General features: G+C 38.8%; 1 protein-coding gene across 5 annotated transcripts; it reads right to left on the minus strand.

Moving 5' to 3' along the window:
* Nucleotides 1–3475: 3475 nt before the first annotated feature.
* PUM2 (pumilio RNA binding family member 2) lies at nt 3476–94903 on the minus strand. 5 transcript variants are annotated; one of them, XM_068563965.1, is made up of 21 exons: nt 94781–94903; nt 73871–73939; nt 66008–66116; nt 62782–62969; nt 62049–62218; nt 58893–59163; nt 58556–58649; nt 51742–51867; nt 48889–49031; nt 47280–47409; nt 36789–36932; nt 36379–36672; nt 31992–32228; nt 16663–16930; nt 15298–15427; nt 13571–13699; nt 9993–10130; nt 8921–9046; nt 8572–8693; nt 7814–8006; nt 3476–6473 (listed from the first exon to the last, which is right to left on the minus strand). In XM_068563965.1, exons 2-21 carry the CDS (start codon nt 73919–73921, stop codon nt 6342–6344), a joined length of 3195 nt encoding a protein of 1064 aa, XP_068420066.1. In that variant the 5' UTR covers nt 73922–73939; nt 94781–94903; the 3' UTR covers nt 3476–6341. The 5 variants fall into 5 exon arrangements, with proteins under 5 accessions (XP_068420066.1, XP_068420065.1, XP_068420068.1 ...); XM_068563964.1 differs by having other exon boundaries at nt 13565–13699; XM_068563967.1 differs by lacking the exon at nt 31992–32228.
* Nucleotides 94904–144179: the final 49276 nt, after the last annotated feature.

Raw genomic sequence — 144179 nt, forward strand, 5'->3', positions numbered from 1 at the left:
TATGACGATTTCCTATTGTTAACCACAGCATTGCTTCAAGGACCTCATTCTTTGAGGTGCTCATCAAATACAACTGTAAGAAAACATAGTAGCTGATGCCACAGCCTCAACCCCAACCTCCCAGGTCCTCCTACTCATCCTAGTGTAAGTCTATTCACCTCTCCTTCCCTTTCCCAGCCCAAGGCACTGCATCCAGTGCTGTGCTTTTCACCAGTATTTATCTTTGAAATCTTGATTTCTGTCTAGATTTAAAGCTATTGAGGTAGAAACTAATTTTTCCTCAGGCTTACTCTCTTTCCAAACAATAAATGGGACATAATGTTTTCTCAGCATGATCTTACTTGATCATGGAATAGATAAGTGGTGTATTCTTCTCCACTGTTTACCATTCTTTCCATAAGCCCTGTCTGGCCATGACCTAGGTTCTGGATACACAGTAAAGACCTGGTCCTGAACTTGAAGGGAATCTCCTACTCAACTGCACGGGCACCAGCACTGCTCCTAAAATGTCTGCTGAGGTGGGAAAATCATAATCTTCTCAAGCAGCCCTTGACTTGCCTAGGAAGTCAGACGGCCATGTCCATGAGGAGTTATCGGGCAGACTCTGGAGGCTGAATTCTGTGATTGGTATCAGGAGTTGGGTGAGACCCTCTGGGTTTCTGATTTCTAAATACCTACTTTGAGGAGACTTCAGCTTGTCTTAACATTGTTGTGCAGGCAGATGCCAGAGGGATTGATTTAGAAGGCCAACAGGCATTATTTGTCTCAATTAAATGCTTTTCTTGTTATAATAAGACAAATTGGCAGAAATTACTGAGGAGTGTTACTGTGGCTTCAAGTCACATCAGTCCGATGGACCCATACAGATCGCTTTTCCTCACTTGGCTATCACTAGAGGTCACCTCTCAAAGCAAGCAGATACCCATAAATGATCCAAAGCGACTCTTCAATCTTACACTCAGCAAAACATCAATACAGGGCTTCCCTGGTGGTGCAGTGGTTGAGAATCTGCCTGCCAATGCAGGGGACATGGGTTCGAGCCCTGGTCCAGGAAGATCCCACATGCCGCGGAGCAACTAAGCCCGTGCACAACTACTGAGCCTGCACTCTAGAGCCCATGAGCCACAACTACCGAGCCTGCGCTCTAGAGCCTTCGAGCCACAGCTACTGAAGCCCGCGCACCTAGAGCCCGTGCTCCGCAACAAGAGAAGCCACCGCAGTGAGAGGCCTGTGCACGGCAATGAAGAGTAGCGTCCGCTCGCCGCAACTAGAGAAAGCCCGCATGCAGCAACAAAGACACAACACAGCCAACAATAAATAAGTAAAATAAATAAATTAAAAAAAAAATCAATATATTGGCAGACCACTCTTTTTACTGAAGCATAATCCCAGAACCAAGGGCTCCCAAACTACTCAGTGAAAATGATGTAAGGGATGGGTGTGAGGAATGGCAGAGGCCAAAAACCTCAGTGGCTTCTGAGCCTCTAATATGCTTTCCTAGGTGTGTGTGTGTGTGTCTGAGAGAGAGAGAGAGAGAGAGAGAGATCTTTCCCACCACATTGCCTTTGATTTCCTCGCGTTGCCTCCATCCTGGCAGCCATACACATCAGGGCAAAGCTACTGTTACCTGTATTAGTACCAAGAAAAAAAAGACTAACTGTACCAAGAAAAAGAATTAAAATGCTGTAAAGTTCCTTACTCATATCTTCAGTAGTTTTCCTACTTATCTGCAGCTTGAATCGAGAGCTCATTTGCAGAAACATGAGCTCCAAGCCACATGTTTTGAGGCTGTATGTAGGCAAATTAAAAACAAAAAAACCCTTTTCAGTTAACTGTAACAGGAGGCACTGAGTACTCACTGCCCCTGCATGCCACACATATTTTCATTTAATCCTCACAATTTTAGGAGGTGGGTATTTCTTCCCTTGCCTACACATGAGGAAATTAAGGCTTAAAAGATGAAAGTGCTTGCCTAACAATGTAAAACTAAAGGAACCTGGGCAGTCTAGTTCCAGAACCCAAACTGAACCATTACATGCTAATGCCCAGGAAAATTTGAATCTTAAGGTAGCCTATTTCTTTCTTAAACTATCAAATAGAATACAGAGCTATTTCATTTAAGGTCCTGGTAAATACTTAGAAAAAAAAGTTGTATGACTGGAACATAAACAAGAAATTACCTACAGGATGGGGAGGTAATAAAGTTCAACAAATATTCAACCTAATTTTGAGCTTCCCACAGGATCCATCCTGTAGTTGTGAGGTTTTTAGCATCAAAAGTACTCTCAGATCTGAGGTTCTCTGGGAAGTCAGGATATTATTCCTACTTCACAGATAGGTAACTTAAAGGCCTAAAGGGTTACCATACAGACCACACGCCTCAGGGCCCAACCTAGGCCTGACCCACTCCTTTTCCCTCCGCAGTGCCTTCCAGAGGCCCACTGCAGCCTCTTCCAAGTGGGCACTATTCCTTCTCACCTCTGTCTAGAGATGAATTTACTAAATGTCTGTAGCATCCAAATCCCATCAGATATGTTAATCCAGTCCTTTCAAGTTAGATGGGTAAGGCAGACAGTGAATGCTGCTCCCTAGGGCTTTCTCCGCCTTCCCCTACTCGCCCACCCCCTTCTGAGAAACCACTGTCATTAGGGCAAGTATTATACAACACTACCCAGGTCACTTTAGGAAGCTACTCTTCTGAAGTTGATAAGCTAGGGTGGGAGGACATGACATTTATTTCCTTTTTAGGATCTTTAATTTCATCACTACAAGTGGCGCAAGTAAACAACTCCAGAGGGGCTTTCAGTTTGGAATAGAACCAAACCAGGATAAAATTAAAATGGAGGATAAACAATGTGTGTGATGAAAACTCCTTTTCCCATTTAGTTTTATAAGATCACCATTTTGGATTCTACTGAATTATCTGTATAGATTAAAAAAAAATTAGCTATAGAAGGGAAAGGAAAATGGAAACAGTATTAGCAGCGGTTGAGAATTAGGTTCTAGGTATCTTTTTATATATATTCTCAATTCTTAAAACCATGGATTTAAAAATAGTTCCATCTCATAGTAAAGATGAAGGCACTGAGGCTGAGATAACAGACCTAAGTTCACAAGGTTTGTAAATAGTGAGGTTAAATCCATGCCTGAACCCAAACTGTACTTAATCTCCTGAAGTGCATGTGGAAAGGAAACAAACACGTGTGGGTGAAGATATGTGATTTAATTTGATCCTCAAAAACCATCATTTTATCAGTATCATTTTATCAGTAAGGAAACAGGCTTAAAGTTTCATCATATGAGGTGTGTAATCACGCTATGTAATTAGATTATGAATATTAAAAGACAGAATTAATACCATCAGTGTAATCAGTGGCCCTAGACTAGCATCCATGTGATAAAGATATTTTTGTTTTCCTTAAATCTGAGTAAACCTGAATGGTCAATGGAACTGTAATTGAGGTACAGAGGGGTATTTTATCTAGAGAAAAACACAAGACCAGGTTTATTTCATACAATGTTATTCACACATTTTTCATTTTCTAATTTATACATAATATACAAAGAAGTGAAGATAACATTATTTCATATGAACCAATAAGAGCCAGGACTGAAGACAAACTGGTCCAGAAACAATCCATATCAAGACACCCAAGAGTAAAGCCTAAGTGGCTCTGCCCAATTAAGTTTATTCTGAAATGTCATTTTCAGATTATACCAAAAATCCATGCCAATTTATTAAAAGGTGGAATTAGAGAGGTGGGCACCAAAAATAGCAGATCACAAAATTTCTAGAAAACAAAATAAACCCTAAAATACTGGGAAGATTGGTTGTCAACACTGGGATACATGGGAACATCAGGAACCCAAGACAATTGTTCAGTTTCCCAGTGTGCCATTCTCTAGGACTTTCTAAATTTGCAGAAATAATTTGCCTGTGTGAACAGAAGATAAGGGTAAAGGAAAACCAGGAATTCAACTGTGCAAATCCAGGAAAGTCACCACCAATCTGCAACAAGGACAACTTTGATCCTGAAACCATGAGCTGATACTGGGAACAAAAGTTCAACACAGGTCCAAGACATTCTGAGGCTGGCAAAACAAAGTGGGGAAGAGTGGCAGAGCGCAGTTCTGTATGGAGGGAAAAAAGCTCTGTTACTGTGACTGGGACATGCTGATGAACTAGTGTGACTATGAGAAGGGACCGTGACAGTGACAAGTGGTTAAATTTTATGGCCTCAACACGGAATGTTGGGTTAGAAAACTAAAATAACTCAACATCAAACATGAAAAAGTATGCCTGGCACCCCAAACTTCATGCCGTTATTCTTAGGTTCATGATATGAACAGCTATGTGAAAAAACCTTTATATTCAATATTGTGCTCAGAAGATAGCTTTTCTTCTGCAGACTTCTAATAAAAAAATCCCTCACATGTTCAATTGAAAGAGATAGCATGGTTCATTAGTTTTTAGCACTAAACATAAGTGGGTCAACATAAAAGTTTTATACAAAATACTGACTTCAACAAAATACAAAGCACTTTCTTTATCTTTCAGAAACTGAATATACAAAGCAAGTTTTTTTTCCAAAATATTTTCATAGGCAAAGGATTAAAAATGATTTTAATTATACACATATGGTCACAATTTTGCCTTAAAAAGATTGTTGGGAAATGTACATAAGGCCGCTTGTAAATGTACATCATGTTACTGTTACGTCTTATGTCCAGAGAAAAAATGTTATCATACAGATTTGCTATTACTTGGGAGTAGGCTATTCAAAAATACAGTACTCTTCTGTACAAAGAAAAAAAGTCACATCACATTTAATAAGATGGAAAAAGCATTGGCCTCCATGGTAACCAAATATCTCAGTCCAATACTTTCTATTATGCACAATACCCTGACTTCTTGAAAGTGATCCAAATCCTAGCATGTCCATATTAACAGAGTCAACAACTATGTTATAAAACAAAATGTTTTTCACAATAATAAAAAGAAAGCTGGTTCATACTTCTGAAACCATATAAAGATAAAAAATTTTTAAAAAATCACTCTTGATTTGGAGAAATAAATTTACATTATACAACACTATATGCCAGGTCAGAGGGCAGGGACATAAATGTACACTAAAATGCAAATGTTTCCCAAAGAGATAAAACAAATTCCATTTACAGCATTAAGGTTTACAAATGTACACCTGTACAACCAAAGAAAACATCATTACTAAATTAGCAAGGCTTTTTATAATAAACATTGAAACATGATTTGCTTTCAAAGTGTAAACTTACATCTATTACTACACACACACAATGCATATATTTATAGGAAGCAAAAAAAGCTATCTGAATATGTAATCATGCTTAAATGTTGAGCTATCAAATTCACTTTTCAGTGGCCCCTTTTCACCTCTATCTGGTTCCTACTTTCTGAATCTACTATGAAAAAGCAAAATAAATCTCAACACTTTTTCAACATGTCCTTGTAATTCTATAAGCAAAACAATATACAAATCTCCACTCTTTCTCATCGCAAACCAAACTGAAAAGTTAAAATGGAACTTAACTTTCCGTTTAGCGTACTTAACTGGAAGTGTCACCATGATTTTGTTTTTTCTACCTCTTACAACAATTACATATGTAAGTATATACAATACTTCTGTACATTGCCAGAGACATTTTGGGGGGCAGTATTTGTATTAAAACCACATCTACTGTAAATAATGTAAGTTCTTTTCATTTCAAATCACTTAATTCTTGTCTTACTTGCCAAGTTTTTATTTGCATGATAGTTTGTGAATTACCAAAATACAACTTAACTTTCTTTTAAAAATATTAATAATATTTATGCAGTTGATTGTTAATCTGTTATAAAAGGCTTCACACAAAGGACAAAAAAACCCCATAAGGACTATATTTCTATATACATTTCTATAAACCTGTTGTGCTATGGGGTCCGTAGACCTACCAGACTGCAAGCCAGTTTATTAAAAGAATACTGTACTTTTTCCTTTAAAAACTATTTTTGTGACTTTACAAGGTAAAAATTTACAAAATATGTGACAGCATTTTTTGATACAGTTACATCATATACAGGCATTCTGTGCTTTGCCAGCAATCCAATCTGATAGGTCTCCACTCAGGGCTGAATATAATTTATAATTCACCACCCCCCACCCCCAAATATACACAAGAACCTTAAAAAATTTACAAATGGATGAATAAAGTCAATAAATAGTTTCACTTTAAAAAAAATTTGAAGATTCATAGTTGAGTTGTGTTTTGATAATTCACAAAAGAAACGTTCCTCTCACACGGTTACATCATCTTCTCTTTTTCCTTTACAGCATTCCATTTGGTGGTCCTCCAATAGGCCCTAGATCTGGGCTATTTTTCAAATAATATTTTTCCAACTTGGCCAGTATATGCTTCCCATATGTGTATTTGCGCAAAGTAGTAATGTGAGGTCGAATCTGAAAAATAAATGATCTGCTTAGGAAATCTAAGTTATTTTAGTTTCTGATTCCTTAAAAAAGCGCCCCCAAATTTGGGTGATTTGGAAGAATAATTGAAATTTTAAAATTCAAATCCAAAGAAAGTTGTTTGCAAAAGCAGTTCTGTTCCACTCAATCTCTCCCAACTTCTACTCTCAAAATTGTTCAATGAATAAACAAACCACTATTCCTATAAACTATTACACATGCAAACAAAACAGTTGAGGGGCTCCAAACATAGCAGAGAAGTATCACTAATGAGCTATTATATTCTTGTAAGGTTTACGAGGGCAAAGTTCTATAACTCTAAGCAACTGGACAAAAATTCAATACAAAATGGAGCAAAAGACATGAACAAGCAATCAGACGTGTGATAGCTAATACATTTAACACGTTCAATATCTCCTTAACTGTTTTAAAACTGGAAATGAGAAGAATCATATCATTATCTTTCCATCCAGACTGGCAAAGATTTTATAAATAATAACTGGTATTGATGAGACAACAGTAAAACAGGCACTTTTCTCAAATACTAGATAGAGGTGCAAACTTCTACAAGATTCCTGGAGAGCTACTTGGCAGAAATCTATTAAAATGTAACATGTTCACATACTCTGTGCCAGCAATTCCACATCTAGGGATTTACCTTACAAAAACACTTAATTATGCAAAGATGTTTATATAAACACTGCTAAGAACAGTTATTAAATAATCAAAATGCCCTAAATATGATATTGATTAAATAATGCAGTTGTTAAAAATAAGACTGAAAAAAATGTTATAGTTATATATTCTTAAGCAGAAATACTAAATTTTTAAAAACACAGAAAATCAAGAGGGCAGTGTTCTTTTTAACAGTAAGTTTTCCTGTGGAAATTAATGATTTCTTAAAGAATCATTTGATTCTAGCAGGACAGAGAGAGAAAACAGCTTAATTGATTAAAAAAAAATTAAACCGATATAAATTTTCTCTTTAAGAAAATTTACTAGGTTAGTAAGAAAATTTAATCAGATTTTAAAATCAATGTTCAGCCAATGTATTATGGAAAATCAAATATACCTAAATAAGATGGTGAAGGGAAAAACAATGCTAACGGTAGGTAAATAGATGAGAAATGAATGTGATTTTACTGAGTTGATTACCTTAAGAACTTAATAAAGGGGTATATCATACCTACATCTGCCAATGGTTTTCCACTGATTTTAAATTTTCTGCAGTTGTAACAACTCTGAGGAAATTAAAGCCTAGGGAAGTTAAATGAGTAGCCTGAAGTCACACAAAGTGAATCATCTATTTTAAGTGCTATAAACTGTATTACCTTGTGCATGATTATCTTTCTCTGAGCAGGTTCAGCCATATCAATCATCTTCTGAACTACATAGTTGGCATACTGGTCCTTCATCATGGTGTATAAGGCACTGTGAGGACCATCATTCTGGCAGCAAACTTCATCAATCAGTAATGCTCTCTCAGCACGGGACGCATGAGTAACACACTTTTCTACTACATTGCTAAAAAATTAAAGTACATACAAAAAAAATTATTTTGTTATTTTTTAATAGAAAAATTTCCTTGGTTTTTGAAAGAACTTGCTCAATGCACTGGAAGACAGAAGAGTCTAAATAGGATTCTCTTGTAATTCTCTTACAGTTACTTTCAAAACAGAAATTAATATCATAGAAGAACCCATATTGGATATCTGCAAGTTTAATTACAGGCCTCAAAATTATAATTAAATAAAAATTAAAACTGTAATTCAAGTGTGGGGGAAGTAGGTCATTAATAAGGTCTGAGGCTTTCATGAACATGCACTAAATAAATTAGATTTGCATTTATTTACACATCTTGGGGAGAAATAATTTTCCAAATACACATTTCAAAAATGGAATACATGAGGGCAAACCAATTTGTTGTGTAGATTCTATAAGAACAAAAACAACATTCTATTATGTACCTTTTGCCTCTACTAAAAAAGACTATATTCCAATGCTATATTTTACATGCATTTCTGTGCTTACTAATAAAAGCCAGAGAGTTGAAAGACTTGACCCCTGGAATTAAAACATAACGCAATACCTGGCAAACTTGTGTTGACTCAGGGCTAAGACCTTTCCTCTGATTTCAGAAACAATTTTGCTCTTGTCTTCAGGTCGACCATGTTCCAGTACATGCTGAATAACATAATTGCCATACTGATCCTAAGTGCAGATATTAAAAAATTACTTTCCTTAAGAATAATGGTAATTCTTTAAAAAGATGTTCATCAATTTTCTAAAAATCCAATAGTACAATCAGGAGAATACAACAGGCTTTTGTCTCACTGAGTGTTTCTATAATGTGTTAACAATAAATTGTATTTCCTTTTAAAAAAATCAGAATATTTTCAAAAATATATAAACATTTCAAAATATTAGGGAGTTTATACCTGTACCAACTGCTCTGTATGTTGGTGAAGTTCTTCTAAGATAGGTAAGGTCTGTTCTGCAGTGCAGTGCTCTAGGATGCGCTGGATTACTCTGCAGCCATAAGGATGAGTTGAAAGTACAAACACCTTAAAACAATTAGAAGAAATAAATTTCCATTTTGTGACATTTTTGGAAGGACAGGTTTTTGATCACATGCTGAATTAATTTAAAATAGAACGGGGAATTCACATTTACTGATAATATGCCAACTGTCATGTGACAAAGGCTGGGAAGCAGGGTACTGAATTTAGGAGCTAACGGATATCCTTTTTGTTTGTTTTTATACTGATTTTTTAAAAACTTTTTATTTTATATTGGAGTATAGCCGATTAACAATGTTGTAATAGTTTCAGGTACACAGCAAAGCGATTCAGCCATACATATACATGTATCCATTCTCCCCCAAACTCCCCTCCTATCCACGCTGCCACATAACATTAAGCAGAGTTCCCTGTGTTATACAGTAGGTCCTCATTGGTTATCCATTTGATATACAGCAGTGTGTCAATCCCACGCTTCCTAACTATCCCTTCCCCCACCGCCAGTAACCGTAAGTTCACTAACGAATATTTTGATCAAAAGGAACCTAATCAGAAGATGGAAGGCATGTAATAATGACAAGGAATGGATTGTGCAGTAGGGGTAGTGCATGTTGTAATTAGAAGCTATTAATTATTATGTTATTAATTACTAACTGATATTTATTTTGCCTTTTATTATACAGTCCTAAGTCTTCTTCCCTCCTCTCCCTCTCCCAGAAAATTTGGAAAACACTGTTGGGCTTACAATTCTAACAGTAGTTGTCTTTACTTCTTAGAGTAATATAAATTAAACTCATATTTCTACATTTTTCAGCTGCAAAAAATGAAGCTATCTATTGACTCACTCTATCAAAGAGGCAGAAATTAAGGCACATTCAGTATTTATCTCCTACTTTTGTATGAAAGTACTGGGTATTATCTTTTGATTTATAAAAAATATGTTAGTTAACACTCAAATTCTAACTAATTAGAAGCCAAAAATCAATCTTACTTGTCCTTTGAAAGCATCAATGATGAACTGTAGTGACTGTGGCTGAACACATTCAATACATTTTTGTACAACATGGTTTCCATTTTGATCTTTCACACATTTGAGTACATGACCATCTAGCTCCTTTACCATTTCACTCTGCAAAAGAGAAAACATTTAAATTACCTCACCAAACAGCATAGAAGGATTTTACATAAAAGTACTGAGGTAGGAACAAAAGTATACTCAAAAATTTATTTGCAATTTTTTATATGTCAAAGTTTAAAAGTCCCACCCCATCCCCCAAAGTGTAATAAGCAGAAGCCACTGAAGGTGAGAATTACTAAAACATTTTACAGGATTATAATGTAAATGATACCTGCTGAAATATAACTTAGTGATACTCAATTTGCTATACACTACTATCTTCACTGTGTACATCTTCCACTTATCTTTCTCAGCTGACAACTAATATAATGATTTTAGAATTCTACGTTTTCTCTCTACTGAGCATACCCCTTCCCCCATTTAATAATAATAATTATTATCATCTTTTGGCTGTGCCACACAGCATGCGGGATCTTAGTTCCCCAACCAGGGATTGAACCTGTGCCCCCTGCAGTGGAAGTGAGGAGTCCTAACCACTGGACCGCCAAGGAATTTCCCCAAATAATTATTTTTGATGGCTCCTTGAGTTTATCAAGCACCCAGAAAAGGGTAAGGAGTTGAGTGAGCACTGATGGGCTATGTAATTTTCACGTAATATCTCAATTATGAGAAGAAATTATTGTTGAGCATTTTACTCTTCTTTTTAATAATCTTATAACAAAGAACTTGATTCAGGGAATTCCCTGGCAGTCGAGTCGTTAGGACTCCGAGCTTCCATTGCTGGGGCCTGTGTTCGATCCTTGGTCGGGGAACTAAGATCCCACAAGCCACTTGGTGCGGCCAAAAAAAAAATAAGAACCTGACTCAATATAACTTTCCTTTATCATTTGATACCTTCTTCAGGGACAGATTCTCAGGAGATTTTAGATTTTTGCTCATTTAATGGGCAAAAATGACACCTTTCAATTTATATTTGATTACTAATAAGGTTAAACTTATTTACAGTAAGGTTTATTTACTAAGTGCATTTTCTTTTAACTAACAATCTTAGTATTTTTCTCATAAGTTTGTAAGACTTCATTAAATAAACATCTTAATCCTTAGGGAAAAATACAGGTAGCCACACAATAACCTGCGTGCCTTATTAGTGCAATAGGAAATAGTACTGTGAAGAAATGGAGTACACCTAGTGTAAACATATTCACATTTTTTTTTTTTGGCTGCGCCGTGCAGCATGCAGGGTTTTAGTTCCCCGACCAGGGATCGAACCCATGTCCCCTGCAGTGGAAGTGCAGAGCCCTAACCCCTGGATCACCAGGGAATTCCCGGTATTCACATTTAAAATTTCTCTCACCCAGGGACTTCCCTGGTGGCACACAGGTTAAGAATCCACCTGCCAATGCAGGGGACACGGGTTTGATCTCTGGTCCGGGAAGATCCCACATGCCATGGAGCAACTAAGCCTGTGCGCCACAACTACGGAGTCTGCGCTCTAGAGCCCATGAGACACAAAAACGGAGCCCGCACGCCACAACTACTGAAGTCCACGCGCTCTAGGGCCCGCATGCTGCAACTACCGAAGCCCCGCGCCTAGAGCCCGTGCTCTGCAACAAAGGAAGCCACTGCAATGAGAAGCCGCGCACCACAACAAAGAGTAGCACCTGCTTGCTGCAACTAGAGAAAGCCCGCGCGCAGGAACGAAGACCCAACGCAGCCAAAAAAATCCCCAAAACTCTCTCACCCAAAAAACTCTCAACTGTATTCTGACATAACTAGAGGAATCCTTGAAGTCAAGATACCACACAAATGTTAGTTATAAACTAAATATGAACTAAATTACAAAATCAAATGTACTTAAGAATCCAAACAGGAGGGAATTCCCTGGTGGTCCAGAGGTTAGGACCCTGCACTCTCACTGCCGAGGGCCTGGGTTCGATCCCTTGTCAAGGAACTAAAATCCCATAAGCCATGCAGAGCGGGGTGGGGCGGGGGTGGGGGAAGAATCCAAATAGGAAATGTAATACCACTAATCATCTGAAGCTTACTCCCAATGCTTTATATTTTCAAATATTAAAGACACGTAAAATATCGTTTTTTTTTTAAAAAGAAAGAATTGGAAAATTTTACTCAAGCCAAACTTGAGGATTATAACCTGGGAAGGGCATCTCAGAAAGCTCTGAGAACTGTTCCCAAAATATCTTTAAAGTATCTATACCAGTCTGAGAGTTAAGAGCAGAGAAGTTCTAAGTACCAATACAGTCAAACTGTTACTCTCTCTCCATTATGACACATCTTCAATGACTCTAAAACTCAGGATTTCCTCAAGAGGAACAATGCTATTTTCTCACAGATGTTCACTGCTGTGATTAATGTATATACATAACACATACATATCCATCCATCCATCTATATATTATTGCCTTTAATTCTGGAATTTATCATATGAATGTAGGTTGAGAGTCAAAGCCAATCTCTTTCCAAACTTACTAATTACCAATACCTTTTAAGAAATATTTTCTTTACTCTTATTATATTTCATTGTAATACATAAACCAGTTATATACAGTATCTATGGGAGGTTATGAATTTCATTTTAAAAGTCTGTTTACCTCATGCGCAAACCATGCTAGTGATGCTACACAGTTTCTTTAAAAAATCTAGTGGATAAGCAATTTTCCTCATCCCTTACTCTCCTTAATATCCTTGTCTATTTAAAATAATTTAAAAATTTATTTTGATCATTTACAAGACAATTCCTATGAGCACATAATTGGAATTGTACTAATCCCTTTTTTACTTAGAATACTTAGACCTTTCCATCCAAGAACATGGTATACTTCCCAATTAATTTATATGTGCTCTCTTTTCTCTTAAAGAACTGTAAATCTTGTTAAGAGGATGCTTTAGGCTACTTTTCCTGTTGAATGAAATTTTTAAAACTTTGTATATACTTTTTTTTTGTTTTTGGCCACGTCGTGCGGCTTGTGGGATCTTAGTTCCCCGACCAGGAACTGAACCACTCCCTCAGCAGTGAAAGTGCGGAGTCCTAACCACTGGACCACCAGGGAATTCCCTGTATATACATTTTTAACTGGCATATAGGAATGCAATTGGTTTTAAAATATTTATTCTTATGACAGAAGTATAAGTGCAATCCAAATAAACACTGGGAATAGTAAAATATATTCCTGATACTACAGAAAATCAAATGAGTAGTGGTAGCAGAAACACCCACCATCTAGCACTCTGCTTGACATATAGTAGGTACTCAAATACTTTCACTTAGAAATGAAAAGATGAAGAAAATGAACAGAGGACAGATCAAAGATCTGTTGTGTAACTTTCAATTAATTACATACTCTTTTGAGACAGATTTAAAAAAATATTTTAGTCTGTGGAAATATTTAACATTTCACTCCAAGATTACTGTAAGATAAAAATTTAAAAATTGGATAAAATAATACAAAAATTTTGTCTTAACTTACAATTACCTGCTGGTCAGATGAAATAGACTCTAATGCTTTCTGAATAACACGGCAGCCATACATCTGCAATGCTAAGGGTAGAACATGACCACGAATACGAGTAGCCAGGGCTAATTTTTGATCCAAACTCCCAAACTGACAGAAAAAAAAAAATTAATAAAAATGACTATAATATTACTTGGTTAAACTTGAATAACCCACTGTTTGCAGTCTATTTAATCTATTTATAAAATATCACATTTGGCAAGTATGTAGGGAGAAGGCATTTAGGTAAAAGCGAATTAAGATAGACCCAGAGGTGCTTGAAATAATATCACTTTTTAGAGGGTAAGTCATTCTATAGCTACTATTCCCTTTTTACTAACATATTAACCACCTGTTATTCTTTTAAAGTAAACATCTTCACTCTTCATTTCAAACAAACACCCCCACTGTCTTTTAATAAAATGAATTTCTGAGGCATACATTCAGACCAGATAATTCTCAACTATATTCTGACCGTGGAGGAAATCTGTTAAGTCAAGCTACAACATAGATGTTTAGTTATAAACTAAAAAAATTGCTGAATTACAAAATAAATGACACCTAACAAATCCACATAAAGACTGTACTACAATTCATTAATTGCTTCACATAAGACTTACTCCTAATGCTTTATATTTTCAAATATATTTCAAATATTAATCAGGATTGGTATTAAACTTCTCATTTAATGTAAGACCATACACTTAAAAAACATATACCATAAAATATGACATTTTAACCATTTTTAATTCAGTGGCATTGACTATATTCTCACCATGTGCAATCACCACCACAATCTGATTCCAAATCCTTCCATTGCCCCAAACAGAAACACTGTACTCATTAAGCAATAACCCCCTATTCCCCCTCTTACCCCAACCGGTCTACTAGTAAGACTAGGAAACCCTAGCCGACTTTATGTCTCTATGAATTTGCTTATTCTAGGTATTTCACATAAATGGAGCCCTGTAATGTTTGTTCTTTTGTACCTGGCTTATTTCACTTAGTTCCATCCATGTGTAAGCATGTATCAAAGCTTCATTCCTTCTTATGGCTGAACAATATTCTATTGCATGTATATACCACATTCTGTTTACACATTCATCTGCTGGATTGTTTCCACCTTTTGGCTATTATAAACAATGCTGAAATGAACACTGGTGTTTAAGTCCTTGTTTTCAATCCTTTTGGGTATATACCTAGGATGGAATTGCTGGGTTATATGGTAATTTTATGTTTAGTTTTTTGAGGAACTGCCAAACTTTTCCACAGTGGCTGCACCACTTTACATTCCCACCAACAATGTACAAGGGTTCTCATTTCTCCACATCTTCACAAACATTTGTTATTTTCTGTTTTTTAAATTACAGCCATCCCACTAGATGTAAAGTAGACTCTCCTTGTGGTTCTGATTTGCATTTCCCTAATGACTAAGGGTGCTGAGCTTCTTTTCATGTGCTTACTGCACATCTGAATATCTCCTATGGAGAAATGTCTATTCAAGCCCTTTGTCCATTTCTTAACTGAGCTGTCTTTTCGTTGTTGAGTTTCAGGAATTCTTCATATATTCTGGATATAAAATCTTTATCAGACATATGATCTGTAAATATTTTCTCCCAAGCTCACATATTTTTATATGAAAATAAACTCACCCAACTTTCAGAGCTTTTCTAAGCATTAAGCATATACAAACATGTATGTGTGCTTACCTCAAAAAATTTCTGTATAACATAGTTGCCAAAAACATCTGTCATTAACTGATAGGCTGCTTGTAGAATTTCATTAAATACCATCTGTCGCTCAGCTGGAGTAGCTCTTTCTAGCTTTTGCTGTATGAATCTATGTGGGAAAAATTTTAATGCCATGACAGTATACTGATAATAAGCTCCAGCAATATCCGAATCTGACTCCAGTATTATACATCCCGATATATATTGGATATATATATATATATATATATATATATATATATATATATATGTGGATATATACATATCCACAGAAATAAAATCATTTCCAGAAATAGTACTTATATATTTTATTCAATTTAAAATAAAAAGAACAAGAGTTATGGAGCATTTCTTTGTTAACACCTTAATTTAAAATAACTTCTAGTTAGACTGGCAAAAAATCTGGACATGAAGATGTTTACTGCCTCTTAAGTTAGTTCTGGTTGTATTATAATCAATGAAAAACTACAAAGATATTACTGGTATTCATTTATTTTTAATAATCATATTATTACTAAGTATTTTTAGAACATAATAAAAGAAACCTTTAGCAATAAAATTCATGAGACACAACTTAATTCCTAACTAAGCTAGCCACTGTGGACTTCCTTGGTGGTCCAGTGGTTAAGACTCCGTGCTCCCAAAGTAGGGGGCATGGGTTCGATCCCTGGTTGGGGAAGATGCCGCATGCCACGGCCAAAAAAAAAAAAGCTAGCCATTGTGAGTGACACAAGGTCGATTTGCTACTCTTAAGGAACTTTAAGAACTTTCAACCATAGGGAGATAAAATTTGTATGCAACTATATAATCAAAAATTATTTTAAAAAATTTTAGATTTACTCTAAAACTATAAAAAGATACCTCAAATTTAATAAATGTATTAGAATTCTACTACTCTTTTCCTTTCTGTGTATTATCTTGAGAACACTAATTTGCATGTACCTCAAGCATTACAGTACATGTGGTCTGTTTAATGTAAACTTTGTTTTAAACATTTTTTTAGACAAAGTATATATCAGGGACACAAGTCCATAAATGTAATTTGGAGTATTATTTTCAAAAGGAAATTTAAAGAAATTAAATGTATTCTGTCAATGTAATAAAGATAATCCAATAAAAGGACATTGCTATATTTTTATTATAGAAAACTGAAGAACCATAAAAAATAAATTAAAAACCTGTATTTTTATAGTTTATCCTAACAGGAAAGAAAAATCCATATTGGATATTTATTTTTTAAACAATTCCAACTTTTATAAAGGTTAAATCATTCTAGTCAAGAAAAACTTTGGCTCTTTCAAAGCAAAAATGCAATAGAAAGTATCATAAATAATAATCACCTACCTAGAACCATGCTGGTCTTGAGAAAACTCAACTATGTGTCCAATCAAGTCTCTAAGTTGAAGGTTTGGGAAGCGGTTGTTTCTGAAATCTTCCAATAATCTACTTCGGCCAGAAGGCATAATATCAGACCTATTATACCGAAGCCGAGAAGGAGGAAAGAGCTGGCTGCTGGAGCTAAACAGACTGGAAGTGCCTGAAGCACTTCGATATTTTGCTTCTGCTCCAGGTGCTGCAGAGATATATCGACCACTACCATTTGTCAGTCCTCCTACAACAAAGCAGCTGTGGTCAGCAAATATTTTTGACAAAGTCATTCCTCAAATAAAAGTCATTTAAACCAAAGAGTCAGTCAATATAGAAATATTCACCCCACTAATTCCTATACGGTATAACAGAAAATTAAAGTTGAAGGAGAAATCTCACACATTTACTTAATGTGTGTGGCTATAATATGGGGGAAAAAGAGACTAGAAAACATGAGAAAAATAAACCTGTATTTGTTCTTGGCAGTTTAGTTTAAAAACATCTAATGTCATACACAAAACCTGTATTTGTTCTTGGAAGCTTAGTTTGAAACATAATTATAACAACTAATGTCATACATACTAGTATCAATACCAGAATACTGAAACCACCAACAAAATTTTCAGTTACATTAACAAGCAAGTTACAAACAGCTAGCAAACTCAGATTTTAAGCCACTAAAAGTTTAATTGAAATTTACTCACAGTGTTAATAGAACACCAACTAAATCTGTACTTTTTTGGAATATATAAAAATTCATTAAGTCATATATACTTGTATGTAAAGAAAAATGATTTCTTAGTTAACCCGATTAAATTTCAAACGTAAAAAACCCACAATATCAGATAATAAAGCCAAATAACACACTATTTAAATTTTTTATTTAAAAAATACTCTCCATAAAATACTACTGTTTTACAGACAAGAAATAGTAGCAGTAAACATATTTATCATTCCTAGAGCTTTAATGTTGACCATTTAAAACAAATGAATAAAAAGCTTCTTAAACTTATATCCCATTCCAAAGAATACTACTAAAGGGCAGTTGATAAAAACAATAGAAGCAGGTAATTGTTTTTATTACAAATAACCATTTAAAAGTACTTGACAGTGTCCTTTTAAAAAAGAAAAATGTATAGAAAATTGTAAAATGCAGATTTAGTAGTTCAGATAAACAAAACCCACCGTCAGCTTTACACTATTGTGTATCACTTCTATTTAGAGTAGTGCTGTATGTACAATCCAGGCCACAAAAGTATAGATGGTGCCAAGGACACACTGTCAGTGCAAAGTTATAGAGAGGCATTGAAGGCCAAAAAGAGTTACAGGGACAAGGAGCAGTAAAAGAGTTATAATCCTGGAGAGTGAAGTGGGTTAGAATATCCCTCTTCTACTTTCAGTCCCCACTGCCCTAGCTTTATTTTTCTTCATTAAATTTCCCATCATCCAGTATATTATACATATTTATTATTTACTTGAATCCTCAGCCCCATTTCCAATGTAAGTGCCATAGAATTACATTCACCTACATGCTAGATATGTGGTACCTAAAACGATGTCTCATAGACAGTGAGTACACAAATATTTATACATATTTAATGTAATATCAACTGTCTAAGGTCTAGTTCTGTAATATCTTTCTTAAAAGTGTGTAACTTTAACAAGCCGTTTTATACACCAAAGTCATTGACATCAAATTCTCATGTTCATTCCAGTTCTACATAAACTCGTGCTCATGTATGAAAAGTCTAAAAAGTAAAAGAATTCAGCTTTTTAATACTGTCTCGATCTCTTCGTTATTAATCCTTCTAGTCCCCTATTTTTATTTCTGTTTATAGTACCATCAACCGTTCACAACAATAACTGATCATTAGCCCATTCGAGTCTCGATAACAATTCTTGAACCTTTTTGTAGGGTAGGGGCGCTCTGCTTATCATTCTAATCTGTTTTCATAAACAACAATTATATCTTCCCATTCAAAGGCCACTTTGACAATGTCATTTTATACTAAAAACCTACAGCATCCTGCTAGAGTACCTTCTCTATGTTCTTCAGCTTACTTTTCAAGTCATTATTCCAAACCTACTTTTCACATGAATTTCCTAATAGTACCCTAATTGTTCACTTCTCTCCTTCTTATTCATTACTATCTCTGTACCACTGCTTATCACTACCTGAAACAAGGCCTAATCCTACCTCTTTATTCTTAATGCACTAAAGATTTCAACACCAAATTCAAAATACATACTTACCCCAGAAAACGACAATTTTATTTGGTACCTTCCAAGTAGTCCTATCAGTATCCAACAGGAATTCCTCCTGTGTCTAGATATTTCTTGATTATATTCTATCAGCTCCTAATATACCAAACTCCTGATGCACTTTGACAACTTAAAATGTCTAATGATGCCAAATGCCTTGAGTTTTAAAAAATCTTGGAATTTCAGTTCTAGAAGACTAATTATAATTAGCACTTTCATTTACAAAGTTGAAAGATTAATTTCACAAAGGGCCAGGATACCTTCGTTTCCTTACAAATTAATTAAATAAGCATTTCAACTCAATTTAAAATATACATTAAACATTTAAAATTTGGTTTTTTAGGGAATTCCCTGGCAGTCCAGTGGTTAGGAATCCTCACTTTCACTGCTGAGGGCCTGGGTTCAATCCCGGGTCAGGAAACTAAGATCCCACAAGCCATGTGGGAAAAAAAAAAACAAAACAAAACTGGTTGTTTTTAAACACTGAAAGCATGTCATTCAAAACTATTTTGGGATTGAGGAATATTTTACAAAATTGGCCTATACCTTTCAAAAATGTTGAGGTCATAAAAGACTGAGAAATAGTTCAAGATTAGTAAGAGTCATGACAAATAATTGTCATGTATGAGCCCCCAAATCAATCGCCCTCTCCGCCCCAATGCTCCCCCCCACCGCCTTTCTTGTAAAGGATATCAATGAGACAACTGGCAAAGTCTGAATAAAGTCAGCTGATTTGACAGTAACATTGTTAAGTTCCTGACTCTGACAAAAGAATGTCCTTACTTTCAGAACACACACACACAATGATATGTTCATGAGTAAGGGACACTGTGCCTGCAACTTCCTTTCAAAAGTATCAGGGAAAAAAATGGGTGTGAAGGGACAGGCAAATGCAGAGAGGGGAAGCGAGGAGAGGGAAACAATAATAAAGAAAATTCAGTTAAATAACATTTGGAGAATCTGGGGATAAGCTAGATTTTTTTTTTAATTGTTAATGATTTCCTCTTAAGTCTGAAATTATTTCAAAATTAGTTAAAAACAAACATACAAATTGGTCATCTATACTCATACCATTCCTACTGGTCATCTAAAAGATGTGTTCTGCACCAAATGTGTTAAAAGGTAACAGTCCCTTCAATTTATCACTGACCTCACCCCTATCATTTATCACTTCTTAATCACTAGCTTAATAAGAGTGTATGGGACATGGAGATCTGTACTATAATTTCACAGATGAAATCACTATAGTCCAAAAGTGATGTGACATGCAGCTAGGCAGCCAGGACTCTTAGGCCAGAGCTCATCACACAGTAGTGTGCTGCCCCTCATACGCTATTTACATAGGTATCTATCAAGTTCATTCATGACAACTGAATGAAGGCAAACACCTCATAACTATCCTAGTAGAAATAATATGATTTTGTAAGTTTTCATTAATTTCCTTAAGAAGTCCATTGTTTTAGAATCCTTCCCTATTTAATACCAGAAATCAAAAAGATCTTAATACTGTGAAAAACACAGGGGAGAAAAATATAAAACAACTGAAACCACCACAAAATAAATCTCACAAGTTTTTTCTTTTCATTATTTTCCACCTTCCTGGGATCTGGAATAACAACTCCTGAGCCTATTCTTTTATTTATTTACTTTTTCTATTTTTTAAAAAATAAAGATTCTCAAGTCTTTCCCAGTGGATAGTTTTTATTAAAAAAAAAAAAAAAAAAGTCTACCTGAAGATTATTCTGATAGAGGTTTGGAGGCTAATAAATTAGAATCAAGATAAATGAAGGTTTCATTTTAGAGCAGGTTGTCAACTACTAATTTCAAATAAAAATGGTAATCCAAGTACATTCAGGGTCCCGAAAAGGGTACAACTACATATAGGCTACTAGGCAGAGTCCCTTTCAGAAGGCGAGGCTCTGGAAAGCTCAAGAATGATAAGATGATAATGAAAGATGACTAGTTAGTTGGAGTGGGCAAAGAATAAATGATAAAGAATGCATACGTGGAAAAAACCTAAAATGAGGATGACCTATTTCACTTTAAGGTATTACCTTCAGTTACTTCTAATCCAGAGCCCATACACTTAGTACTTTCAGTTCGTTATTTTTTTTCTCTGATTACTTTTCAAAAGAAATATATGGAATATTCAGAGTAGACTGTAACAGCCATGTTAACTCCTTTCTTCCTTCCAATTTCTGCCTTTTGCAAATGGGACTGTCTAACCTATGCCTGTCCCATGACTGTATTTTGGAGGCAGATAACTTGTTTCCTAGGTTTCACAGACCCAAAGATGGAGAGGAATTTTGCCGCAGGATGGACCACATTCAGAATCTCAGATGATTTAGAAAATAAGATTTGGGATTTTTGGAATGGTTCAAGACTCTTGGGGATGCTGGAATGGGGTGAATGTATTTTGCATGTGGGCTGAATGTGAATTTTGGGGGACCGGAGTTCAGACTGTACTGGGCTGAACTGGGCTTCCCCAAAACATATGTTCAAGTCTTAACTCCTGGTACTTGTGGATTTGATTTTATTTGGAAATAGGATCTTTGCAAATGTAATCAAGTTAAAATGAGGTGTCATGCTGGAGTAGGTTGGGCTCTTATCCAATGACTGGTGTCCTTATAAGAGAAGGAAAATTAGGACAGACACATAGGGAGAATGCCAGGTAATGATGGAGGCGGAGACTGGCGTGCTGTGTCTACAGGCCAAAGAATGTTAAGTGTTATCAGCAACCATCAGAAGCCAGAAAGAGGCAAGGAAGGCTTGTGCTCACAGCCTTCAAGGGGAGTATGGCCCTGTGACACCTTAATTTGACTTCTAACCTTCAGAACGGTAAGACAATAAATCTGTTTTAAGCCACTTAGTTGTAATTTGTAACAGCAGCCTTAGAACACTAACATATAATGCTATCTTAACAACACTCTGAGACAAGGATATTATCTCCATTTTACTTGTGACACAATAGGCTTAGAGAAGCTAAATCCTTAATAAATCCTTATTCAAGGATGCACAGCTAATAACTAGACTGACTTTTTTTTTTAACTATTATATCTGAATAATTCCCTTAAAGCTTTCGGTTATATTCTGCTATACCTCATGAAGAACATTTAATGCCATATACCATACTTAAATCTGGGATATGCTTGAGGTTACATGGGAGAATAAACCACGTAAATTTTTTAACTATAAAATTTTAACTATATATTTGCCATACAAAGACACAACGTTTTTACTCAGGAAAAACCAAGGCTTCAATGAATTAAAAAACCTACATAATTCTAGTTAAAAGTATAATCTTCCACATCATCTTAACAGACTAATATAAAAAGCAAAAAGCATAAGTATGTCACGTGTGCTACCTTAAATATGTACATTTTATGACCATATGTAAGCAAACAATATCAGGTGCAAACTACAAACCAAAATAAAAATCTGTTGTTTCCATTTCTATTGCTTGTAATTCTTTTCTAAAAGCAACTAAGTAATTAATCTACCTTTTAGCATCTAGTGCTTCAACTTTTTAAAAATATAAAGGTAAGAGGGAGGCCATCTTCACAGAAGATACTTAATAATCTTCCCTCATTCATCAAAGAGCATTTAAACAGACTGAGTTTTTAACACATGAACTATGTAGCTCAGACTAGTATTATATCTCACTTCTACCTCTACTCACCTTGCCAATTTCCATGATTCCATCAAAAAAGCCTTATGTGATTTCAAGAACTGTCTGACTCTTACATCTTTATTGAAAACTAAACTACTTCTGTGACTACTGAACATGAGGACACTCTAAAAACCTACCCCTACCCCAAACCAAAGAACAATACACACAGGCAAAAATAAAAACTCACAACTGTCACAAAACTTCTCAAAGTGCAGTACTCTACAGAGTATGATCTTAACACACTGATCAGAGAACACACTGACTACCAGTCAAACAATGCTTTAATGTAGAAATCTATGTAGGATGTAAAATACTTTTTTTAAACAAGTAGCCAGTGTCCAAAAATAAATTCATCGATAAAACAGAAAGAAACAAAGCCACTCAAATTACTCCAACCATTTTGTTGAGATCTGAATACAGCTGACCCTTGAACAACACGGGGGTTAGGAGCATCGACTCCCACCCCACCAAAGTGTATGTATAAATTGTGACTCCCCCCAAACTTAACTACTAGTAGCCAGCCTACTGTTGACCAGAAGCCTTACCAGTAACATACAGTCTATTAACATGTTATATGCTATAGATATAATTTTATGCATTCATGAAATACCTAACTTTTAAATTTTTTTGATATTTCTATGCAGTCTGTGAATTTTTTCAAGTTGTTGCAAATCTCCAAAAAAATTTCCCAATTTTCCCCATTTTTTTGGGGGAAAACAATCCATGTATAAGTGGACCTGGGGCCGTTCAAACCTGTGTTGTTCAAGGGTCAACTGTACTGTTAAAGCTGTGGAGAATGGTTTCAGCTTTCTTGCTTCTAATCTAGTAGGGAGAAAAAACCCAGAAACAACTCTAATATAGTCTGTGGTTAATTTGGTACAAAAAAACCAGAAAGGAAAGATAATAATTCTAATGGAGAGAATCACTGTGTTAAATAAAGTGCAATAAGGCAATAGCATTACAATCATTATACTGTAATTGCTGGTTTACTCATCTGTATTCACCACAAAAAAATCAAACTTGATGATGGTGGGTAGAATGATGTTTTCTTCAACAGTGTCTCTCAAGTCAAGCACAGTCTGATATAGAGATTTGACACTGGTTGAATAAATTAAGTGAATTAATTAAGCAAAATAAATTAATTAAATAAAAACTTTCATGAGACCCCAGAATTCTTAAATGGGGGCCAATAAAACTACACATAAAAGATAAACATAAAATAGGGATTAGTTTCAGTATAAATTAAGCTTATTACTATTCTATTTAGAATATCATGTAAAGACCCTTATCTGATCAGTTTTAATTTAAAAATTAGCAATAAAATATTATGAGATCCTTCAAGTAAAAAGTATTTAATTTAGATTAAAAGTCAATTGCAGGGGGACTTCCCTGGTGGCACAGTGATTAAGAATTGCCTGTCAATGCAGGGGACATGGGTTCAAGCCCTGGTCCAGGAAGATCCCACATGCCGCGGAGCAGCTAAGCCCGTGCGCCACAACTACTGGGCCTGCGCTCTAGAGCCTGCGAGCCACAACTGCTGAGCCCGTGTGCTACAACTACTGGAGCCCGCGCTCCACAACAAGTGAAGCCACCGCAGTGAGAAGCCCGCGCACCACAAGGAAGAGGAGCCCCCACTCGCCGCAACTAGAGAAAGCCCACACGCAACAATGAAGACCCAAAGGAACCAAAAAAAAAAAAAAAAAAGTCAATTGCAGGCAAGTGAAAAATGCCAATATACTGACATTCAAACTCACTTTCCCCACCAACTCACAATAGGCTAAATATATTTTACCACAATTTTATAAAAAGTTCACAAAAATTCTAAACTTAGGGAATAGGAAAAGATCCTTTATTTATTTAGAGCGATAGTAGACAGAAATAAAAGCATTCTTTGAGAAGCAGTGTGACACCTTGGAATGAACCAGGTAGACCTGGACTCAAAATTTTTGTTCCTTACTAACTTCATGACTACAAGCAAGTTCCTTGATTGCTTTGAGAATGAAGTTGTGTGTGTGTGTGTGTGTGTGTGTGTGTGTGTGTAGTGTGAAAGAGGAGGCAAAGTTAATTTCTCCCCATTTGGATATTCAATTGCTCCAGTCCAACTTACTGAAAAGACCATCCTTCCTAAATACACCAGAGTGGCACCGTGGCCACAAATCAGTTAACTAAATGAGCAGGTCTATTTCTGGATCCTCTATTCCACCAATCTATTTCTCTACCCTTGTGCCAATACCACAATTTTAGTAAAACTACCACTGCAGTTTTAATAAGTTTGATATCTGGCCAAGTTATTAAATTCTAAATTTGTTCTTCAAGACTGTCTTGACTACTCTTGGCTCTGTTTTTCCATTCATATTAAATAAATCAGCTTGTCAATTTCTTTAAAAAAGCCTGAAAAATTCTTATTGAGACTGTGCTAAATCTATACATCAATTAGAAGACAGCTGGTATCTTTATAATACTGAGTCTTTCAAGCCACAAACATGACATGTCCTTTCATTTATTTGCCTTCTTTAACTTCAGTCAGTGCTTTTATGGTTTACAGTGTAAAGATTTTGCCCTTCCTCCAATGGACTTATTCCTGGTTAAGGAAACAGTCTCATGTAAAAATATTCTAAACATAAGTCAATTTTCAGTATTACCCCATGAGACCCATGCTGCATTCATTTTTAAAGGTTATTTGGCTAAAACTTGCAGATCTCTCATGAAGCACATCTGCCTATATTTTAAGAGTTAGTTTTTTGATCCTATGTTTACTTAATGTACATTATTTAGTATATAAACAGTGCAATAATGCAAGTTCTTGGTGAATTCTTGATAGATTGTTTTTAAGGCACATGAAGACTTATTTGATATCAGTAAGAAGGGAAGGTAGAGAAACAATTGAGGGAGGAGCTGAAATGCAAATATGAAGGAAAGGTAGAGCCAGTGAATAAAAAGTAAAACAACCAAATGATAGTAAACAATGATATACAGAATTATAGTCAACAACATTAAAGAAATGTCTCCAATTTGCAAAATACATATCAAGGAAAAAAATATTTAAAAACATATTCAGTAAGAGACCAGACTTTTCTATTTTCTCTCATCCCATAAGCTTTTTTTCAAAAATTTAAAATATGCAATGGCAAGCAGACTTCAGGTCAACAGAAGGAAACAAGGCAGGAAGAAAGAAATCCATTAGGGAGAAGATGGGGGACAAGATCAAAGGCTGATATAACACACTAGAGATCCAGGAATTATGAGTTACAAAGAAGTGTGAACTGGAGTAACGCCTTATATAAACTATGAATTGTTCCAAGGTGTCTCTCTTCACGTGAGTGCTACTGGAAATTTCAGTGGGATAATCCTTTTTAAATGAAAAGTTTAGCATCTGGCTGCTGGGTATTTAATGTCCACAGAATCCCCACAATCATGATGACAAGCAAAAACTGCTGCCACACATTTCCAAATCGTTCACCTCCTCACTCTAGGTATTTTAAACAAGCACTCCGAGTGATTCTGGTATGGTAAACCACTGAATCGAATCATCAAGTATTTTTTAATCTCAAATCTGAGATTACCTTAACTGAATTAGCTGGTGAAAACATTCTCAGTCATTAGAAGCACAAAGTCATAGATAACATTATTAGAGGATAATGGATAAAACATAAGGGTAAAAATTAATCATTGTGACCCCAAACCAGAACTAAGACTAATGAATTTGTACACAGAAATGAAACATAAAATAATAAATTCTTCCACACAAGTAATAATTTTAGAACTTTTTCACAACATATTTCATACTTTTCAACAAATAAATGACTTTTAGATGCACCAATGGGTTGAAGCAGTGATTTCATTTACACCACCATGAGAACCTGTAAATAATATTCTGTTGAGAGCTGAGTATGTTGTCCTATCTGTTCAGTCCTGTTGTCCAACATATATTCAGTCCCTGAGTGGCCTGCCTTATGAGTAACACATATTCTTATTTCATAGAGTACATAAGAGCTTTTCTATAAATCTCAAGAATAACTGAGAAAGGGATCTAGAAGTCTAGTAATCTTATATACACATTTTAAAAACACATAACCTACACCATCGTGAGGTTAAATTTGAGAGGCTGAGTAGAATATTGTTTTTGATATACTTTGTAAAATTGTTCAATTCATTATAGAATAGCAGAACAGAAAAAGAAAAGATAGTATCAGGAGTAAGAACAGTGTTCTAGCTTCAGTTCTGCCATTTACTGGTTTGGGCAAGTCTCTTGGGTTCATATGACCTATAACTGTTTCATCTTTAATGGGTAGATCACTCAGCCAGTCTATGTTAACAATTAGGATGAAATGAAATAATGAATATGAAAGTGCTGTAGAAAACTATCAAATGCTATTCAGTTACAGGGAACTTGCTACTTAAAGGATAATAATACTTTCAATGAAAACTTCAAAATAATGTATATTGTTTTCTGCTTTAAGGACCATATATGAAACTCAGAAAAATTGCACATAGCCTTACAACCAATTTGGCCATACTTGTTTTAATTCTCAAACATCTCATTCTAAGAGAAGCGGATGACCAAATCTGCCAAAGGTCAGCAATTTCAACAGATTAACTACTACTGAACAGGGAAAATGACTCTAACAGTGAATATTACCATGTCTACGTTTCAAATAAAATTTTCTGTGATTAGGAGAGAAGATAGGTTATAAAGTTTTTTAATCTACTGCAAGTTAAAGCACTATGTGACTACTGAATACATGACATTAAGGAATCTTCAAAACTGACAGCCACCTTTGAATTAACTAATTTCACTGAGTTCAAAGCTGGAATTAGACTTTTTATCACCCTTTTCTTAAGAAAAACAAAGCCAGTTCAAAAATGAAGAGGTACAGGGGCTTCCCTGGTAGTGCAGTGGTTAAGAATCTGCCTGCCAATGCAGGGGACATGGGTTTGAGCCCTGGTCCGGGAAGATTCCACATGCCACGGAGCAACTAAGCCCGTGAGCCACAACTACTGAAGCCTGCATGCCTAGAGCCCGTGTTCCGCGACAAGAGAAGCCACTGCAATGAGAAGCCCATGCATTGTAACGAAGAGTAGCTCCCACTCGCCCCAACTAGAGAAAGCCTGCGTGCAGCAACGAAGACCCAACACAGCCAAAAATAAATAAATAAAATAATTTAAAAAAAAAAAAAAATGAAGAGGTACAAGGGAAGAAGCCATTAGTTTGTCAAACCCTAAGTTAAATAAAAACACAAAATGTTACTTGATACCCAAGAAGTTCCATATCAATCTTACTATGAGCATAAAGATTAGAGTAAATAAGAAATCACTAACAAATTTTAAACGTTTACTCAAAGAAGAAAAAGAAAGGAAACAAGGAAGGAAAAGAACTAGTTAGCTAGCTCCAGGTAGATGAATAAAATAATACTTGAAATATTTAATCTTCTTTTACCGGGAGTAACGTATCTCAAAATAAGAGACTGACTTCTAACATAAAGAATTATAAAAAACAACTACGGGTAGAAGATTTTTTCCCCCCAACTCTATAAATCAGTAAAACATGAGAAAATAATTCACTTAATATTCAAGGCTGAACTTGAAGCCCAGAATTTGACATAGCTCTTTGCATTTCAAGATAAAAACCACTAATCTTAAAGTTGTTCTCCTTCCTTGTTCTTTTCCACTTGTTTCTCTAATCAGTATTTTAAGTGCTGCTTTTAACAAGTTGTAGTCAACGTGGGAACCAATGTGAAGGGACTCTAAATGGCCAAAGATAGTAATATTTTAGCATCAAGAAAAGGTATAAAAAGTGTTATCTCCCAGTCTGCAATGGACAGAAACATAACAACTATCCTAAAATCCATCAATTTACACTATAGGGAACAATGATGATTTAAACACAAAAACAAAAAAGTCACCTTTAGAAGTTGCGAGGGCATCAACTCATTCTCATTCTCAATTCTCATTTCCCAAGGTCAGAAAATGAAGAAAAATCAAGCATTATCCTGACTCCTACATGAACTATATATTTTAGGGTAACCTCACAACTGATGAAAGTTCTTTTCCATAGAAAAATTCCAGCTAACAAATGTAAAAGGAATGACAGAGCATCACCATTCCGCAACCTCTGAAGAAATACTTAGGTGATGATCAAAGGCTGCTAAGCCATTAGGTGGATTTGACAGACAACCTCACAAAGGAAATAACCAGACATGTGTCTCCTGATATGGTGCAGCAGAAATACAGACCCAAATAACAAAGCAAACAACCAGATCAAACCCCTAAATTTAATTCCATTTTACAGGAAATTCAGAGAATAGAGGAACACGTTAAATACCACCATGGAGAAGAAACCATCGAGGTCCAGAATGTGGGATATTCAACAGGACAAAGTTTCTTCAGCAAATAAATGTGAAGGAAAAAAAAAAGAGGATGGGGAAATGGTTCCATATTAAAAGACATCAAACAAATGACGGACCTTATTTGGACCCTGATGGAAACACAACTGTAAAAAGACATTTAAGTCAATTAGGGAAATTAGAGTAATGAGAATTTATAAATTTTAAAAGGTATGATAATGATTTTGTGGCTATAATTGTTTTTAAAAAAGGAATCTATCTCTTAGAAATTTCATACTAGAATATGGAAGATAAAATTACTTTTTCATGTTTCTGACTTCAATATATTTAAAAAGTAACAAGGTTGCAAATCTTAACAAAAATATTTTAGGTTACAAAAAAATGAACAACCAAAATTTATCAGTTGAAATACTTGTTCTTCAATCACAAAGCGACTACTGGTCATCCTGCTAAAAATACTTATGTTGATCAAATGACAACTATTTTTAAAAAATGAAACATCTTTGTTGGAAAGCCAGAAGCACACAATGTTGCTATTCACTCTTCCTGTGAATCAAGTAACTAGCATGAGCAAAGGCATAGGTGGTTTAAAAAAAAAAGAAAGTTACCTGTTTCATCCAATATTTTAAGAATATAGATATCCAGACCTACCAATAACTATAATGGTTACGTGTCTTAAAAAAAAAAATCTCATAAGAAAATCAGCTGGAACTAATTAATTCCAACCAATTCTAATGAAACTGAGAATTTACCCCTATTTTATGATATTATATTCTTAATATGTGAACAGAGTAAGATTATTTTTTAAATGGCTATGCAAATTCATTTTCATAGGTATTTTATCAATCAGCAGCCTTGATAACTTGATTCATGAAGAAATCCACTTCAGGGATATATAATTTAAAATATATATTTTTTAGACCGGAGAGCATGTAAGTCTTGCATCGTGATTCAATGACATGAAAACGAAAGATAGATTATTTCCATGAACACTATACAAAGAGCAAATTTATGAAATCTACTTAATTATTTTCAACTTGGCAGGGTCTATTCCTTGTTAACAAACAAGGTTGCTAGTCATAATATGACTAAAGCTAGAAGAAACTGGGGAATCACAAAAGAAAATAATCTACAGACAATTTCAATCAGAGGTGTGTTTAAATACTAGATTTCAAGGTGAAGCTAAACTGAGGAGTTTAGCTTAAACTATGGGCACAAAAGTATCAGGCTACAATGTAGAACTGCTGGCCCACACGATGATAACTTCTCATAATTGACTAGAATTCCTTCTAGAAGCATCTATATGCCTGGGTTCTTTATAGTCAAAAAAAATATCTAGATTGCTATGCAATTAGAGACATCTAAAAAGTCACTTATAATCCAATCTCTAAGCAAGCTATGTAGAATAATTAATGGCATTTACACAGGCACTAAAGCACAACGTAAGCATAACAGTTGACAGAAATCTGATCTGAAACTTATCTATGAAAAAAATGACAGGACGTGACAAATATAATCTTAACGAATAAAACACAAAACTACTACGAAAGGTCTATTTTTAGGTTTGCTTTGTTCCAAATTTTGGTGACAATTTCAAAGTCTCAAAGGCATGTTTTATATGGGAGTGGTTAGAGTGGGTCTGAATAGAAATAATAAAAATCAGGAATTGAGTAGCTCCTATGACTAAGAAAAGATAAATGAAGGAAAGTGGTAGGCTAAAAACTGGTAAGTTTACACAAACAGTGCTGCAAAGCAGATTTTAGGACCCCACTCAAATAAATTAATTGGTTGTATACAGTCAATATCCCCAAAAAGAGCAAAGGCCCAGAATTTGGGGTGGAGGACCAGTCTTTAAAAAAGAAATCTAGCCCACTTCGTAATAACATAAATCTAAATGATGATCACTGTAAAATATTCCTTTGTTACATGGACACTTACTATATTACTGAGTTTTAGGAAAAAATAACTATAGCCTTATGATGGGGGTGGCAGGGTCAAACATAATCACTAATTCACAATATATCTGCTTACAAAAGCAACATTACTTTTTAAATCACAAGCTGATTTAAATCTTCCTAAGCACATAAGAATCAGCAATAGAATCTCTCTGTTTTAGCTGAAATGACTAGAATTACAAAAATCCAAAATCTAATTTTAATAAAATACTTTATTTGAAGAGACAGGGAGGGAATTCATACACAGCCTCTGATATCCAAAAACCCTTCAAAATATACTGTTAACTACATGGCTAAATACTTCCTGGAGTGGGAAAAAGGTAACCACCAATTCAAATAATCTTGGGGTGGGGGCGATTTTAATATACAGATATAAACCAAAGTTCTAAATGTTCCGATTTCAAGGGTACAACAAGCCTAGAACATTTTTTTTCTTAAACAATGTGTTCAAAAGTAAGAGAACTACATGGACCAAACCCATACATCATAAGATTCTCTAACTCACAAACATACTCAATTCATATACCCTGATATAACCCTGTGGTAAAATGGCCAGGCATTCAAAGGCCAAAGCAAAAACCATCACACTAAACTAAATTATTTAAAGTTCAATAACTATGTGACTAATGATTGCTTTTGGTGTGCACAAACTTTTTTTTTTGAATTTTATTTATTTATTTTTATACAGCAGGTTCTTATTACTTATCCATTTTATATGGTGTGCACAAACTTTTGATGGTGAAATCTCTTTCACTATCACGTATAAATAATTGACTTTTCAGATGATCTAAAACACACACAAATCAAAAGCACAGACGAGAAAAAAAAACACACCACTGTATTTCATAAAAGGAACATACGATACAATAGGGGTCTTTACCTTACTGTACATTAGACCCTCACTTTGAATTTTCACAAAAGTAGAACTTTTTCAAAAGGCTAATATCTACAAGCAAAAGCAATTTGGCATGTTTTATCCAACATTAAATATTTTACACATATTATAAAACACACACACAAACACACTCACATGTATACATACAAATAAAAAGGGTTTTGGTTTTTTTTTTTTACCTAAATGCAAACTGGATGAGGATCCATGTGATGAAAGTGATGGCGGTGGCGTAAGTGAATGTCCTGGAGTTTGGCTTGGCAGAGGCATGCCTATTGGACTTGGAGAGGAGGAAAATCCCAGACTATTGTAAAATGGTTGCCCTATGGGTGCTAGGCTGCTACTAGATCTTTTGTACAAGTCAGAGCTAGTAGATAGAGACTCTCTCCTTGTGGCACTACTACTTGCAGAACTGCCAACTGAAGAAGAAATAAAAAAAACCCTAATTACATACAGTGTTAACTGAATAAAACCTATCCCCAACTCTTGCTGGGAAATAACAGAAGTGATCACAATAATTATTTTTAGAAACATTATAGAGAAGATAATTACTGTGATAACTATACATACTAACTTATTAATCATAAAAGGGTATAAATGCACCCCAAGAAAATAACCAAATACTTAAGAGCAGTCACTCATATGTTCCTTATTTCACACATATTTACCATTGACACATATGATTACTGTGCTTTAATACCCTGGTATGATTTATAAACCCTGAAATTGTAAGTTGTCTGCTTTAGGATATGCTAGAGATTAAATTCCAATAAGGTTAAATTTTGGTAGTATCCTAATCTCTGGAACCAAGTTCTTAGACTTCAACCCAAAGCCAAGAAAAGATTATACTGATAAACAGAGTATTAATACATTTCCCTCGCCATTCACATTTGATTTGGCTTCCAGCTTGTGTTCAAACCATAGTCCTTTAAAGTCCATATTGGCCCGAATATTAGTCAGCTGTGAAGTATAGATGGCAGCTAACTCCTCAGTACTTTTCACACTACACATTCTCCCTATCCTTCAACAACTAAATTACAAAATACATATGGAAAATCAAACTTTCTCTTAGAAAACTGATAGCTCTCATTACTGTTATCAACCAAAGACATGTGTTCACTTACCCCTCAGGATCTTCCATTCCTAAGATGCTATTTCTGGCCTCATGAGCCCCATACTCAGGTAAAGGCTGATCAGCCTTTGTTTTCTTATATGGTATACAATTATATCACATCCCTTATTGTACTATATACCAAATTTTTTTTGTTCTTCACTTAATCCCCAATTCAACTATTAACCTTCTAGTTCTTTTCTTTTGTACTTCATAAAATCATAAAAAAAAGGTAGGTTCACATTACCATGTAGCTATGCATGCTCAGAAAAGCAACAAGATCTGGCTGTTAATCAACATGTATTTGGATAATCAAATTCTTTACTAAGTGTTTAAAAGGGTTGTCCAAAACTCCCAATTCATAAGTCTCACTTAGAGCCCATATTTTCCAGTATGTTTTTTACTGTTTCTAAGCCTTTTTAAACTGAAGCCTTTTACATCCAAAATAATTTCATAATACATTTCTTAACCTATCAAGTTTTTTACGGACAAGCTCTATATTCGGACCAATATGGTAATTCTTTTCAAGAGAATTTTAAAGTTTCTATTAGGTTGTGGTTTTCTAATAGCAAGTCAATTATAAATAGATCATAAGGGTATAGATCAAAGAGAAAAATTAAGCAGAGCACATGATGGTAGACCAAGTTAAGCTTATTAATACAGATAGGAAACTTAATTACATTGGTTTTACCAAATTTAAAATTCTATAAAGGAAAAATACCAGGCTCACACTACTGTATTAAGCAAAATATTATATAAACAGTATTCAACCTTTTAAACCAGTGAGTGCAGTTTCTGGAAGACTGATCATGTTTTATTGAAATTCTCACTTTTTAAGATATATTACAGGGAAATACTAGTAACTATATGCATTTTTAATAGCAAAAAATGAACACTATTGTAAGAGTGGTTTTGGCAAAACTGTCAATGTATGCTATATTAACTATGCTAATTTAAAAGGACACTGTCAAAGTGATTTTTCTAAAACATGGCTACATTTAAAATTCCTATTTATTTCAGAAAACAATTTAAATGACAAGGAAAAAGACAACAGCTCTGTAATGAGAGCAGCAGCACTATCATTCCCCTGGCAGATAATCAAAGAAACCATAGTTTTGACACATGCGATATTATTTTCCTCTAAAAAGGAAAAGCCAAGCCGAACATTTAAAAGTAATTCAGAAATAGCTTTACTTTAAACCTAACAAGCTGGCTCCTTAAATTTTACTATATGCCTAAATTATCTGCAACAGTATGACTACAAAATATAAAACAAAGTATACCTAAAATATCTAAGCGGCTAGACAGTGGAGTCACTAATCATTTATCAACTGTGGATAAAATATTAAATTACAAACTTTCAATTGTAAAAGAACATTCTAATGGGTCATAGAAATGGTGATTTAATTACTTTATTACAATGGCTAAGCTTCCTGGTGAGCTGAGTTATAAACTAGGGTATTTAACAGTACTAAGCATTAATAATTTCATCATATGGGTAAAAGAATGACTGCGTATATGTTACTGTGTGTGTACATGAGCACATGAACACATTATATTTTAGATTTCATATAGGTATGGAATTGCCATAATGTAAAAAGGCAATGGGTAGACTTCGAAGAGTACCTAAGTGCAGCACTTGAATGAACGCTCATGAAATGTCCAAGAGGAGGGAGATGACAGGTTATTTACTGGTATTTAGGGGTGGCAATTGTTAATGTCCTCTGAAGCAAGGTAAAACAGAGGTACCCCAAACTGGAAATCAGAATGGAGTAAGCAATGCTCATAAATAAGGGAGGAATGAAGATGATCAGTTTTTGGGAAAGAGGCATCTGCAGGGGACATCTGTAGAGAACAAAATGTTGATGGCTCACCAGTTCCTGAATGCAGGGGGAAGGCTCTTAACAACTAAGAGACAAATGGGAATTTGGGGTTCCTACAAATCTATACCAGAACATCAGTGACATTTTATTAGAAAAGGGAACATGAGATTTATCAAGTCTTTTCTCTATTTTTCCTGGATTATTTAGGGTCTACAATCTATAGAAACTAGTTATTTCCACACAAAAAAATTTTTTTTTATAAAGTTATATGTTCTTTTGATTTTCTCCAGTAATCTAGGATTATTTGGGGAAAATGCTTGTCAATTGTGTTAGAAACAAAAAAATGAGTCTATGGGAGCACTTGGGCTAGAGGTAAAAAGACTAACCTCCAAAAGGAATGAAAAAAAATCAAACAGGAAAATTAAGACTAAACAGTCTCTATGTTCACTAGACTCTTCCTCGGAAGATCCCATGCCCATTTCTTTAGGTAATTTTGTATTAGGCAAATATATTTCCCTTTTGTATTTCACTGTAACAAAAAAGCATTCTGCACCTAAAAGTTTATAGTTGTTCTAGACCAACATATTTATAAATATGAATGTTCAAGAAGTTCAGAAGATACTGTCTTAGAAAATTGGCAAGCACAGTTAGTAATGACTGGCATGTGTTAGTTTTGCCATTTTTCACACCAGAAAAGAATATAATTTAATGTGGTGGGAAAACAGATGAGAACCAGATTTTAAGACTCAAGGACACGAGAGGAATAAAAAACCTCTTGAGGTGTGAATAAATGGCCCTGCCCCTCATAAAGAAAAGGCTGTCAATTGTACCAAGAGAATGAGAGTAAGCTGTTTTTTCCCTGTTTCCTGAATACTCTGGAAACACCAGAGACTGATAATGCAATGTGTGTCAACAGGGTGTCAAGTGTGGGCCTCTTCTGATTTCAGCTCTTCCTCAGTTACAAAATCAGTTTGTGTGGGTAAATTATTTATTTTGTGAAGCTATTTAAAATTTGGATTTCTTAAGGATTATATATAGAACTAGGATATGGGAAAAAAAGTCCTTTTAAATGAACTTTTAGTGATAAAGGCTAAGTTGTTTAATATAAAGATAGGCATATTTATCTTAGGGGCTTCTGTTTAGAACATTACATCATATTTTATTTTTATATATTATACCAAATAAAGATCATTAACAACCATTAGCATTTAATAAGAATAAATCATCTGATGAGAACACAAAGATTATTATTTTAAAACACCAGAAACTTAAGATGGCAAAAATATTTACTTCCTCAAACATTAATATTATAGAGCAAAGGGAAGAGCTAGTAATTAGCATAATATATATTATCCCAAACAAACCTTACTAAAACAAAAATTACAGTAATATAATTCTTAAAGCCAGGGGAAAATGTATTATATCTGAGTAAAGCATGGGCTGCTTGAAATGAGTTAAGCATTCCTAGATGTTGCAGGAGGTGGTTTTTCAGCTACAAAACTAAACCAATAAACCAGTATCTTATTCCTGTCCTTTCTACACCACAAGCTATTACTGTTTATATTAATATTAAAAACAAATACATATACCTCATGTCCACTTAGCAGAGTACACTCATCTTAAAAAGAAACTTACCTGATGAACCAAATCCACTGAGGGCTGAGCCTATAGCAGCACCCAAAGAGCTACTGCTTCCAAAGCCAAGAGATGTACTTCCAGGTTGGCCAGGTCCGTGAGAAAATAAAGAACTGCTCTGGGAGCTATTAGTCAAAGAAGTGCTCCCATAAAATGAATTAGACTGCAGATTAGTGCTCGGCTGCTGCGGCGGCTGCTGCTGCTGCGGTGGTGGCTGAGTGCCAAGTGGCCGGAAGAGACCATTTGTGCTGCCTGTGAGACTATTTGCAGTTCCTCCAGCTGCTGCTGCCGCTGCTGTAAATTAAATTTCAGACACTTCTTAAAACTACCCAGAAAACCATTTTCTATTTTTAAAACATCTCAAACAACACCCGAAAAATATTATCCCTGAAAATGTCAGTTACACTTACCAGCTTGTGCTGCTGCTGAACTAATTAAAACAGGTGTTGGAGCCATTAATCGAACTGGAGCTCCAAGGCCAGTTCTTGCTCCAGGGCCAACCACTAAGGCACCAGTCTGATCATAATAGGCAGTTGGAGTTAGTACTTGATAGCCTAGATAATATTAAAATAAATGTTTACCAATGAAAACATTTATTATAGAAAACATGTGTTTATTTTCCCCCGCATTTGTGTTTTTATCAACCAGAAAACACAGCTATTTATGCTGTTAATATAAAAACCGTTAGTCACCATATAAAAAGAAAACACAGCTGAGAAGATATTACTAAATATATGAAAATATAGTAAAGCACAAATAAATTTTTTTCCTAAATTTTAACAGGGATGCCTCTCGCTTATGGACAACAAAATGATGAGATATATTCCTTGATATTGAAACCATAGGTAATCAAGGGCTGATGCTTGAAAGTTATTACCATTTAGTCAGTTGTCCCGAGAGGAGAATGGATAGAAAGACTAAGGGAAGTGAGGGAGAACACTGTACGATTTATTATGCAATTTTAGTAAATTTCTAAACCAAGTGCCTCATTACCAGCATTCCCTTAGATTTTCATTTGTAAGCAGCCCTTTAAAAATTAAATCATGATATAAACAGATAACTCAAAATCATAAGGTTTAACAGTCAATTTGTAAAGGTTCTCAAGCTGGAGTCTGAATAAAAATCACATAGGCATTAGTTTTATTACAGCCTTTACCACAAGGCAGGTGACAATTTGCATTATTCAGAACGACAGGTGAGTGAAGTTTATCTCTTCACAGACCTTCTCAGTAGGGACTCCTCATCTGAACCACAGAACAGAAAATGACTATTTCAAACAGAAAAGTGACTATTTTGCCAATTCTCTCAAGGATGGTGCATAGTAAGTACCACTCAAGATGCATGGGAGAGAAGTTAACTATATATATACACAGTGGATACTTTAAGGCAATAGGGCTTATTCTCTCCCAGAACGCAGGTTGAGAAAGGCTGTCTTATACAGTAACAGACTCAGGCTCAAAAGTCTGAGGACCACTTGCAAAAATGCACTGGTAACCTTGGATACTTTTAAATTTAAACACTACTTTCCCCACTAAGACCAAAACTTTCACATGCAAAGGCTGTTTTAATTAAATACAGTAATTCTGCTTCGCAATTACCATTTTACTAATACAATGGATATGATTTAGGAGAACCAGCCAAATGAAGAGAAGCATTGGGCAAAACCTAGGAGGGAATGTAGAGCTTTCAAGCCCTCTCCTCATGGAGTGAACATGATGAGTTTGAGAAGCTTATTAGATATCCAACTGTAACTGTCGCATAGGATATGCAAGTCTAGAGTTCAGGAGAACGGTTCAGGCTGGAATTATAAATATGGGAGTGGTCAACATAAGGATGGTATAAGCTAAAAAGGACGAAATCACCAAGAAAATAAAAGGGCAGGGCTTACAGCCTGAGGGTACTTTACATTAAGAGGCTGGAGAGAGCAGGAACAAGGGAAGAGACAGAGAGGAAATAGCCAGTAAAGAAGAAAGAAAATTCAAACAATTTGGTCTCTTGGAGGCCAAAGAAAAAAGAATTTGAACGAAGACTGAGTGATCAACAATGTCAAATGCTGCTAAAAGCCATTAAGAGTTGAGAACCTGACCAATGAATTTAGCAACATGGAAGTCATTCTGGTAAGGATAAAAGCCAAACTGTAGTGAATTCAGTAAAGAATGGAAGAATCATAAACAAGTACAGAAATGCTTTTGAGGAGTTTTGCTGTAAAAAAAAAAAAAAAAAAAGAAAAGGACCAGAGGGGAGCTACAGAAAGGGGGCTGAGAGTAATTTTTTTCTTAACCAGAAAATGTACTTGATTAGCAGAGCATGACACTTAGGTGTTTAAAAATTTTATTGTTATTGTCAAATAAAACACATAAAAAGTACAAAAAACAGTACATTATAATGACTACAACACAAAAAAGTATAACTACTATCCAAGCCAAGAAATAGAAAACTGCCCAGCATCCCACCTCTCCAAAGTCCCTGCTCTACCAGTCTTCTCTTTCCCTTAGAGTTACACATTCTACTTCCCATAAATGCTTCTCTCTAAACAATCATTTGGTTTGAATTATTTAAAAAATTTTAGGTACGATTCATCCATGTGGTTATACGTAGACCTTCTAGTTTCCATTTTCATTATTGTATAGCGCGCCTCATTGGACAAACACCACAATGAATTTATCCATTCTACGCTTACACAGTTCCCAGTTTGGGGCCACTGCCGACAGTACTGCCATAAACATTTTTGTATATGTATGCTGGTGTGTTATGTGTACATATTTCTCTAATCTAAGGTATGTATCTAGTAGTTGACACCCTGGGCCAAAGGGCATGTGTATTTTCAAACTTTGGCAAATAATGCCGAGCTGCCTTCAAAGTGGTTGTGCAAATTTACACGCTTACCACCTTGGTATTAGAGTTCCCACTGCTCCATGACTTCAGTAATACTTGATAATGTCAGACTTTTAAAAACTGGCCAATCTGAAAGATAGGCAGAAGCATTCTGTTGTGGTTTTGATTTTCTTTCCCCATAAGGAGGCTGAGCATCTTTTCATATGCTAATTAGGCATTGGGATTTCCTCTGGGGAAACAGCTGTTCAAGTCTCTTTCACCCATTTTCCTATTGGTCTGCCTTTTCTTATTGATTTATAATTCTTTATGTATGCTGGATTCAGGTGTTTCACCGTTTTAATGTATTGCAAATATCTTCTCCCATTCTTAGCCTGACCTGTGATTCTCTTTATGGTGACTTTTGAAGTAATGGGTTCAAATTTATTATTTCCTTTATTTTCATAAAAAAATTTCCCTATATTATCTTCTAATAGCTTTAAAATTCCACTTTTCCACACTTAGGTCTAAAATCCAAATGGAGCTGAGTACTGAACACAGGATAAGGCAGCGGTTCAATTTGTTGCCCAAATCATCAATTTTATTTCATCTTATTTATAAAACAAGTCATTCATTCCTCCCTACTGCTTTTTGCTGCTTTCTCTGCTATTAATTAGGTGGCCATTTCTTTTGGGATCTCACTTTTGGGGTCTCTACTTTGTTCCACTGGTCTGTTTGTCCATGCAGTAATTCAACTGCAGCTTTAGAGTAAATCTTACTCTGTAAGTTAGAACAGAGCAAGTCCTTCTACTTATTTTTGTTCTTTAAGAATGTTTTGGCTAATCTTGACTCTTTGCATTTTCAATAAATTTTAGTATCAGCTGTCAAAAAGAACCACACAAAGAACCCATTGGGTTTTTGATTGGAAATGCACTGAAACTACAGGTTAATATGGGGAGAACTGGCAAGTTTAAAATATTGCGTTGCCCAGTGGTTTGTTTATTTAGGTCTCCTTTAATGTCTAAACAAAGCTGCTTCCCATAGAAACTGGGCACATTTTCTATCAGACTTATTCCTAGGTACTTCTGACTACTGTAAATAATAACCTTCAAATTTTTCATTTCAAAACATTATGGTGTTGGGAGTTCCCTTGCAGTCCAGCGGTTAGGACTCAGCGCTTTTATTGCTGTGGGCCTGGGTTCAATCCCTGGTTGGGGAGCTAAGACCCCGCAAGCAGCGCAGCATGTCAGAAAGAAAAAAAAAAAGAAAAAGAAAAGGCTGGTGGTTAACAGAAAAAGATTTTTAACCTGATTTTTATATGCAAAAACCTTAACAAAACCACATTAATTCTAACACTTTATCTGCAGATTCAGTTAATACAATCATATTTTCTGCAAATGACAGTTGTGTTTTTCTATTTACAGAACTTTTTCATTTTACTAGAATTTCTCTCATGTTATATACTGGGTAGGCTCGTTAATATAATGTTGAAGAGAAGTATTGTTAGCAGAAATCCTTGTCTTAATCCCAGTCTTAGATGGAACACTTCCAAGTATTTCCTATAAATAGGAAAGTCTATCATCCTTGGGAAGTGGGGTGGGGTGTTTAATTCCCTCCCGACTCCCCAGCATATTAAAGATGTTATCTTCTGGTTCATATTTGTTAAAGAGGTTTTTTTTAAGAAGTCAATATATAAATTTATTATGCTTTTCCTGCATCTTTTGAGAAGTTCTTATGATTATTATCTTTTTTTTTTTAATTTTTATTTATTTATTTATTTACTTATGGCTGTGTTGGGTCTTCGTTTCTGTGCGAGGGCTTTCTCTAGTTGCGGTGAGCAGGGGCCACTCTTCATCGCGGTGCGCGGGCTTCTCACTATCGCGGCCTCTCTTGTTGTGGAGCACAGGCTCCAGACGCGCAGGCTCAGTAATTGTGGCTCACGGGCCCAGTTGCTCCGCGGCATGTGGGATCTTCCCAGACCAGGGGTTGAACCCGTGTCCCCTGCATTGGCAGGCAGACCTCAACCACTGCGCCACCAGGGAAGCCCGATTATTATCTTTTAATGTGGCGAATTACACTGTGATTTACTAATGCTCATCTTGCATTCTTCGGATAAAACCAACTTGTTCATGATATATTATCCTGCTTTATATTGCTACATCTGGTTTGCTAATATTTGAGGATTTCTAAATCCATGTTCATAAGTCTGATGAGCCTACAATTTTCCTTTTCTGCAGTTTGACGGGTTTTAATATCAAGATTATGCTAGTACCATAAAATGGCATGGGAAGAACACCCTCTTTTTCTGTTCTCTGGAATTTTAAAAATTGGAATTGTTGGAATTATTTCTTCCTTGAATGCCTGATATCATTCACCACTGAAGTTGTGTTGGCCTGGAATTTTCTTGGAATATTTTTGATTACTCAATTGATTTAATGGTAATGAACTTTAGATTTTCTATATATCCTTGAGTGTGTTTGGTTACATTTTTCTAGTTATTTGTCCATTTTGTCTACAATTTCCAATTTCTTAACATGAGATTGGTTCCTAATACCCTCTTATGATTATTTTATTTTTCCGATATTGGTTATTATGTCTTCTCTCTTTACTTTTTTTTTTTGATGAACCTCTCAGACGTTTATCAATTTTATTAGTCCTTTCAAAGACGTAAATTTTGGGATAACCTGACTCTTTTAACTATATGTTTGTCATCTATTTCATCCACATCAGTTTCTATCTTTATTATTTGGCTTCCTTCTACAATTCTTTGGGTTTATTCTCTTCATTTCATGGTTCCCAGATAGAAACTTATTTTCTAATGTATGCATTGAAGCCTATATACTCCTGCCATTTGCAGCAACATGGATGGACCTAGAGATTATCATACTAAGTGAAGTAATCCACACAGAGAAAGACAACTATCATATGATATTGCTTATATGTGGAATCTAAAAAAAAAAAATGATACAAATGAACTTACGCACAAAACAGAAATAGACCCACGGACAGAGAAAACAAACTTATGGTTACCAAAAGGGAAGGGGGGGTGGAAATCAGAGAAGTTTCGGATTAACATATACACACTACTATATATAAAATAGATAACCAACAAGGACCTACTGTATAGCACAGGGAACTATACTCGATATTTTATAATAACCTATAAGGAAAAAGAACCTGAAGAATAATATATATATATAAATATAACTGAATCACTCTGTTGTACACCTGAAACTAACAACATTGTAAATCAACTATACTTCAATTAAAAAAAAAAAGCCTATATACTCCTCTTCTATGTTTTGTTTTTAAGTGTAGTCCACAAGTCTAAATATGTAGCATTTTCATAATCATTCAGTTCAAAAGTTTCTAATTTCTATCGTATTATCTTTTTGTTACTTATCTAAAAGACACAAGAGATTAAAAAAGACATGGTCCCCACACTCAAGAATTATACAATTTGTAGCAAAGATAATGTACTATATTCTTAATTCTAAGATGTCACTTATTTTCAGACATGACATTGATCAAATAACTTTCCTTAGGGAGAAATACATAACTCTTCCACTTTAATTTTAAGACACTTTACACCTCCAAACCTGGTAAAATAATTAAATTAAGAAAACAAACCACAAATAGCTAAATGAAATGCAAGGCAGACAGAAGTAGTAAAGAAAGGAGCAAGTTATGTGCCACAAGAATGGCAAAAAGAATGATTATTATTATTTTTCTTTTTTTTGGCTGCGCCACACAGCCTATAGGATCTTAGTTCCCTGACCAGGGATCGAACCCACACCCCCTGCGCTGGGAGCGCTGTGTCTTAACCACTGGACTGCCAGGGAAGTCCCAGGAGGAACAGTATTAATGAACAAGCACTGGGAAAGATTTGGGAAGGCTTCATGGAAAGGATCATATTAAACGATGAGAAGGAAAGTTAATCACAAAGTATAAAGCAAGGCTTTAAAAAGGAAAATGTAAAAGTATATACCCCAATTTTGCTTAAAATTTATAAAAGTGTATTATTCTAAACTAAAAGTATTAGCTAGGGCTAAAGGCATAAAAGGATGTTTGTGGAACAGTATGTGGTCTAGTGTGTTAAAGCATAGGACCAGGACACTACTGATTCGGTCAAAAGGTATCAATATTTTGGAGCTATATTAATGAAAATGTTAAGAACCAGAATGGTATAAACTAACCTGTATTTTTGAAAGGTAACTGAGAGGAAAATAAAAAGATGAAAGAAACAGAAGAGATTGGAGGCAGACAGACTTAGTGGGAGGATATAGGAGAAGCTGAACAAGAATAGCAGAGATGAAAAGAAGTGAACATGAGAGAATAAACAACAATTGGCAAGTCATTGAATGTGGACCACAGAAGAAAACCAAGAGTTAAAGACGACTCTGAGAATGAAGCCAAAAATTTCTAGCTCAAGGGGATAGCGGGGTTAATACTGAAATAGGGTAAACAAAAAGATAAGCAAATTTGGGAGAGGTGAGTTCATTTTTGGACATTTTCAGTTTAAGGAGTGGCAGGAACATATCCAGGCTAATATCTTGTACAAATGTAGAAATGTGTTAAGTGTTCAGGAAAGAATCCAAGATGCAGACGTAAACTCACTGGTTTACTGGTATAGGAATGACAGGTGAAAAGATGAAAGTAGTTAAGACTCTTCCACCAAAAAAATATAAAGTATCCCTATTTTTCCAATATTGAAACTAAGGTTCAAAGAGGAAAGTAACATGGCCAAGGTCACACAATTAAGTGGCAGAGCAATATGGCAGATCTGACTCCAAAGCATCTAGTCACTAAGCCAGAATGTCTTTTACACTTAAGTGATATACAGAGGAAAGGGAGACTGACAAAAAGCAATGAGAAAGATGGGAGAGCCGGGAGAGTAAAATATCACACAAATGTAGTGGAGAGGAGTTGCAGAAAGTTGGACATACAACAAAGTTGTGTAATACAACAAAGAATTGAGAAAAGTAAGGATGGAGGACAGGAAGTCATACTTTGGCACTGAGTTACATTAGAGCTACTGAAAAGGAATCGTGGAGGCGGGGCTTAAAAGAAGTGTGGGGTAGAATGTAAATTCTGAAAGGTAGTATAAGAGGGGAGCACAAGAGAGATAAAGCTTTTTAGGATGAAGAGGCAGACTAACATCGTGGTTATGGAAAAGGAGGTGACAGAGGGAGAAAGACGGAAAATACAAGACTAAAAAACAATGATGGCATATATAATCAAACAGAAGGATTGAAAGTCTATAATCAATACAGTACAAGGAACAGAGATTTGATGGATGAGAAGTGAAGGGTAGAAGGTGGAAAAGCTAAGGACTGCATGAGATTTGAAGAAATAAACAACAATTTTCTAAGCAAGCTTTTGTATTAGCTTTATATCTTTAAAACACATAAAGATACAACACATAAAACTTTATATCTATGTAACTATTTGAATAAGGGAGAATTATTTCATCATAGTCCTGGGCAGAATAAAGTACAGAAGGTATTAGAGAAAAGTTTTACAGTGAGGGAATCATATGAACAGTCAACAAGTCACTTAGGCACACAAATATTATTTCTAGTAAAGCCCTTTTTGTGAAAATGATTTTTACATTTACAGTTGTAAAGGGACTAAATGTTGTGGCTTAGAAGGTTAGGTAAAATAATCTGGTTTTTTTTCCTAAAAGTTTTACCTGCTTTTAATTTTCTCATCACTCCGAAGATAGTCAATTGTTTTTAGACAAATATCGTGTAAAAAGTGGTTTTCTTTTAGGAGTACCAAGACAGAGTTCACTGATGAACAGAACAAAACAAAACAAAAAAAGCAATGAAGAGCTTTCTTATAGAATGGAAAGAAGTGAACATAAAAATAAATTTTGAGAAGACCAAAGTTGATAAAATTAATAGCAAAATACCTTGATGTTTTTAGTAAATAAGAACATGAGCTGAATATGAGGAAGAGGAGCAAAGGCATTTATAAGAAATGGATAATAGGACCAGCACCAAAAGTCTAAAACAATAAGCAATAAGTTAAAGGGAGAAGCAAATAAACACAGGTCAGAAGCATTCTCTTAAATCAAAATCCTACTTAGAATCTAGTAAGACAGGACTGTTGTACTCCATGACTCTTCTCCCTTTTCTATTTATAGCTAAAACCCAAGAGGAACCCAGAATGGTCTTAGGAGTGGCTTTCCTAAACCCCCAGCTCAGTTCTTTTTAGCCCTGTTCCATGTCTCTCCATGTGCCTACAACTTCTGCTTCACAGTCCATTTCACTAATCACTAAGGGCTGCTTTTGCCAGGGTCTCTAATCTACAGCAGCTCTGGGACAGCAGCTTCCATGAAGCAGGTATACAGCTGGGGTAAAAAAGGAAAATAATGAGAATGCCCCCATTCTATTATCGTTTGTACTTCAGGGACAGCAATATTAACATCCTTTTTTTCATTCAGTAGGCTAAACAAGATGATAAACTCAGACCTTAGAATTTCAGAGAGAACAGAATGAATGTAATTGATACAGAAATCCTCAAAATAATATACAGAAATATTTAGCAGCATGTAAAAAAAAACCCCTCAATCATGTAGTCAGGATCATTTCCAATGCATTAAACACATCTCCTAAATGATCTGAATAGAAAATTTATCTACAGTACAATTAATGAAAACTGGAACACGTATTTCATTAATCAGTATAGTTGACTCTTAAACACTGCAGGGGTTGGGGCACCAACCCTCTGTGCAACTGAAAATCTGTAAATAACTTTACAGTTAACCCTCCATATCCACTATTTTGCACCCGCAGGATTGAACCAACCACAGATTGTGTAGTACTATAGTACATATTTATTGAAAAATATCCACATATAAGTGGACCCACGCAGTTCAAACCCATGGTTGTTCAAGGGTTAGCTGTAATCTACAGCTGAAGGGGTAACTACTCATATACTAAAAGTGAAAAAATGGCATGCTTGAAAGTGAGTCTTTAGGAATGAAGAGAAAAGAAGGAATAGAATGGGAAGTGATGCATTATCTACGGACATTCAAATGTAGCCTTTAAAAACATAACAAGTGCTAATAGATAACTAATAAGAACCTGCTGTATAAAAATAAAATAAAATTCAAAAGAACCAAACATAACAAGTGCTGCTTCATTAGCTTAAGAAAAATACCTTCCTTCCATCTTCCACTATTATTATTATTTTTTTAAATTTACTTATTTATTTATTTATTTTTGGCTGTGTTGGGTCTTCGTTTCTGTGCGAGGGCTTTCTCTAGTTGTGGCGAGCGGGGGCCACTCTTCATCGCGGTGCGCGGGCCTCTCACTATCGCGGTCTCTCTTGTTGCGGAGCACAAGCTCCAGACACGCAGGCTCAGCAACTGTGGCTCACGGGCCTAGTCGCTCCGTGGCATGTGGGATCTTCCCAGACCAGGGCTCGAACCCGTGTCCCCTGCATTGGCAGGCAGATTCTCAACCACTGCGCCACCAGGGAAGCCCTCTTCCACTATTATTAAAGTACTAATTTTGTATTTAGTTTCACAAAAAATGTATTTTGTTGGCCTTTTCTAAAAGTTGTACTGTGGCAACGGGCAGAAAACTTTAGTGAATACTGATGCCATTAGGTTATAAAAACCAACAGATTAAAATACTATAAATGTGCTACACAAGACTGAACAATGTTCTAAGTGGAAAATGTTAGCTGTACACTTTTCAACATTAACTAATTAAATGACCATCCTTGTAAGGCAGAAATGGGAAACAGGTTTTGTCTGACATGCCACCTAATGGTTTTATTTCTCAAAGCACTGCATTAAGAATTCTGGGCTACACTCCACTGGAAAGATGCTATGATTTACGCCATAAACAGACTTAAGAAAAAAAGGTTTTTGAGAATTCTAACACATATTTGCCATCCCTGTCATTAAGTCTCACAAACAATACTGATTTCAACTATTGGCACCTGAGTTGTAAATAATGCATTGCAGGGTAGGCAAGATTTAAAGACATTTCTTGATTTTTCTCACTCCTCAGTGTGAGAATCTACATTTAACATTTTAAATCTATTCAAATTTCCACAATTAACCAACTATATACCTGGCATGCCGGTAGCAAGACCCTGACCAAAAGCCAAAGTTGGATTTGCTGCTGCTAGTGATTCAGCTTGCTGCCCTTGCTGGCCCTGATTGGGAGTAAGAGGGCGCTGACCTGCTCCAGCACGAAGAACCTACGAAGGACAAACAATTTCCTTAAAAACGAAATTATAAAATAACAAATAAATTTATCTCAGACAACTCTGTATATATCACAGATAGCCTTTGGATATTCTTTGAACATATTTACATTCAACGAAATGTCAGTTTACCATAAAAAAATACAAATAACGTAACACCAAAAACATAATCTATTAAGCAACATGGTAGAGGGTCTTCAGGAACAATTATTTCTAGTATTTGTGCTCTTTAACCTACCAAAGTAGTATTAAAATGAGAGAGATATTTGGGCGGTGAGAGGGGAAAGGCAAAATCTTAGATGAAGACAAAAGTTTAAATTTTATTATTTTCTGAGACTGAAAACTATAAATTAAGTATGATTATTCAATTAGTCTGGTACGAGATTGTGGTACAGAGTGAAAACTTCAAATTGAACCAAGTTTTCAGAATTCAGAAGCTTTAATTAAAGTGAGTAAAAAGCTGCTTTTTACTGTAAAACCTTAGGGTTAAAAAAGGAACACAAGATTTCATCAAAAATGTGAAAACTCTTAAGGCTGGTCAAACTTTACTGCTTCGTAATACATAGTTGTTGCAGTGACTATACACAAGCATGATACACATTAATTTCACAAAGATAAATACTTAAACAATTCAGGACAAGGGGGATTCATCTTAAGTCCATCCGTGTAAGTAAGCATCACGCACAGGTATATGTAATGTTTAGGCAACGTGATATTTTTATCTGCCCAAAGAAGACACAGATTTAAAAAGAATTTATTAAATGGTGCTGTGGTATAATCTACAAGGACTGAGCTAAAGGATAGCTTTAACAGAACATCAATATAGTTTAAAAGAATATTCAACTGCCAAGTAACAAACATTATACTTGTCATTAAGTTGCTTCTTTGGTATAAATATGATAAATTTGACAACCAGAATTCTGGAATTTTTATCAGAATTTTTCTTTTACATTTATTTATAAAAATAGTTCCAGAAAAGTGGCTGAAATTAAAAAATCTTAAAAATAAACATTTTCTGTTTTAAGAAATTAAATCTAACCTTTAGTGAAAATATTTCATCTTTCCTCGCTTAAAAACAAAGTACCCAGTAATCTCCTTTTTCTGGTCAGAAATATATTAATATTTAAAATAGTAATTAAATACCCAGAAGAAAATGAAATGACAATTACTTTGATAGAAACATTATGAGCACACTTTGAGAAGTGATGAAAAGAAAATTAAAAACTGCTAGAGATTTCAAGACAGTTTCAATAATAGAAATGTTGAAGTGGAATACAACCAAATCTTTAAGTTCATATATATGACTACTGGAGAAAAAAAAACACATAATCAATATTTGTATACCAACTATATGATAAGTACTGTGCTACATATTGGGGAAGATAAAAAGAAAAAAACACAGATCTTGAATGCAGGGAGCTCATGAAATTTCCAAGACTCTTCAGGTAGTATTTAATGAAGGCAGGCCTATACCTGTTGCTGTCCAGGCTGAGCTTGTGATGCTGCTTGCTGATTTGCTGTGTTGTTTGCCGCAGCTGCAGCCTGCTGCTGAAATAAATTGGCTGGATACACCCCCCACGGAACACCATAATACTGAGGTGGAACCACTGCCGGACCTAAACCCCACATCCCACCCCCCCAAAAAAAATAAAAAAAGTCACTACATTTTATAGATACATAAGGTCAGTTACCATTAGATCATAAAAAAGGGACAGTGCGTAAGACTCAGAGCAGATGTCCTTACAATCCTCTACCCACATACAACTGTCTTCCCCTTTCTCTTCTTCCCAATTTTACTAGAGAAAGTCTCACTGAGGTATGGATTATTAAAAAAGAAAGTATTCAGAGGTGACAGCAGTCGTCTTAATGAAAAGATGTGAACTAAACTCAAGAAGACCAATGAATTGACAGGACACTGAACCATCTATTCAACACCTATTGAATGCTTGTTTATGCATTTGATATTGGCAAATAGGAACATTAAACACCATAAAACTGTAAGATTTCCTATACTCAATTCAGCATTTTCTTTAAAAAGGAATTTTTAAAATTGAAAACATTTTTGGCTTTTAATTTGTAATCTATAACATAAAACTAGGGAACACGTTGGTACTAAGCTTGCTACAACTGTATTTTAATTGTAAACTGTGAATTTTAAAATATTCTTCATATCTGAAACCGAATTAGTTACAATTCTCACAAAACAATTGAAAGTCACATAAAAACAAATGAAACATCAGTGTCTTTATGGTTAGGAAGATGGAACTAGTAAGTTAAGACAAGAAAGAACTATGAAATATAATCATGGGCATAGACATAAAAAAGCAAACCAGGAAAAATAGAATGAATTCTTGCTCTATTTTACTTTATTCAAGATAAAATTTGATTTCTGGACAGTAAATAGTATCACACAATAAGCCCTGTCATTAAACTAATGATTATGATGTCATGTTTCCTGACTGATACATGTCCCTAAATTCCACTGATATGATTTTAGTATATCTAATGTGTATACTTTAGAAAGTCAAACTCTTGGTTTCACTTTGTTTTGGAAGAAAATAAAGCCCAGTGTAACTGACTGAATCACTAAAATGAAAAGCTGTAAACAGTTTAAAGGTAAAATATATTTCTAAAGATAGTTTAAACACAATCTACAATGAAGACTCTTAAAATACAGAAAAGGATTTATGAAGAAAGGATACACTGTCAAAACAAAACAAAAGAATCAGACATCCATCTAGAACCTCTCTGTCCAAAAGTAGCTAGAAGTCATCTGTGGCTAAACAATTAAAAGCTGGAGAGCCTGAGTTAAGATGTGCTGTAAGTATGTAATACACACAGGATTTTGAAGACTTAGCATTAAAAATAAATAAATAAAATAAAGTATCTATTAATAATTTTTAAAATATTGATTACATGATATACTGGGCTAAATCAAACATACTGAAATTAATTTCATCTGTGGTTTACTTTTATAATGTGGTTACTAGAAAAATCTAAGTTATATTATCTGGCTCACGTTCTATTTCTACTGAACACTGCTGATCTTAGAAAGCCTAAGTAAGTTCAGAACACCAGGAATCCTTATCTCAAAACTAATGACCTCTTAAAGTTGCTTCTTTCAGTTCCATAGATTAATGATTCTATGTATGTATGATATACTAGCACTTTACATACTAACATCCGTTAAATAGTACCAGGAAAGCTCACATCTTTATGGAATCGCATGCAGATCTATACCAAAAACTACTGAATGTGACAGGTTAGTTTCAGTCTAAGATATCAAACAAGAATTTGAAATTAACATTTTTTTCACGTCTTAAAGTCTTGAGTATAAAAAAAACGCCTATGAAAAGACTAACTGTTCTGCAGTCACAATAATAAAAAACTACCAGAAGCGGATTTAAAATTAATTGATCAGTGATAATTCAGTGAACTTATCAGTGACAGCTTAAAGTTATGAAAAGTTAGCCAATCAGCAGACTCAACCCAAGGAACACACTTCTATGGCTGACATCTCCCTCTTCCTGCCTTGGTAACCAACATAAATCATGCTTAAGACAAATTCATTCCTGTCTCTGTAACTAACTCAACATAAAACAACCTTCCCCCAAAACCTATAGAAGATAAGCAAATCACTCTGCTCAGTAAGACTGTGCCTAAATGGTACACAACTCTCCCTTACTTAAATAAGACATAAATACAGTTTGGTTTTAAAAAAAATTTTTTTCCAGCTTTATTGCCATACAACTGACATGTGACATTGTGTACTTTTTGGTTTTTACTTCAGATTTTGAGTGGTGGTTATCAGGCTTTGACAGTTAATAAGTTCTTTCCACCTCAATCCCACCTTTTTGTCCCTCAGCTTGCCTGCACATTTTAGCATTGCTAATTTAACTTTACTTTTTAGATACTCATTCTCTTAAGATCACTGAACCTCTTTACCTTGTACTATCCCTGACCTGGGTATTTATAGCAGCTACCCCCAGTTTATTTTCTGAGAAGTAACTTTATTTGCACTGTCTCTGTGGGTAATGGGATCAGTCACAAGAATAAAGATTTGTGGCTGCTAATGTAAGATTTCTGAGACTATAAAACTAAAATGTAAAACAACTATGTACAGGAGGAAACGAGTTATTAGACCTAGGTTTTCTCCTGTAGCATTACAGTCGAAAAATAAACTAACTCTGGAAACTTCAGTTCATTCTGGATAAATGTTTCAGGTTTTTCCTAGAAACTTCAATTTGCCCAAACAGACAAAAATAAAGCTTATCCCAAAATTAAAACTAAATCCATAACAAGCAACAAGTATGAACAGTAAGTTACCTGCTAATGTTGCTGCTGCAGCCAATCCTGCTGCAGTATACGGATCAGTCCCTGGAGGAGCAGCACTAATAATATATGGATTTGGCACAAATGCAGCTGGAGCAAGGCCTGCTGAGAATACACCAGCTGTATTTTAAAGGGGGAGAAATAATAAATAAAAAAAAATGTATGATTTTCTTCATCAGGTTAAAAAAAAAAGACATTTCTTCTGAAATTAGGGTTGGTGGGGGAGGAGAGGGTGTATAATGATTCTAATTCTTATTAACTAAGTGACCTTGGGCATGTAATACAACCTGACCCTGGGGTTCTTTGTTTATGAAACTGGTTTATCACCAGTGATTTTTGTTAGAATTAAATATATATGACTGTATAGTACTAGCATATACACACAATAAATGTTTAGAGCTAGAACGGCTATTGTTCAAGTGGTTTTTCATTCAATCTTTATTAAGCCATACTGTTAGCTAGGGATTCAACACTGAGACAGATAGGATCTGCCCTCACAAATCACTCCATCTAGTGAGAAAAACAAACAAGTACGTTGGCAATTAGAATATAGTGTAAGTGCTATATGAGCACAGAAAGTAGGGGTAGCCAAGAAGCTTTTGGTAGGATGGAGTGGGGTTGTAGTGTATAAGATAAAACTGGAGCTATAATCTGAATGAAGACTCATGAAGAGTTTCCTGGGTCATGCTAAGTAGTTTGGACTTTATCCTGAAAGTAAAACAATGAAGAATTTTAAGCAGGAGCGTAAACCCACTTCTGAGTCTAATATATGCCAATATAGATTTGGTTAAGGCTAAGAAAGATTTTAAAATATTCATTTGCAGTTCTTATTAAAGAAAGAAGAAAACTGCTGGTATTGAGCAGGAATCAGTATGTAGACCTTTTATCATAAGGTACTAAAAAATTACTTTGAAAATATACTGCGAGAGTTTCCTCTTCTGGAAACCGTGACAAGTACAAGGTAGGGAAATAATTAAAGAGAATGTGTTTAAAGTTAAAGGAGCTCAAAAAGGTTCAAGTTAAAAGATGATGGTGGGGAGATATGGGCATAAAGCAGGTGGACATAAAACGATTTTTTAAAAAGTATTCAAAAGGTACATTTATCTTAAAATCTAGGCCTTAAAATCAAGATTCAGAAACCTAATTCTAACTATATTAAAGTGGCTTCCACATTTTTTGACTGTGACCCACAATGTAAAATATATTTCCCTAGTGTCCATATACACACACACGCCACAAACAAAAATCTCAAAAAAATATTTATCCTTATGAAGCTCCAATGCACTGTTTTCTATTTAATTTTTCTCTTCATTGATTTCTAAATCACTTAATTTTAAGAAATACTGGCCATAAGCTACAATACTGATTTCATGCCCAGACATAGCATGGCCATTTGAAAAATCTGCTTTTAATAAAAGAAATAAGAATTAAACAGAGGGTTCAACAAAATCCTTGCACTATTTAAAAAATCATTTGCTCAAAGTTGCATTCTTAGCTATGCCCTAGGTCGAAGGTTTCAAGATTTCCTTCTGGTTCCTCTACTGTGATTATCTTTACGACAAGAATAAAGATGTACTGATATCCATGTTCTACTCCTATGACTACAAATCGAAAAGTCAGGGCCTAATTTTATATTCTATATTTTTATGATTAAAAAAGATCGCTTTTAAAAAATGAAATACTATTGAAGTATATAACGTGGAAAGCCAAAGTCCTCATGTAACCTTTACTGACAAGTGGTTTATAGCCTTCTAAAACTTTTTTTTCAATTTTAGACATGATTTTAACACAGCTCTCTCCATATTTATATTACAAAGCAGATAAAAAGCAGGAAGGTTTCAAATATTTTAAAAACAAGGAATTAGTGTGATCTAACGGATATATATTGAACCTTCTGCCAAAAAAATAAAGAAAACTTATTTTAAGCTCGCATGATTCACTTAGAAATATTTGCAACACATTAGACACCAAACCATATGCTTGTTTGTGTACATATAAATATGTATATGTTTGCATGTATAAATACATGTTTTTGAATCTGTGTTTACATATGCACATATGTATAAATGTATACCCTTCTAAATTTTTACATTTATATAGACACACACTCATACATTTTATATTACAGGGTATAACGGTATTTTAATATGCTTTTTTCACTTGCCAATTAACCACAGATCCCTTTCTATGTCAACAGATACCTATCTAATTCATTTTGGGGGGATGGGGGGTGGGGGGGAGGCAGGGGTGCTGCGTGGCTTGTCGATCTTAGTTCCCCAACCAGGGATGGAACCCTAGCCCTTGGCAGTGAAAGCACGAGTCCTAACCACTAGACCGCCAGGGAATTCCCTAGTTCATTTTTTTATAGCTTCATAGTTTTGTATCCCTCTACATAGAAGGAACATGATTTAACCAGTCTACTACAGATATATATTTAGATGATTCACAAGTTTTTGCTATAAATAATGCTGCTATTATTCTTTAAGTATAATACAGTATCATCATATCCTCATGGAAATTCACGTAAATGGACAAATATATATAAATTCTTGATCCACATTTCCAGATTACCCTCCAGGAAAGTTATACCAATTTACATTACTACCATAAGTACATGAGAATACCACTTACACTCCCACTGAAATAGGATATTATCAAACTTTTTAAAAGCTGTCAACGTCAGAAGTAAAATAAAGCATTAAAATTTTTTGGTTTTAATCTATAGTTCTTCGGCTATCAAAGAGAAAAAAAACATATCAAATCTTTTATACCTTTATTTTTCCTCATTAAAATTTTTAATCCATCAGGAATATGACCCAATTATCTCCAACTTATTCTCCAAAGATATTCTTTTATAATTAGTTTGCAACGTCAAGGTTAAAATTACCCTACCACTGCACCCCAAACACACACACACACCCATTTCAGAGTGTTCTTGTTTACTGATCGACTTGTATATTTCTAGGCCAGTGCCACACCGTTTTAATCACTGTGGATAATAATTGTTTTGAAATATGGTTGAGTACGTCCACCTCTCATTTTAGTGTTCTATTTATTTTCTGGTTTCACTTTTCTGAGATAAACATCAAAAGCAAACTTTCAAGTTCAAAAAAAAAAAAAATCCTGTTGAGATTCCAATCAATATATTAAATTCACAACTTAAGGAGAATTGACCTCTTTACAGTAATGAGTTTCCCCCAAAGGGCATGTGTCCCCATTTACTTAAGCTTTCAGAAAAAGTTTACAGTTTTCTTTACATACACCTTGCACTGATTTAGTTACTCCCTACTCCACCCCACATCTTGATTACTATGTGCTATATTTCAGTGTTCATAAGTTTTATCTTCTGGTTCATTTCCTCCTAGGTGATAGCTAGTTAATTATGCAACCCACCTATGTCTTTTTTTTTTTTTTACAAGGTTCTGAAATGGTCTGTTTTCACATCATTCTGTTGTTTCAAGACCTCCGATCTTTGATGACTTAAATCCTTTATCTCTTAATGTTCTAAATAAACATTTTAAAGTTCTTTTCAGAACTTTAAAGTTCTCTTATTTCTACATCTTGGGTGTAAATTCTACTATATGTTATATGACTGCCTTCTGACTGCTCTTTCTTGTTTGCATTGTAATTTCTGTTTTAGATACTATCTTACATGAGAGATTCTCTTACACTTACTCATCCCAATTGCCAACTACACACCATAAGGTGAAGTCTCCAAACCAAGTCTTTATTAGTGACTTGGGGGTCTAACCCTCCAACCCCAATCCTGGCACTGTGCAGGCCTTCTGCTTATTTATCCCTCTTGCAGCCCGCTACAGGCCTCACAGATTTATTTCCAGTTTACTCCTATGGATCACCTCTCAATTTCCTATCCTACAGAAATTCCCCAGCCATCAAAACAACCCCACCTTTTTCTTCTCTCTCTCTCTCTCCCCCTTTTGAGTGTGGCTGTATATTTTAAAACATAAAATGAATTGTATCTATACCTCTTTCTGGTCCAGTCCACGGGGCAAGTTCTAGCCTGCTACCTATTTTTGTATGAATTAGCTAAGAATAATTTAAACATTCTAAAATGGTTGAAAATAATAATTTGTAACAAATGAAAATTATACAAAATTCATATAACAGTGCCCATAGTAAAGTTTTATAGAACACAGCTGTACTCATTTATGTATTGTCTACGACTGCTTTGTGCTGTAACAGCAGGGTTGAGTAGTTGTGACTGAAACCATATGGCTTGCAAAATTTAAATATTTACTATCTGGGACTTTATAGAAAAAGTTTGTCAACCCCATTCCAGAATATGCACTGTCTGTTATGGTAGTTATTACCATATATAGCTACTGAGCATTTAAAATGTGACTAGTCTAAACTGAGATCTGCTCAACGTGGGAAAATGCATACCTGATTTCAAAGACTTTATATGAAGAAGAGAATTTAAAATTTCTTATTAGTAAGTGTTATATTGATTACACTTGAAATATTTTGGATACAATGGATTAAATAAAATATTATTCAAACTAATTTCACCTACTTCTTTTTACTTTTTAACATGTAGCTACTAAATAATTTTAAATTCTATGTGGCCCATATTATATTTCTCTTGGGACAGCGCTGTTCTAAATGAACTATCAGCCAGCTAAGAGATGACTGAGCACACCTGGATAAAAGGACTACGATCAACACTCTCTCTTTCTATTTAACTATGGAACAAAGATGAAAAGATGGGATCCATTTTGCTAAGTTATGCTTTCTTAGAAATTTCCATTTTATTCAGGTTTTCAAATTTATTTGCATAGTTTCCCAGATGGCTTCACAAAGTTGTTCTAAGTTGTGCCAAACCTTTAAAGATCATGTAAGACCGAAAGTAAATGAAAATACTCCAAGGCATTAAAAAAGGGAACATTTCTAAATTATTTTTATGAAGCAAGTATATTGATATCAAAACCTAACAAGAAATGCAAAAATGCACACACACAAACTTAAAGACTAACTTCATTATATGTTGATTAAAAAAAATCCTAAATAAAACATTAGCAAATTAAAAGAGCTCATTAAAATAATTATATACAATTCTTCCAAATTCTAAGAACACAGGAATGATTCAATTATTAGAAAATATCATTCATAAAATTAATAAATACTAATCAAGAGCTTTCATAGATACCAATTGAAAGATATAATGAAAGACAGGAAGGCATTTATAATGATAGCAAAAGATAAAATACCAAAGAACAAACTTATTGAGAAATACGCAAACTTACATGAGAAAAACTTTAAAGCAATCATAAACAACACAGAAGCAGACTTGAACAAAATTAAAGATACACTATGTCCTGGATAAGAATACTTAATGTCATAAAGATGTTGATCTTCCGAAGTTAAGATTTTAACCTGATCTGGAAGTAAATAAAAGGATTCTAAAGTTCATATGAAAAAGCAAATAAGAACCAAAAACTTAAAACTCCCAAAAGGAAGAGCAATAATGGGTATCCTAGCCTGCCACATATAAATCATACCACAAAGCGTCAAGAAATAAAAAGTGTTGTACTGGCCCACGAGTAGACAGGAATCAGTATGTTTCTAACAACAAGTAAGAAGTACTGAAGGACAGGGATACAGAAGGCTGAAGAAAACTGGAAAAAACAGGTCCAGAGTACATGCTGCTATTAGGAGTCATCTAGAAATGTGTGGTCATCTTTGATTAAAACCAAAAATAAAATTTTAGACCTGGAAAGACTTCTTGGATTGACATAGAGCAATACACAGTTAAGGGAACAGAACCAACTTAGTATGTCCCACCCCCTGCCCCCAAACATACTGATGCTGAGAGTGTTCACAACTTTTCCAACCAGGAAATAAATCAAGGTCAGCCAAAATCAGGTGTAAAAACGGTTCCACGAACATGATAAAATAACATAAATCTATACACACACATTTACCAATGTCACATACCTGGTTTAGGTATTGTACTATAATTATGTAAGATGTAGTCATTTAGGGAAAACTGGGTGGGGAATCTCTTTGTACTCTCCTTGCAACCTCATGTGAATCAGTAATTATTTCAAAATAACAACAACAACAAAAAAATCCAAGACACAAAAACACATACTAATGCCTGAACTCTACCAGTAACACATATGTAATTGTAATAATTCACATTATAGTAAAGACTATAAAGGTCAAAGACTAAATAGCTTAATGAATTAAGGAAGAAAATATTCAAAGAAATGTTCTTGGGATTCCTATTTCCAACCCATTTTAAAAATAAACATTCTGACTTGATATGAACACCCATAACTACACTTGAATTTCCAAGTGTTCGATGCTCTCGACTTCACACTGAGAAAAAAACTTATGTGCTCGGACTTCCCAGGTGGTCCAGTGGTTAGGACTTTGCCTTCCAGTGCCAGGGGTGTGGGTTCAATCCCTGGTCGGGGAGCTAAGATCCCACATGCTTCATGGCCAAAAAAACCCCCAAAACATAAAACAGAAGCAATATTGTAACTAATTCAATAAAGACTTTAAAAATGGTCCACATAAAAAAAAAAATCTTTAAAAACAAACTTATGTGCTGACAGTTTTTATCAAGTTATAGATTTTTATTTCACCAAGGATACAAATAAAAGCCAAACTGTTCTTCCCTAATCTTTACTCTTGCCATGTAATCTACTACTGTTTTATCTCAATGAGATGTTTCAAAAGTAATGAAATAACACCATTCAGTAAATACGAAAGGAACATTCTAAACACTTTAACGCAAGATTTTCTAACAGTGTAATCAAAATGGTAACTTATAAAGACTCACCTATATGTGGCTGCTGAGCTGTGGCTAATGCATATTGCTGCTGTTGAGCTGCAGTTAACTGTTGAACTGTCAGTGCATTAGTCCTCTGAAAGAGCTATTAAGAAAAATATTTAATACAAAGATTAGTCTCAGAGCATTTCTTTTTTGTTTAGAAAGCTAAGAACAGAATATTATAAATACATATTTGAATCACTTTCTCAACTACAAGGACATTTTATTCAATAAAACACTAAATGTTCAAGAATACCCCTATTATTTATGTCAATGTCTCATAGCACTTCAGGCTATACTAGTACATAGTTAAGAGGAACTTCTTTAAAGGAGTGGCATGCTTTACCTGCTGCTGGGAGTTGTAGTCGAAAAGGCCTACAGTAGCTCCTGAAGAGTCCATTGGTACCTGATTACCAGGATAGTCAAACTGTAAGGAATCCAGACCAACTTGTTCCATGGCATCTAGATTCTGAGTTTCAGGATTTGAAAATTCTTCAACGAGTGGTTTATTAGCTGTAGGATTAGGAAGAGGCCCCAATCCTTCTGGGGGATTAGTATTGGGGCCCAGGCGCTCAACTACTTCAGTTGGAGAGGCTTGACGACTTCCAGGAGTACGACTATGTAAACAAAACAGAAATGAGTAAAAGTAACAAGTATGTCAAAAGGTGAAATGGAAAGTAGGAAAATCATGAAAAAACAAATGGCTGTAAAACACAGAGGGCACAAATTAGGCACCCTAGGTCACTAACCATTCTACTTTATCACATTTTTTTCTGTTTAATCTAGCTTCCTCTTAAGAGCTGACATGGTTTCATTTTTTAAATATCATTAGTGACCATTGTCCCCGATTTGAATAGCATAAAGATATAACTCAATTTTACAGATAAGGAAATTTGACAATACCACAACTTAAGCTTAGACTACCCAAAACTTTTGTCTCAAATCAGACAAAATGAATCGTAGGTATGAACAGCAGACTATCAAGTGACAAATATGGGAAGGCTGAAAACCAAAACCCGCCTACCATACTCCCATCCTGTCCACCAGCACATAATTTTCCTAACATCTTGCTTAATATTTCAGAAAAAAAAAACTGGCCATAAAGAATCATATGGCCTTCATGACTTAAGGGTGTAAAATACACAATATGACAGAAAAGGGCAGTGAACCAAGACAGAAAGCTGACTCCTGATCTATCTTTAAGTATTATTTTGAGCAAATCATTTCATCTTCCAGGCCTCAGTTTCCTTACTGAGACTGAAGAGGTGACCTTGTGGTTCCAAATAACAAGAACAAAAAGACTATTTGTGAAAACCTTCTATGAGCTCTCCAAAAACCATCTTTATCATACCAAACTGTTTCAGTTTAAATCATGAGAATAGAAATGTATAACATATTAATCAAAAATTAAGTATGCACATCAATGAAAAATATAATCCTACACACACAAAAAGCAACTTTCCCCACTGACTAGCCTTCTTAATTTTCTGAAGAAATTTATTAACATTGGACTAAATTTTAAGCACCGACTCTTCTCTTTTTATCAACATCCTTCACAGTCTAAACTTTATTTTCATTTTATTTCTTGACATAATTAATTCTCATTTACAGTCTCTTTCCTTCTACAGAAGTATTTTATGTAAAATCCTTTCCCTCACAAGAAACAAGTCTGTTCTGGAACCATCAGTTCATAGTATATTCAAATATAAGTACATTAAATAAATGGCAATAACTATTTTACCTGGCTTTCAATGTCAGTTGTTACACCTATGTAACTGACCCCAACACTTCAGGTGCTTCACATTGGGATAAATTTGTTAACATGTACAGAACATTTCACAAAGCAATTGCTTAATTACAAGAATTGTTTTCCAGATATTTAGGCAGACTTACATTTTATTTCAAAATTAACCATTGTCCTTGCAACATCAGAAGAAATTTCAAACTCCTTTCCCCTTTATCCGCACCTAATTTTTCATATGAATAATCCCAAGGCTTGTTTTTCATTCAGAATATAGGGGAAGAAAAAAATAAAACTGAAAGGGTCCTCTTTAAAATCGGCCAATTAGAAAAAAGAAAGAAAGCCTGCTATAGTTCTTTCATTCCTTTCAGTTCTACTCCAATAATATATATATATGTTGATGATGTATCAGTTAATGTACATAATAATGATGTGTTGCCATGACCAGATGACCACAGCTATTAGTTTGAAATGGTTTTATATTGTTGAAGACAATATTGTATCTGAAACATTTTATAAGCAATTTTAAATACATACCCCAAACTTAAACAGAATAAAATTAGAATGCTATTGAATGTAAAGTTCATATTAATATGAAGAAGTATAGCCTCTCATACAAAACAACTCTAAAAGCAAAAAGTAGAGGATACAATAGAAAAAAGTCATTATGCGATGAGTGGTGCTATTTTCTTGCTATAGTTAACGGTGTATTAACACTTCAATTATAAATGTATACTCTGCAGGTTTATAGTCAACTCAGTTTTAAATGCATACCCTTGACTAAAACATAGATTAAGTAATAGCAGAAGCGCTAAATCAGAATTAGGTCCTAAAACAAACTGAATAGCATTAATTTCTTGTCAAAAGAGGTTTACTGGTTTTGGATGCTTTTTTGTATTTACAACAGATAGAAATGGCACTGTTTTTAAGAAGCATTGTTAGTCTGCTTTTGATAATTAAAGGCAATAAACGTAAACATGTACCTACAAGTAACTGATATTCCATGGTTCACAAGATCGCAAAGAAACAGCTTATTTTCAGGTATAGGCCCCAAGGCAACTGACTACTGAAGTATAAAGTATAGGAAATCAGTATGAAGAAACAACTCCCTGTACGAAGAAACAACACCCTAATATTTAGATCAATGTGCACTGCCTAATCCAAATCCAAAGGTTAGAAGAAAAGAAACAATTACTTGTCATAAAGAGACAATAAAAAATCTGCAACTGAACTTAAATTCTGAACTTAAAACTAACTTTGGAAGTCTCTAATATGTTCCCCCCCTTCCTAATTTCAGCAAGATTAAGTATTAGCACAAACTCAGAGTAAAAGCGGGGATAGGAGATACAATACAGGGATAGAAGAGGAAACTCTACAGAAAGGTGCTCAAGAGCAAACCCAAGAAGAGTTTGCCAAGAAAAATCACAGATTAAACCTAAAATTCACTAAATTTTAGCAGGGAGAAAACAGTTAAAACTTAGACTACCATATTAGCAGAAAGGTAACGGCAGCTTCTAACATTATTCCTTCAATGGAATACATTGTTTTAGAGACTTTAAAGAATTGTTTTTTTAAAAAATGGCACATAATCATTAACTAATATTCCTTACAAAAAATTTTAAATCTTCCTCCAGATTAATACAAGGTACAAAGGGAAATAAAAAAACCAAAATTGGAAAAATGTCTACATCAGTCACATCAGCTAGTAGCAATAATCCCTAAAGAGATATGCTTTTCTTCTTGAGAAAGTTAAAATCTTACTTAAAATCTTTGCAATCGGCATCCATTCCATTTGGCAAACCTCTGCCATTTATTTTAGAATCATCATCATCTCCTTGTTTAAGATCTCTGTTTTGGTCCTCCTCAAATGGAGAAGCCTTGCCTTTTTGATCTCCTTTCTCAGGTCCATCTGTTTCAGCATCTCTAGTGCCCTGAGGAAAAAGAGTCTGTTTGATTCTGAATATTTAATAGAACACAAAAAAAGGCACCATGAGGTGACCTAAAACTATACTATAGTGCATGTAAACAATAAAAACATTGAATCTTATTTTAATTTCGTAGTCAACTAATTTATAAAAGGCCAAAAAAATTGAGTACAAACCAGTGATTTATAACAGAAGGGCTAAGGCAACCTTAACTATAGCGGTGCTGGAAAAGCAGTAACACCACAAATCAGATAAAAATTCTACTTAATGCACAGATGATTTTGTTTTTTTACTTTCATATCAAGTACTACCATGAATATGCAATTTTAATCTTACAAATTTTGTTTTTTAATTAATATGGGTTTTTTTGGTAACATGGTTAAGATTAGAAATATTCCCAGTGGTTCTACCATTTCATGTATTTCAAGTGGCCAAGACAAGAAAACAAGAGCACCAATAGCTATGAAATTTCCTTTAGTTCTAGGAAGGGCCAGAAAAAGAAACTGGCTTAAGGACAACCAAATAACAATCAAGCAATTTAAAAACCTTTCTTTACTCAAAATACTTACAAAAGTTCCCTTCCTAAATCGAGAATCCAATTTATCAGCAGGAGAAGAACTTAATACATATTCTACCATGCTCACACCAAGGCCTCCACTTTCTGATCGCGGAGACAATATTGCATTTACTTCACTGTTTCCATGAAAACCCTGTCCAGATCTTCTCTGTACCATAATAGGCTGGGACATTGAATGGTCTGTTTGGAAGAAAGAACACAATTACAAATTCGTACTTTTAAGCTAACAAAATGTATTTACATGAATTAATATACTAAAGTAAGAAAAATCAGCATATTGTTTTATTTTGAATATTACTGTAATCCTTATAAAAAGATCTAGAGTCTGTTGAGACTCACTGGCCTGGGCACATTTCTTGAGAATACAGATTAAGAAAGCCATTTGCTAAAAAGCAGGTAAAAGCCTATGTGAAGAACAGTCAAACCCAAAGTTCAATGGAGATAGAAACTAACTTGACATCTCCACTGCCTGTAAGCATCTTATTAAAAAGTTCTAAACAATTCAAAACAAAAAACTTTAGAGATAAAACCCGAAATAAAAGTAACTTCTAAACTGGCAGAGGCACTTCTCAAGCTCACAGTTACGTACTGGACAGATTCAGAACACACGGCTGTACTGCTATAAACACAAATGACTAAGTTTAGAAAAACCAGTAATATCACAGAATTTTCTATTCTTGGTATAAAAAATTAAGTATCCCTTAAGATTTTTTAAAAAACACCTTCTAGTCTAAAAGTTTTCCATTTATTTTTAACAAAAAATTCATCCATATGGTACGAATACATTTTCTACATATTTTTGTGACAAAAAGAAAAAGCAATACTTAAGATCTGAAAGCAAAGAAGATACAAACATAATAAAACATTTGAGGAAGAGTCACATAGATTTGCAGAAAAAAATTTTAAAAAGGAACCAATAAGCCACAATTTATATCTGGCTCATATGTGAACACGTACCACACTAAATACTAGGCATCATCCTCAAAGGGTTGAACTATCATAGAGGTATACTCACTCATCATTTTATTAACTGCAGTAATTTTTAAATGACTGGTACTTTTGTTAAACCATATTAAAACACTTCCATGTCAGTACCTTTATCCATGAGATTAGTCATTATATTTTTTCATTCAGTCATTCACCCATTCATTCACAGTTTAAATGCTGATTTACTGTCTCTCCTATGCTGGGCACTGTGCTATGTATGGGGAATCCAAGAACAAACAGTCCCTGACTTCAAAAGAGACTATAGGTGTAACAAGAGGCAATCATAATAGAGTAAAAGCACTTCAATAAAAATAACCCAGGATACTATGGGGAAGAGAAAGAAAGGGCATCTATCAATTCTTCCCAGTCTTCGAGTGAATCCCAAAGAAGTGATATGAAGAGTAGAGAACAAAAAACAGGTGAAAATGGGGGTGGAAAGAGCATTTCGGTTTGAACATCCCGGTTTCTCTAAGGCCTAAAAGTGCAGGAGAACACAACAAAATTAACAATTACAAGTAACTCAGTTCAGCTGAGAAGGAAATATGTGTATGATAAAATCTCCTGTAGTCATGGAAAGAATCCTAGAATGACAATTCTTTTAGGACAAGGAATGTGTTATTCGTATTTGTACATGCTTGGCATTCAATAAATGTTTGTTCAGTAAACACAATAATCCATTCATTTCTATTTTTCTCATTTCTCCTGGTAAAGACTAATACTCATCTTCAAAATTTTATCCGTACAACTAAAAAAGTTAAGTTGGAAGAGGGAGTGGTACAAGGAATTAACTAAAATTATAAACTTGACACTAAAAAGATACATCAGGAATATATAAACAGTTGCTTAAATGTTTTATTGCTGGTACTAGTTGTCCTCCAAATATAACATACCAAAGATATTTCCCCACCATCCATCTTGAAAATATCTCTCATTACCATGTTGTGCTCAAGATGTTTTGCTTTGGAATGCTTTAAAAAATTTTGGTTCTGGTAAATAGAGCAATTAACCATTCAACTTTCAAAATAAAAAACCAAACACGTCTATCAACCAAGTTTTCAAGCACATTATTTTAGCAAAGAAAGTGCCTTTTGTGGGAAAAATGTATCCTAGTCCTTATGAGTGCAATCTATATAGGTTAATACAAATCCAGAAAAAAAAATTCCTTGAGGATGGGGATCATATATCTCACTTATCTTTGTATTCTCCAAACCTGGCATATTATATTACATATTGTTTGAAATCAAAGAAAATTCCCAGTATTTTAGTCTAATTTAGTAGTTAGCAAAGTTTTCAATCTTTTTCAGTTTTGACTATAAAACAGTATTAATCACTAAAATTTTCCAGCTTTTCCTAACTTAAAAAAATTATTTTACCTTTAAAAACAAAATTTAAGACTATATAGGAATTAAAAATCTTTTTAATAATTTGGAGAATAAAAAAGTACCTGGTAATTTACACCCAAAATATAAGGTTAAGTTGATAATTATCATCCAGAAATTTGTTTTTATATTACTTTGATCATTTTGTATAGCTTTAGTAAGCTGCATTAAACTTAGTTACAAAGGGAAACTTATTTGTAAAATACATGTTCAAAGTTCCATGTGTATATCTCAAATTTTACTAGTCAGAAACATTTAAAAATATAATCAGTACTATTTTAAGAATATAACTATGCTCTTTAATTTACCAATAAATACTGTCACCCCTGTGAGTTATACTCCTTACACCCCAGTTCCTTTTCTCTTAAGAGTTTCTTGGACCTATGTCTCTCTTCACTACTTACAGATATCAAAAACATTCAAAGTCTGCTCCCTTTCTGGGAATTCTACCTTACTAAGGGTGTTTACTTCCTTTGTGGGTGTGGCTGACGTCTAATAAAGCTTGACTGAGCTGCAATTAAATAAATCAGTCACTGTCCATTAATACAATTCAAGCTTAAAAATTCCTATGGTTAATGTGTCCTCTATTTTAATTGAAATTCAGAATTTTATAATCAGAGTTTAACCTCAAATAAAACTTCTTAATAAAATCTTATTGTGACAGACATTCCTAATCAATAAGTGGACCGTTAGATATGAGTTACTTTACATAAGAAAATGTGCATTATAAGGATATATGAAATCCTCACAGATACTGCAAAGTTTCTCCAAATACTGTCTGGGGGGCAGGGTTAAAAGAAAATTCAAGTATTCAACAAATTCAGAACTCTCACACATACACCAATAACTTACGAGAAGTTCCCCATGCAGTCTCTCTCCATTCATCATCTCCAAGAAATATGCCTTTTTGTCCATCTTTTGTTGAATCATCAGGTTCCCAAAATTTTTTGGTAGGCAAAAGCTATTTGGAAGGGAAAAAAATATTGTATTTAAATTTTATTCTAATTACAAAGAGCTAAAACATAGAGGAAAGTAAACTTACCACCAACAGGCACAAGTTAGTTTTCAATGCTAATGAAAATTCAGATGACCTATTTCTTAATTTGTCCAGTTAACAATAACTCCCCACTTATGCTTAGATACTGGCTCTAATAATTCTAGACCTGAAAAGTCGACTTCAGACTTTTCTACATTTTTCAAATGGTTTTACTGTCATGTGATATTTTTTATAATTTTTTTCAAAAGACTAAATTTCTTAATACAGTAATATAATAAAAATATCTAAACAAATGATTAAAATTTTTCCTTTACTTCCAAGTATTGCCCTTGGATCACCTCCTATCCTACAGCTTCAATGATAGAAAATTTTCATTCTTACTTCACAATGTAATGGAGGTGAACTACACAATTCTTCCTAGGTCCTCAATACTAACAATCTATTGATCCCAAATCAGGAAGCTATGGGATGGCAGAAGAGACACACAGAAAAGACCCTTAAATACTTTTTGAGGTAACAATGTCAAAGCCCTGTGCCCTATCCTATACTGTAACATACACAAGTGTATAAAAATTGTGTTGATGTAACCATTCAATGATGATTCAAAATGTACATTTGGCCAATTCCTAATGAGACTTTAACGTTCATCCAGGTCTCCCCTCTCTACCTTTCCTGACACTCAGAGGAGGCAAACTGAGGATATGTTTGTTTGAAAAGAACAGACTGGTTTCTAAAACATGCATTTGACATTTAAATAAGCATTTGTAAGACACCCATCCCTCTCAGCCCATAATTAGGTCCTCATAATCAAACCTGTATATACTTCTATTACTACACTTATCACACTAAATTACCTGTGTTTGCCTCCTTAAGGGCCTGGTGACCTTATCTCCAGAGAGCTCACAAATATAAACCAACCATAATAAAATGAACTTAGTGAAACCTGAATTGGGTCTGAGAGATAAGACTGTATGTGTGTTGGAGGTTTAAAGTGTGAATGGAAGGTGGGGAGGACACAAGAAATTATGAACAGAGGCACAACTTGAGAAAATGCACAGTTTGTAGAATAGGGTGTGAGATGGAGGAACAGATGTGGAAGCTGATGTTGTTAAAGCTATCTAGGCAGACTATGAGGAACCTCAAAGACATGCTAAAGAAATACCAATAGTATATTACATTGAAGCAACAGGGGCTCAAGAGAGGATGGCAAGAGTGACACTGTGTTTCAGAAAACAATTCAAGTTGTAAGTTCTAAGAATAATGGATATTCTAGACTAGAGGCAAAGAAATCATTAAGGAGAATTATAACAGAGCCAAGACGACAAGAACTGAAACAAGGTACTGGCAGAAAGAACTGAGAAAATAAAATGGATTTCAGAAACATTCAGGAGAGTCAACAGGATATGAATAAAAATAAGGGGAGGTCTGGGACTACCCTGGTGGTCCAGCAGCTACAGCTCCAAGATCCCAATGCAAGGGGCCTGGGTTCGATCCCTGGTCAGGGAACTAGATCCCACATGCTGCAACTAAGAGTTTGCATGCCGCAACTAAAAAGTCCCGCACGCTGCAACGTAGATCCTGCATGCTGCAACTAAGACCCGACACAGCCAAATAAACAAACAAACAAATAAATATTAAAAAAAAAATAAGGGGAGGTTGATAAAAAGAATAAAAGTTTAAAATGTGGGTAATGAGGTAAATGATACTACTGACCAAAACAGAAAAAAAACAGGATAAGCGGCTTTGGAGGGAGGAGGGAAAATTCAATTTGGGCATATATCCCTAGGATCTTTTGCTAAACTAAATATTGTTAATTTTACTGCTATTTTAAGAAAGAAAACTTTTTGCATGTTAGGACCTTCCTGAGCTGCAAACGATCTGTATTTAAAGTATAGACATTTTATTTACTTATTTTTATTATTTTCAAAGATTTTATTTATTTATTTTGGCCACGCTGCATGGTTTGAGGGATCCTAGTTCCATGACCAGGGATCGAACTTGGGCCCCTGCAGTGGAAGGGCGGAGCCTTAACCACTGGACCACCAGGGAATTCCCTAAAGTATAGACATTTAAAACAATAATCTGCTCTAATAAAGATCCCGGTAAAATACAACCTCTGTTGCTGCGATTTTTAAAAATCTCACTATAAAAGTTTCATGAAAATATTCAAACAAAATGTAAACCTGATAATACAGTACTAAAACACTGCACTTGATATATTTAAATAATTGAACATTTATTCATAGTAAAACCCAAGTTAATCCCTTTAAAGTACTGTATAAATAAGCCATTTCAGGCAGAAGGAAATGGCTCCTGAGCAAATAATGCTTTTATCCTATACTTCATAAAGAAAAATGTTTTAACAGCAAAATAAGGACAACAAATAAGAAATCAGAAATGAAGTTATAACAACTTAGTAGAAGCATTTATTACAGACATAGAAGCGGCTGAAACAAACTAATCTTCTGAGGTAAGAGAAATAATAGAATCTTTTTGAGGAGCCTATTCCAGTCTTTCGGGATAAGAGTCCATGTAGTACAGTAGTAGTTCATAGATCACTGCTTTGACACCCAAACTGTAAAACTGGGGGCGGGGGGGAGTCTATGTCAAGCACTTACCCAGTGTGCTTACTTTCTGCCAGGCACTGGGCTATGAATGTCTCTTCATTTTGCAAACACTTATAAGTTATCACGGACTGGCAAACAATTTAGTAGTTAATAAAATTAACACTTTTCCCTAACAAAGGCCCTTATCACCATTCTAGAAACAGCTGTGACAGTACAGACACTGATTTCAAATATTTTTAGAGAAACTACTGGCTTGTGACCAAGAATTAAGTTAAAATGGACTAAATATAGGGGAAGGCAACAATTCAGGATATCCAGGATAGAACAGTTAAAAAGAAAAGAAAAGAAAAGAAAAGAAAAGAAAAGAAAAGAAAAGAAAAGAAAAGAAAAGAAAAGATTAAGTGGTACAAAGGTTGGAATAGCAATAAAAGCAGTGTTTTGCCCCTGGAGACTCTTTTACTACAGTAGAAATGGGAGAGCACAAAAACAAGGGCTAAGAGATCTTGAAGATCTGTAAAACATATTATCCAATACTGTTTCATATTAGTTCCCTAATTCACAAAAGCTCTAAACCAAGGTCAAGCAACTCAGTATTTCTTGTCAGCCTACTCCTCCATCCTTCCAACTCAGAAATCACTGGATGGACATACAAATTCATCCCTCCACTATCCACCATTTTACTAGTTCTTTCCTTCAAGAGGCACTTATGGCTTGCCCTCTTCCATCTCCAAAGAAATCAGTCAACACCATAGTATACTACCACAAAATAAATAATTATTAAAATTCCTGCTAGAATTTATACTATGAGGTGCACTTACACTTCAGATTTTTCTAATACAAATTGTTATGTAAAATCACCAAGCCAAGCAAATTAATATAATCCTAAGAATTAAAAGAACTTGAAGGCTCTATGTCTACATTATAGTGTTCATATAACATCCAAACTGGGACACGTTTGAGAAAGGGAGTGCTATTAACAATTATGCCACGAAAACACGTATCTGGACAGTCTGGGCAAATTAGGATGTAAGGTGACTCTATTTACAATGGAAGTTCATAAAAGATAGGCAGGCATAGATGCTAATAACCAAGTGTGTAGAAAACAACAGCCACAAGGGAACTCCAGAATGGTGCTTTTCCAGACTTTCATCTTTTCCGTTAATGAAAGATATCAATACTTAATGTTTTCAAATCATACTACTTCCCCGAATCTTCTACATTCCCAATATCCCTTAATATCAGCAGCAAATATTATTAGATGTCATCACTTCCAATGGGAAGCAGTACTGTAAATAGTCAAGGCACTCAAGAGTTCAAACTGCTCTTCAAGCACTGTTTACTTGGTATTGGGCCAGTTAAGTAACTGTTCTGAGTCTCAGTTTCTTCATCTGTAAAGTAAGGATAATAATAAAGCTACTGTTATAGAGTTTTCTATGAGGCAATAATGAAATAATATAAGTAAACTACTTAGAACAGCATCTAGCACGTGACAAACATACATATGACGTATCTTCACTACGAAAAGTATGAATCCTTTAATATTCTAAAACATGAGTAACACGCTGGCCAGCAACATTTAACTGGCTGATTATTTTAAATGATTATAAGAGTATTCATTACAAAAATCTTGTCTATAGCTGTTTGCCTTCTTTTTTAGTTTGAGTATCCTAGGGGGATCATGAAACTACACTACTTACATCAATAAAAAACAGCTGCCTAATAAAGTCACATTTTGCATAAGGAAACAGAATCAGAGGTTAAATAAACTACCCAAGATTACATGTAAGATTACATATATAGCTAGTAAGTGGCAGCATTAGGAGCTGAAACCATAACTGTTTAATTCTAAAGCCCATTTTCTTTACACTTAACTACCACAGAAGATGGTTCTTTCCAATCATAGTCTAACTCATCAATATTTCTAAAAATATTCAGTTATTAGGCCACGACTAGCCATAATGAAAAAAATAAAACAGTTCAAGATGTTATCAGGATATTCAGACTATATAATGTGGGAATTCATTAGAGTGGATAAAGTTTATGATAGAATGTCTAAGATAGGGATTTACAGACATTAACGATAATCAGCTATTTAAAACAGCTGGTTTCCATTCCAGTTATCCCTAACAGCTCAGATCAGAGCTAGAGCATTTGGGAGATTATATGTGATTCATACAAAAGGCTATTCTTATTACTACCTTCAAAGAAGTCAGTCTTTCTCACTAGTGATACAGCACTAGTGATAGATCACTAGTGTTATATCACTAGTGATAGATCTGAGAGAAATATATAGCACTAGTGATAGATCTGAGAGAAAACAGAAGTCTCCTTACTCTTCTCTCCAGTACATTTTCCACTTCACCATACTACCTGGGATCTTAGTACATAAATTTTCTCTAATGTTTTCTTTAAATATTACTGTGTCAGAAAAGAAAGGAGGGAGCCTTTATCATACTAAGCTATGAAAATACTCCCCCAAAACACATTAACTCAGTGATTTAAAGTTAAATTCTGGGTTCCCTAAAGAATTTCAGCCAGGAGCCTCTTTTTCCATACACACACACACACACACACACACACACACACACACACAAAGTTCCTGTTTAATTTTTATATATAAAAATAAATAGGTATGTGTCTCTGCAGTACAGTTTTAAAAAACCATACTAATGAAGCTGAGTTCAACCGCCTATGGGTTAGCTTTGCTCTTTTTAAGCCATGTGACATAACACAAACTGTTAGGCCTTTTGACAAAAATGTGCTATGGAAAAAATTGGAAAGGATGAGTTTATGAATGGATGAATACAAATCTGTTCCTATTCTGGATGAACAACTAGAAGAAACCGCCCTTCTGATGATGAGTCAGTAAAAGCTATCATGATGTACATAACCCAGTACATTTGAAAATAACCCTGTATGTAATGCAGTGCTTTGTACATTATAGATTTACAGCAACTTAAGACATAATAAGTAAAGCTTTATTTTTAAAGAAAAAGTCAAGATAGGGCAATATATTAGAAAAGGATGTCACATTAAAAAAAATAAACAAGCAATTTTAGAAAACTCAAGAGCCAGAAACTCAAGGCTGCTTTTAGGTTATTAAAATGAATGAATTCTGGGATAAAACAAAAAACCTCACCTGTCAGGAAAGGAGGAGAAGACTGGTGAGAGAGAGACAGGCAAAGAAGGAAATCCCAGAAGGTTCCCTGCTGCCTGCGAGATGAGGAAAGATAGAAAGGCTTGTGGGAGAGAGAACCCAGAGACAGAAACCTCAATAGGTTTCTTAGCTATCTCTTAGAGGTAACAGAATTAGTTGGTAAACTGTTAGGAAAAAAACTTAATTAGTGAGTAACAGCTTATTTAAAAATACATTTTTAATAGATGAAGGTCACAGAAGCACTGACCTGCTGCTACCTGCCAACAACCAGACAGCCTAACCCTAGCCATTTTTACTCTGCATATCTGACATTTCCATTAAGAAAAGCCTAGATTTAAGCTCAGATCATTTAACATGCTATTAAAACCAGTGTCTCTTCTCCAGAAACCTCAAATACCCCTCCCTCCACCCCCCAAATACCTAAACTCTCTCAACTACTGTTTCTGATCATGACATTTATTTTTAAAACTGCCAACATGTCTTTGGGTTTGTCAAATACTACTTAAAAAGGGAGAAAAAAAGAGCCAATTTGTAAATACATACACAATGTAGATCTGCAAAGTAAAGTGTCGTGGGGTCTAAACAGAATCAAGGTAAGGGTGTGACTTTGTCTGGTCTTTAAGAAAATCAAGTTCAAGTTTGTCACAGACTAGGCTGAAGCACTGTTCAAACCTGCTTTTAAGATATGTTATTCTGCTTTCTAAAGACCAAAGAAAACAAGTAACAGGGAAAAAAACAAAAGCCCTTTTCAACTGCTGCTTCTTATTCACCCATAGTGTAAATAATACCTAAGCCGCCACTGCACCGCAGTGAAGCTGCAAGGTTCTTTTTTAGCTAAAAAATTATTCCCTCTCTCAAATTTTCTTAGGGCCCAGAGTTTTACCTTAAGCGCTGGACTAACAAGTTTACTTTGGCAATACTTATGCTTAAGCACCTTAACTCACCCTTAAATCAGTCCTCTGAAAATGACAAACTCTTTGGAAAACGCTGTTCTGAAGAAGGGGAGGGTTAGCTAGCTGCAGGGTGCCCTCTTGTGGCCCAGAAGAGTGACTGGACTCTTTTTCTGCATCTGAAGAGCACAGCATTGGATGGAGTGAGTCTCATGAAGGTCTACCAAAGTAAAATAATCTCCAGGAGCAAGCGGTTAATTACACATCTTAGGTCTGTTCATGGTTATTTTCTATTATCAAAGTCCACACTATGTTAGTACTACAGAACATGACAAAACAAAAATGTGACGGCAAGGGTTTTCATAATCAATTAAAGTTTTCTAAATATTCATTAAGTATATGGAAAACTAAGTATTTTTGATGTCTTAAATTATGTAATGGTGAGGTTAAATGGGATGCCCCAATGAAAATCATAGATTAACAGGACTGATAAAAGCCAAAATTTTAGAGTGCCCACTGTGCCCTAGTCATTCAAAGCTAACAATCTACAGAGGAGACTAATATAAAACAAATAAACTGTAACCAGTAATATAATAAAAGTATGTACAAAGATCCATGAGAAGTCAGATGAGGAAGTAATTAATTTTACTGCAGATATCAATGGGACAATTAAGAGTCTTTTTCAGTAGAGTCCTGCAGAGGATTAGAAGTTTATTAAGCAAACAATGAACAAGGAGAAATTTTTGTAAGAAAGAACAGTGAACAATTAAGTGTGGCTAAAGCAAACATAGCATACATATATAAAACAGCAGGACAAAGATCAAGGAAGGCTCTTTTCTGATCAAAGTGATTATGGTCCATTACCAAAATAGAAGACATTATCTAATCAGGTCAATCAAATCAACTAGACACAAATAACCTCACTAAAATTACTGCTAAAAGTTAAAAAAAAAGCTGAAAATCCCACAACTACAGATTTCAAAAGCCCACATCATTTGGAAGATATAACCACTATTTTCAAGGAGATTTATGGTTAAAAAACAAGTCTCAATGGCTCAAATAATCAAAGTGAGGTATACATTCTTAGTATTCGTAAATATTTACCTCTCCCATTCCCCGAGATTCTAATGCAAGAGCTTGAAAATCATGATTCATTTCATCCACAGATCAAACCTGTTGAATAACAAAAAGAAACATTAGTAGAAAGAAAAATTTGAACAACAGACTGCATCAACTATTCTTATATTATTACATTGCTGCTATTACTGATGTTATAGCATGAGCTGAGATGGACAAGAATCCGTTTCTCTATAAAGACAGGTTTTCCTAAATAGAGCACCATAGCAACCTACACTAAAATTAGTGGGAAACCTGGGGTCAACAGTTCTTGGATTATTCTGTGTGCCAAAAGAAACCCCTACTAGTTTCCTGCGCAAAAGAAAAGATGGAAAGTAAAGAACAGAAAAAGTGAGCTCACGTACTAAAATACAGTTACCTTTTTTTTTTTTTTTTTTTTGGCCATGCTGCGCCGCATGTGGGATCTTAGTTCCTGGACTAGGGATTGGATGCCTGCCCCCTGCGGTGGAAGCGTGGAGTCTTAACCACTGGACCTCCAGGGAAATCTCCAGTTATCTTCTTTTTAAAAAAAATGCTGTAATTCCTATTGCAAAATTATTACTTTGCACTACTTCTTTAAGATTTCTCAAAATTTCTCAGAATTTCATTATTTGTACATCTTATACCAATGATAAAAAAAATTTTTAAAGTGGTGATCCAGTTCTACCTCAAAGCAACATATAATCTGCTGTGAGAGTAATTATAATATTCAGAGGTTTCCTTAAGAATAATTCCTTTCCCTGCAATAATCAAAACAGCATGGAAATGGCACAAACACATAGATCAATGGAACAGAAGAGAGCCCAGAAATAAACCCATGCACTTATGGTCAATTAATCTATATAACAAAGGAGGCAAGAGTATACATGGAAAGAAGACAGTCTCTTCAACAAGTGGTGCTGGGAAAACTGGACAGCTACATGTATTAAAAAACAATGAGAACATTATCTCATACCATATAAAAAAAAAAGCTCAAAATGGATTAAAGACCTAAATGTAAGACTTGAAATCATAAAACTCTTGGAAAAGAACATAGGCAGAACACTTCTGACATAAATCGCAGCATGATTTTTTGGATCTGTCTCCTAAGACAAAGTAAAAGCAAAAATAAAGAAATGGGACCTAATTAAACTTAAAAGCTTTTGCATAGCAAAAGAAATCATCAATAAACTAAAAAGACAACCAACAGAATGGGAGAAAATAATTGCAAATGATATGACTGACAAGGGGTTAATATCCAAAATAAACAGCAGATACAACTCAATTAAAAAAAAAACAAAAAAACCCACCCCCAGCCAAAAAAAACACACATCCCAATAAAAAAATGGGCAGAAGACCGGAATAGACATTTTTCCAGAGAAGAAATACAGATGTCTAACAGGCACATGAAAAGATGCTCAACATCACTAATTATTAGAAAAATGCAAATCAAAACAACAGAGATATCACCTCACAACTATCAGAATGGCTGTCATCAAAAAAATCTACAAATAACACAGGACTTCCATGGTGGTGCAGTGGTTGGGAATCTGCCTGCCAATGCAAGAGACAAGGGTTCGATCCCTGGTCCGGGAAGATCCCAAACGCCGCGGAGCAGCTAAGCCCGTGCACCACAGCTCCTGACCCTGCGCTCTAGAGTCTGCGAGCCACAACTACCAAAGCCCGCGTGCCTAGAGCCCGTGCTCCGCAACGAGAGAAGCCACCGCAGTGAGAAGCCTGCACACCACAACAAAGAGTAGCCCCCGCTTGCTGCAACTAGAGAAAGCCAGCGCGCAGCAACGAAGACCCAACGCCACAATCAATTAATAAAAACATGGGCCAGAAATTCCCCTAAACTTGATGAAAGCAATATTTACGATTCAAGATGCTCAGTGAACCCCAGGCAAGATAAATAGGAAAAACAAAAACGAGACCACACATCCACACACATCATAATAAAAGTGCTGAAAATCAAAGAGAAAATCCTGAAAGCAGCTAGAGGAAAAACATTACAAAAAGGGGAAAAATGATGAGTGACCACTGACTTCGCACTAGAAACAATGGGGACCAGAATAAAAAGGACAGACTTTAGAGGGCTGAAAGAAGAAAAATGCTAACCTAGAATTTTTATCTGATGGAAATATCCTTCAAGAATAAAGGCTAAAAGACATTTTTAGATAAAAGGAAAATAAAATTTGTTAAATAGACTTCCACCTCAGAAACTCCCTTAAAAAAATTCTTAGGCTAAAGGAAAAGGGTACCAGATGGAAACTCAAATCAGGAAGGAATTAAGAGCACCAGAAATGCTAAGTATGTGCATAAGTACAAAGGACTAGTTTTTCCTCTCAATTTCTTTAAAACACATATGCCCATGTAAAGAAAAAATTTCATTATGGGTTTGATAACATATGCAGATGAACCAATTTACATGTACAACCAATATCTACTATAAAAAATATCTCTAGCCATACCATCATGACACCTAGTGATTTAAAGCAAAACCCAGTTTGAGATCAAAATACTCTTTTATCACACAACATTATACAGTTGGCCCTCTATCTCCATGAGTTCCACATCTGCAGGTTTCACCAATCAGGGATCAAAAGTATTAAAAAAAAAATTCCAGAAAGTTCCAAAAAGCCGGGAATTAAATTCCCTGAGGGCTGACAGTTATTTATCAATACATAGCACTGACATTGTATTTACAACTATTTACAAAACATTTACATTGTATTAGGTATTATAAGTAACCTAGAAATGATTTAAAGTATACCCTAGTATGCACACAGGTTATATGCAAATACTACACCATTTTATACAAAGAACGTGAACATCCTCAGATTTTGGTATTGGGCTGGGGAGGCACCTGGAACCAATGCCCTGCAGATACCGAGGAACAACTGTACATCCATAAATACATATATAGTTTGGAGGGGCCCCCAATTATCTGATAAGTAAAGGAATCTTAGTCCAAATGTGTCCTACACTTCTCAGTCACGCAATCAAAGTTCTACATCTCACATGACGCAATTCACTCTAATGTCTAGTATGGTCTGCTCAAACCATCTTTGATTTCCCTTGTTTCTTTAAAATTTCCTAAATTTGGGCAAGGTCCATTTTATTTTTCTATTTAAGTACTTCCTAGGGTCTCCATATTGCCCTAGACTCGATGTCCTTTATATTTTTTCTTAAGATGATTTACATTTGTGATTTCACTTTCTTTAAAATTTACATTTTATAGACCTTGTATTTTCTAGATTTCCCATCCCATTACAGCCTCAACTTCTTCCAAGCCATCAACTGTTTCCCAAACCTAATGGCCAATCATTTGAAAGCTTTGAGATACTGCTGACATGTTATCAGGAATCATGTATTGATATTTTCAATCACCTAAAGAGGTGTTCTAATTTCTTAAGAACGCTTCAAATTTAAATCCTACCAACTTGACAACGCAGCCATATAATTCTGAGTTCATAATTCAATTTATGAACATACACTAAATGATATTAAGCCCTGAAATCTGGGCTCAACATACAAAGATCACACCAATTAGTCATTAAAAAAAAATCTCGGGCTTCCCTGGTGGCGCAGTGGTTGGAAATCCGCCTGCCAGTGCAGGGGACACGGGTTCGTGCCCCGGTCCGGGAGGATCCCACATGCCGCGGAACGGCTGGGCCCGTGAGCCACAACTACTGAGCCTGCGCGTCTGGAGCCTGTGCTCCGCAACGGGAGAGGCCGCGACGGTGAGAGGCCCGCGCACCACGATGAAGAGTGGCCCCAGCTCGCCGCAACTGGAGGAAGCCCTTGCACAGAAACTACGACCCAACACATCCAAAAATAAATAAATAAATAAATTTATTTTAAAAAAAAAAAAAACCTCCCATGTGACATCTTATTTATCTGTATCCTCTGAGGACAGACTGTCCTTATTAAGATAATTATTCCACTAGGGCCAAAAACATAAGATTCTTATTATTTAGGATGGAAATAGTTCTAAAATGGATTCATTATTCTGCAATCCTGAAGAAATAATGGACAAATTTTATATTTAAGATAATGTGGTAGAGTACAAATAGTATGTGATTTTGATTCAGAATATAAGAGTTTGAGTTTTAACTTTTGCCCGTTGTCTAACCTCTAAATCTTACTTATCTGCTGTGAAGATCAAACTAGATAATGTATCCAAAAGTGTTTTGTGAGCAATAAAAAGTGTTCAACAAATAACTAGTTATTATTAAGACCATCATTACATACTACTCAAGAAAGAACTGATACTTCCTTAGACTCTTGGGGTGCTCAATGTTTTGTGTTTCTTGTATGCTTCTGTTAGTATTTCAGCCTCCTGCCTTCTTGTCAGGTTAAACATCACTTGACTTGAACATACAGTATCCCTTCTGACCTTTCTAATTAGGTTGCTTTTAATTTGTAGTAATCTGTAGCCTCAGATGAGTGTGGTAGACTTGTAAGAGTAAATAAGCTCTAAGAAGGAAACTACCTCCAACAAACAAAAAAACACATTCTAAAGTTACAATCCTTTCTTAGGAAAGCAATTTGGCATCATATATACAGGTTCGTATATCTTGAGCCAGTCTCCCCAACTTTGAAAATCAATCCTAAAAAGAAAACCTAAATACAAAAAAGTTTTATGTAGAAAGATGTTTGTAGCAGTGTTGCTTGCAGATCCTGAAATTATAAGCTGCATAACTGTCTCACAATAGTTAAGTGATATAACACATCTATAAAGTATCGTGTAACTATTAAAAATATTAAAAATCACAATTTTTATTTTATTACAATAAATCTGTATAATCTATGAATGAGAGAAAGAAGATTTTTATTAGTAAAAAAGGAGTAGACTTAAGAAATCTTCTCAGGAGTAAAAGCATCAGAGCTTTACCAAAGCCCCTTCTTTGCTTACTTCTACATTTTCATCTGTGGTCCAAATAGATAAGGTAATAAGTTAAAGAAACTCTGGATAAATGCCAGAGGTCTCTTAGCTATATGGATCCACATACTTTTGTGGTGAATCATGCCCTAGTGCAGGGGTCAACAAACTTTTTCTGTAAAGACCCGGACAGTATACACTTCAGGCTTTACAGGCCATATGGTCCCTCAACTTCTCAACTATGCATCTGTAGCACAAAAGCAGCCATAGACAATAAGAAAATGAATGAGCACGAATGTGTCCTAATAAAGCTTTATTGATGAACAGTGAAGTCTGAATTCCATATTTTTCATGTGTCACAAAATATTATTTTTCTTTTGATTTTTTTCCCCAACCATTAAAAATTCTAGAAGTCAATTCTAGAGAGCAGTTCAAACAAAAACAGGTGGTGGGCCAGATGTGGCCTGTAGGCCAAAGTTTGCTGACCTCTGCTCTAGTGCATTTACTCTCAACTGTTCCACAAAAAATCAAATGCAGATAATTCACTCTGAAACTCGAGCAAACCCAAAGTTAAGCATCAGGGCTTTGCTTTCAACCTTTTCATTTATACTCTCACCATGTACATTTTTTATTTTAATAATGAACGGGAATTTCAGATTACGTTTAAATGGAGGTTATTATTTTCTTTCAATGAACAGGGTGGGTTATGGGGAAAAGACTTTAAAAACAAGACAAAACAAAACTCACAAAGCAAGACTCAAGCTCAGCTTTTCAGTTTAAGGTGTTATCATTTATTTCAACTATGAGAACGCAAATGGAGGAGAAAGTGGGCAAAACAATGAGATACAAAGAAAATAAACACTTTCGATTCTTCTGCAATGACCTTCATATTAACCATAATGAAACTGCAGGGGTAGGGGTCACACATATGCCACTAAGGACTCTTAAAATTTCTGCGCTGGTGTCACCTGATGGCAAGGGAAAAGAATCTGGACATAATTTAACAACTCTCCCCTGCATGGTTAGACCTAAGGGAGAAAGGGAACAATCTCTTCTTTCAACAAGCAATGGAGTATCTAGCTATCAGTTATATAATACTGAACTAACTAGTTCCCTTGAAGAAAATGTATCCCAGAATTATATAGTACACACTATACTGCTTGGGGGTGTAAAGTCTGTCTTCATTGTTTTTTTTTTTTTTTTTTGGTCTGCATTATTATTATTATTTTTTTTAAAGAAGATCCTTGCAATCTAAGTTTTTTTTTTTTTTTAAAGCTTCTTTATTTATTTATTTTTGGCTGTGTTGGGTCTTCATTTCTGTGCGAGGGCTTTCTCTAGCTGCGGAAAGCGGGGGCCACTCTTCATCGCGGTGCGCAGCCCTCTCACCATCGCGGCCTCTCTTGTTGTGGAGCACAAGCTCCAGATGCACAGGCTCAGTAGTTGTGGCTCACGGGCCTAGTTGCTCCGCGGCATGTGGGATCTTCCCAGACCAGGGCTCGAACCCGTGTCTCCTGCATTGGTAGGCAGATTCTCAACCACTGAGCCACCAGGGAAGCCCTGGTCTGCATTATTAAGCCATGAAGTTTTCCAATATTATTTCCTTAAACAATTAGAATTTGCTAACATAGAAAATACATAATAGAAACTTTTCTATGGACAAGACCATGTGTAATCTTGAGGTAAATTTAAATTAAAAAGTTAATAGTTTTTGAGGTTATGTTTCCTAGCAAAAGAAGGGTGTCTTATTAAGTTCTAAAATTTAACAGTATTAGCTAATTTTTCTGTAGACAACATTTTTACTAATTATGTGAGAAAAACAGATAAAGTACTTCAAATAACAACTTGGTTAGGTTTTGTAGGTTTTCATATTAACTAATGCATAAGCCAAAAGGTTTACAAATAGTTGGTGTAATGAACCAAGAATATGCATTATTTTCTCAGGTAACATCTGATCCAATTCCTTACCATATGCCTACCATAAAAAATAGGTTGGGGGGCAAAAACCATTTAAAGCTACAATAAATGGTATTAAAGCACCAGCATATAACACCAATTACATTTTCATAGTATTATAATTAGTTCTATTTTAAAGCCATAGTAGTAATTAAACTCTGGAGTTAAAGGGGCTAGGAACTGTGTCTTAGCCACCAAAATGCTCAATATATACTGAATGAAAAAAAATCATTCTATATTTTATGAAATGTAAATTCAGATCATGAAATCATCTAACATCTGGATAGTGACTGTTTATAAATGCCTTCATATATATTATTACACAATGCTCATTTTAATAGAGACGTAAACAAGACTTTTCCTCAGACTTTTTGTAGAACTGAAAACATTTACCGAACATAAAATGAGTGCAACTTCCCATTGGCACTACTTCTCCAAACTGGTCCTCTAACACCTGGAGGCTGTTGCTACCTCATGCATCCATTACAAAAATAACAAAATTACATGAAAACCGGGACTCCCCTGGTGGTCCACTGGGTAAGACTCCGTGCTCGCAATGCAGAGGGCCCGGGTTCAATCCCTGGTCCGGGAACTAGATCCCTCAAGCGTGCCACAACTGAAGAGTCTGCATGCTGCAACTAAGAAGCCTGCATGCCCCAACTAAAAGATCCCACGTGCAGCAACAAAGTCCTGTGGCACCCTAATAAATAAATTTTTTAAAAATTACATGAAAACTTAATTGATTCACATAAGTCAATACACACAAAGAGTAACTTAAGCTGCTTACAAAATATTCTTAGTCATACTCCTTGGACTGTTTTTAGTGAACATAATCATTGAGCATTAGTGGTATCCATTGAAAACAGGTACTAAAGTCCTTAAGAATACCTTAGTCTCTTCAGCATAGTAAATCACGCAAATTTTCCAACAAAATTCATTTGTTTAGCAATGTCTTTTCTTATCCATATGACAAAGGTAAACGTAAATCCAGGTTTAAGTATTTCTGGTAGACCATTAGCCTTCACAGACTTAATATTAAAAATCTCTAGGAACCACCATCAACACCTAGTAATCCGTTATTTATCTGGGGGTACAAATTGAATCACACACTTTTCTAGTGGTGTTGGACAAGTCACTCAGGTGGTAGCTAAGCCAGTAGCCATAAATATTTTTTTGATATTTGCTACTCATTTGTCCATGTACTTTCATGGGGGAATTACATACTTGTTTTACCAGCATTAAGAACAGTACTGTATAACTGACTTGACTATATTAAGGAAAAGTCAGATTTTACATTTTGAATAAAACTTGGCAAAAAAAATGTGTTATCAATATACAGACTCCCAGAAACTAGAAATCTTCAGAGACCCTAGCTCAAATCTTCTGACTAAGATTAGAAATTAAGATTGTTTCAGCACCGGCATTAAGACATTAAATAAATGCTTACCAAATATTTATGTGCAAGAATACTTTAGCTCTTTGAGGATCAATCTCAGATATCATATTTCTCAAGGAGACTAAATAGGGTAAATATATACTTATGTAATGCAAATATAAGGCAAGGTATTTTTTTTTCCTTAGAATTCTCTCAAAGGCGAATCACCATATATTTGAGTCCTTACAAAGTCTCTTATATTACAAGGCATTCTCTCAATTGGTTTGGTTTAAGAAATAAAATACTGCTTATGGAAATTCTTTTTTTTCCTTTGAAAAACAAAGTACTGTTTAGAGAAGATCTACACACTAAAACAACCTCAATCAACGCTAGTTTTTCATGCTTTTACATATCACCTGAGAGAAGTAGGTCAAATAACTTAGATGGAAATGAAGATAATTATTAGATAACGCAAAGTGGCTCTAATGAGTCCAAAATACATGTGAAATGTCCAAGATATATTATGAAGTGAGTCCCCCAAAAGCAGTATTTCTAAATTAATGTTCTTATATGTAATCGAATATGCCATCACCCTAAAAGTGGAACAAGCAGACATCATATGCCTCATGACATAATGTAATACAAAACAGTACCACCAATGAAGAATTACTGCCTAAAAAAAACCCCCAGTAAACATCAATCTAATAATAAAGCTGCTAGATCTAAATACTGATTTATCAGAAATATGAGACAGAGAGAGAGCAAAGTCAATAGATAACACAAGGAAGCAATCGCCCAATCTAGAATACGGAAAAAATAAAAAATTCACCTCATTTCACTATCAATGAAATTTTAAAAGAGGAGGAGAGGGAGGATTATTATATACACTAAAAGACTTAAAAGTCAAATATATTGTATACACTTTGCTTGAATCCTGATTCTAACAAACCAACTATAAAAAAACTTTTGAGAAAATCAGGGAAATCTAGATATAGAATGGGTATTAGATGATATTAAGGAATTTTGTTAGCTGTGATAATAGCAAGAAGATTGCATTTTTAAATAAGTTCTCATCAGTAAGAGGATTTATGCTTAAACTGGCTACTGTCTGGGATTTGCTCTGAAATACTTCAAAAAAGTAAAATATGGGTATAAAGATTTCACACAATGTTGAATATGGATGATAGGTCTCCAAGGGTGTATTGTACTATTCTACTTGTGCTTGAAAATTTCCATAATAAGTTTAACAAAATAACAATATGACAAGCAGCCATGTGAAGCAGGTGGTATTTAAGCTGGGCCCTGAAGGATAGGTACAATTTGGACACCCCCCCCACCACACACACACACACACACACACACACACACACACACTTTTAAACAAAACATTTATAAACTGCAGCTTGTAAAGGGGGTTACTCTCCAGAAAGTTAACTGACTTAGGGTCCAAGCTGTTGTTTAAACCTAACATCACTTATTATTTCAACCATATTTTTGACAAGTAGTATATGAAATTTAAAAAAAAAAAACTGATTTCCAAATGAGCATAAACCTCTTTGGACTAATTTCTATCAGACACCATCCCCCAAAGAGAACAAGAGAATGTACTGAGCACTTGATTTTATGCCAGAGATGACACTAGGCACATTATATTTAATTCTGATTACAATCCAGCAAAGTATTGTATTCCTACTTTACAAATACGGAAATTGTGGTCAATTTACCTACCCTAATAGACAAAGCTACTAAAATGGCAGAGGATTCAACACCATCAAGACCTCAAAAGCTCCGTGCTCTTTTCCATACCAACCAAGCATAAACCATCACTCTGTTCCCCAACCTTCCTTTTGCTAAGCTATTCCAGTCCCCTGGACAGCTCTTTGCCATTTATCTCTTCATGTGCAAATCCTACAAATCCCTTAAAGTTTGGCTCACATGCCACTTTCTCCATTAAAACCTCCCCCAAGTCATCTTTTTCTCAATTCTCATGGCATTTAATTTGGATTTTTAAATGTATAAATATCATCTTATCCATTAGACTTTAAAACTTCTCTCAATCAGAATTACGATTAAAAAAACATAATATTATCAACTATACACCTGTTAAAAAGCATGAAATGGATGTATTTATGCATACATGGAAAAAATTCTAGGATACTAAGTGAAAAGGCAAGGTGAAAACAGTGTTTCTATCATTCCACTTTTGTAAAAACAGGAAACAATCAGAAAGAGTGACACAACCATTAACAGTGGTCACATCAGGAGAAGGGTATGCATGATTTTTATTTTACATTTTATAGTTCTATACTCTCTGAATATTTCCCATTTGTTACTTATATTTTTAAAATATTTAAAATATATACATGTTAAAAATCACTAAAGTTAACTTGGAAATCAACAGTCTTATATGGTAGAACTCAAACATACATACTACCTATACATGAGAGGTATCATGACTTATAAACAAACATAAAAGAAAAACATCTTTTCAATAAATTAAGCATCACTTAAAAATATTCTCTGGGGCTTCCCTGGTGGCGCACTGGTTGAGAATCCGCCTGCCAATGCAGGGGACACGGGTTCGAACCCTGGTCTGGGAAGATCCCACAGGCCGCGGAGCGGCTGGGCCCGTGAGCCATAATTACTGCGCGTCTGGAGCCTGTGCTCCGCAACAAGAGAGGCCGCGATAGTAAGAGGCCCGCGCACCGCGATGAAGAGTGGCCCCCACTTGCCACAACTAGAGAAAGCCCTCGCACAGAAACGAAGACCCAACACAGCCATAAATAAATAAATAAAAATTAAAAAAATAAAAAAGATATCTTATAAAAAAAAAATATATTCTCTGGAATTCCCTGGCGGTCCAGTCGTTAGGACTCAGTGCTTTCACTGCCATGGGCCCAGGTTCAATCCCGCCCCTTATCTGTAAACTTCTAAGGGTTTTTAAGATGATATAAAGGAATTTACACATATACCCAATACCTACTACAGTAACTATCTCTAGCCACACCTTCATGAGACTTTGAGTTCAAAAAAAATCAAAATCCAATTTGTAGATCTAAATGTTCTATCATCACCTGATTTAAAGGAATTACACTTGTGGTCAGCACTTAGTTTTTTAAATCTAAGTTAGTTCTACCCTACTCTTTGATACATTCCTGCAAAGTGTTAAAAAAAAAAAAAAAAAAATGGAGCCAACCAAATCATACATTTAAACACAATATATTTGACAGTATGCTATAATAAACATGATTTACATATTTCTAGCTTTCAAAGTATTTCATAGTATTGTTCTTTGCTTTGTAAGTATTCTTCGACAAAAAATTAGGAAAGAAGAGGTGAACTGGTTTAGAAACAATTTACCATTACTCCCTACCACTCAAGACTATCACTGACCCGAATTCAGAAAATCCCAATGGAAGCCAAAATACTCCAGTTCTAGGCTATATTTCATTCCTAACAGCAATGTGAATACATAAGATTAATCACTACAGGAAGGTAACTCCAAGTCTGGTGCCCTGAAGGTTTAATTATCCGGGGTAAAATACACCACATTAAAATCTGGGATGGATCAAAGATGTGCCTTTCTCAGTACACATAGCGAGGATCTGTAAATTGATCCTCAGGAAGCTAAATGTGCTAACATTTTGGAAACACTTCATGTACTCCTCAGGGATATTAGCATCTCAATTTTAAGGTCACTGGTTCGCAAATCCTCACAGTGCATTAGAATCTAGACAGAAGGTTTGAAAACTACTAACACTCAGATCCCACTTATCTAAAACTTATTTGAATTAGTCTGGGCAGGGAGAAAGGCACAGATTTTTATTAGTATTTTTAAGCTCTCCAGGCAATGCTTCCCTGTGCAGATAGGATTGAAAGCCTTACGTACACCATACCACCTACAGCTAAGGGATATATTCACAAGCACCCTAATGGTTTTCCAACTAAAAAATTCTGTGCCATTCATCATGGTGTAACAGAAACAGAAACCAGAACCAAAAGATCTAGAATATGGTACCATGTTTGCCTCTAACTAGCTGAATGAACTCAGACCACTTGAACTCTCTGGTTCTGTTTCCCCATTTACAAATGAGAATAACAACGCTTCCTCATAAGGTTATTGTGAAGACTAAATTAGATAATATGTGAAATTGCAAGGTAAGTCCTTTCTAGAATACTGACTCACCATAATGAGTGAACATATTTTTTTCTGCTTAAGACTCAATATATAATCCTCTGACACAGTAATTTCTCTTCTGGTAATTTAACTTATATAAACAACAGCAATAACATAAAAGAATGAAGTGAATAATGGTATTTGCTGCAGCACTGCTTGCAGTGGTTCAAAAACAGAAAACGAACAACCCAAACTCGACAAAGATGGGTTAGCAAAATAAAAAACCATACACTAAGTATTAAAAGTTATTAAAGTTATATGTACTAATACAATAAAATATCCATGATATTAAATAAAAACACCAAGTTGCCTAAGGTGTGTAACCTGATCCCAGTTTTGTTTAACAAAAGAGGAGCAATGTATGTTTGTGTGGAGTATGAAAAAAATAAACACCTAACTTTGGTAGGAGAGGGGTACTGTTGGCTTTATCTTTTTATATTTCTGTGTTGTAAGGCTCGTTGATGTTAGTAAAATAAAGTTTTTTTTTTAAAAGGTCCTATATTAATACAGTTTAAACACATTATAGTTTAGAAGCTTCATCACAGTCAATAGAGTACAAGCAATCTTGTGCTATTTTCAGTTCATTTTAGTACTAGGCTGAATGCCCAACAACCGAAGACTTGTCTCGAATGGCTACCTAGTAATTTTCAATTGTTACACAGTATCAATAGAATCAGTATGGCACCAAGGAGAAATAACTTAAGAAATGTTAATTAGGTTGTAACAGAGAACTAAAGGAAATCATTTGAGTTCATGGTCTGAGACAACTGGAAAAAACAAAAACCACTTTAAGCAGCAGACTTCAGTGCAGTTTTTAAAATATTTTTTCTTCAGACAAAAATTTTCCAAAGTGTGTTCCTTAATCACCAACGCACAGTGTTCTTTAAAATAAGAGGTTCCTCGTCCAATACATTTAAGATATGCTGCTCCCCAGCACCCACTTGTTCTTTTGCAAGCTGAGTACATGGTCATTCTGGAATTCATTCTCTGTGATAATAACATAGTAAAGGCTCTGAGAAGTCCCACAATTAAAACTGTTTAACTGGGAATTTCCTGGCAGTCCAGTGGTTATGACTCCGCGCTTACACTGCTGAGGGCCTGAGTTCCATCCCTGGTTGAGGAACTAAGATCCTACAAGCAGCACAGTGCGACATGCATGCATGCATGCATAAATAAATAAATCTGCTTAACTTTAACCCAGTATTATTGTAACTTTCTATAAGCATGTTAACACAAAGCTTATTATTTTGAGAAGCAGCTATTTCTAGTCATTTCCAAGAAAAAAAATGAACGAGTGAGTTATCTATTTCAACTTTCTTGAACTTTTGTCTAGGAAAAGTCATAACCTATGACGGTTAAGTTTTTAAAATGTTTAGTTTATTATGCCTATCATGAACAGTCTAAGAAAAATATTAGCGGTACAAATCTTTGAATTAAACAAATATGAGGAAATCCTTTAGGTGATGAATATGAATTGTGATTTTTTAAAAAGTTCCTCAAATATTCAAGAACAAGCCTTGAATTGGTGATCTGTTTCCCAATGACTTTAAAGTGATATGACCAAACCAATTTCCTAAAGATACAAAAGTTAAAAAAAAAAAAAAATTCTAAGTTGTTGCTTAGAAAACAACAAAAAACCAAACATCTAGACTGCAGTGTCTGAAAAGAGAAACCAAATCTATGTCAGTTTCAAGGAGTACTAAGTTATATGCCATAAAGTGTCTGTGGTAGAAATATACTTGAGTATAATCTAAATGAAATTTACTCTATATTCATTTAAATAAAAATTTTTGGAAGAAGGCACACCAAGTAACTCATAGGAAATGTACACAATAAAACAAAAACTAATCTTAGGAAAGTAAGCAAATACTAAATAACAAAAACAGTAAGTAAACTTTAACTTCTGAAAGACACAAAGTTGGGGGTGGTGACAGAACATTACATAAAATTTTCATTATCCAATTCCTTGGAGACAACCTTATTTCTAACACTAAGCTTTAAAAGAAATCTCTTATATGGGGTATTATAGAGAACAGAGAGTCGTAATAGAAAATATGCTCAACAACTCTCTTCGCAGATGCAAGGTTTCAGAATCTCATTTTTTTAGAGTCAATCCCTGAAGGAAAGTCATGTGTCTAACTCCTCTAACACAAGGCAGGGAAAGCGATTCACAGTAATTATGTTAAGGTTCCTGGAAAATACTGTCTAAATCTTCCCAAGATATAATCTTGGATCTCCAAAGTCTTCTTCAGAATTGTTCAAATTAAAAAAGGCCCTGGACTTCCCTGGTGGCGCACTGGTTAAGAATCCGCCTGCCAACGCAGGGGACACGGGTTTGATCCCTGGTCCGGAAAGATCCCACATGCCGCGAAGCAACTAAGCCCGTGTGCCACAACTACTGAGCCCACGTGCCACAACTACTGAAGTCCTCGCGCCCAGAGCCCGTGCTCAACAAGAGAAGCCACGACAATGAGAAGCCCACGCACTGCAATGAAGAGTAGCCCCCGCTCGCCGCAACTACAGAAAGCCGGCACACAGCAATGAAGACCCAACGCAGCCAAATAAATAAATACATTAAAAAAAAAAAAGGCCCTTTAATCTAGTGTGCTGCTACCTGTATCTCCAATCAAATCTTTTCAATTCTCCTCCTTACCCCCACTTTAAGCTCTGCCATTCTCCCCTACCTGGGTCACTACACATACTAATCCCTCTGGCTAAATGCCACTTCACCCATCTCTTGACTAAATTAACTTTTCTAAGTCTTTTTATAGCCAACTTTACCTCTTCCGGAAAGCTTTTCCTGACCCCCTGCAGTGTCTACCTGAGTCCAGAGCACTTTTGCAACACCACCTCCAGTGGCACTTAGTGTACTGCACTGTGTAAACATGAGTTTAATCATCTTCCTCTCCACTGTAAACATAAGCTTATAGTTACAGTAAAACTATAAGAACAGGGATCACTGTACCACCAACATCTAAGGACAATCTGGCACATGATAGGCCTGCAAACCTCAAAAAATGAATGCAAGTTTCTGGTAGTCTAGCTTGATGAAATGATACAACTAAGAATATCCAGAGTAACAAATGGACTGAAAGTCAAGTAATACTCCATGAGTATCTTCTCAACCAGACTTAACCATAAAAATTAGCAACAATTTGTCTTTGGCAAGATCCTTGAATACTCCTATTTTTGCCAGTGTAGGAACCAAATAATTTAGAGATTAAATGAAGGCACCTTTGGATGAAAAGCAATCAATTATATTTCAACTGCAAGGTGGTCCAAGAAAACATCTGTGGGCAAAACCTGGAGCTATCATCTTCTCTAAACTTCAAATCTTAATTCTGTTTATGTTAAATTGGTTTCAAATGACTCAGGTTGTGCCACAGAAAGTATAACGTTTTGCATTAAATCATGCTAAAAGTGCTAATACTACATAGATGTTAAATAAATGACCTGGTCACCAAAATGGAAGACACAAGTAGCTCCTTTCTGTATACAATTCTTTGTTGGTATGTAACAAAGTCATACCATAGTCCATATTTTTCTCTACCAACAATTTGCCTCATTTGACTGCTTAGGAAAGACCTGTACTTAGAGTCAGCCTGCCTCTGCCATTTATTTACTTTTTAAAGTCAGAATGAATAAAACCACCTTATACATTAGTGAAGACTATCTCCTGCTGATCTCTTTCAGAAACAGTGCCTAAAATCAGAGATTACCACCTTGAGATCTAGAACTTGCTACTCTTGACATAAAATGTCCAGTAAAACTGAACTCACAAAGATTTCTCTAAAACTAGTCTCTCTACACACTTTTTTTCTGGGGGACTAAAGGAAAAAAAAAAAAAGTTAACCTCCCTCCCCATACTATTTTTTATGTACTCTGGTGGTCAGCTACAGGTTTTATTTTCCTAGGCAGGTATCAAATAGGCGGTTTTGTAATGTCACTTTACAGTCAATTTCACCAAATCCCTTCCAGGAAGCAGATTTTTGGAGATTTTTATGGTTCAAATACACATATCGCCGTAGGTAGGTGAAAATGTCTGCCTTCTTTTTCTGTCCCATTTGCAGTCAAAGTATTCTGACACCCTAACTACCCCTTCTCCCTTCAGACTTCTTCCCCCTTTTTGTATTTGGTAGCTACAGTGAAATTCTGGAATATATATATAAGGTGTACACAATTTAGATGTTTTCTAGTACTCTAAAATCTTTTCTCGCTCCACAATAGTAAGAGAATAAGAAGTGAAAATCTGTGATATGTAAACTGAAAATGGATGGGAGTACAGAAGCTATATTTGCAGAGGTGGTATATACTAAAGAAACTATCTTTTTGCCAACATGCTTGAATAACCATCCCTTTTAACTTTTTTTTTGAATTTTTGAATTTTATTTATTTTTTTATAGAGCTGGTTCTTATCCCTTTTTAATTCTTTAATGCACTTTAGAAAAATGAGTCAGGCAAGGGCCAAATATAACTTTTCATTTTAAGAAAAATCAATGAGGGACTTCCCTGGTGGCGCAGTGGTTAAGAATCCGCCTGCCAATGCAGGGGACACGGGTTCGATCCCTGGTCTGGGAAGATCCCACATGCTGCGGAGCAACTAAGGCCCTGCGCCACAATTACTGAGCCTGCGCTCTAAAGCCCGTGTGCCACAACTACGTGCCTAGAGCCCGTGCTCCGCAACAAGAGAAGCCACTGCAATGAGAATCATGCGCATCACAACGAAGAGTAGCCCCCGCTCGCTGCAACTAGAGAAAGCCTGTGCGCAGCAAGGAAGACCCAAGGCAGCCAAAAATAAATAAGTAAGATAAAATAAATTTAAAAAGTCAATGAAACAAAACCTTCTGCAATTTCAATAAGAATTAAAATGACCCTCTGTGGGAATTCCCTGGCGGTCCAGTGGTTAGGACTGAGCGCTTTCACTGCCGTGGGCCGGGATTCAATCCCTGGTAGGGGAACTAAGACCCCGCAAGCCTCGTGGCATGGCCAAAAAAAAAAAACCCTTTGGAAGCTGACACTTGTGTTCAATTAGGCAAGCTTTAATTTCTCATTTATAAATAAATTGGATCTTTTGAGTTACTGAAAGGAAAAGTCACTAGGGAAAAAATATTATTAAGCTTATGTCTCTAAGCATACTGCTACATGAAAATCTGAGAAGAAAAAGCATATGCCATGCACCTACCTATGTAATAATTCTATACGTTTCACTGGAAAAGCATGAAAATATTTCTCTGTAAATTCACTTTTCCACTGCAAAAGCAACTTTTAAAAAAATGTCGGGGGCTTCCCTGGTGGCGCAGTGGTTGAGAATCTGCCTGCCAATGCAGGGGACACGGGTTCGAGCCCTGGTCTGGGAAGATCCCACATGCCACGGAGCAACTAGGCCCGTGAGCCACAGCTACTGAGCCTGCGCGTCTGGAGCCTGTGCTCCGCAACAAGAGAGGCCGCGATGGTGAGAGGCCCGCGCACCGCGATGAAGAGTGGTCCCCGCTTGCCGCAACTAGAGAGAGCCCTCGCACAGAAACGAAGACTCAACAGAGTCATAAATAAATAAATAAATAAATAAAAGAACGTGAATTTCTTTAAAAAGAAAAAAAAATGTCTTCTATCTATATTGCTAAATATAAAAATCACTATTTAAACGTTAGCTTCCAAATGACAGGGTTTGAAGAAATCTTTTTTCCCACCACATCAGAATTCAGGAGTGAGAGACATTAGGAGTTAGGCTGATGGTAATCCAAATAGCTCCTTTATTACTGAAAAGCTACACTGGAAAGCATAATCTAAACCTAGACCAACAGGGCTTCCTAACACCACACCCCATAATTATCCTAACCCAGTCACAGGTAGCACCGGACAACCATGGTCCTCCTCCAAAAAGGGACAGAGTCTATCCCTGGTGGCCTCCAGAAAAAGCAAAGTGCTTTCTGCAAGGGGGCAGGCTCTGAAAGAGAAAGAGGAAAGGGGCTGAGCCGTACTTGATCAGTTCCTTCTTACAAACTCATCAAAGGGAAGAGTGAGAAGGTGGGACAATAGGAGCAAGTCAGACTATTTTTATGCTTTCTTAAGAACAGCAAAAAATCTATCTAATATGTCACAAACCAATTTACACTATTATAAGTACAATTATTATCTTAATCACACCTGTCAGTAAAAATGGCCTTAAACTGTGAATGCAAGCTAGACAAAGCCATATAAGGTACAAACATTCAGATGTTTAAAATATGTATCCACAAGTCTTAAAAACATGAGAAAATACAGAATATTTTCCTATCTTAGAAACCCAACGAATTCAAAGGTTGTTAAATTAGAAACTACAAAGAACTTGAGTCCAGGAGACAGAACCAACCTCCACTTAAAATTATGAAGATCCTATCAGTATCTATAAAAAGGGGACCATCTGGTCACTGAGAAGATTGGTTTTGGATGTCACACCTGGCCCAAATCTCTGATAATTACTTCTGTTAAATAGGATAAGTACCTGCACGAGAAAATAAATTATCTTTCAACACCAGAAACGTTTATAGACAAGTGTGGAAGGTTTAAGAGAAACAAAATCCTTATATTTGTATCTGTGTTCAGACAGCATTATTTGGTTTATATACCTGTAATGCCTAAGAAATATTGGCCTATTTAAAGTGACCACCTTGTAAGAACAACTTTAATACGGCAGTAATTAACTTACTTTTAAAAAAGCTGAAATCTTACTAATATCAAAACATCAAAGAACTTTAGACTCAAATTGAGAAAACCATGTGTTAAACAATTTAAATTGTTTGAAGATGTTTAAGCTTGTTAATCGCAAATCTAACTCAAAGATAAGAGACCTGTGCAAATAACAAAAATGAACTTTACAAAAAACTGAACTTTAGAAGTGAGAGAGTGGCATGGACATATATACACTACCAAATGTGAAACAGCTAGTGGGAAGCAGCCGCATAGCACAGGGAGATCAGCTCGGTGCTTTGTGACCCCCTAGAGGGGTGGGATAGGGAGGGTGGGAGGGAGACGCAAGAGGGAGGAGATATGGGGATATATGTATATACATATAGCTGATTCACTTTGTTACACAGCAGAAAGTAACACAACATTGTAAAGCAATTATACTCCAATAAAGATGTTAAAAAAAAAAAAAGCTTAAGAACCAGGATTCTGAAATATAACTTTAATTTTTTAAAAAATACGGCTTACTTCATACAAAAACCGCCCCCAAGGACACCGAAAGACAATTCTAAAATAACTCAATTTCACCAAAAATTGGACTTCTAAAGACATTCTTGAAATAAGGGAAATGCCAGCAACTATTTAGGACTGTGCAGATAAAGCAAATCATTTCTTAAAAGCAGGATATTTAAAAACTAAGAATAGAAACGTAGCTAATTAAAACTATTTATCTTTGTGTTTTTAACCGGATTCCTAGCCAGAAATCCTTAAATCATCCTCCAATGCTCCAGGTCACATGGTGAAGAGTCACCTATTAAACACGAATCCAAGCAGTAAACAAGCTTTTAAAATCCTTAGGTAACACCCTTTATTAAAAATTTCTTGGTATACAATACCTTTACAAGTATTACATTTCTCTCAAGCATTTAAAAGCCTTTTTCTAATAAAGCTTTCCTCAAAAACCTTCACCCAAAAAAATCTGTCACCAGTTTTCTTAAGTTAAAATCTCAAAAAGTACTAAAGTCCAGATTTTAACATGATTGTCTTATTACACCTAATACGTCCGCAAGTCCCATCCTACCCAAATGTTTAAATATGTGTTACAATGTACAGCTAAGAAAAATCGGTTTTCCCTAGCTATGTTCTCAGAAGTAACATTAACTTTTACACGCGTGTTTGGGCATACAACTTTTAACGATTTATCTTCCCCAAATTTGGCCCAGTTCAGATACAAAACGACTGCTAAAATGTTTGAAGCCCCTAATCTCTTCTTTGGTTTTAATTTACACATTTCCCAAAGTATCGAAATCTGTTCCGGTAACAAAAACACAACATTCCTAACACACCGAACCCAAGTCGCCTTTTCTTTCAAACCCACACCTGTCTACCGGAAGCTTTTCCTGCACACACTCGGGCCCTCGAGAATTCCCACACTTGTTTTCATAAGCCCACGCCTTCCTCTTCGCCCACTTCCAACTCGCACGCTTCTCGGGATCCACCCGGCCTCTCCCCCCATTCCCAGCCCAAGGGCTGGGCGAGCGGGCGGACAGCTCGGTCTCTAACCCCGAGCGCGCCGAAACCAAGGAAGAGCCGGGTGGGCCACCCAGCGCCGCGAGGCTGAGGCGTGGGGAGGAAAGGAAGCGGGAAAGCCGAGAGCACCCCCCGCCGGGCCCACACCCCCCTTCCGGCACCCCTCCCCCTGCATTGTGCGAGCGGGCCCAAGGCCGCAGCCGTTCCGGGCAGCCCGCAGGCCCTGTCCACCCTCCCTCCGGCAGGCGGCCCCCGCCGAGGCCGCCACACAAAGCCCGGGGAGCCAGCCCCGCGGCGCCAGAGCACGGGGAGAGGGTGCAAGCGCGACTGACTTACGGGGCTGCTGCGGCCGCGCTGCCTCAGCCGGGGACACCGACCGTTGGGCACACGGCGGCGTCGCTCTTGGCCGTCCTCCCCTCCTCCGCCTTCGGTGGCGGCAATATCTTCTTTCTCCACCTACCTCCCTCCCCCCCACCCCACCTCCTCCTTCTCCTCCCCCTCCTCCTCCGAACCACCGAAGTACCGAGGGTGAGACACAGAGACTCACAACAACATGGCTGCCACCGCCGCCTCCCCTCCCCTCCCCCCCGGCCACCGGGCGCGCGCAAGGCACTCCGGGAGATAAGGGAGGGGGAGCGCTCACCGACGTGCCGCTCCTCTCAGTGGCTTCCGACGCTTCTCCCGCGCTCCGGGCGCCGGCCGGCGGGAGCTCTGCGCGTGCGCACGCTCTCTGCGCTCGCGCGTTTCGGCCTTCCCTCCCGCGTGTGCTCACCCGCCCTCACCTTGCGGGCTAGCTGCTGGTTCTGGGCTCGGCTGGGGCGCCAGGCGGGAGCGTGCGCCGGGCTTGGGAGCGCGCGTCGGGCTTGGGAGCGCGCGTCGGGCTTCGGCTGCGCAGGCGTGGTGTTTCCGAAGTCGGCTTACGTCTCTGTCTTCCCGCGTGGGGCCTAGTCTTCCGAACTCGCTTACTCTCGGCTTCCTGCCCCGTAGCTCATTGTTCTCCCCCAGCTGCCTGTGCGGGTGTCAGGGCCCCCGACCGTGGGGTACTCCTCGCACTTCGCTTTCGTGGTGCTGGCACCCACAAGAGCCGGACAGTAGTCCAGGCCTTTAGGTTTCACCCTTACCCTCTCCCCGAAGCAAGACGGTGGAGACTCAACTTGGGTGGAAGAGTGAACCCTTTAAGTGGACTGTCGTTCTCCTAGTCGTTGCTGAATGGGCAGGTGGAGCCGGCTCAGCAGACTGTCGCCCCCCCCCCCCCCCCTTGCTGGGCCCGGTAAACACAAAGGAAACTCAGGTTGTTCGCTCGCGGCTCCTTCCCAGGTCTGGATTTCTGTAGCAGGCTCTTAATAGCCTTCCTGTGTTCAGTCTCACTACCTCCAGTGAGTTCTGGTCACTGCCGTCTAACATGAAAATCTGATTCCTGGCACTCATCTTCGCCTTCAGCTTCTTGGTTTCTGTTACCCACACTGCATTTCCCAAGTGTGTTCTGTTCAATGCTAATAGATGTCCCTGTAAAAAATGTCCTATAATCAAGTAAGCATGGGAGACACTGGGATGTAAATATTTTGCCTGCTTTCTCCTTTCCCGCCATTGAGCTGATAACAGCAAAAGAGTCTTTATGTACAGTTGCTTAGTCTGGGTAAAAAGAGGCCCTCCCTGAGAATTCGGAACTGGGACTAAGAGACTCTAATCTCTCCCTAAGAAGTCTCTTAAACCTGGGATCTCTGGGCTGATTGGTCCCACCGTGTGGCTAGGAAACCCATGGAGATGAGTGGAGTTGAGAGAGGAGAGTTCTGACATTTCTCTTCCCCTTCGTTCCTGGACCTTGTTGGCGGCCTCTTGGGTTCTGAAACAAATGCCTCGATTCAGATAATAAAATCTGCTTTTTTGCTTCAGCTAGATAAAGAGAGTTTCTGTCACAACCAAGAGTTCTAACTAAAAGCCATGCGTATACCATAGTTATTATTTATTTAGTGCTTATAGTATGCAAGCACTATAGCTTTTTCCTTGTCCCATTTAATATACTCATAAGCAGGGCGCTTCACTAGCATGTGACCTGTGCAGTCCCACAAAGCCTCAAGCTTTAGAAAGAAGCGTTCCGCAATTGGTTTAATGCTTTGTTGTTGCCATCTAGAAAGTCTTAGTTTTTGGAAAAGAGAGGGCCCTCGTTTTCATTTTGTACTGGGCTCCACAGATTATATAGCCCGTCCTGTCTATGAGGTATTATCGCTGTTTAACAAAAGGCTTCTTTACTCCCAGACTAATTAGCACCCTTAAAATCAAAATATGCTTTGCAAATATCCAAGTGAGGGACATGGTATGCAACATTTCCCAGACAAATTTGACTGTATAAGACTTTTTTCCATGGTAAATCTCTTAGAGGTTTTGTGCTCTGCAGAACACAGACCAAAGCCCAGCCCTTTAGTGATTTGACTGCCTATCTACAGCTCCTGGTTCCCTGTGCATGGTGAGCAGTTTCTTGCCTCTGTGCCTTCACGTATGCTTTGCAATCTGGCCTTGCTCATTAAGCACCTTCTGATTATAATTGGCTTCTCTTGTAGATTTACCTGCAAGGAAAGAACACGCACCTCAGCTACTATAAATATCAGGTATGCTTGATATTTAAGGTGGACGTTGTAAATGTCGTTGACATTGACGCCTGACAGCCACTTTAATCACCTGGGAGCTCATTAGAAGTGCAGAATCTCGGCCGTAAAGAATCAAAATCTGCATTTTAACAAGATTCCCAGGCAGTTTCTCTACACAATAAAGTTTAAGAAGCATTGGTGATCCAATCACAATAATTCAATCTCACTTAATAGGAACTGTTTCTGGAATGGGTGGGTTATCCATTTTGAGCGAGTGAGACATGAAGATGTCAACCCAGAGCATCTGGGAGCGGGGGGCGGGATCCAGTCTCTCTCTCCTTCTGGATGTGAAAAAGACAGCAAGAAAGCATGTTGCCTCAGTTCCTGCTGTCAGGCATCTTATGACTACAAGGGAACCTAGACTGTGGCCAAGTAGCCTACCCAGAGTATTCATTCTCCCCTTCTTGAGTAACAAACAGGTCCAGTGGATATTCCCATGGGACAGAGGAGGCATAGGATGGAATGAGTGCCCTAGACCTTCCAGCAACACGCATTGCGTCTTAGGAATGTGTCTATACGGCCTGTTGAGACAAGTGGTTCTCAACCAGAGTTTCATATCAGGATCACCCGGGCAACATTTTAAAGATATCAATTTCCAGGCCCCATCCCAGAGATTTTTATTTAATGGGCGTGGGCGGAAGTCTAGACACATGTTTTTAAAAAGCTCCTCAGTGGTTATACTGTGTAGCCATTGAGAACCACCAGCTTAGACAGATCACATCTTACAGCATAATGCCATTTCAGTATTCCCTATGCAAATGCCCCCTTTCCACTGGGACTGCTCAGGAAACTTCTTGTAAACTCCTTTTTTTTTTTTTTTTTTTTTGTAAACTCCTTTTATAACTTTGTCATTTTTATGAAAATAATTTAAACCTTTTATAAAAGCTTCAAGAAATAAAAGCTCATATCATCCCAATTTTAATATCACAGAAATACTACAAATATCCACAGTTGGTGAACACCATTATTAAATAGATAAATACAGATAGAAGGATGGATAGAGAGCTACACAGATAGAGTGTAACAGGAATAGGCTCAATTCGCACAGGCTGTTTTTAAAGTACAGCGTTGAATTTAGTCTTACTTGAGTTTAACAAAAGAAGTAAATGAAGGAAATACTCAGATGCATGTTTCTTCACTGCAAGAGAAATGGACTTGTAAAGGGTTTCTCAAAGGTTAAACACAATTATAAAAATCACTAATAAGACAGAGTAACTTTTTCAAACTACATGCTTCAATATTGGTCAGTACTGAGTTCCCTGCTAGGAAAGATAGATCTGCACACTTTCACTTCCTTCTACCTCCTTCCTGTACTTCCTAATTTTTTGCTCGTATTATTTTTCACTTTGTCAGGGTTTATAACATTTACATTCTATTTTAATCCATCATTTCCATATTGATGTGTCTTAATTTCAGTATTTAAATGTATTTTTATTTATTTTTTTAATTGAAGTATAGTTAATTTACAGTATTGTGTTATTTCTGGTGTACAGCAGATTCAGTTATGCATATATATAATATACATTCTTTTCAGATTCTTTTCCATTATAGTATATTTAAAGATACTGAATATAGTTCCCTGTGCTATACAGTAGGATCTTGTTGTTTATCTATTTTATATATAGTAGCACATATCTGCTAATCCCAAACTCCTAATTTATCCCTCCCCCCCCATCTTTGTTTCCCCTTTGGTAACCGTTAAGTTTGTTTTCTATGTCTGTGAGTCTATTTCTGTTTTGTAAATAAGTTCATTTGTATCTTTTTCTAGATTCCACATATAAGTGATATCATATGATATTTGTCTTTCTCTGTCTGACTTACTTCACTTAGTATGATAATCTCTAGGTCTATCCATGTTGCTGCAAATGGCATTATTTTATTCTTTTTTATGTTGAATAATATTCCATTATATATATGTACCACATCTTCTTTATCCATTCCTCTGTTGATGGACATTTAGGTTGCTTCCATGTCCTGACTATTGTAAATAGTGCTGCTATGAACATTGCAGTGCATGTATCTTTTCAAATTAGAGTTTTCTCCAGATATATGCCCAGGAGTGGGATTGCTGGATCATATGGTAACTCTATTTTTAGTTTTTTGAGGAACCTCCATACTCTTCTCCATAGTGGCTGCCCCAGTTCACATTCCCAGCAACGGTGTAGGTGGGTTCCCTTTTCTCCACACCCTCTCCAGTTAAATGTATTTATTGTTCATTGCTTCTTCCTTTCTGTCTTCATTTTGATTCGGTTATATGCATTTCATCATGTATCAGCCTCTACTTGGGCTGCAAACCACCCCCAACAGTCGTTTCCTAGATCCCAATTCTGTGGGTTAGTCAGCTGGGCTGCATTCAACTGGGAGTTTCAGCTGGTCTCTCCTGGGTTCACCTATGCAACTGCAGTCAGCTGGTGGCTTGGTAGGGAGCCTTGGCTCCAGTCAGGTGGTCAGCCAAGGCCCTTTGCAGCCCCTCCAGCAAGCTTGCTCAGACCTGTTCACGTGGTGGCAGAGAGGGAGACTGGAAGATGCAATGTCCCCTGAGGCGTAGGTTCGGACCTCATACAGTGTCCCATCCATTACAAGTCACTGGCCAAAGCAAATCATAAGGCCAGCATGGATTTGACAGAGGAAGACACAGACTTTATCTTTTGATGACAGAAGTTTCAGAGTATTTGTGTCTATTTGCAATCTTTCATGATAGCTTCATATTCCCTAAGTTATTTCATGCTTGAAAATGCCTTTCTGTTTTAATTAAACTCAAGCAACAACTATTCTTGGGTCTTGCTGTTTTTCCCCTCAGGACTTTGTGAACATTGCTTTTAGGGGAAAGTCTTACGGAAAACCCGAGGCTGATTTGATTTTAACCTACTTTAAGAATTTTTTCTCTACTTTTGAACTTCAGTGTCTTAACCACAATATGTCTCACTGTCAGTCTCTAACAGATTTGCCTGGTATTAAAATATAACCTTGATATTTGGAAATTAAGTGGTTTTCTTTTATCATTTCAGGGAACTTTTTCTGTTTGTACATTTATATATTCATTTCTTGTTACAAATCCAAAATAAGTTATAATTCATGATTTCTGTACTAGCTCTGAATATTTTTTCTCTGACCTTTGATAGAGTCTCTACTTCAGGGACAATGATTATTCTTATTTGAAACATTTTGTGCAACTACTATTGTAAAGCTAATGTAAAGATACTATTAAAAAGAATTTTTTTTGGCTGCGCTGCACAGCTTGTGGGATCTTAGTTCCCTGACCAGGGATCGAACCCGCACCCCCTGCAGCAGAACCTGGGAATCTTAACTACCGGACTGCCAGAGAAGTTCCTGGAACTAATTTTTTTGAAGTCATGTTATTAAAGTATATTATAGTGTAAACATTTGCAGAAAATGTGGCTGTTTCTTTTCTTTCTTTCTTTTTAAATTCCTTTTCCATGCCTTCATTGTGAATTTTTTCTGCATCTTATTCTTTGTTTAAATGAGTCTCTTTTTAGACAACTTTGCTGGCTTTTATTTTTAAAAACAGATTTACAGGCCATGCAGTTTGCCTGTTTAACGTGTACAATTCAGTGTGTTTTAGCGTATCCACAGATGGGTACAACCATCAGCACAGTCAATTTTAGAATATTTTCATCACTTTAAAAAGAAAACATACCTTAGGCTATCACTCTACTGTCCCTGATACCTCCTAGTCCTAAGCAACAACTAACTCACTTTTTTTCTGTGTAGATAATTTGCCTATTCTGGACATTTTATATAAATGGAATCATATTAGACGTGGGTTTTTGGTGACTGTCTTCTTTCACTTAGCATAATGTTTCAAGGTTCATCTATGGGGTAGCATGTATCAATACTTCATTCCTTTTTATGGCCAAATAATATTCCATTGCACAGATATGCCACATTTTGTTTATCCATTCAATTGATAGACATTTGGGTTGTTTCTACCTTGTGGCTTTTATGAATACACTGCTGTGAACAATTGTGTACAAGTTTTTGTGAGGAGTGCTTTTGTTCTTTGATTATGGTTTCTCTCATAGTGGGTTTGCTGTCTTTTGTGTGATGTATTCCTTCTCCTCCCACCCCACCCCCTCCCCCCTTGTAGTACGTTTGCCTAATGGAAAGGCCCCTTTTATTTTCTTGCTACTCAAGGTCACCCTGGGCAGACCTGGCATACTTTCTTTTTGCTTTGAGCAACTGCCAGTGAAATTTCTGATAGCGTTCTCACTCATCTGGGACCAATGTGTCTTCCCTTCAAAGCGTTAGTTTGAGTACTGGGTATAGTTTGAAGCCACTTTTCTGCAGCCTGAGGAAACCATGGTGGGAGAGGGAAAGAGCTCAGTCAGCACTAAACTGATTTCTTGCTGGATGACCTAGATTCTGGTCACTCAGTAGAGATTCTCTTAAACGTTCTTTGCCAAAGTCCATGACACCCGGTCAAAGGTCTGTTCCACTCCCCTGGGCTTCAGCTTGTTGTGTCAACTAAGAGTGTCCTGCAGGTGGCAAAGTATGGTGACATCCACTTTGCTTCCTGGTTTGCCCTATCGTAGCAGCTTGGTCTGTTAGCATCCTATCTCACTGCTAAAGTGAAGCAAGAGTCCGGACCAGCCCGTGCATAGCTGCCATAAGCCTCCTTCCCCTTCCAGGACAGAGCCCAATTATTTAAGGAATTGTATATTTGTAGAGGCTTGGTTTTATAACAATTTTCCATTTTCAAAATTATGAGGAGAAATTTTTCTTAGATGTTCTTAGTCTGGTGAGTTTCTGTAACATGGAATAATCCCTTGCTCTCAAAGTGAAACATCCAGTCTCAAGTATAGCATTTCTCCAAAGCTTTTATTTCCAATCTCAAAGTGGTTTCTACAGTTTCCTTCTGTGATTTTGGTGGTATTCTAAGGAACACACGGCTTGAATTCCACTCCCTTGCCCTAAAGCCTGTACAAAATAAAGAACCCCACTGTTAGCTAAACCTTGACTATCATTGCTCTTCCATGACAGGCAATTAAACAATAGGATCTGGATTGTGGTATGTTTTGGGTTTGGGGAACAGGTGTTCTAGCTTGGGTAAGCTGTGGTGGCTGTGGTTTTATTTGCTTGTGTTCTCTAAATGTTTGTGCATAAAGCCAGGGCTGCTGTGATCTTATATATTCCATTGCCCCTGAAGGAGAGGCCAAATGAATATTAGAGGGAGAGCCAGAGGGGTTTCCCTGAATATAAACATGCCTGGATAGGGTGGGTTTTCCCAGCTTTTTGTGGTTTCTCAGAGGGAAAATCCTGGCCATTTGGGCATAGTGGAGAGTAACAGCTTCCTTGGCTTGAAATAAGGAAGGTAGGTCCTAGAAACCGGGAGATCTATGACTTTGTCCAATGTCTCTGACCAAGGCAAGGGCAAAACTGGAACAAGAGACTTTATACTATCTCAGACACACCGCACTTCCACAATTCCCAGAGTCTGACTTGCATACCATTGGGGTGCTTTCTGAGGCTGTGAGGTGAGTCAAGGAGTCAAACTATGCTCATAAATTAAAAAATAAATCACCATCAGTCCATAATGTCTAGGAAAATCTACTAGTATCTTCTGCTTTATAGGCTGCCAGGGATGGAGATTTGGAAAGTAGATTGTATTTTCTCATTTTGTCATTAAACTAGAGATGCATTCCCATGAGAAAAAAATATATATAAAAAATATTATTGGAAACTTCCTAGTAGTGCAGCAGGCTCACTGTGAAATTGTGATTTATAATAAGAAATGTATATTTGGCCGTAGGCCCCATTCCTGGCACAGAGCTCCTAAAACCCTTGGAATCTTCTATGTGAAAAGAGAAACAAAGATGTCTTTTACTATTCATAACAAGTCTCTTTCAACCACACCTGAGTTTACATTAAGAAGGTGACTTCTGGAAAACCTCTAAAGATGGGGACCGGTTGCCAGGGCAACCAATTGGGTAATTAAAAGATTGGAACTTTCAACCCCACCCCTTGACCTCCAGCAGAGCAAGGAGGGGCTGAAGATTGAGTTCCATCACCAAGTCCAATGATTTAAACAATCATGTCTACAAATGAAACCTCCAAAAACCCTAAACAACTGGAGTTTGGAGAGCTTCCGGGTTGGTGAACATGTGGGGGTGATGGGAGGATGGCACACGTGGAGAGGGCATGGAAACTCTGCGCCCCTTTCCTCGTGCCTTGTCCTATGCATCTCTGCCATTTGGCTGTTCTGAGTGGTATTCCTTTATAATAAACTGGTAATCTAGTAAGTAAACTATTTTCCTGGCTTCTGTGAGCCTCTCTAGCAAATTATCAAAACCAAGGAGGTCATTGTGGGAACCTGGGAACCTCTGATTTATAGCCAGTAGGTCAGAAGCACAGGGGACAACCCGGACTTGTGATTGGCATCTGCAGTGGGGGAGGGTGGGCAGGTCTTCCGGGACGGGTGTCTGCTCCAGCCCTGGGTAGATAGCGTCAGAATTGAATTGAATTACAGGACACCCAGTTAATATCTACAGAGAACTGGAGAATTGCTTGGTGTGGGAACCCGCCCTCCCCCACCCACGACATATTTGGTGACGAGAAGTGAAGTATGGAGAGTAGCAGAGGGAGAAAAGAGTTTTTCTATTAGTTGGTACATGGAGGAATCAAAGAGTTTTTCCTATTCCCTCGCCCTCTGTGTTCATGGTCCCCTGTATGCTGCACGTGTCCAAGGGGCTTTAAGATATCCCTCCCATCGCTGACGCTCACAGAGAGGGCTGATCCTAGAGAGAAAACAGCGTGGCAGGGAAAACAGAACTGCCCTGTTGCACAGTCTTCTCGGGTTAACAAGTAGAGCCAACATTCAGCATTTTATAAAGCATGTTAGAGAGAAGCAAATCCTCCTCTGAAATACAGACATAAGTAAAAGCTGAGAATCCTTGGCCATGAATAGTAACAAATGAGTTGAAGGAAGAGGTAAACCTCCTAGAGCAAACTACACCCTGTGGGACAATCTTGGCATGGGTCCCACAAAGTTGGACATGGAGGAAACCTGAGGGGAAGAAACTATTCTCTTGGCCACACTAGTTACAGACTTTCACCAGTTTCTGAGAAGAAACTGGAGCCAAGATCAGAACCTTCTGCCCAGCATTTATAATTCATTGTCTTTGAGAATTTAGAGTAAACCGATTGTGGTTCTCATTCCAGGGTGTGTGCTCCTCGTTCTCAACCAATCCTTTTGGTGTCTACACATAGTCCCACATAAAACCTCAAGATTTTGCTATAGGTGATATCAGAGCTGGGAGAATCTTATTGCACTATTCAAGTCAAAAGTCTAGGGCAGGGCTTCCCTGGTGGCTCATTGGTTGAGAATCTGCCTGCCAGTGCAGGGGACACGGGTTCGAGCCCTAGTCTGGGAGGATCCCACATGCCGCGGAGCAACTAGGCCCGTGAGCCACAACTACTGAGCCTGCGCGTCTGGAGCCTGTGCTCCGCAACACGAGAGGCCGCGATAATGAGAGGCCCGCGCACCGCGATGAAGACTGGCCCCCACTTGCCGCAGCTGGAGAGCGCCCTCGCACAGAGACGAAGACCCCACACAGCCATAAATAAATAAATAAATAAATATTAAAAAAAAAAAAGTGTAGGGCATACATTGGTCAAAACAGGATGAGTAACTGCTCTTTCAGTGCTGCTTTAACGAGATTCTGTCTGAGAGTACGTTATGGTACATGCATCTCGTGATGCACACCTGTAGTGTCACCCTCCACGTGTGCCGTGTGCTAACCTGCATCTGCACCCACATGCCCACCATCAGGGTCCTGTCTTCACTGTGCCCCTTGTGCACCTACATGCCCATCAACACCTTCGCAGGGTCACCATCGTCAGTGGGCTAAGATTACTAAGTCCAGGTCCTTGGCATGTCCTGATTTTCGTTTCCTTTTCAGAGAAATACAAGATCCCAGGGTGGAAAGCATTTACTCGTGGTAGCTTCATTCTTCCTCTTTGCTCAGATCAACAGTCTGAGTCATCCCTGGAGTCATCTTTGACTTTTATCTTTCTCTAATACCACACATGCAATCTACCTGAAAATCCTTTTTGCTCTGCCTTTGAAATATACTCAGATTCCACCCATTTCTTACTACTTACACCATAACCTTCAACCAATGTGGTCTAGGCTACCATCATCCCCCAGCTGGATTATTGCAAAACCTTGTCTCCCTACCCCCTCCCTTGCCCAGCTCTAGTCTATTCTGCACCCAGCAGCAAGTGTGTCCCTTTTATAACTCAAGTCAGATCATGTCTCTCCTCTGCTCAGAACCCTTTAATAGCTTCCCGTGTCACTTGGAATAAATCCAGAATCTTTGCCATGACATTTGTGATCTGGCTCCCAGCTATCTCTCAGATCTACTCCTCTTACCCTTACTTAAGCCACACTGGATGCTGGGCTGTTCCTAAAACACATCAGACACTCTTGCTTCAGGGTCTTTGTGTGTGTGTGTTTTTTTAAATAAATTTATTTATATATCTATCTATCTATCTATCTATCTATCTATTTATTTATTTATTTATTTTGGCTGCGTTGGGTCTTCGTTGCTGCGCCCAGGCTTTCTCTAGTCACTCACGTTCTTTGCAGCCATTTTGTATCCTCTTACTCTGGTTGATTTTTCTTCTTGGCATGTAGCACCGTCTCAAGAATTATTTGTTTATTTATGATCTGTCTTCCCATACCAGGATGTAAGCTCCATGAGGGCAGGGACTTTGTTGTGTTCAGTGCTGGACCCCAGCTCCTACGACAGTGCTTGACACGGAGAAGGCATGTGAGAAATATGTGTGGAGTGAATGAATGAACTCCTTGTGGGAGGTGTCTACTCACACTTGCATGTCTGGGGAAAAAGCTTTTATAGGGATTTCCTCCAGACCCTCTGAAGAGAAGCAGTCAAGGTAGCCGCTGTCTGGCTCTGCTTTTGTCCTCACCGCAGCTGGCACCTGTCCTGGGAAAGGGAGGTTGAGGTGTGGGAGAGCTGGAAAAGTGAGATGCTTATGCCAGTTTTTAGGAGTGCAGGCCCCGTGAAATGGAGCCATCTAAACCTGTCTGACGGGAGTGGGGGCGGGATTCTGTCCAGACTTGTCAAACTTCTGCCCAAACTAGAGAATCTTGGGGCCTTCCCAAGTCCTGATTCTGTCCCTGCCAAGTGAGACTTGCAGAGAGGGCACTGTGACAGTCCCAGAGTTCTTGCTAAGGGCCAGGGACCAGGGACTGAGTCAGTGAAGGAATGGGGCATTACCCCAATACACAAAGGAGGTAGAAGCTGCAACCTGTTTTGCCATGAAACCAGCAGCTACAGGTAAGCAGAGTCTTACTTTTAGAGTCATCCATTCATTGGGTGAATATTTCCTGTGTATGTGCTATGTGCTAAGCACAATTTTAGGCCTTATAGGACTGCTCTAGGAGCTGAAGATTCTGGGATGTGGACCACGGGGCCACAGGGAGGGACTGAAGTTGGCTCAGGAGAGTGCCCAGATCCCCTTCAAGTCCCAGGCCCCCCCCCCCCACCGTCTCCCCTTGTCTCTGTAGGAGAGGCAGCTGAGGTATCAAGGGCTGCTTTTCCACCTCCAGCGGGGATCGGCACTGCCTAGGTCACCGAGGCTGCTGGTGACCCGCGGAGGCATTGGGCAGCCTCTGAAGGTTCCTACCCCTTCTCCTCGCCATGAGGGCCCCTCGGCCCCTCCTCCTAACTCCCTAAGGGATGGAGGGTCGTCTCCATCACCTGCTGCCCTGTGCTCTGGACCCAGAGCTCCACCCGCTGACGGACTATCCCCTTCGGGAGAGACAGGAGAGGGCCAACTTATAAACCAGTCAGTCATGCTGGGAGTTTAGAATGGAGCCCAGGCACTGACGCCCAGAAGCCAGTCTTGACTCAGGCAGAAGTTTCCCCCTCTGGGTGCCTCAAGGCCTGGAGGGCAATGGGAGATCCAGACTCTCCAGCAGGGCATGACAACCCTGAGGTCTTACAGGCTGGCCTCACCCATTCACCCTCAGGCACAGGGGCCTGGGCGCCAGCTCAGATTCTACAGGACTTTGGTAGTGGCAGGACTTCTGCGATAACTGTCTTCTCCCTGGCAGCTGGAGGGGGTATAAACACTTGGGTGGACGTCTGAAACAGCAGGTGAGGCTAAGAACTCACAATGGCTGATATGATCCGGTTTCCAAAATTTGGCACTCCCTGCCTGGCCCATGAAACCCATCCTGAGTTCCTGTGATGACCAGCCCAGTGGGGCTGGGTCTGTCCTCACAAGTAGAACAACGGCATTACTTTGGGTCACCTCTGGGGATGCTTTCAGCACTGCTGTTCTCTGACTCAAGAGAAGAGAGCTGTGTCTACTGAGCTTTTATTTATTTATTCATTTATATTTATTTATTTATTATTTTAAAATTTTTTTGGTCGAGCTGCGGGATCTTAGTTCCCCGACCAGGGATCGAACCTGTGCCCGCTGCAGTGGAAGTGCTGAGTCTTAACCACTGGATGGCCAGGGAAGTCCCTCTACCGGGCTTTTAGACTTTTCGGTTTCTCTATAAGAACACTCTGAGCTCTGAGCACAGCACTTTGTATTTTTCAGGGCATATTTATACATGGTTCTTCGAGAGAATCCAGACCCGCTGGTGGCCTGGCCAGAGGCTGGCGTTTGCAGAGTCTGGGCACTGGGGTTGTGCTTGAACCTCAGTTCTCCAGGAGAGGGAAGCTAGTGAGTGACAGGAAGGGTAAACCACAGACGGCAAAGCATTCCCAAGGGCCTCAAAATACCTGAAGGGAGGTGCTACCAAGTGGGCTTCCACCTCAGAAAGAGGGAGGGAGGTGGGAGGTTGAGGAGGATCTCATGATTGTTAAAAATTAGTTTGATTTTTTTTTTAATGACCTTATCTGGCGGCCAGAGGTTGCTGAGATATGATCATTTGGGTGAAATAAGCAGGGTTGCTCCAGGGCTGGGGAGGTAAAATATTTCACAAAATCTGGGACATTTCTGCCTGGAGCCCAGCACCTCTGGCACCTCAGGCAGCAGCTTTGGACACAGGGGAGAGAGCATTCTTGGGAACCATGGCACTTGCATAAGGGGCACTGGTGCTGAGGCAGAGGAGAGGTGCCCTCCCTGCAGGATCCTGGGAGGGGACTTGGAGGAGCCGGCAGGAAGGCAAACAGGGGGAAGGTGGTCCACGCTGACTGTAGCTGCCCGACTGGTTTGTGAGCACGCATGAGGCACTGCCTGAGAGCTCCTCAAAATGCTTAAAAAGTTTTCAGGGCCCTGGAGCCCAGAGTGGGCGAGTGGGAAGGAGAGTAGGAATCTGACTTATTGAATTTGCATCCACAGGCGGACGGGACGTGGGGACTTTTGGGTTGTACCTACAATGTTCCTCTAGTCACTTAGGATTTGTGTTTTACAGAGTGGGAAGCAGCCCGTGAGGCTCATGGTAAAACACAATGTCTAAAGCACAGTGTCCTGGCCTTGAGGTGCTGCCCTTCATCCCCTGAACCCACTGCTGAGAGCAGGGTCTGCCTCCTTGCACGAGTGATGACAACCCAGCAATGGCTTCATGGGGACCCTGAAGCGACCCCCACTGTAGATGCAGGACACTTAGGCCTGACAGGTGGGAGACGGCTGGGGAGGACAGGTTCAGGTCAGTCATAGCCAACAGGCCTCAGCCTCCCCAGTCCTCTCAGACCGAGAGCACCCTGAGCTGGCTCCTTCCCCCCCCCGCACCATTATTTTTTTGGCAGTTCTAAGCTCTAACCTTATTTTCTTTTTTTTAACTTAAAAAAAATTTTTTTTTTTTTCGTTTTTGGCTGTGTTGGGTCTTCGTTGCTGTGCGCGGGCTTTCTCTACTTGCAGCAAGCAGGCGCTACTCTTCATTGCGGTGCGTGGGCTTCTCGTTGTCGTGGCTTCTCTTGTTGCGGAGCATGTGCTCTAGGCGCGCAGGCTCAGTAGTTGTGGCTTGCGGGCTCTAGAGCGCAGGCTCAGTAGTCGTGGTGCACGGGCTTAGTTGCTCCACGGCATGTGGGACCTTCCCGGCCCAGGGCTCGAACCCGTGTCCCCTGCATTGGCAGGCAGATTCTTAACCACTGCACCACCAGGGCAGTCTCCCAAAATTGCTGGCTTCTTACCTCAGACACTAGATAATTTCCCTTTCCTGCTGACCGCATTCTACCCCTCATTTCCTGTCTATTTTCTTCTTTCCCAATCTTTGCTACCCTCTCTCTAGTACTTCCCCTGCATAAGACCCCACGGGTGCTGGTGGGAAGAGAACCACGCTGCCTCTTCTTTTGGCCTCTGTCTGATAAGCTTTGTGGAGAAGGTGTAGGTGGGAATGGGATCCCTGGGGAATTCTACTCCACTGAGAAGTCTCCGTGGCACTTTACCTATTCACAAAGCTTCTTCATTACACGAGATAGCAACTGGTCATCATCGTGCTCCAGTAATGTGTGTCGGGGAGCATTTTGTCATATGCTTCCCCCACTCTGGACACCACCGTCTGGACCACAATTAGCAGCTGAGTTCACTTACCATGCCTACATGCGACTCCAGGGCCCTGCAGACTTGACTTACATGAATTAAGAAGGATTCTTCAACTAAGACTTTTATTTTGGCAAGAAATATTTTTTTGACTATCTGAGACAATTGAAAACAACCAAAATAACTCACACAGTACACCGGCAGTCAATTATACAATGATCACAAATTCTGTAGAGCTGCGCTGTCTGCTGTGGTAGCCACTAGCTACATGGGCCTATTGAAATATTTTAATTAATGAAAATTAAGTAAAATTTAAAATGCAGATCCTCAGTTGCAAGAGTCACATTTCAAGTGCTCAATAGCCACACGTAGCTAGTGCTGCTGTATTGGTGCAGATAGAGAACATTTCTACCGTGGCAGAGAAAATATATTACAACTCTGTTCCACAGTCATCCAATCTCTGAAATTGCTGAAACTCTTATCCAGGTGTGACCAATGAAAACAGTCCTGTCCAGTCCTGTCCATATGTTCCTCATCATTAATTCTGAAGCTTTCCTACCTGTGACCCTCATCCCATGCTGTGTGACCCACAAGGAGTAACTCTTGATATCTTTGCTGATCTGCTCATTACAAAGGATTCTGTCTTTCCATCTGCGATTGCTTGGAGTTTACATTTTAAGTGCAGAATCCTCTTCAGCAAGAACGGCTTTAGAGAGTGAATCCTAGGAGCTTGCATGAAAACCTCTCCTTTCTGGAACTTGGCTGAGTTGTCCTGGGAACATGTGTCCTGCATTTACACAAGTCTGAGTTAGTAAGGTGCCAGACACAGAGCTTAGGGCAAGAACCAAGGTCTTCAGAGTTGCCTGCTTGTCCTTTGGTTCAAACGCCCTTGGGCTGTTGTAATCATTAACTCTTTTTATTTTTTTTAAATTTTATTTATTTTATTATTTATTTTATTTTTGGCTGCGTTGGGTCTTTGTTGCTGAGCGCAGGCTTTTCTCTAGTTGCGGAGAGCGGGGGCTGCTCTTCGTTGCGGTGTGCAGGCTTCTCATTGCGACGGCTTCTCTCGCTGCTGAGCATGGGCTCTAGAGTGCAGGCTCAGTAGTTGTGGTGCCGGGTCTAGTTGCTCCGCGACATGTGGGATCCTCCCGGACCAGGGCTCGAACCCATGTCCCCTGCATTGGCAGGCGGACTCCCAACCACTGCACCACCAGGGAAGCCCTGTAATCATTAACTCTTGCAGGAGGCTCAGAGCATCTGCTTCTGATCAACTAGAGGCAGCTTCTATTGAAGTCCTGAGTTGCGGAGAAGAAATGGGTGAGAGGGTGGCCGGCAAGAGCTTGGGGGCAGGACACTGGGGAGGGAGGGAAATTGACCTGCAATGCAGTGTCCCTGATCAGCTCTGGCACCTTTGTGTCTCCACAGTTGTGTTGGTCCCCAGGGACAGCCCTGGGGCCAGCTGCATGGTCTGAGCAGCCTGCGGTCTCCTGGTCGTGCTGGGCGCTGTGCGCTATACTGCGCTGGGCACCCTGGTTCCTGAGTCCAGGGGCGGGAGGTGTTCTACATTTACATCTCCCCTACCCATGGCTCCTTGTCTGCCTTTCTTATCACCTACACATTGGCCCTGATAACCTGCCAAAGCTCTCTGAGCTTTGCTGAGTATGCACGGCCCCAGGCCGTGGTCAGGCCACAACATGTCATGCTGGACCGCCTCCCATCCTGTGCCATTATCATGCTGCTTGGGCTCAGCACCCTGTGTTGAGCTGTCCCACCATGCGGAAGCCCTCCTCACCCACTTAGGCTCCAGCACGGACACTTACCTCACTCCACTCAGGCTGTGACATCCTTTGCAAGCCAGCTGTTCCCCATGTGGCACCCTCCTTAGGCTCCAACCTCACAGGGCAGGTCACTCTTTGTCTTAGTTCAGGCTGCTCTAACAAAGTGCCTTAGACTAAGTGGCGTATAAACAACAGACATGTATTTCTCACAGTTCCGGAGACTGGACATCTGAGATCAGGGTACCAGCAGGGTTGGTTCTGGTGAGGACCCTCTTCCAGCTTGCAGACTGCTGACTTCTCGCTGTGTCCTCACATGTGGAGGGAGAGTGAGGGAGTTCTCCGGGGCCCCTTTTATTTACAAGGGCACTAATCCCATTCATGAAGGCTTCACCCTTATGACCTAATCACCTCCCAAAGGCCCTACCTCCTAATACCATCACATTGGGGGTTGGGATTTCAACATATCAATTTTGGGGGACACGTTCAGTCCACTGCACTCTTCTACCCAGATGTCCTCCTTACTCTGCTGAGGCTCCAACATCACTGCTTTCCTCCCCTCCCTCCATGCATGCCTGTTTTGCTTGGTGCCACCAAATGTCTTTGGGACTGAATTGACTAGAAGGGAAAGGGAAAAGAAAGAGGAAGAGAAAGAGGAAGGGAGATTGTGTCTTTATTTTTAACATCTAATATGTTTCGGCACATACTGACCACTTTGTGTTCACTTCCCCCGGTGCACAGTGTGTCAAGTTGCCTTTTATTTCAGGAACATTCTTGCATGATTTGTCCAGTCCCATGGTATTGTTTTCCTTCTTTGGGGACTCCAGTTCTGTGCTTGTTGCATCTCCACTGTCTGTCTTCTCTGTGTATCAATGTCTTTAAGATTAATTTTAAAATGGTTTCTTTTCTATGCTTATTTCATTTCTATCCCCAAAAGATTTTACTGTATTTTCCACTGTATTTGTACCCCCTCCCCCGTACTCCTCTACTTTTGTTTTGATTTCTGTGATGTTTCTTTTTTTCTTGTACCTCTTTTCTGAGTTCTGCAAATGTGTAAGATCAAGTTTTCTCTTGTCTTCTCACCATCTCTTCTCTGGGACTACATATTTTTTTAATTCATTCTTCCTTATTGAGGCTATTTCTTTATTAAGTCTTTGAAAGTAATGGCCAAATGTTTGGTCAAAATTTTCGCCTATTTCATGGCAACTTGATTGGTGATTCTTTGTAGCTGGTAAGTTTTGCAGCAATTTCCTGCCTGGTTTTATTTTCCCTCCTTTGAATTAAAGCTGGCTGCCTTTGAATTTCTCTAGTTGACCTATTTGTTGGGGTTTGCTTCAGGGGACAATGTTTTGCTAATGTTTTTCTCATATTGGTTGTTACTAGGTTGTTTCACTTCCCCCCAAAGAGGTCTCTATCCTGTCCTCCTAACTATCACAGCTCTTATATTGTATGCAAGGGGTACTGATTTATTACTTCAAGTTGAGCCTTTTACCAAAAGCAAGTTTTCATGCTGGGGTTTCTGGGATCTGTTCCTTCTGGGCTGTTTTGCATTTCATTTCCCTTCTCTACTCCAAGGGGCTTTCACAACATATTACCTTCATAAAGATTATGAAGTAAATTTAGCAGCTTTTGGTAGCATTTATGCATTTTTGAGTTGTGGATTGTATGTTTCCTAGTTTGACAGAAAAAGAAGTTTCTATTTATTTCCATTATTTATGCTAAAGAAAACTCCTGTTTCCTTTGCTACTACTCACACTACTTCTGACACCAAATGTGAGGGATTTTCCACACCAAGCAATTCTCCAATTTTCGGTAGACACCAACTGTGTGTCCTACAGTTTAATTCTGACACTAACCGCCTGGAGTTAGCACAGACCCCACAGGTTAAGGGCTCAGTTCCACAAGATTGCCCCTCATTTCAGATGCCAATTGCAAGTCCCAGGTGGTCTGTCAGCGTCCAATCAGGTGACAGAAACCACACAGCAATTTTATTAACAGTAGAAAGTTAATATAGAGAATTGTCAACTCCATAAAACCACTGAAAGGGCAAAAGAAGAATGGTATATGTGAAATACTAAGAAATACATATACTGGTCTCTGTCCCTAGCTTCTGCTGGTATTTGGTCTTTGACCCCAGTTCCACAAACTTTCTAAACCCCTTGTAATTCCCAGAGTGATAAAGGTGCGAGGAGCACCTTCTGTACTAATATTTGTTCTCTGACCCTATTCCATGACACATAGCTCCTAAAATCCTTGCAATTTCCTGAGTAATGAGGGGGTGATAAGAGTTAGCAGAGCTCCTAAATCCCTTGGAATTTCCTGGGTGATAGGAGCATTTTTGTTCTAATGCAGTGACTCCGGGTGGGCTCCTGGGTGGGAGCTGGTCACCAGAAAAACTAAGCATGATTGGAAGCTTGTAACTCTCAGCCCCAAACCCTGTTCTCCAGGGAGGGAAAAGGAGCTAGAGACTGAGTGAATTATCCATCATGCCTATGGGATGAAGCCTCCATAAAAATCCCTAAGGTATGGGCTTCAGGTAGCTCCTGGGTTGGTACAGGGTTGTGCACCCCAGCTCCACAGAGACAGAAACTCCTGAACTGGGGACCCTTCCAGACCTTGCCTTATGTACCTCTTCATCTGGCTGTTCATCTGTATCCTTTATTATGTTCTTTATTATAAACTGGCAAGCATAAGTGTTTCCCTGCATTCTGTGAGCTATTCTAGCAAATTATCAAACTCAAGGAGGGAGTTGTGAGAAACCCCAGTTTATAATATCAAACTCTAGCAAGTATGTTTCCTGCAGCTGTTGAGATAATATTTTTTCTCCCTTAATGTTTTAATATGTAAGTAAGTTATATTAATAGGTTTTCTGAAATTTAGACATCTTTGTGTTGGTGAGATAAACCAATTTTATCATGAGAAACTAAAAAAAAATTATTGGATTCAATTTTCTAATATTATGTTCAGAAATTCTGCATCTATATTCATAAATGGGTTACATTTTAATTTTTCTTTTTTTTCTTTCCTTTTTTTTTTTTTTTTTGGCCATGCCGTGTGGCATGCAGGATCTTAGTTCCCTGACCAGGGATTGAACCCGCGACCCCTGTAGTGGAAGCGTGGAGCCCTAACCACTGGACAGTCAGGGAATTCTCAACATTTAATTTTTCTTTCTTGAGCTGTTCTTATCTGGTGGTGGTAAGACTATTCTAACCTCATCAAATGATTTGGACAATGTTTCCACTTTCTTCTTTTCTCTGATAATTTGCATAACATTAGAATGATCTGTTCTTTGAAATTTGACAGATTGTTTCCTTTTTTTTTTTTTGCTGTTGTTTTTCTTCTAAACTTTTTTTTTTAAACATTATGCACCTTTTTTTTTTTAATTAATTAATTTATTTATGGCTGTGTTGGGTCTTCGTTTCTGTGCGAGGGCTTTCTCTAGTTGTGGCAAGTGGGGGCCACTCTTCAACGCGGTGCGCGGGCCTCTCACTATCGTGGCCTCTCTTGTTGCGGAGCACAGGCTCCAGACGCGCAGGCTCAGTAATTGTGGCTCACGGGCCCAGCTGCTCCGCGGCATGTGGGATCTTCCCAGACCAGGGCTCGAACCCGTGTCCCCTGCATTGGCAGGCAGACTCTCAACCACTGCGCCACCAGGGAAGCCCTCTTCTAAACTTTTAAACTTCTGATTTAATTTATTTAATGGTTTAGCATACAAGTTATCTATTTTTTCCTAACTTTCAGATTTGTCGAAAAAGTAGTTCGTAATGTTCTCTTACTCTCTTTCCTTGAGTTAATTTTATTTGTATTTAATTGTTTAAAAAGTCAAAATATTACAGATCTTGGTTCCATTCCTTCCCACTCCTCTTGCTTCTATCCCAGAGAGAATCACTTTCGACTCTCATAGCTATGTCTTCTTTCTTCTAGAATTCAGACTTTCTTTTTCCATATGAGTATATTTCTGTCTTTTAATTCTTCCATATTTTCTTTACATTCTTTTATAACTTTTTTGCATGATCTATTTAATCCATTTAGATTTTTAAAAATGACATTAATAAGGGAACTAGCTTTTTTTCTCATTGTGTCTAGTGAATTGTACCAGTATAATGTATTGAAAAGTCCTTTCTTCCCCTGAAATCCATTTTCTGCGGGTCCACGGAGCCTGTGCTTCTCATAGCTACTCCCAGCTGATTACTGAGTAAGCTGGGGATACTACGGCAGGCCCTTTCCTGGGAGACAGGGGACTCCTGGAAGGGTGACTCTGGCCTGAGAAGTCCTTGCTCAACTTTCCTTCTAACTGCACTGAAAACTTCCCCCCAACTTTCCTTCCTTCCTTGCCTTTCTCCTTCACTCCAGGTCAGGCATGTATCATGGGCTGACATCTCTTCCAGCCTTTCCTGACTTCCTCCTTATTTTCCTTCACTGAGGATTCCCCTGATAAATTTTCTGTACATTTAATTTTGTCTTGGTATCTGTTCCTTGGAGGACCTGTGGTAACACATATGTGCACGTATTGGGACAAGAGTCATGTAGAGATAAGAGAACCTCCAGATATGTTTGGGGATCTGAGGGTGGAGGAACCTTTGCTTACTTCCACGGGGAAGACCCAGGAAAGCACGTTAGGTCATAGAATTCCCCCATTGTGCAAGACAACACGATGCAGCATAGAAATGTAGAAATGTTGGCATGACACATTTAAGCAAAATGCCTCAAGATAACCTCTCTGGTCTCCCGTGGCTCCAGAGTGGCGCTAGAGTATCAAAACATTCCCCATGCTCCTTACACCTGCAGCAATAGCAGGTCAGCTGTTAAGGTAGAGCAGACCCCAACAATGGCCGTGGAGGACCTGGACAAAGTGAATCCTCCCTGTCTATAGAGCCTTTAGCAACCTAGTGGCTCATTTGAAACTTAATAAGTAGCTGTACCTTATAACTCCTGTTTAGCAAGATATGGTATAAACTCTGGATTGGTGACTAATTGTATCTGGCAGCATTCTTAGTTGTACACAACAGACACTGACTGATTTATGCATAAAAAGGAATTTATTACTATGATATTAAGTAATAAAGCAATACTAACATTTATTAAGCGCTTACATTTTGCCAACCATCATGTGAAATTCTTTGCATGTATGAAACTCATTGTAATGCTTACCACAACCTTTATAACAATAATAGTACCTCTGACACTGATACTATGGTTAACCACACATTTTGGATGGGAACATAGCATAGAGAAATTAAGGAACTTTCTCAAGGTCACACAGCCAATTGGTAATAAAGCCAGGGTTTAAACCCAGGCAGCTGGACTCCAGAGCTTCTCTATTGCCCTCGACACTCTGTAGAACTGGTGATAGGAGTATTGTGTGTGTTAGGCTGGAAGGATATGAAGGCAGGGACAATAGTCTAGATCATAACATACAAATTATGTGGTGAAACCCTGAGGCTTGCCTTGCCCACACAATGATGCTGCCACTGGACACTGTCCCTAGAACTGTCACCACTCACAGACCAAATGGGTTTTCTGCCTCTTCACATCACAATTCTCTGATTCAAAAGGTAAATGCATCTGAGTGGCAGAACCAAGGCCATGTGCCCACACCCAAGCTGGAAGGGAGTCTGAGGGATATTTTTTGGCTTCTATAGTGGGATGTATACAGGTTCTGCTTCATAAGGTGAGGGACTCCTTATATGTAAAAAAAAAAAAAAAGTTCAAATGCTGGGCACCCAAAAATAATGACAAATGTCATTATACTAGATATTTTGCCTTTCTTTTTCTGTTTTCCGAAAGGGACTTTGTTATCTTGTTTTTCTCCAGCATTGTTTACCAGGTGTTTTAGAGATAACTGAATTCCACACTTAATATGTGGGTTGCTCAATCATATCTTAACCTTACAGAGAAGAACAGAGATAATTAAGAGATCCTGGACAGCAGACTGTAACAACTGGATATAATCCTTGGTTGTTTCCCTTCGGGAATAGGATAAGTGTATCGGTTAGCTTTTGCTGTGTAACAAATTACCTTAGCATACAGTGGCTTAATATAGTCATCATTTATTAATCAATGATTCTGTGGGTCAGCGATTTGGGCTGGGTCCAGTGGATAGTTCCGTGGGTCTCAGCTGAGCCCATGCAAGCTTCTGTGGCCTTCCTCCAGTTTTGGAGGCCTTCAGTCAATAACCCCCTCATATTTCTGGCTGTTGGCTTGAAGAACAGGACAACTGGTTTTGTGTCTCTCACCACTCAGCTCATTCACCTACCTCACGCACATGATTGATGTCAGGGTTCCAAGTGGAATAAAAGAGGGTAAGCTTGAACATGCAAGTACTTTTTAAGTCTCTGCTTGCTTCAAGTTTGCTATTGTCACCTGAGGTGACATGAGACCAAACCCTGGGTTAGTATGGGAGGAGACAGAATGATGAGACCTTGAGAGCTGATTGTTAAATTTGCACGAATTTTGCAAGCTAGTAGTTAAACTGCTTGTAGCTTGAAATTGGCCATGGTGCGAATATTTATACCATAGAAATTGGCAAATGCTACAAACCAGGGATTTTTTTTTTTTTTCCTTCTTCTCTTTTCAGAGAACCAATTTAACAGTATGTCACTAGATCTATATGAGGGCATGGTCACATGGAGAGAAATTATAGCAGCTGTTCTGGAAACAATCTAATGAATATGGTCTTTTTTATATTTGAGACTCACAGTTTCTAAGCATGACCATTATTAGAATTGCATATATAAAAGATAGGATTGCATGTGTGTCAAGCAGCCTAGGGTTCACATTATAGTGGTCATTTACTTCTTTTAAAGCATCCTTTCATCTTTTCCAGTAACAGCCCCTGCTTGAACCAAGCTAAGCCACTCTCATGACATAGTGATTTATCCAAAGGACAAGCACATGAACCAGACTAATTCAGTCAGAATTATTCCCCAGGGTTTTTTCAAACTGAAGTTGGGGGAGGAAAGTCCCTCTCCTTTCTCTTACAAATTATGATGATATGAACTAAGAGCTACCAGCAGTCGTAATGACATTTTTGTAGGGGACAGCTGGCCTAAGAGAGAAAAAGCTAACAGAGAGGGATTTGCAGAGGGATGACAGAGAGACAGAAAAACAGAGAGTGAAAGAAGGAGAGTTGAGGGAGAGAGAAGAAAAGATGGATCCATCCCAACCCTTCTTGCTGTTTGGTTGTGTCTAACACAATATATGTATATTTTTGCCTATAGTAGATTGAATTAACAGTTTCTGTCACTTGCAACCAAATAGTCCTGACTAATACATGAACACAGATACCTTGTTGAAGAGGCAGAGAAACTAGGACAAGGAAGGGACCAGTATTGCGGTGCAAAGACAGCATCTGGGTCAGGGTGTCTTGTTCATTCTTGGGAGGTAAATTATACAAAGGAGAACATTGGTAATATCATATGAAGAGCTCCTCTGAGATTTGTAACTCTCCTCTCTACCCACTGTGTCAGTTCAGGGTATGGTTGCAGATAATGAAAATGACTCCAGACAACTGAAGTAGAAAGAGATTTAATACAGGGAGTTAGGTGATTACAAAATTATTGGAAGGGCAGGAGGGCCAAAGTGGATGCTGGGCTTCCAGGACTGGCTCCCCTATAACAATGCCACAGAACTGGCCTGCCAAGGAAATCATTGCCCCAGCTGCTGGCTTAGGGATATGCCACCTCCACTGCAATTCACATAAAAAAATTGGATGCCCTGTACTCTATCTCTTTGCAACTACAAAGTTAGACCAGCCAAAGAGGTTTCTGCTTTTGCAACCACAGAAGAAACAAATACCTCCTTGACCATACTTGCCAGCAGAAACACTAGCAGCCACAGAAGCATGTACTCACTTCCCCATCTCACTCCTTACAGGCAACAACAGTTAACCTTTTCTGAAATTTTCCAAACATACACAAACATGTGTGTGTGTGTGTGAACGTGTGTGTAAAACAAATGGGATCACGCTGAATATTGGTCTGGTTGCTAACTGATTTAAAGGACCTTTATTTGGATGCCTTTTCTAGGTGAAGAATGAAAGAATATAACTGGGTTTCTTAAGCAGATCACTCTGAGCCCTAATTTTAACATGGAAACAGAATCCTTGGGAACGAAGATAAAATATTTAGGAACAACATTAAGAATTAAATTAAATAAATGATGGAAGAGGCACACAATTCCTTGAAAATCACATCAAAATGAAGTATTCTTTTGAAAGTGAAGTTTGGATTTGTATATACGCACCTTCTTCATTTAAAAACGAAAAGCTTTTATAATTTATGAAGGTAAAAATGTACATTATTAATTCTTAAAAAGCAGAATTTTATAGTTTTATCTAAATGCCATTTCAAAACTTACAGAGCAAAGAGCAAATACATGGCTCTTTCAAAAAAAACAATATAAAGAGCAAAAGTTAAAACAATTTTTCTATACCCACCAAAGTTAGAAACTAAAGAAAACCTTCAAAAATATAGAAAGAAATAAAAATTCCTGAATCTAAGAGCAAATGGCATGTATAGGCTTGATTTCACACAAGAGATAATAAGATCATATATCACCTAGTCAATGCCACAGAATCTGACTCTATATAGTTCAGTGCTATAAGACAAACAATGTCTAGATGATGAGAAGAGAAAAAAGAAAGATAGCCACTTGTCGGAGAAGAGCAGCGGCCTCATCCTCACTTCTCACTGGGCGCATGCGTGTCCCGGGCCCTCCCACGCGCCTGGGGACTGTGTGAGGGACACACTGTGTGAGGCCGGGGGAACCTGAGTTACTGCCTTTGTGCACCGACCCTGCTCCAGGAGCCCATCTCTGTCTGCGATTCATTGATCCTGGCGCCGCTCACGACTCTTAATCATCGCAGCCCAGAGGGGGGCCTCTTGAGTGGGAGCCTCAGGCAGGGAGAGATTCCGCCCCGTCTCTATGGGCAACCGGTCGGTTCTAAAGCCTGCATCACCCGCTTCCCGCTGCAGCATGGGAACGTGCCCCTGGCTCGCCTGCTCTGGGAGTGCGGCGGGGCCTGACTGGGTGGCCCAGGGAGTACGTATGGGGTCGAGAGAGGGAGAGGCTGTGAGGGCAGGTTGGCTCAGACGATGGGGGCCCCTGAGTGAGGCATCCGGGCTTGAGTTAAACTGCAGCTTCGGGGAGGAGAGCGGTGCTTTGGAAGGTGAATCTGGCTCCTTGTGCTGTAAGGAATTGAGGGTGAGAGCATCTGTGGAGGGGACCTGGGGTGGTAGCAGTGGGTGTGAGGGTCGTGGAGGGACCTGGGGCATACGGCAAGGAGGACTGGCCTGGTCTCCTTGCTTGTGGGTGAGGAGGAGGGGACGTCAGCCAGGACTCGGGGTTTGGCCCTGGGTGACTTGGTGAGCATGTGATGGTTTATGGAAACAGGGAAGGGGGAGGAGGGGCGGGTTTGAAGGAAAAGGAGGTGTTTTACTTTGTTCCATTTGAAATACTGCGGGCGGCTCCCGTGATGATAGGGGGTTTGTGTATCTGGAGCTCAAAAGCCAAGTCAAGGCTGGAGATGCATATTTAGAAATAAAGGTGGAAATGGAAGCCACGGGAGTGAATAAGAGTGTTGAAGACAGAAGTTTTCAATGCCACAGACAAGCTGTTTAAGGGAATGACCAACCTCATAGAAATCTACCAGGCCTGGTCTAAAAGTACCCCCCACTGTTCATCACAGATACACACGTGCATGTTTCCTGGGTTCGGGTCACAGCACTCACGCCCCTCTCTGAAGTGCTTCTCAGAGAGGAGCTCTCAAAGACCTTTCCCCTTAATATGGGGGAGGGGCTCAGGGCTCTGTCCACGCCGGCAGCAGGGCACTCAGAGGATAGCCAGCTCCCTTGTTGTCTGGGGGCAGTCACGGCGTCCTGTCCTTAGAGCGGTCCCCTCCCCTAACCTGCCGCACTCGGAGTCCTGGCCCTGGGTCTGGCCTCGGGGATGTCTGAGCAAACCACCAGCGCTGGGAAGGCAGCGTGGCTTCCTTGGCACCATAGCTACCCTGATCCAGGCCCTGCCTCTGGCCCCCGCTTCCCGGGGCCTGGGGTTTGCTTCTGACCTGCTCCGGCGCTGGCTCCTGCCCCCAGCTGTCCCTTGCTGGTATCGAGTGCTATGTAGGAGGGCCACCCTCACCTTGACCTTGCTGTTGTCCCCTGGGAGTCTTTCTGATGCTCCCTCCCCACTGCTTTACCTGGGTGCTCTCTGCACAGCCTCTCGGCTCCTGGTCTTTGTCAATTGCTCAGCCGCTGAGGCTGAAGAGACCTGGAGGCTTTCCCTGCTGCTTTCCGGCCCATGGGCTCGTGCAGGGGAGAAGCTGGCAGGACAGTGACCAAACAAGAAGCAGCAAGTGCCTTCTCTCCTTCTGCCTGCCAGTCTGCTTCTGGTGCCACCTATTGGCAGAACATACCAGGGACCACTGACGAGGGAGACGTGGAATTTGCAGGGCTCCAGCCCCAGCGGCACAAAGCAGAGGATCAACGTGGGTCTGGAGCAAAGACACCACAGCTTGAGGACTAACCAGCACAGTGCCCTGCTCGCTGCATTTCTTCACAAACTCTTGCCCGTCCTCTGGGTCTCAGCTCAGGTGTGGTTTCCTCCTGGCAGCTTCCTCAGGACCCAGCGCCCTCTGTGGTTTCCCACAGAACCTTGCATCCACTTCTGAAGAGCACAAGCCAACTTGCAGGAAAGCCCTCTCTTTATATGTCTGCCCCCTTACTTGGCTGTGAACTTCTGAAGGAGAGAGACTTTGTCTATCATCTTGTGAAATTCTCAGGGATACCACACAGCTCAGGAAGTCCTTAGTGAACTGCAGTTCCTGAAGTTGTAAGCACTCTTTGGAAGAAAGCTGGGAAGTAAGTGAGCAGCGATGGCTTTGTTCCAGCTTATCTCCCAAACTGGGGTTCCTGGGCAAGCCACTTCTTTTTCTGACAATAGTAACAAGCAGCGTTTATTGAACACCTGGGAGATACCATCCACTTTTCTTCACATTCTGCATGTATCACTCATTTAATCTTCACAAACTTATGAATGAAGGTACAGGGAGTTTTAGCAACTTGCCTAATGTCGCACAGGTAGAAAGTGGTAGAACCAAAATCGGAATCCAGGCAGTCTGAATTCCAGAGCCTGTGCCTTTAGCCGCTCTTTTGCCCAAGGATAATGGGAATTAGAAAAATGTGGCCAGGTTATGTGGCTGATGCCGATGATAATGATAATACCACTGATAAAACATGACCTTCATAGTAGATACCTTTGCATTATTGTCCCCCTTTCTGAGGAATTCCCCCTTTCTCTTTTCTTTTGGGGAACCAAGGCTCCCAGGTCTCCAAATATATGGTTCTAGAAGAGGGCGCTAAACCTAGTACCCTGCATCCACGGGTGGACACGTGACCCAGGTGGGACCGATGAGAGCCCTCCCTGGCATTTTTCATGTTGGCGCAAATAGATGAGGGAAGCACCTCGTGGCAGGTGAAGCTGGGAGATGCTCCAGGCTCATGGGAGAAGCCAGACTGCCAGAGAAAGAAGCTGATTTGCAGAGAGAAGCAGGGATGAGAGAAGAGGAGAGCGCCGCCTTTCCCTGTGTCGCTGTTGATACTCTGAACCAGTGAACTCCCCTTTTGCCTCGTCTGCTTTATGTCTGGTTTTCTCACACTTGCGACTGAGAGAGCCCTAACTCACAGCATTTTATAGTTTATGAAATCCTTTCACAAGTAGTTGGTTCTTACACTAGCCCGAGGAGGCAGGTGGGGTAGTATCATCTCCCCATTTTACACAAGGGAAACTGAGGTTTGGCGCAGCTAAGTGACTTGCCAAGCACCAAGTGAGGGGCGGAGCTGGCAAAGTGGCCAGTGGTTTGCCCCTGGGGCCAGGCTTCTGTCTCCTCTTCTGCCTGTGCTCCCGGGGGGCCCGGCGCAGGGGGTGTCTCGGCCTCGCACCTCCCTCAGCACTAGTGGCCTTTGCCCTTGACCTGGCCTTTGCAGCCCCTCATTCCTCTAGTTGCTTGACATGGGGGCTATGGGGGGTGGGGCCACAGGGCGGGTGACCGCTGACTCCAGGACCCTGTGCTGCTCACGACCTTGGAGCTCACAGGGCCACGTAGGACCGAGAGGTGCCGACACGGAGTACAGCATCTGTGAGACCTCCAGCAAACGGAGCACCCGGGGCTGGGGCGCCACTCACCCTGCACCGCGCCCCGTCCTGTACTCCTGGACACCTTGACAGCCTGGGAGAAGCTCTTCCTCTCACCAAACCGGGTTTGGAGGTCTCTGTCTGGTCTGGGCCCTGGCACAGGGAGGGGACTGGGGGGGAGTGAGGGTCTCTTCTGGCTGGGAGCTGGAAAACTGGAGGCACCTCTGGGTTGGGGGCTTGGCCATCCCGCTTGGGGTTGCCAAACGCCAACACTAGTGACTCTTCTGAATCCTGGTTTAGAATCATCTTGACCCTGTAACCCTGGCAAGAAGAGCAGTGAGCCTGTGGGTGGAGGGAACTTCCTGTTTACTGCTGGTGTCAGGGCTGATCTGAGAGGGACATCCTTCTGTGGTTGATGTGAGCTGTGACGTCCCCCAGCCTCCTCTCAAGCTGACTCACCCCCCGACCCCAACCCCAGCCCCGGGGAAACAGGTCTGCTCCCCCTTGGTGGCCTGGCCCGGAAGCTGTCATTATGCTCCCCTGTCTGTGCAGCCCACCTGAAGCCTTCTCACACCCCCTTTGGTGGCACCCCATTTCACAAAGAAACTAGGGTTGCCAAATTGAGCAAAAAATAAAGTACAACAAAAAAGAGGATGCTTAGTGAAATTTGAATTTCAGATAAGCAGCACATACTTTTCAGTGTAATGTTGTGCAATGCTGTATCTGTGAACTCTAAAAGGAGCTCAAGCCCAGGGAGGTGCTGTGGCCTGCACAGGCCCTGTGCCTGGCCATGCAGGGTTCCTGCCACTCAGCCAAGGGCTCTCTACACCCCATGGTCTGCAAGCAGGTCAAGCTTGGTCATTGCTGTAACACCTGCCCCAGAGTCATGGGTGCGCCCCTCTAGACTGTGAGGATGCTGCTGGAAGAGGGGATAATGGCCTAACCCCACCTCAGAGGGAGGCAGATGCTCTGCAGCAGCGGTTTCAAAGCCTCGTCATGGGCCAGCAGCATCCGCATCTGTGCCAACTTGACTGTGTCACGTGGAGCCCAGACATTTGGTCAAATGTTATTCTGGGTGTGTCTGCGAGGCTGTTTCTGGATGAGATCAACATTTGAATCCTTAGGCTGAGTAAAGCAGAGTGCCCTCCCCAATGTGGGTGGGCCTCATCTAGTCAGGTGAAGGCCTGAATATAACAAAAAGGTTGACCCGCTGCAAATAAGGGGGAACTCCTCCTGCCTGACTGCTTTCGAGCTGGGACATCCGCTTTTCCTGCCTTTGGACTCAAACTGAGATATTAGCTCTTCCTGGGTATCAAGCCTGCTGACCTTCAGACTGGAATTACATCATTGCTCTCCTGGGTCTCCAGCTTGCCGGCTGCTGATCTTAGGACTAAGATCACCTCTGAACCGTACATAGATAGCGACTGCTACAGAATGATAACAGCTAAAGCTTACATCATTGAGCAAAGTCCTGTTAGGAAAACACCCCAAAAGATAAAACTGAGTAGTGATACATCTAACCCAAATTAGATTATCGATTATACATATTCTCAGCCTTCATAATCACGTGAACCAACTCTCTCTCTCTCTCTCTCTCTCTCTATATATATATATATATTCCATTTAGACCCTCAATAGTATATATATATATATATATATAGTATAGTATATATATTCTATATACTATATATATTATTTATATATATTTCTATATATTCTATATTCTCTATATATAGTATATATATTCCGTGTAGACCCCCAATAGTGTGTATACACATACACACACACACACACACACACACACACACACACACATATTCCATTTAGACATTCAACAGATTGGACGATGCCACGTTAGTGAGGGTGACCTCCTTCACTCAGTCTACTGAGATTCAGATGCAGATCTCTTCCAGAAACACCCTCACAGACACACCCAGAAATAGTATTTTACCAGCTGTTGGGCATCCCACAGTCCAGTGAAGTTGACGCATGAAATTAACCATCACAGGCACCCACGATCATTCTCCACTCCTCTCTACTCCGCTCACCCTGTTTCTAAAAGATTCTCTTGCCTAGTCTGAGGCATCTGGTTAGTATTCTTGTTGGTTCTGTCTCGCACTGTGGAGCATTTTTGAACAAGTTTCTTCAACTCTGTGTGCCTCAGTCTCCTCATCTGTAAGACAAGGAGGTTGAGCCTTGCTTCATGGGGAAGTTGTAAGGGTTTAGCAAGCTTCTGAGGATTGAGCACGTGAGGTGGGGGAGTTGTTAAAATTATATGTTTACCCCCATCTTGTGGCCACTTACACTGGGCATCATGTGTCACCAGAGGGCTGGGAAAGGCTGGCTGGCTTGTACCAGGCCTGTGCACTGGACAGCATGAAGGGCTCTGCAGCGGGCCCCGGCTGCAGCCACAAGCACCTCCTGCCACTTGGGCCATATGGTCCAGTAGGCCCCGTGGTGATGGAAGTATCGGTGGTGGGAAAAGATGCCATGTAGAGCTTGTGGCTGGTCCCGGTGGGAGAATCACAATGCAGATCCTTGCAGTTCTGGAGCGAGGCCATGCCCTCTGGGGCAGAGAACTAAATGCCTTTTGAGAAACAACTTCTGGTATGCTTCTGGGCCCTGGAACAGACAGAATTTCTGAGCACAGGACATCAAGTGACGATGTGGCTGACACTGACCATCGTGAACTGAGTCCTTTCAGAATCACCAGATCATAAGGTTGAGCTGGCCAGCAGCACTCCACAGTGAGATGGGAGGGGGCATCTCTGAGTGCCAGCAGGACCAGAGGGCACAGCAAGTGGGTAGCCCAGAAACCCACGGCTCCCAGCACAGTTGCACCAGTGGCTGTAGGGAGGACCCTAAATGACCAGCAGAAGGAGGAGGAAGAAAAACAAGCTTGCTTTCTGGATAGATTCCCTTGCTTATGTGGGCGTAAGCTAGAAATGGATGGCAGCCACCCTATAGCCTCGAAATAACATAGGTTAGAGCATCACGGGTGTTGATTTTCATTAATTCATTTTCTCATCTGTACATTAATTTCATCCATTCATTCTCTTTCATAAAGCAGCTGTGGGTTGGCCCCAGTACCTCCTGCCTCTTCCAGTAGGACCTGATGCTTTTACTCAGGTCTTCTCTCTAGCACATCTCTAGCACTTACCTTTATGTGGGACCCTTTCCATCAACATTTAAAAATGCTTAAGTTTCTTTCACTTTATAAAAAAACAAAACTTAGACTTTCTTGGAAAAAAAAGACCAAAGAAACAAAACTTCACCCCCCTTCCCTCTATGTCTATCGCCCATCTCTCTTCTCCTCTTTATGGCTGAACTTCTTTTTTTAAGGTTTTTTTTTTTTTTAATTAATTATTTATTTATTTTGGCTGTGTTGAGTCTTCGTTGCTGCCCGCGGGCTTTCTCTGGTTGCAGTGAGCGGGGGCTACTCTTTGTTGCGGTGCGTGGGCTTCTCATTGCGGTGGCTTCTCTTGTTGCAGGGCACGGGCTCTAGGCGCGTGGCCTTCAGTAGTTGTGGCACACGGGCTCAGTAGTTGTGGCTCGTGGGCTCTAGAGCACAGGCTCAGTAGTTGTGGCGCATAGGCTTAGTTGCTCCACGGCATGTGGGATCTTCCTGGACCAGGGATCGAACCCGTGAACCCGTGTCCCCTGCATTGGCAGGCGGATTCTTAACCGCTGTGCCACCCAGGAAGTCCCTGAACTTCTTAAAAGAACAGATACCTGCTATCTCAGTTTTTCACTTCCTTAGCACTCCTCAACCATCGCCTCCAGGCAGGCCTCCATCTCTGCTGTTCTCTCTTAATGGTCCGTCTCTCTGGCATGCCCCCCTTCTCTCCATCCCTGCCGCCACCAGCCTCACCTCCTACACAGGTCTCTGTGATAGCCTCCTAACTTATCTTCAAGTAACATTTTTTTTTTTTGGCCACACCATGCTGCTTGCGGGATCTTACTTCCCCGACCAGGGACTGAACCCGTATCCCCTGCACTGACAGTGAGGAGTCTTGACCATTGGATGGCCAGGGAAGTCCCCAAGTAATGTTTTGTATTCCTTGGGTCTATCCCACACACAACAACCAGGATGATCTTTTAAGAACATAAATCTCAGTATTTCATATGCTTTATTTGTCTGCTAGGGTTACCATATCAAAATACCACAGACTGGGGGGCTTAAACAACATAAATTAAGTTTTTCACAGTCCTGGAGGCTGCAAGTCCAAGATCAAGGTGTTGGCAGGTTTGGTTCCTAGTGAGGATTTCCTCCTTGACTTGGAGGTGTCTGTCTTCTTGCTGTGCGTCCTCACTTGGCCTTTCCTTGTACAGGCCCAGGCCGTCTCCTGGTGTCTCTTCCTCGTCTTATATGAGAACACTAATCACGCTGGATTAGGGTTCCACGTGTATGACCTCATTTAACCTTAATTACCTACTTAAAGGCCCTATTTCCAAATACAGTCACATTGGGGGGATTAGGGTTTCAGTATATGAATTGGCAGGGGACACAATTCAGTCCAGGATGGACCAAAATCCTTTATATGCTCTTCAAGGTCCTGCATGATCTCCTGGCTCTTGTCTGTTCTCCTGTCTCATGTGATCAACTCTCCCCTGTCTTCTATTTATTTCTCACTTCCTCAGACACGCAGGCTTCTTCCCTTTCTAGGGCCTTAGTACACACTGTTTCTTCTGCTTGAAATATTCCTTTTTACTACCCTCCCCCATGCCCTTAGCCTATATAATGCCTACTTATTCCTCAAAAATTAACTCACATGTCTTACTCAGGGAAGTTTCCCATGACTCCAACACCAGGCCAGGGCCCCCAGCTTATATTTCTTCCTCGCATGACTTACTTCTCCTATGACACTTAATACCATTGTAATTAAATCTTTAACTGTAGAATTAATTGTTTAATGCCTGTCTCCCTTCCATGGGATGAAAGTTCCAAAATAATTAGGGGCTATATCTGCTTTGTCCAGTGCTGTATCCCCAGCACCTAGCATAATGCACTGTACACACTGAGACCTTAAAAACAAAGTATTTAAAGAATTAATTCACAAAGGTTGAAGGTAGATTCTTTATTGGATTTTCAGGTGAAGAGAAATGCCAGAATCATCAATAATTTAAAAACTATCCCTCAGTGAACCTCTTTCTAGTCAGGAAAGCCAGGGTGGTGAGAGTTATATCATCTTGACCTATTTTGGAAATTACACAGAAGACTCTGGCTAAAATCTCAGTGTTAGATTTCTAACTCTGCCCATGTTTCTCAATCCTGCGAGATCATTTTCGAAGACAGTTGAAGCAATTTGTCCAATGTGATTTTGCAATATCCTATGACTTGCTCTTCCTTCTAACAAGAGGGAGTGACAACTAGTCCTCTCCTTAAATCTGGACTGGCCCTGTGACTTGCTTTGGCCAGTAGAATTTGGCAGAAGTGATGCTACGTGCGTTTTTGGCCACGCCCACAAGAGTCCTTACAGCATCTGCTTCCATGCTCTTGGAATGCTGCCCCAGGACCACCATGCAAAGTGGCTGGGTTAGCCTCTTGGAGGGTGAAAGAGCGAGTGAAGGGGAATCAAGGCAACCCAGTCGACAGCCGGCACCAACTTCCAGACATGCAATCAAGAGACTCTTGGGTCTTTCTGCTCAGCGAATCTTCCAGATGAAATTAACCACATGAGCAAGCCCAGGAGAAGCCAGCAGAGGAACCCACAGAATTGGGAGAATAATAAATCTTTGCTGGGTAGTTTATTACCCAGAAGTGGCTGAATGGAATGTCAGTCCTCCTGACTTCCACCTAATAAGTCCATTTCTCCTTCTCTAAACAGTCGCGCCCTCCCTCCGGACTCTCTCACCATCACACTAGGTATGAATCATCAGAACACTCCAGAATGTCAATATTTCCAACTATAAATCCAAAAGGGAAAACAGACAAGATAAATGATTGACAGTGGGTTCTATATATGTGGGGTCTATATATGAGTCTGGATGTAGGGCGTTGTCAGGACCATATTCTTGGAAAGGGGGCCACAGTCACTCACCTAGGACGTGGAGCTCCCCAGGCGGAAACAGGAGGCAGAGTCACGGTGCACGCTTCATTTGCCCTGGGCTGCAGTTTCGAAACTTGAAATTAAACCCAGGATTTTTGTCATATGAAAAGCTCCTTCCCGTGACACAGGTGGACATCCTAGAAACCCTTGCACGTGAACACATCAGCCTGTCCAATTGCAGCACTTGTCACTGCAGCATGGCTTGTATCAGAAAAAACTTGAAATAAACCAAATGCCCAACAACAGGACAACGGGTAAATATTTACACAGTGGAATATTATACAGGTAAAGTGAATGAACAATAGCTATGTCTCAAAGACATATCATTGAGTGACAACAGCAAGTTGCCGAAGTTATGTAAAGTATAATACTATTCGTGTAAAAATTTAAAACATGCAAAACTCCACCAACTATTCTTTAGGACACATTCATATGTAGTAAATATGTAAGTACAGCGTATCTGAGGGAGGGAGGGTGGGGAACAGGACTGGGGAAGGGTACACAGGAGTTTCATCTGAACTAAAATGATTTGAAATAAACACGGGATATTCAAAGATTGGCAAAGCTGGTGGCAGATATTATTCTCTATATATTTTTCTTACGTTTGAATCATTATGTGACAAAAAATATAAAGCACCCAGCTCCCACCCTCACCGCCCCCCCCCCTCCCCCACTTCTTTCTGGTCAGGTACATCTTTTCTACAGTCCAAGGTTTTCAATATTGCTTTGCTGGCAGCCCTTCTGCCGCTTGGGATAAAGCAAAAACATAAAGGTGTCAATGACCTGCTTAGTTTTATTTTATGACAATAGAACTTTAAGTCACGGAGAGTTTCAGAGGGAAAGGGAAGTCGCCTCCAGGGAGTGCTGTTTTCCCAGCGTGAGCTCAAGAAATGACTGCGGAGGGAGTGAATGATTTTGGCAGTACTTCCTGTTCCGACAGCGCTCTGCCAGGCCTGCTGGCCCCTCATTAGCCTTGGCAGGCAGCTGCTGGCTTTAAAGACAGACACTGCCTGGTTAGAGAAGCTCACGCAGAGACCTGCTTCTAGAAGGGAGCAGGTGATTCACTGAGGAGGGACAGGGGGATGAGGGGACAATTTGGGAAACCCACTTCAAGGAAGGGAGTGAACAACACAGTATTCACAGCCCAAGAGTTCTGGAGTCACTTCTCTGTGTGACCTGGGCAATTAGAAAACCCTCCGCTGGAGGACCCTGGAAATAGCACTGAGTTTTCAGGCTCCTCTGAGCCAGCGTGGTAGGTGGCTGCTGTCTCCAGCCCAGAGTGCTCACCACATGCTGGTTTCAACATTTACTGGCAGTGTCACCTTAGGCCCTTTACTTAAACTCTCTAATCATGGCGTCCTTATCTCTGAGTGGTGGAGCTAATCATAGTGTAATGCAAACAAAAGTGGGCCTGCTCACTTCTAGCTCAGTGCTGGGTTGCCTCTAGAAGATGCATAACTCCAGCTCAAAAAAATCTTGAAAAGAAATGTAAATATGTATATAAATCCCCCAAAGAGGTGGCAAAGGGGAGCAATAGTGCAAAACACACAAGAAAAATTCCCTGAGGATCCTCTTTCCCCAGCAGATTCCCCAGAGCCCTGTCCTCGAGGCAGCCCCTCTCCCAAATCTCTCTTCTCTCAATCTCCTCTCACACCCACTTCTCTCTGGACCTCTCCTCTGTCCTTCTGGACAAGTTGTTTTCTTCTGGGAGAAGCTCCAGGACCTTTTAAAATGTAAATCAACTTAGCCTTTTGGCTCCTTTCAATTCTCCTCTCCACTAATGATCACGAAGAAGAGTCTGCGGTCCAGTGGGTAAACCCAGAATTGCTCTGGAAAGGGGTGAAGGGGAGGTGGCAGCTGGATAAGACTCTCAGTATCAGACCCCTTTTGTCTCCGCCACAATCACACCTTGCTCAGGCTTTTTGTGAGAATTAGATGAGATAATGCATGTCAAGAACTTAATAGTAACTAACACATAAGTCCTCAAACGGTTACTTATCATTCCTATTATTATAATCCCTGTCATTGGTATTATTATTTCTAAGGACTTATTTACTTTGCTTGAATTCCAAGAACTTTAGCCAAAAGTTTAAAAAATCCAATTGCAGTCAAGACATTGTGAAACGTTCTCCATTTGGGATGAGCCACTGTCTGCCCTCTCCTACCTGTGACCAGGGACATTGGCTGTAGTTGGTTCATGGAGATGCGAGTGGTCTGCTGGGCCACCCTCTCATGGTTCTGGGGAGCCCACCAAAGGGCTTTGCCTTCCCCTGGTCTCCCCTCGCATGCTGGCCAGGATGCCAGGGTGCTTTACACTCTCACCATGCTGTATGGACCATCTTGGGCAGCTCAGCATCCACTGGACCTGGGACACCTTGGTGGCAGCACCTCTGCAGAGGGCCTTACCCTGCAGCCATCTGACTGGCCTGGCTGCAGAACCAGCAGGTCTGAAGACCACCCCTGGCTCAGCGTCCTGGCCTTGGGAGTGTCCCTTAAGAAGGGCTTAGGCAAACCGGTGTGTGCTGAGAGGCCTGCTCTCAGGAAGGCAGCCGGGACCTGCAGAAATTATGGGGTTCTGGGGACTAGAACAGCCTGAATACAGGAAAACTTGGTCAGAGAGTAATTTCCAAGAACTGAAGGCTGTTCTGTGACAAGGGAGCGACTCCTGTGTCACCTCAGACCCAGCTTCCAGGAGCCACACGAGGGCGCTCTCCCTCAGGGCAGTCTAAGCATGGGATGCTCTTCCCCCGTCCTGCGTGCACGCGTGTTGCTGGGAGGGGTGGGGCAAGGCGAGGCTGGACGACCCCTCGCTTAGGAATGACAGCTAAGAGTTTCCAGGTACTTACCACGTGCCAGGTTCTGTTGTAAACACTTGACACGCGACAGCTCATTTAACTCGCAATAGCCCAGTGAGGGAGGCAGTGCTAATGCCCCGATGCATAGATGAGAAACTGAGGCAGAGGGAGACGCTGCCCAGACCACACAGATGGTCAGCAGAGGCCGGGGAAAGCTGCAACCTGGCTACAGCACACGTTCCATCAACCCATGGCCACCACCCTTCCTCCAACATAAGGTGAGGACAAGCAGTGCTTCTTGGACTTTATGTTCAAACGAATCACCTGGAGATCGTGTTGAACTCTGGATTCTGAGTCTGTAGGGGCCTGGGCTGGGTTGGGGCCTGAGATTCTCTGTTTCCAACAAGCTTCCAAGAAATGCTAATGTTACTGGTCCCTGACCACACTTTGAGTAGCAAAAGCCGTGAAGCCCACAGAATCCTTCGCAGCTGTAAGGTTCACGTGTGCCCTAAGGCCCTGTGGGCATCCAGGAGAGCTGGAGTCCTGTCTGGATGGTGGTGGGAGGGAAGAGAGCAGGGCAAGGGCCCTGGGGCATCAGGTCTCCAGAGAGTTGACTCCCCCTCCTCCTAGACGGACACAGAGCCAGCCTTCCTCTCCCCTCCTCTCGTAGCCACGGCAGGTGCCCTGTTTAGGGCATACCTCTCCCAGGAGGGTGGGCGTGGGAGGTGAGCCGGCCCCAACACACAGACACATAGACATGCAGATACAGAAAGACACACAGGCACAGATAGACACAGACACGGACAGACACACATACATAGATAGACACACATACATAGATAGACACACATACGCAGACACACACACAGACACACCACAGATACATACAAACACACACACACACACAGATACACACAGACATAGAAACACATAGACACACCGATACAGACACACATATGCAGACAGACACATACACAGACACACACAGACACACACACACATAGACACACAGACACAGACACACATATACAGATAGACACAGACACATAGGCACAGACACACACCCAACCCCTGCTGGGCCTGGCAGGCCAGATCTCTCCAGGGGCTAGACAGAGTGCACATGGCAACCTCACCTGCAGAAGGCCTTTCTCCAAGGCTCCCACTGACCGGGAGAGGAGGTGACAGCCTGGGAAGTGACACCTCCCACAGGTCCTGTTGTTTTCTCAAACCTCCCCCTTCCTCTCCATCCTTACTCTGCCTGGATGACCAGAGGGGCCTCCTAATCCGAAGCCTGCTTCTCTACTTCCCCTACTTGGGCTGGCTCCCATATGCAGTTAGCATGGCCTTATGACACGAAACATAACATGCCACCCACGCTTTAAAATCTTTAATGGAATAACATATTTACATTAAAAAAAAAAAACTCAGGGACTTCCCTGGCGGTCCAGTGGTTAAGACTCCATGCTTCCAATGCAGGGGGCATGGGTTCAACCCCTGGTCAAGGTACTAGGATCCCACAAGCCACGTGGCACGGCCAAAAAAAAAAAAAAAATTCAAAGACTTTCTATTGCCCACAGTATAAACTACTTACTTTCCATACAGAAAGGAGTTAGGTCTGACTGCTTATTCTTAGAAAGGCCTGCTCACCAGGCTGGCCCTGGGAACAGAGATTTCGAGTCGGGGGGGTTCCTACACATTAACTGAGAAGAGTGGCTCCCTGTCCCTAAATTGTCTGTAGAAACAGCCAATATGATTCATGCTGAACCCCTGCTTTCCTTCTAGGAGTCTGGAATTCGGGTACGTGCCAGGCAGAGGGTGCCTCTGGGATCAGCCCCTGTATTAGTCAGAGTTCTCTAGAGAAACAGAACCAATAGGATATATTTATGGAGAGGGAGCAAGTGATTCATTTTAAGGAACTGGCTCATGCAGTTGTGGGGTTGGCACGTTTGAAATCTGTAGGGGAGACTGGCAGGCTGGAAATTCAGAGTCGATGTTGTGGCCTTGAGCCCAAATTCTCAGGGCAACAGGCAGGATGTCTATGTTGCAGTCTTTAGGAGGATTCTCCCTTCTTAGGGAAATCTCAGTCTTTGTTCTTAAGGTCTTCAACTGTTTGGATGAAGCCCATCTATATCATGGAGTGTAATCAGCTTTACTCAAAGTCCACTGACTTATATGTTAATGTCCTCTAAAAAATACCTTCACCAGCAACATCTAGACTGGTGTTTGACCAAACTGGGCATGGTAGCCTGGCCAAGTTGACATTAAATAGTTAACCATCACAGCTCCCAGTAAAAATCCCGGGCCCTGAGTCTCTAACGAGCTTCTTTGGTTGGCAGTGCTTTCTGCGTGTTGTCATAACTCATTGCTGGGGGAAGTAGGTGTGTCCTGTGTGGCTCCCTGGGAGAGGACTCTGATTGCATACTCTCAAGAACAATTTCCCTTGCACCTGCTGTCCCCCTGACTTCACCCCATGTTCCTTCCCTTTGCTGATCTTGTTTTGCCTCCTGTTGGTCTAATGAATCACAGCTCTGAGTACAGCTAACCACTGAGTCCTGTGAGTCCTCTTAGTGAATCGTTGTCTTGGGGATTCCCAACCCATCCTCAGATGCTCTGATCTGGGCCTGGCCGGCCTCCTCAGTTCCAGCCCCTGCTTCTCTCCACAGTATACCCCACATTCCCACCATATTGATCTATCTAGTACCTGAATATGCTATGCTATCTCATGCCTCCATACTCTAGAATGCCCTTCTTTTCCTTTCTTGGTCTGGCTAACTTGTATGCAACCATCAAGACAGCCCGTTTGGTTATCCATTCCTGTGGAAGAAACCATCCTGCAACATAGTGGCTTAAGACAGCAACAATGTATTATTTCTTACGATTCTGTGGGTTGATTCAGGCAGTTCTTCTCTTTCCCATGGTGTTGGCTGGACTGTTAGGAAGGGTTGGTGCTGGCCACCGGCTTGTAGTTTAGCTGTGGCTATTGGCCAGGGACCCAATTCTTTTCCATTTGGGCTTCTCCACGTGGCTAATTGAGTTTCCATAAAGCATGGCAGCCTGGTTCCAGGAAGAAGCACTCCAAAAGGGCAAGCCCCGATATGCAAGTACTTATCAAGCTGTAGCTTGCATCATTCTTGCTGATGTCCCATTGGCTTAAGCTAGTCACATGGTCAAGCTCAGACTCATCACGGGAAGGCACCACACAAGGAGATGAATACTGGGGGGGTGTGGTTCATTGAGGGCCACCAAAGTACCAACATAGCTCTTAGTTCAAGCCTACTCTGGCCCCGCCCCTGTGCCTACCCATTTATAGCACTTACCACACTAGATTGAAATAGTTTAATTGTCATGACTATTGTACTGTATTGCCACTTGTATTTATGGACTGAAGCTGCTCTGAGGGCTGGGACTCTGTCAAATTGCTCCCTGGCACGGAGTATGTCTGCAGAATAAATGATTGAATGAGAGCAGCAACTGTCATTACCTCCTTCATATCTGCCTGGTTCAAGCCCTGTCCCTACGTCAATTTAGACGTAGGAAGTTCAACAGCTGTGAGACGCCAACTATGTCAGGTCCTTGAGTGCCTTAAAGCATGGCAGCTAGCCCTATACCGAGGTCCAGGCATACAGGAGGCACCTAACACATGTTAGTGGAATGAATGGATGAATGAATGAGTGAGTGGATTTCCTAGGCATATCACTGACATTTCCAAGCTACAAATGCATCAACTTCTTTCTTAAACATACATTGTGACCAAGCTGATCAGAAATCACACAACTCCACTTTCCAGAGATGAAACAGTTCCATGAGAGAATTGTCGAAAAGAGAGATTTTTCAGTGTTCTCCTTTCTGATTGAGGACCCTCATGAAGAACAGTCTTTTTTGCTGAGCCATGTTCCACCAACCTGTGTGGCTGGGGCAGAAGCAGAGGTCCTGGAATGGTGGGGTGAACTGTATCCTTCATAGTCTCCCCACGACTGTGACATCTGCTCCCTAGATTGCCGGGTTCTGAGCAGTGGCTCCTAATATAGGCTCTGTCTCATGCTATAAATAGTCACAGAGCCATCTTCAGTGATAACACACTGGAGTGTGGAAACCCATTGTGTATTCAACTCCTCCCTATTGCAAAATTCTGACATCATCAGAGAATAAAAGGAGTGAATCATCCCTGTATAAATACCTTGATTAGGTCATTTGCTTTCAAGACTAAAAAAAATGGGAAGAGAAAAAAAAACTTGGTGTTATTGCCCTCTGGACTGACATAAGGGTGTAACATCTCCCACCCTGCTCAATGCTAACCCTGAGGTAGCCGTGAGAATAACTTATTCTTTTTTTTTTTTTTTTAAATGAATTTATTTATTTATTTTTGGCTGCATTGGGTCTTCGTTGCTGTGCGTGGGCTTTCTCTAGTTGTGGTGAGCGGGGGCTACTCTTCGTTGTGGTGCGCGGGATTCTCACTGCGGTGGCTTCTCTTGTTGCGGAGCATGGGCTCTAGGTGCGCAGGCTTCAGTAGTTGTGGCACGCAGGCTCGGTAGCTGTGGCTCACGGGCTCTAGAGCGCAGGATCAGTAGTTGTGACGCACGGGCTTAGCTGCTCCGTGGCATGTGGGGTCTTCCCGGACCAGGGCTCGAACCCTCATTGGCAGGCGGATTCTTAACCACTGCACCACCAGGGAAGTCCGAGAATAACTTATTCTTACTTAAGACTATGTTTCCCTAGTTTCCATCCTTTGGAATATTTCATCTTTTGGACCTCGGTATAAATAACTCAAATAAAAGAAAGTTTTGAAAAATAAAATTCAAGCAAAAGGATTTTTTGTTTTATAAAATTATTTTTTCAGTTTATGAAAGGATTAACAATATTATTTTCTACAGGTGAGCCCTCGATCTGTAAAAAATGAAATTCATCTAGTCAGGGGCCACAGACTTGTTCTGCCTGGCCAAATCCAGCCTGTTCTGTTTGTGCCTTTTTTGGACAGCACAGTAGCTGGTTTTTAAATTCTGAACTTTTATTGCTTAGATAGGGCATGTTCTCTGGTTCCCCACAGTTTCCACCACTGTCATTATGTCTCACACACAGTTAACTGCAGGACCCCTGTGGACATTTGAGTTTCCAACCTCTGAGTTCTCTCTCTCACTTTACAAATGGGGAAACTGAGACCTGGAAAGGTTGATTTGCCCAAGGCTGTACAGCTAGGAATTGGAAGACCTAAAAAGTAGGTCTCCAGGTTCCGGGTACGAGGCTCTCTCTCTTCTGCTTACTACATCTCCCCATCACCTTCCGGTAGCGTTGGCGAAATTAACAAATCTGTGTGAAATTTCAGCATCTGCCACAGAAACAGCAAGCATTGCTGGGGTGGATTTTGTAATAACAACACTTATGTAAGGGTGAGTTCTTGTGACCTTCCTCTTTCCTCTCTGCCTTCCCATTCCTCAGGGTGAGACAAACCTCACCCCGCAATGTCTTCAGACAAACTCAGGCGTGGAAAGAGGAACATTTTCCTACTTCTCCCTCTCAACAAATGGCTCTGATTGGAACATTTCTCCACATAATACAAGCAGTAAATGTTTCAGATGGTGCAAATGGGCACCTCTTCTGGAAAAATCCTACTGGTTACCCAAAGCCTTGCTCAGCCGTGAACACCAGTGTGAAGCTGGCTCCATCCTTCATTTACATATTAGTGAGGTCTTGTCCCATAGGCGGGGGGTGGGGGGGGGGGTGGGGGGGGGGTGGGGAGGGACAAGTCTTCACTAAGTGTTAGTCCTAAGCTTACTTTTGTGTCTTCACCTCCCCATCTCCACTCTCCTCTCAATCTACATTTACTGAATTGAATTGAGAGAATTGAGGTTGATATGAGAGTTCCAGAAAATAATCTACACTTCCCACTTTTCTACCAAAATCGGACAAGGACTAGATGTTGATTCCCTTTTCTGGAAAGGAAAATAAGACGCGTGCAAAAAGGCCCAAATAGCCTCTACTGTTCAAGAAAACATCGCCTAGTGCTGGGATGAGAGCTGGACAGACTAGGGAGGGGGCTGCTGTTTAGGGGGACAGGTGAAAAGTCCTAGAGGTGCCTGGCCTGGAAAGCAGTGATGGAAAGTGGGACAGGGAGGTCCCAGATGGCCCCAAACCACACTGTTTATCTGAGTGTCTGAGCCTGTCTGAAATCCAGCAGTGAGTTTAGAACAAACAAAAGGAAATCCTACCTCTAACCCCCACAGGAAGATTAAGGGGATCCAGGGGGTTCATATAAAGGTGACTCCCCAAAAGAGTGGTGAGGGAGGGAGTAGCCAGGAAGCCACATGAGCTTGTAGACATTTTAGAGCAGTACTGTCCAAGAGAAATACAATGTAAACTACGTGTGTAATTTAAAATGTTCTAGTTGTCACAGTAACAAACAGAAAAAGGTAAAATTTATTTGAATTATATATCCAAATATATCTAACATATTAAATCTCATATTTTAAAAAAATCCACTATATCCAAAATATCATCATGTCTACATGTAATTAATATAAAAATATTTTGTGAACTATTTTACATGTTTTTCAATCTAAGCCTTTAAATTCTAGTGTTTATTGTACAGTTACAGCACATCTCAATTCAGATGCTAAATTTTCATCAAAGATACTCAATCTGTATTTAGATTTCAAAAAATTTCCGGTAAGAAAAAGTAGCTTCATATACTCAAGTTGTTTCAAACATACATAAACATTTCCCAATAACTGAATCGAATATCAGTTTTTATTAATTTTTTATTTTAAAAATTTTTTGGTGGTCCATATCGGTATTTTTTTTTAATAGGTCTTTATTGGAGGATAATTGTTTCACAATACTGTGTTAGTTTCTGTTGCACAACAAAGTGAATCAGCCATATGCATACATATGTCCCCAAGTCCCCTCCTTCTTGAACCTCCCTCCCATCCTCCCTACCCCACCCCTCTAGGTGGTCACAAACACCAAGCTGATCTCCCTGTGCTATGCTGCTGCTTCCCACTAGCTAACTATCTTACATTTGGTAGTGTATATATGTCGATGCTACTCTCACTTCACCCCAGCTTCCCCCTCCCATCCCGTGTCCTCAAGTCCATTCTCTAGGTCTATGCCTCTGTTCCTGCCCTGCAACTAGGTTCATCAGTACCATTTTTTTCTCTAAGGTTCCATATATATGCGTTAGCATACGGTATTTGCTTTTCTTTTTCTGACTTACTTAACTCTGTATGACAGACTCTAGGTCCATCCACCTCACTGCAAATAACTCAATTTCACTTCTTTTATGGCTGAGTAATATTCCATTGTATATATGTGCCACATCTTCTTTATCCATTCATCTGTCGATGGACATTTAGGTTGCTTCCACGTCCTGGCTATTGTAAATAGAGCTGCAATGAACATTGGGGTACATGTCTCTTTTTGAATTATGGTTTTCTCAGGGTATATGCCCAGCAGTGGGATTGCTGGGTCATATGGTAGTTCTATTTTTAGTTTTTAAGGAACCTCCATACTGTTTTCCATAGTGGTTGTATCAATCTACATTCTCACCAACAGTGAAGGAGGGTTCCCTTTTCACCACACCCTTTCCAGCATTTATTGTTTCTAGATTTTTTGATAATGGCCATTCTGACCGGTGTGAGGTGATAGCTCATTGTAGTTTTGATTTGCATCTCTCCAATAACTAGAGATGTTGAGTCATCTTTTCATGTGCCTCTTAGCCACCTGTATGTCTTCCTTGGTGAAATGTCTATTTAGGTCTTCTGCCCATTTTTTAATTGGATTTTTTACTTTTTTGATATTGAGCTCCATGAGCTGTCTGTATATTTTGGAGATTAATCTTTAGTCCATTGTTTCATTTGCAAATATTTTCTCCCATTCTGAGGGTTGTCTTTTTGTCTTGTTTATGGTTTCCTTTGCTGTGCAAAAGGTTTTAAGTTTAATTAAGTCCCATTTGCTTATTTTTCTTTTTATTTCCATTTCTCTAGGAGGAGGGTCAAAAAGGATCTTGCTTGGTTTATGTCAAAGAGTGTTTTTCCTATGTTTTTCTCTAAGAGTTTTATAGTGTTTGGTCTTACATTTAGGTCTTTAATCCATTTGGAGTTTATTTTTGTGTATGGTGTTAGGTAGCATTTTAATTTCATTCTTTTACATGTAGCTGTCCAGTTTTCCCAGCACCACTTATTGAAGAGACTGTTTTTTCTCCACTGTACGTTCTTGCCTCCTTTGTTGTAAATAAGGTGACCATATGTGTGTGGGTTTATCTCTGGGCATTCTATCCTGTACCATTGATCTATATTTCTGTTTTTGTGCCAATACTATACTGTCTTGATTACTGTAGTTTTGTGGTATAGTTTGAAGTCAGGGAGCCTGATTCCTCCAGCTCTGTTTTTCTTTCTCAAGATTGCTTTGGCTATTCGGGGTCTTTTGTGTTTCCATACGAAATGTAAAAAAATTTTTTGTTCTAATTCTGTGAAGAATGCCATTGGTAGTTTGATAGGGATTGCATTGAATCTGTAGATTGCTTTGGGTAGTGTAGTCATTTTCACAATATTGATTCTTCCAATCCAAGAACGTGGTATATTTCTCCATCTGTTTATGTCATCTTTGATTTCTTTCAACATTGTTTTATAGTTTTCTGAGTACCATATCAGTATTAAATCAATTCTTTCTCCAGCTTTATTGAGATATAATTGACATATAACATTGTATAAGTTTAAGGTGTACAACAGTGGTGTTGATTTGATACACTTACATATTGCAAAATGATTACCACTATAGCAATAGCTAACGCCTCCATCACATCACATCATTACTATTTCTTTTTTTTTTTAATATTTATTTTTATTTGGTTGCGCTGGGTCTTAGTTGTGGCTCGCCGGCTCCTTAATTGTGGCATGCGGACTCTTAGTTGTGGCACACATGTGGGATCTAGTTCCCTGACCTGGGATTGAACCCGAGCTCCCTGCATTGGGAGGTCAGAGTCTTAACCACTGCGCCACCAGAGAATTTCCAACCTGTGCTGAGAACGTTTAGGAACTACTCTCTTGGCAACTGCCAAGTATATAATATAGTATTTTTAACTAAAATCACCATGCTAGACATTAGATCCTTAGAACTGATTCATCTTCTAACTGGAAGTTTATACTCTTTGACCAACATTTCCCCTTTTCCTCTACCATGAATATCAGCTTTTAAATTTACATTTATTAAAATTAGATAACATTGAAAATGGTTCTTTAGTGGTATCAGCAGGATTTCACACGTGGCTATCGGCTACTGGATTGGATGGTGCAGTTTTAGAGTGATCAGGAGCTGGGCCCTGTTGCCCACTGCCAACTCCCCTTAGCATGACCCTGGGCTGGACAGACGGGGTCTGATCAGAGTTCAATGCCTACATTCCAAAGTTTAACATTCTAGCTATGGTGATTCTCCTGTAAGCCCAGCCTCTCTGTCTTAGGCCTGGGTCAAACTGGGTCACAATCTCGGGACAGGGGAGGGGTGTTTGAATTGCTGTTGCTTATAGCTTGGAGACCCCAGAAAGCAGTTTGAAGGCTCAGCTATGTAACTCATGGCTGAATGAGCCCAAACGGACCATATGGGACCACTTTGGTTTTTCCATGAGAAATAGTATGGCTAGGTCTAGAAGAGCCTTTCCCTTTTTAAAACTCATCGCATTGAGAAGGAAGGTTGACAATTTTCCTAGAGACCCTAAGCTACTGCTTAAATTAGAAATAATTTAAAAATTAAGTGACTGCCAGGAATGTCTATAGTATTGCTGGTTTCCAGTAAATGCTTATTGGTAAGTGAATTATTATTACTTCCAGTTATACCAGATTATCCAATAATGGCTTTCTTAGCTGGGGGGAAGAAAGCAGATGATTTTTGCAGTTCAAGTTGTTTTACAACTTTCTGTACATTGTAATTAGGTTAAAAGGAAGTCCATTGTTATATAAATTAGTAAGGTTCCACAGCTGTTATCTTCTAATCTCTTTTAGAAGTTACTATTTAACTAGGAAGGAATTAATTTTTTTAAGTGTATATGAAAAAAGTTCTATGTGTGTATAAATATATATGTGAAGAATTTCTAAAGAAGCTGCTTGTGAAACAAATAGGAGTTTTACATCCTGTGAAACATCTTAAAATAAAAATAGTCATAAAATGCATGCTTTTTGGCTAGATAAGTTTTTATATAATCATATATATAATATATAGAAAATATTTATAAAATATTCAAATATAATTATATATATATATATATATATATATATATATATATATTTTAAACCTGTAAAGATTGCCACAAGGTGGCACTAAAATCTAATGAACACTCCAGTCTCTGGCTGGTCTTGTCTCCGAGGAGTTGGGGGGTGATTTACAGGAGATCTGTAGGAGAGAGTGGACAAAACAGGCCAAATCAATAAAGCTGAAGGAAGATTGGAGGTAGATTAACATCTCCCTTTTGTCTGAAGGATAACTTCCCTCTCTCACTAGTGTGGGTATCTGTCATACAACGAATCTATAGGTTACTAAAGTTAACTATTAAAATGATTTGCTCTCCTTGACAAGTCATTTTTAACCTTGTCCTTTGCCAGCGTGTTGTGAAGGGAGAGCAGAGGCAGTGAGGAGGCCATTAGACACATCCCCTAGTTTGGGAGAGTTTGTCCCATGAGTGGTACAGTATTTGAAGTAGCCAGTCTTCTCAGAGCTTGTCAAAGGATCCTGGACATGAAAATGAAGACCATGAAAAGAAGCTGCTGCAGAATACGGATTTTTCTACTTGTTTACTTTGGCATAATTTACCAACTGAATATTTTTAGAAATTACTGCAATATTGAGATTCAAGCTTGGAACACCTCATATAATATGTCTGAGAGTCAGGAAATGAGTGAATTGAATCCCTCTTCCTGATTCTTTGTATTCCAGTTTTTAAAAAAATACATGGTACAAAACTTTAATTGTTTGATATTTTCTTAATATTTGAAGCTTAAGCCAAGATTCCCAAGCTATATTAAGATAAAGGAAAGCAGTGTTGACAATACAGCTATAAAAGGTTTTGATTAAAGGAAGAAAAATTTAGATTTTTCTAGATTTTTAGATTTTTCTAACAGGCAAATCAAAATTAAAAGAAAAGAAAAGAAAAGAAAAAGTTGCTAGATTGGAGCCCTAAACAAATGATCCAAAAAAAAAAGAAAAAAAAAAAAAAACCCTTACTTTCTCCCACGGGATTCCACTTGGAGAAATTATTTACTTATTGACAGTTCAGTTCCTTAGATCTGAAAAACAAAGTTAAAAAAACAAAAACGCTAGGCATTGTAGTGGAGATAATCCAATGTGAGGGAAGCAGTTTTGGTCACTTGAATGAGGATGAGCTCTGGGGGTTAGTGGCACTAATGTTGTATTTGACCTGATTATATCTGCGGCATCCATTCGGGGACCTACATCTCAACATATGAATCATGTGTGAAAACACCATGGCTCAGCTACAGCTGGCTGCCCGGGGTTTGGTTGGATGGTTGGTAAAGCAGTCTGGAGTCTGAGGTAAGAGACTCCAGAAAGTTCCAACTGAGTTCCTGAGCATTTAGGCGAATTCTCCACAGTCATTCACTGATGCTTGCATAGGGTCAGGCGTTGTGCTAGGGCTTCAAGATGCTGAGATAAGACAGAATCCAGGCCCTCCAACAGCTTCCAGTCAGAGGGGGAGGCAGAAATATGAGGCAATAACCTCATCATGATGTAGTGGGTCTCTCCTTTCTGAAAAACCAGTAAGCATCCCACTGCCTCCAGAATGGATATGGCCCAACCTGTGTAGTTGGTTCCTCCATGACTGGCCTCCATCCTGAGTTTCACCTCTCTCTCTCTCTCCACCG

Source organism: Eschrichtius robustus, chromosome 15 (assembly GCF_028021215.1).
Source record: "Eschrichtius robustus isolate mEscRob2 chromosome 15, mEscRob2.pri, whole genome shotgun sequence".
Classification (NCBI taxonomy): Eukaryota; Metazoa; Chordata; class Mammalia; order Artiodactyla; family Eschrichtiidae; genus Eschrichtius; species Eschrichtius robustus.

Coding starts and splice junctions, on each gene's coding strand:
- PUM2 (XM_068563964.1), bottom strand. CDS start 73,921: ATGAATCATGATTTTCAAGCTCTTGCATTAGAATCTCGGGGAATGGGA. Junction 59,164..62,048: donor GCCGATTGCAAAGATTTTAA/GTAAGATTTTAA, acceptor TTGTTTACATAG/TCGTACTCCTGGAAGTCGTC. Junction 47,410..48,888: donor CTCAGCCTGGACAGCAACAG/GTATAGGCCTGC, acceptor TGTCCTTCGTAG/GTTCTTCGTGCTGGAGCAGG.